At 43.0% G+C, this 144179-nt stretch overlaps 8 protein-coding genes, 1 long non-coding RNA gene and 1 pseudogene across 11 annotated transcripts; 5 read left to right on the plus strand and 5 right to left on the minus strand.

Annotated features, from left to right (window-relative positions):
- Positions 1–5696: 5696 nt before the first annotated feature.
- On the plus strand, positions 5697–9435 carry LOC133913005 (BTB/POZ domain and ankyrin repeat-containing protein NPR3-like). Its single transcript, XM_062356028.1, has 4 exons — positions 5697–7121; positions 7271–8036; positions 8623–8808; positions 8949–9435. Exons 1-4 carry the CDS (start codon positions 6606–6608, stop codon positions 9224–9226), a joined length of 1746 nt encoding a protein of 581 aa, XP_062212012.1. The 5' UTR covers positions 5697–6605; the 3' UTR covers positions 9227–9435.
- A 4616-nt stretch (positions 9436–14051) lies between these two features.
- Positions 14052–17860, plus strand: LOC133913006 (uncharacterized). The gene is made up of 9 exons (XM_062356029.1): positions 14052–14316; positions 14882–15015; positions 15864–15952; positions 16038–16173; positions 16286–16360; positions 16535–16656; positions 16755–16830; positions 17258–17317; positions 17432–17860. The coding sequence occupies exons 2-9, from the start codon at positions 14902–14904 to the stop codon at positions 17558–17560; spliced, it is 801 nt and encodes a 266-aa protein (XP_062212013.1). The 5' UTR covers positions 14052–14316; positions 14882–14901; the 3' UTR covers positions 17561–17860.
- A 170-nt stretch (positions 17861–18030) lies between these two features.
- LOC133913007 (ras-related protein Rab5A-like) lies at positions 18031–68134 on the minus strand. The gene is made up of 8 exons (XM_062356031.1): positions 68125–68134; positions 21894–22027; positions 21278–21355; positions 21029–21196; positions 20238–20286; positions 19604–19677; positions 18918–19011; positions 18031–18518 (listed from the first exon to the last, which is right to left on the minus strand). The coding sequence occupies exons 2-8, from the start codon at positions 21933–21935 to the stop codon at positions 18412–18414; spliced, it is 612 nt and encodes a 203-aa protein (XP_062212015.1). The 5' UTR covers positions 21936–22027; positions 68125–68134; the 3' UTR covers positions 18031–18411.
- LOC133911188 (trihelix transcription factor ASR3-like) lies at positions 56027–57863 on the minus strand. The gene is made up of 2 exons (XM_062353395.1): positions 56980–57863; positions 56027–56899 (listed from the first exon to the last, which is right to left on the minus strand). The coding sequence occupies exons 1-2, from the start codon at positions 57473–57475 to the stop codon at positions 56460–56462; spliced, it is 936 nt and encodes a 311-aa protein (XP_062209379.1). The 5' UTR covers positions 57476–57863; the 3' UTR covers positions 56027–56459.
- Positions 68135–71333: 3199 nt separating the features above from the next.
- On the plus strand, positions 71334–77241 carry LOC133913010 (uncharacterized). Its single transcript, XM_062356035.1, has 10 exons — positions 71334–71541; positions 71635–71739; positions 73788–73849; positions 73934–74017; positions 74108–74139; positions 74264–74345; positions 75027–75258; positions 75896–76123; positions 76201–76493; positions 76621–77241. The coding sequence occupies exons 1-10, from the start codon at positions 71518–71520 to the stop codon at positions 77009–77011; spliced, it is 1533 nt and encodes a 510-aa protein (XP_062212019.1). The 5' UTR covers positions 71334–71517; the 3' UTR covers positions 77012–77241.
- A 130-nt stretch (positions 77242–77371) lies between these two features.
- LOC133913008 (ARF guanine-nucleotide exchange factor GNOM-like) lies at positions 77372–83387 on the minus strand. Of its 3 annotated transcripts, none has more exons than XM_062356034.1 (3): positions 82439–83387; positions 77678–81216; positions 77372–77519 (listed from the first exon to the last, which is right to left on the minus strand). In XM_062356034.1, the coding sequence occupies exons 1-2, from the start codon at positions 83177–83179 to the stop codon at positions 77707–77709; spliced, it is 4251 nt and encodes a 1416-aa protein (XP_062212018.1). In that variant the 5' UTR covers positions 83180–83387; the 3' UTR covers positions 77372–77519; positions 77678–77706. The 3 variants fall into 3 exon arrangements, with proteins under 3 accessions (XP_062212018.1, XP_062212017.1, XP_062212016.1); XM_062356033.1 differs by having other exon boundaries at positions 77372–77523; XM_062356032.1 differs by lacking the exon at positions 77372–77519 and having other exon boundaries at positions 77561–81216.
- A 692-nt stretch (positions 83388–84079) lies between these two features.
- On the minus strand, positions 84080–87709 carry LOC133913011 (uncharacterized). The gene is made up of 6 exons (XM_062356036.1): positions 87481–87709; positions 87309–87384; positions 86610–86717; positions 86385–86483; positions 85333–85458; positions 84080–84530 (listed from the first exon to the last, which is right to left on the minus strand). Exons 1-6 carry the CDS (start codon positions 87688–87690, stop codon positions 84397–84399), a joined length of 753 nt encoding a protein of 250 aa, XP_062212020.1. The 5' UTR covers positions 87691–87709; the 3' UTR covers positions 84080–84396.
- Positions 87710–90981: 3272 nt separating this feature from the next.
- On the minus strand, positions 90982–95570 carry LOC133913012 (uncharacterized). The gene is made up of 2 exons (XM_062356037.1): positions 95256–95570; positions 90982–91024 (listed from the first exon to the last, which is right to left on the minus strand). The coding sequence occupies exons 1-2, from the start codon at positions 95568–95570 to the stop codon at positions 91010–91012; spliced, it is 330 nt and encodes a 109-aa protein (XP_062212021.1). The 3' UTR covers positions 90982–91009.
- A 239-nt stretch (positions 95571–95809) lies between these two features.
- On the plus strand, positions 95810–102811 carry LOC133913013 (uncharacterized). Its single transcript, XR_009908938.1, has 4 exons — positions 95810–96450; positions 98009–98125; positions 101885–102482; positions 102586–102811. It is a non-coding gene; the product is annotated as an uncharacterized LOC133913013 (long non-coding RNA).
- A 1138-nt stretch (positions 102812–103949) lies between these two features.
- On the plus strand, positions 103950–121117 carry LOC133910706 (COBRA-like protein 3; annotated as a pseudogene).
- The last annotated feature ends 23062 nt before the right edge of the window (positions 121118–144179 follow it).

A 144179-nucleotide genomic window follows, 5' to 3' on the forward strand; every position in this document is an offset into this window, starting at 1 on the left:
TCCGAGTCCCACTCAACATAGCAAGCTTGGTCATCTTTCTTCTTTTTATAGTATTTTTTAATACCTTCTTGCCATCACCTTTCTTCTTCTTCTTGGAATGCTTTTCTTCCTTGTTCTTGCAATTTGTGGCAATGTGACCCTTTTTGCCACATTCAAAGTATCTTCTTTTTTTGAAGGGATTCCCTTTGGATGATTGTCCTCTTTTGTTAAATCTACCTTGATATTTCTTCTACTTCATGAATCTCTTGAATCTTCTCACAAAGAGAGCTATTTCTTCATCACTTTCATCATCATCATCGCTCTCTTCGTGATCATTCTTGTCTTTTGATGCTTGAACCTTGAATGTGACATTCTTCTTCTTGGCATCAATAGCATCATCAGGAAGATCCTCTTGAGGCTTCTTGAAGATATCATGAGTGAGAATTTCACTCAAGATTTGCATTGGAGTCGTCTCCTTCAAGTTGGACCTCACAAGCAAAGTAACAATTGTATCATATTTGTTAGGCAAAGCTCTAAGAAATGTGTGAGAGAAATCAACATCGAAAATATCCATGCCAAGCCCCTTGAGCTCGTTTATTATGTTATTTAAACGATTGAACATTTCTTCAATGCTCTCGTTTTTCAACATAGTAAATTTCTCAAGTTGCCCTTTATAAACAAATTTTTTTGCATCCTTAACTATGGTTGTGCCCTCATGAATCTCTTTAATCCTTTCCCAAATTTCATGAGCGAACTCAAGCTTACAAATACGATTAAACTCATTAAGATCTAAAGCACTATAAAGAACATTCATAGCTTGAGCATTTGTAGGAGTATTCTCCCTATCTTCATCGGTAGGATTAGTGGGATCAATAATTGTATAATCTTTGTCCACTATATCCCATAATTTACCACCCATCGCCTTAAGACAGATGGTCATTCTAGCGTTCTAATAGGCGTAGTTTGACCCCTCAAAGAACGGAGGCTTCCTCACATTGACATGAGCGTCACTAGCCATAATCCTACTCCCGGATGGTTAAATCCACGATAAAAATGAGTCCTAGGCTTTGATACCAATTGTAGGATCAAGGATACCGACTAGAAGGGGGTGAATAGGCGGTTTTAAAACTAATTGTCACGTGATCAAGAAAACTTGCGAAATTAAACCTATGATCACTATAGCAATAAAAAGGGACAACTAAGAGCTATGTCGAAGGTTTGCTAACTAGGGTGACATGCAACAACTTAACGTCTGGGAATATAAATTGCTTGAAGTAAATTACATGAAAGATAAATAGCTCAACAATAAAGTAAATGCTCAAGGAAATACAAAGGATTTTTCCCGTGGTATCGATAATTTGCCGATCACCCCTAATCCACGTTAAGATGAGTTCAAGATACAATCCGCTTCTCTATCAAGTATTCAATTCTCCAAAGAGAAAGGACTCACACCGAGCAACTTGATCTTAAGCCAGAATTGACAAGAGCTACTCAAACCTCGATTCCACTAGCGATGCACTTCGCCGCTCCGGCAAGGCGTGCTCAAGCCTCTCACAATCACCACCGCGACTCCTTCACAATCTCCTCGAAGGGCTCGACGGTGCCACAACCTCCAAGCAGTTTAAGAGGCAGAAACCTCCAAAAGTATAAAGGCCGATGCCACTTGCTTGAACAATCACTAGTGCCTAATTGCTCAAACTCTTGAAATTATGCACTAGATGCTCTCAAACCTCTCAAAGATGCAACACTAAATCAAGAGAGAGAGAGGAGGAAGTCAAGAGCTCCAAGTATGTGTATTGAATGACTAGAGTGCAAGAGAGAGCTCACAAGGACCAGCTAACCTCATATTTATAGCCTTCCCATTAAATTCGACCGTTACTGTGGTTCTGACACGCGAGCGACTCTGGCAGTCTGATCGTAGGCAACCTGCCGGTCAGACCGCCATCTTTCCAACGGCTACTTTGACTTTGGAAACAGGTGGGCGGCCGAACCGCAGACCCTTTCGGTCAGACCATCACAACCCAAGAGTTTTTGCGCCAGGGCGGTTAGACTGAGCTACTCGGCCAGTCAGACCGCCGAGCTGGAACTGCTATCATCGCTATACAGCGGTCAGATCGGCCTGAGGCTCGGTCCTATCGCCACCCTGAGATACAGCGGTCAGACTGCCTACAGGCCCGGTCATACTGCTAACATCTAGAGACATTCAGGCAGCCTTTTCATGGGGTTCTCACAAGCTAAGAGTTTTTTATCTCTATATGAATGCAAATTTGAGCAAATTGGCACTATAGAGACCTCAAGTAAACATACACCAACCCCTCTTTATAGTACGGCATTTATCCTATCAATCCGGTCATTTTCTTCTCTAGACACCTTTGACCGGTAAAAATAAAATGCCATACGAAAATACTTTTGCTTTGAGCTAGCCTTTTTATGCCTTCCACTCATGCACTATTCTAGCTCCACAACATCTTCTTGACTAACCTTTTTACAACTCAATTAACTAAGTTAGTCCACAAAAATATATTTTCATTAATTATCAAAACATAATTTAGGGGCCTACATGCTTTCAGGTTCGTAACTAGTTTCATGGAGGAACTGAGATTCTAGTGATTAAGGATGTCATACAGGACGTTCAGGCTAGAGAACAGTGTACGTAAAAGTAAGGTTATAGGTGTGAGACTAGATGTGTTACAGAGAAGGGCAGACGTATGCGAGGTCGTGGGCAACCAGATGATGTGCTTGAGTGATGGAGTCGCTCGAGTACATGGTGAGGTCGGCTGCGGTCTGATTGGTTGGAGAGTACAGTCTTATGAGAAATCGAGTGCTAGTTAGAGTCGGACTTGCGCACGAGTTGGATTCAGTTATGGGTGGTCATGTTTTGGTATGGTTTGTGTCTAGGTAGGATATGACCAAGATTGTTTCCAAACCAAGGACAGTTTGGAGGGCTATATATTGAGAGAGTCTCGATCAGGGCAAGTGTGCTAAGAACGAGATCAGATTTAGACTTTTGATTTAGATAATAGATCTGTCTAGGTTTTGAGATTTCGTAAAAATGTTTGTTGGATGCTTTAGAGAGACATCTTGTAAACTCATTAGTTTAATGAAGAATCAAGTTTTGTAAGTTGATGAGTTGTTGATTTGATATTTTCTCTATGTTCTATAATTTGCATGCATGGTTTTGGTTATAGATTGATTTCATGTTTTAATGAGTTTCATCTTGGTTAATTAATTCAAACTTTGCTAGAATATCTAATGTTTGATCCGAGAAAATTTCTAGTGGCTTTCTTTGATCTCGAGTAGCTTTTGTTTGTTATATGTTAGGTTTTGATATACTCAATTATGTGTAGTACAGTCAACTTCGACTAGGTATAATTCTTAGTCCAAATATCCGATTGACTTGGTTTTTGTTAAATTAGTTTTGTATTTAAATCTAGTTTTTACTGACCAAATTTGAGGGAAATCATACTTACGGATCTTACTCTACATCATTTATACTTGAATATGTACAATCCGTCTCGAGTGGAATACCGAGTTTAAATCGTTTTTCGATTTAGGTGAGTTAATCTTTGAATTTAGTTTTCGTAATCATTCATCCTCCTCTCATTGTCTTATCGATCCTACAGTTGACCATAAATAGCTTCAAAAATATTCAATTTGGAAACATAAAAATCGCATATGTAGAATTGTCTTGAAAAATGCTTTTATAATATTATTTTTATTAGATATTATAAATATATTATAATATAAAATAATGTTTAAAGTTGCACATCGAAAACTATGAAAAATAAAAAATGATAAGTATTTATGACAGGAGGGAGTAACTAAATTTAACTACTGACAAGCAGAATATACAAATTTATGATTCCTCTAGAGGCACATGCTATTGCATCTATTTCTCAAGACCGATATCTCTATCATTTTTTTATCAATATTCTTAGTAAGAGCTGAGAGCTAAACTTTGTTGATTTTATTGTAACATTGCGGCATGATAAGATGATTTTTTCCAGTTCTGGCCATAACCCATACCAATTCAATATTTCAGCTTATTTTGATTAGTGAACAAAGCATTGAATACTAATTTTAGAAGAACATAACTAGCAGATTTTTTAAAACCCTCACTCTTCTTATTAAAGTAAAATATAAATAATTCTCTATTATTCTCATTTTTGGGGAGCTGGAGGAATTTTGTTTTCCTCTTTGTCCAGTTGTACTATCTCCAAACAAATTAACATAACATATGAACTTCTCTTAGAGGAAAATCTGAAAAATATTTTGTTCAGTTGTACTACCTGGGCTTAAGACTACTGGGATTGGATAGAGGTGAGTAGAAATACCACTAAAAGATCTTAGTGCATTTGCAGCTTGTACGTTACTAGCTTAAGTAATCTCCGGCCAGAACTATCATTACTTGATTACTAACTTAATTAAGTAGTTATCTCTTCCACAATACGAACGCATTCTAGTCTCAGACCCTTTTTGATAGATTTTTTTCAGTTTTTTTTAAAATCAAAAGCTATTTAATAGGTTGACTTTTGGCTTCAATTTTTTGACTTTGGCTAGATGAGGAAATAATTATGATCGAAATGAATTAGAAACTTATAAACAAGTTGAGAGAAGTTTTTTAACTTTTTAGTATACTAAGAATTAAAGTTTTATTATAAAAATCAATAATTAAGGTCCAACAGCCACAAACACTTTATCCATCAGTCAAAGAAGACGGAAAGGGCAGCCACAAACAAGAAGTTCACATCGGTGTGGGAACCATTTTCGCCGTCGCAGTGGCACGGCGACAGAGGCAAAGGGCGATGCACCGTGGAAGCTTAGTTTTCCTAGTTATCCTTGCTGTTCCCGGCGCGCTCGCTATATGTATATTATATATCATTGCTCGATTGGACCACTGCTCAGCACATAAAAAAGGTACGAAGCACCGAAATATTCGGAGCTCAGTTGCCTTTCCTAAATGCAGCTAGGTTACCTAGCTCTGTGCCTTGCAGGAGAGGTATCATTTGTGACATTCGTTCGAGTTCAACGCTAATCTGTTGATTTTACAATAATTTTTAATTTTTTAGTATATAGCTTGTTAAAGAAACGTCTCTCAGTTGAGCTTCTTAGCTTTAGTTTATTTTTCTCTGAAGTAGTTTTCTGACTTCTTCAGAGACCATATCTCTATAACCTTATTTGTTCTGACTTCTAGTAGTAGCAGAAACAAAATCAGAAGTAGGAAATAAATATAATCTATGTTTCACTAGCACTTCCTTAGCTAATTTGGTCACGTGCTCACATCATTTTTTTTCTCGATCACTGGGAGAACCGGAGAAGACGTTCTCGGACTTTGTTTTTCTTGTTAACTAGCAGAAGTGAATTTAACGGTATAGCAGGAGGCTCGAGCCCCACTATTCATTGCGCCATGAAGCCCCTTCAACCTTTATTTTTTGCAAGAGAATGAGAAGAGAAAGGAGATGATGTGGAGAATAAATAGGAGAAAGAAGAAGAGAGCGGTTGAAGAAGGAAATAAGTCTCTCTTAGGTTGTTTATTGGCTCTGTCACTGTTAACTACTATGTTTCTTTCTCTTTTGAGTTATTCTATGGATTATTCGTGTAAGATCTCTGATCTTTTTACAAAACTATAAAAATTGAGTCGTTTATTATAGACTCGTTCAGAATGATTTTTCTCTATTTTATAGTACATAATCTATTAAAAGTAGAACATGCTCTAATGGTATCTTTACCGATAAAAAAGATTGCAATCAGGTTGATAATAATGGAGTGCCGTTAGACGGATCATCATCATCTAATCTTTTGCATAATCTGATGGGTGCACAAGAGCGTTTTCACTTAGCAGTTACCGCCAATTAAGTCTCGTCAAGGTCGTCGCCTCGCCGATCCGACCACACCACCACTGGCGCTACCACCGTACCCAGATATGATCACACCCAATCCACAACGCTCACTGTCTGCTGGTCCCCCTGGCTCGTCTTGTCGGCACCTCCACGGATAGAGCTCGATCGACGACTTTTCTCCCGGCCAGGCGACGTCACCCCTGTGACGTCGAGCGCGGGGTCACGGCCACCGCTTGATTACTTCACCTTCGCCTCCCCACTAGAAACTCGCAAGTTCTTTGTTCTCGTCTGGGTCCCTGGAACGGCCAAGAGGGGATTAGAGAACGCGCGAAATTTCCCGAGAAGGAGAGCACGGCTGTGGCAGTTACTATTTCCTCTCTGATTCGCTTTGCTCTGCGATGAAATCTGTGAAGTTTCAGCTGCTTGGAGCTTAATTTCGAGCGGAAAATCCCCGAGTTCTTGCTGGGAGAGTTTGCTATTCTTTCCTCCTTTCTTCTAGGTTCCTGAAAATTTCCTGCTTGGCTTGGTTTATTAGCATTTCTTTTGTTTCCCTTGGCGAATTCGCCGTTTTTAGACTTGCATGCCTCACAAAGTCCCAATCTTGCAAGCACTTGATATACCAGAAAGCCATAAAATCCTCGTGCAAAAGGCTTGAACCTTTGGAGCATGCGGGAAAGCTTCGATCTTTGAGGGCCTCCCAAAGCTCGGATTTTTCCTTGCACCGTAGCTTGAATCACGGACCAGATGAAAGCTTCTAGAACCTTCTAATAGTCCTCCTAGTCCTCGATGGAAACATCCACCATAAGCTTCTCTTCCCCGTCGCCCCCGTCCCCGCCGCTGCGGGCCACGCCGGCTGAGCTCGAAGCCGTCCAACTCCGCCGCCTCAGCGACAACCTTGAGCGCCTCCTCGACCCGGCCTTCCTCAACTGCGCGGACGCCGAGATCGCCCTCGCCGCACCAGGGGGCGGCGACTCCGTCGGCATCCACCGCTGCATCCTCGCCGCCAGGAGCCCCTTCTTCCACGACCACTTCTCCTCCCTCCCCGCCGCCACCAACAGCGAGAAGCCGCGACTGCAGCTCGCCGAGCTGGTCCCCGGCGGCCGCCACATCGGCCGCGACGCCCTCGTGGCCGTCCTTGGGTACCTGTACACGGGGCGCCTCAAGCTGCCGCCGCAGGAGGCGGCCGTCTGCGTGGACGAGGGGTGCAGGCACGAGGCGTGCCGGCCGGCGATAGACTTCGTCGTCGAGTCCACGTACGCCGCCTCCGGCTTCCATATCTCCGAGCTCGTCTCGATGTACCAGGTAATGGCCAAAGATGCAGAAAAATGTATAACTAGACACTGCATTGGTTCAATGATGTTCGAGCATTCATTGCTTGCAATAGCTCAATAGCTCATAATTTTTGGTTGAAATGAAGATTGCAGCTCTAACCATGGATTCCTATCTTGCAGCGACGCTTGTCCGGCTTTCTCAGCATAGCTCTGGATGAGGATGTAGTGCCAATTGTTCGTGTTGCTTCCACCTGCCAGCTTCAGGACCTGCTCAACCAGTGCATTCAAAGGGTTGCAGTCTCAACTCTGGACGGCCGGTACCTCGAGAAGGAGCTTCCAGGTGACGCATACCTCAAGGTCAAGGGAATTCGCCCGAGCACATTTCCTAATGAATCAGACTGTGTCATTGTGGACCCTGAGCATGAGAAGAGGATAAGGAACATCCTCAAGGCCTTGGATTCTGATGATGTTGACCTTGTTGGCATGCTTCTGAATGAGTCTGCAGTCACCTTGGATGATGCATTCGCCATACACTATGCTGCAGCCTACTGTGAACCCAAGGTGTTGGCAGAATTGCTGAAACTTGACTCGGCCAATGTGAATCTGAAGAATAACAGTGGATATACACCGCTCCATATGGCTTGCATGAGGCGAGAACCGGACATCATTCTTTCACTCGTGGAAAGGGGAGCATCTGTGCTGGAAAGGACACAGGATGGACGCGATGCGCTTACTATCTGCAAGAGGTTAACAAGAGAAAAAGATTGCAACAGGAAGTTGGAGAAGTACGAGGAAAGAAGCAAGGCTTACTTGTGTATTGACATATTGGAGCGAGAACTTAAGAGGAAGTCCTTCATCTTGGACCCTATCTCTATAGATGAGTCTATTGCCACACCTTTGTTGGTTGATAATTTTCACATGAGGCTCATAAACTTGGAAAACAGAGGTTTGCTTATACTCCCTCTGGTCTAAATTACTTAATGATTTAGGCCCGTGCACATAGAACAAGGAGGGAATCAATACTTTTTATTTTGACATAGTTTGCCCTTTTTTCCCACCAAAAAAAAAATAGTTTACCTTTTTTTATTACTCACCCATCTCTCCAACACCACTAACAAGCAATCCATAGGGGAATTCGGAGGAAAATAGGGCATCAGAAATGATTTTAAGGTTGTGCCACTGATGCTTTGGTAGATGTTGTTTTGAGATGTTGGCGCTTTTGCCTTCTGTTAGGTTGAGAAGCATATGGTCTGCCTGGCTTAGTTTGTTGTGACATTCACACTAGGCTCTGTTTGCAGAAATTCCAGACCATGTGCACTAAAAAGCAATAGTTGAATATTTTTTCCCGTTTAGAAAAATGGAAATTGAATATGCTCTTATACTTGACATGGTATGTAACACAAAAGGAGGAACCCTAATGCTGCTAGAAGTGTTGCTGGGCGTGTACTACTGTTTTGCCCCTTTCCAGATTGAAACTAAAACATATTATTCTGAGAACCGTTGCTGATGTCTGCATTCATATGTCTATGCAGTTGCCTTTGCAAGAATATTCTTCCCTTCTGAAGCCAAGCTTGTCATGCGCATAGCACAAGCTGATTCAACTGAAGAGTTTGCTGGTATCACAAATTTCAGTACACTGAAGGAGGTTGATCTAAATGAGACCCCCACAATGCAAAACAGGAGGTTACGTGAACGCCTTGATGCCTTAACAAAGACAGGTGCCATCAATAGCTATATATATGACTCATTTGTAAAATGATTGCGAATATGTACTACTAAATTCTTCAATAGTTAATCTTTCAGAGTACTTGGTGCAGTATACTATCATTGTTGAATGAGCTGTTTCTTATTTCTGCAGTTGAACTAGGGAGACGATACTTCCCACATTGTTCAGATGTTCTTGATAAGTTCCTCAATGAAGAATCTACCGACTTGATCTTCCTTGAAACTGGCACTCCAGAGGACCAGCGAGTCAAGAGGAAGCGCTTTTCTGAACTCAAAGAGGACGTGCGCAAGGCCTTTACAAAAGATAAGGCGGCTGTTGCTGCCATAGCTTCCTCAGCATCCTCATCTTCGTCTCCAAGGTATGAAGGAAGGGGTAAACAATCCTACAGAAAACTGAAGCCATCACGGTGATATCAGTAGTGTAAGTTCAACCTGTTCATCACAAATGATTTCCAGAAAGACAGGGAAGGAAGGCTTGTAGGTTGTTTTGACAACATGAAGTGTGGTAAAGCAATTTGGTCCTACTTGAAAAGCATTTCTTGTAGTTGATGTGCTCTGACATATATATGATCCTGTTCCAGTAGATAATTTCTAAGTGCTGATTGTCAATTTTCCAGTCACTCTAGCTGTTTTGCATGTTAAAATTGCTTTTGGATGGGAAATGGAAAATTGGAGTTAGAAGATGTAGGTCCTTACAGAAAATAGTTTTACCCTTGTTTGTATGTAAGAAACATAGTCCTCGTAGAAAAATGTTGATATAGGAAACACAAGATTATCATAGAAGAATTTGACAAACGTGTGGTTCAGTGGTTGAACTTGGAAGGATTGTTCTGTCAGTTAGCAGAAGGGTGGTTTCACTAGTTGTTTCTTTTTACAGCACATGCAAAATTATCCGGTTACTACTTTGAAGGAATTTTGCAGTTACATTCTCGCTTTTTTGGCTTTATGATGATGCCATTGAAAGTAGGATTCGTCCGTTTCAGCTGTGATTGCAAAATACTGAAAAGGGTAGCCTACCGACTGTGGGCCGAAACCAACTTTTGCTGGTGAGTGCTTGGATGCTCTCTCAGAGAAAAGGAAAAAAGCACAATCATCAAGCAAATACAGAGTCTGGATTGCAACCGCCTGCTCGGCACCACCTGCTCCTTGACCACTACACCACGCTGCTGGATATTTATGCCGTTTAGTTCATCTTTTGTTGAGTTATATACAAGCTAACGAGAAAAGATGAGCAATATGCTTCAGCAATCTGAGCAAGGAAGCATTACTTATCTTATGCGACACACATGGAACTGTTTAGAGGTGCAAATTAATTAATCTAAGTATATCTACCGATTCTTTTAGTTTAACCAATACCACTAGTTTTTTTTAAAAATGCTCAATTTTTTTTAAATATTATTAGTTAAACTAAAGATGATCAATGAATATCCTTAAATTAATTAATTTGCACCACTGGAACTGTTCCACTCCAATGATTTTCCTTCTGAAAATAGGATTGTGTTCTCTCGTCAATGCATGCCATGCCTTATCACTTCCCCCTTATTTCTGCACCCCATCTCTGTGAACGTGTGCTGTTACTCCGTTGCTCCCCGGCATGTTCGCTGACCAGCCGGCCAGGTCGATCGCTGCCTCCAAGATTTATGCGCGTACGTGCACGCAGTGTCTTCCCCGGTTTACGCTAGGATCCGGTGTCAGGGGCGCAGACACGAGAGAACACTAAAATATGAGAGTATTAACAATACTTAATGTCAAAACACTATAGTATTAAGATCTTATCTCTCGCTTTACGATCTAGTAGTGTATAATAATTTAAAATCATTTGACTTCACTCTCTGGTGAAGTGAGGAGATCCCATTCATTCAGTTTATGGTATTGGCGAGGGACAGTACCTCAGTGTGTCTGCAGTTGTAGATGTCCAGCCAAGTACCAGCTTCGAGTATGGATGAAAACGAATAGGATAAATCCAACTGTTTTTTATATATTTTTCTACTGTTTTTAGATTTTTTTTGTTTTATCTAGAAACTGGACGAAAACAAAAATATTAATTCGAAAGCGGGACAAAACCAGTTTAGAAATTGTTTTTAGCCTGTTTAGCCACCCGATTCCCCTCGCCTCCCCCTCTCTCTTTGCTCTCCGATTCGAATCCGTGGCCATGGGCGGTTGGGGGAGTGGAATCGCTGCCTGTCTCGTCCCCTTCCCTCCCACGCAGCAACACAAACTCTCCCGCCGGCGAGGCCAGATGGCGTCGCCCGCCGTGGTGGCGCGGCTGCGGGACCTGGCGCCGGCGCCCGAGGCAGAGCTCTCCGCCGCCGGCGTGGACGTGCTCGCCGAGTGCTGCACGGGCCTCCTCCGCCCCGGCGGCGCGGACGCCGAGGCCGCACGCGCCGTTGGCGGAGGGGACGCGATGCAGCGCCACGCCGACGGGCTTACGCCGCTGGTCGTGGGGCAGTGACCTGGCCGCGCGGGACGCCGCCAGGAGCTTCCTCGTGCTGCTATCGTGGCTTTCGATTTTGTTCACTCTTAGGCCCTGTTTGTTTCAGCTTCGGATTCTGGCTTTCAGCTTTTATAATCCGAAGCTGAAACAAACAGGCAGCTTTTGGTTATAGCTTTTTAAAATCTGCTGGTTGTATTGTGAGAATCTGATAAGCTGGTTTTCCTCAGCTTTTGATAAATTGTGAAAGTCCATTTTACTAAACTGTCCATTAAATTTTTTTAGAATCTACAGTCTAAAAACTTTTCACAATCCAGCTTTTTACAATCCAGCTTTTAACAATCCAGCTTTTATAAACTGCTTTTCAGAATCTCTAGCTGAAACAAACAGGACAATTTAGTAAAATAGACTTTCACAATCTATCAAAAGTAACCGGACGAAGTTGTTTCCATATTAAGTTTAATTGATAAACTGATCAGTCTTTCTATTATTTTTCATAAACTTATGTTTTTAAGTGAGCTTGTTTTGTACGTGGGACTGTTATATACTTATGTATATATCATTATTATGTTCATGTATGGATTTATGTTACCGTTATTTTTATTTTAATACTTTAAATTATGGACTCACGGTTTCGAGGTTCGCTCTCTCTGATTTTAATCATCGGTTTTCGTTGGATGTTGATATATTTCTGTTCGGATTGGTTTGTATAACCAACATTCCAGGTTTGTTTTCGATTCTAGCTTCCTTATTTTTATTTTCATCCAGTTAAAAAAATATAAAAATAAAAGCAGTTAAAGTTCTCTACCCTCCCCGTCCGTTTTATCCTGCCTCCGAACACGATAGGAACGGCTGCCCGTTTCGCACGAGCACTTGGCGCCCACTAACTTAGCCTCCACGTGGGGTAGGGCTGGAGTCCTAGGCCATCACATGCTCGCTGGTTCCCGCAGAAGATAATATATTTGATGTTGATAATTTACTGGTGCCTGTCTTTCTGGGCTTAGGTGTAGAATTGGAATCTAGAGTAGCTATTTTATTTTTAAAAGGAAAAAAAGTCTAAATAACTCTAAATATTCTCAGTGTTCGGATAACCTCTGAACTTTAAAACTATTTATTTAACCTTCAAACTTTAAATACCGAATCATATAATCTCTAGAGTAGTTTTTCTCTATGGTTTTGCTAACGTGGCTACAGTTTTATTGACATAATTGCTCACGATATCATTTATGCTGATATAGTAGTGCACACGTGCTAAGCAGACTCATATGTCATATTTTTCTCGCTCACCTCTCTCTAATCGGCTTCTCTCTCCCTTCGATCTGACTCTCTCTGCCTTCCCTCCCTCCGATCAGCTTCTCTCTACCTTTCTCTCCCTCTCGCTAGCCTCTCTCGGGTCAGACGACTTATGCCATATACGATGAGCTTCGTTAGTGTTCAAGCTAACTTGGTACTTCAAAACACGAGAGAGATAAGGTAGTAGCCACGTAGCAGAAACATGTGATATGGCAGTCACGTTATAAAAATTGTTGTTGCAAACCACTCCAGAGTATATATGATCTGATATTTAAAGTTCAGAGGATTAAATAAATGGTTTAAAGGTCGGGAGGTTATCCAAATATTAGAAATAGTTTAGGAAAGTAATTTAGACTTTTAAAAAAAAAACATGTTTGATGAAGCTACTGGAGCAAATAAAAGCTTCAAATTCCTTTTCTACGAAGAGAATTATGAGGTTACAGTTTAAAAACGAGCAAAATTTACAAACTTATAACTATTTGTATCTAACTATCACGAAACTATAACTTCTACAACGAGTTTTACAAAACTACAAGTATTTATGTCCCTATAATACAAAACTACATTTTTTTAAACTTGTTCTAAAAATTGTAGTTTTACGATAGTTAGATATAAATAGTTGTAGTTATATAAAATTTACTCGTTAAAAATATATCAATATTGTGTTGAATCTAGTACTCAATAAGCAGCAACACTAAACGAACTTCAAAGTGCAGGATGCATGCTCCACAACCTTGAGTCAGATTTCAACCACCTAGCACTAAATAAAGCGAAGAAAAAAAGTGGTAAAAAGGCTCCACCGACACCGACATTACGCAGCACCGCTGCATCACGCGAGCTTTTCAGTTGAGTCGAGCTCATATATATATACGCACGTGTATCTTCGGTCCACGAATTTTATGCGGGGGAAGAGAAAGAAAGCTGAGGAGGTCGGCCGTCGGCGTCGTCCGCGAAAAGGGAGCAAGGGACGTGCTGCCGTCGCGAACACGTAACCTGACCTGACGACCTGATCGCAATCTCATCCACCAGATTGGCTTGTGTTTGGAGCATGCTCCGGCTTGCGATCCACACAACAGGAGCGGTCCCGGGCTTGACAATGAACCGAGGGAAGAGCCAACGTTCGATTTTGGGACCATCGAATCGAGTGATTCAACGGCCCACCCGCTCCTTCTTCCTCTCGTCCGCTGTCGCTGCTTCTTCTTGATCCTTATTAAGCCATCTGTTGATTAGCCCGGCATAAATTAGGTTTTGTAAACACTTAAAGTCTTATTGACTTCGCCGAGTTATAGATCTAACATGTATCTTAAATGTACGTTGACATGAGCTGTATAGATGTGGTGTGCATTATTGAGGCTTAAAAAACAACACAGCTGCTACGGATCGATATGTGAAATGACATTTCTGCCATCACCAGACTTTTGGGTTTGCCCAGAGCAATGATTAGCATTCTCAACAAACAAGCTCTCATGTCAAAGAGAAAAAAACATCTCTTACTAGTCGCTTAACTACATAATGCTAGTGTGTTAATTAAGGCGCAAAATTTAATCAAAAGGGTAGCTGCAAATGCGGCAACCGCAAAAGGCTCGGACGGATGGTGGCACTGCGCAGCTACCTGTCGTCTCCCCCCTTGGTCTTCCTGCTCGCCGCCAACACCTAGAGCACAGCGAGCGCACCAAGAAATGGAGCTCAGCCTCCTCCTCCCCGCCTCCCCAGTTCCTGCTCTGCGCGCATAGCCGTGCCGCGCCTCCTCTCCCGCACGTTCCACTCCCCGCGCGAGGTACTACCCCTGCCCTGCCGGCCCCTGCCTCGGATCGTTCTAACCGGATCTTGGGGTTTCTTGGTTTCCTGCGATTTGGAGGGATTCGTTGTTCTTGGGGTCTCATCGTCGGTGGCATTCCTTAGTGAAATACCAAGTATGTGTGTTTTGACCATTTGGTGGCAATTTAAGTACATTGCCTTTGCGGCGCTCGTGGTCTCAGTTTGATGTTGCTGCGCACGGAGATCTGCCTGTGTCATCGACACCGAGCCGGCCTGATGATGCCTTGTAGCATCTGTATCTGTGCCATGAGTTGCTTAGAGTTTGTCGGTGTGATCATTGATAGGGATTGCTTAATGCTGTGTATTTGGTTCTTGTACCTTTTGATAGCCATCGATTTTTTGCGGGTGCTGGACCAGCTTCGTACCTGTGTGGAAATGCTGTTGAGAATAGGTTTGGTCTGATCAATGAGAATGACAAATCTTGTTGCTAGGGAAATCTTTAGATGTTTGAGAGCACCACAAATATCCAATTTTGCTATGTTCTTTGGATGTAGGTTCATCTTAGTATTCATCTTGTGATGCAGGTACTATTTGAGCCGCGAAGATGGCGATGACGGCTTACAAGTATCAAGCTCAGGCGTTGATGAGGGACTACTTGCTAGCTGATCCACTCGTTCCGTACACCTCGGTGCTCATTGGCATTGTCCTCTGCAAGATGGTAAGTTGATTTATCCTTCCGACCTCCAAGTTATGAACTTATGGTTCACGGTTGCACTGGATAATCAACTTAATGCTTGTAAGCAGCGATCCATGCTGGCTTACTCTATTATAGAAGAATGACTACCTTCTGAAAGGTTAGTTACACCAATACGAGAAATGATTTTTGACTACTAAACCCAAATGAATAACACCGGCATGTCCAGAACGGTGTGAGAGGCTAACTACCACAAATAGGACGAAAAGCGCCTATAATTTATTAGCGCTTCCTTCTTTTAAATCCTTGACCATTGGTAACAATTGCTAACATTGCTGACAACCTCGAAACCTTTTAGTTCAGTTATTGTACCGTTAAAATTTTTGTGCTAATTGTAAGTCCTTAATCAGCAATGTTGAGTTGTTGACTGAACACATTGATTTTCCCCTTCCTTGAAACTTCTTCAGAGGTTGTAGCAATTTATCCTTGGACTAATTTTAAACAAGTGGGTGATTTAAATCGGGCCTAAAGATAAGCAGCACTGAGTCCACATACCCTCCATCTCATGTGATTTTTGGTTGCATGTCAACTCAGCTTGTGTGACTTAAGGATATAGAACATGACCAAAACAATTGTATCTAGTGTGAGTTATAACCATTATCCGAATTTTTCCATCCTTCAGCACCAACAAAACAACCTTCTAGAGGTACTTCTGTATGCGACAGAATATATGTCATCATATAGCTGGCTGCTGGCCTTCACATTTTTGGACCTGTGTCAACAACTTTTTGCGTCACATAAGTCAGGTCTTAGTTATTCATCAGCATGCTTCTAGTTTCTTCTTTTGACAAACAGCATGTTTTCTCCTTTAGGCTTATGATTTTACACGGCTATTAAGCTCCTTTTACTTCAAGGGCTATTCTTCATTAACAAAAATACAGCGCATCGAATGGAACAACAGGTCAGTCTTGTGTCAGAGCTAATATATCTATTTTGCTTATGTTTTTCAGAAATTTTATACTAACAACAAATTATACTTGTTTCAGGGGTATGTCCAGTGCGCATGCAATCTTTATCATGTCTGTATCATTATATCTTGTCGCATCGACTGATCTTTTTTCTGACCACCTTAAGGGACCTATTACATTCCGTAATTCAATCATCTCCACTTTTGCATTAGGGGTATTAAATACCATTTATTATGAATAAAGTGGCATTTTTTATTCTTTCTATGACACACTTATGTTTCATCTTCCGATTGACATAGCTGTGTCCTGGCTGTATTGCTTGACAGGTTTCTGTTGGTTACTTCATCACTGATCTTGCAATGATCTTCTGGCTGTACCCTTCCCTTGGTGGAATGGAATATGTAGGTGCCAACTTAAACATTAAACATATATGCACTAGAAAAAATATTAATAAATTAGATTTAACATAACCATTTTTTTTGGAATAAGGTCACATGCCATCAGTTCGGTAACACATTAGATAGTTTTCAGGTGGTGCCTGGGTAGCATTTCTTATGGTTGTGTTGCCATTTCAGGTCCTCCATCATACACTTTCTCTAGTTGCAATAGCTTACACAATGTTGTCTGGGGAAGGGCAGTTTTACACATACATGGTTCTTATTTCAGAGACAACCACCCCTGAAATCAACTTGAGATGGTGAGCAATTGAGTAGTTTCTATTTATTCGTTGAAGTTATTTCGTGATTGTTAATACTATTTGATAGTAATGTACTGTTGTTCTGCTGCTTTTTCAAGGTTTCTTGACACTGCTGGACTGAAAAAATCAAGCGCTTACTTGGTTAATGGCATTCTGATGTTTGTTGTGTGGCTGGTGAGTGAAATTTTAGTACATTTAGTGTTTCTTAAATTAAGAAACAGTACTTATTTCCACTTTTCAGTGTTCTCAATTTTCTGTTGGAAAGAGAATGCAAACTTCAGCATGAAGCTTCCATTTGGAAAAAGCTGAAATTTGAAGTAAAAGGACACTTGATAAAGTAATCATATGAATTAAATAAATGTGAAAAAAAGAGAGTGCATGAGTTGTGAATAACTGCACCCACATAATTGCATTTTTTAAATACCTTTTTCCCCCTGAAACTTCATTATTGGCGTGTCTTAGCTGCAGGTTGCCATACCGGAATGCTTTCCTTTTCACAAAATCATTTACCTGGCTAACTATTTCATAGAAAAGCCATTCATTTTCCCTGATGTTAGTGCTGCTGGCTCATGATCATAACATTTGTTCACATTTCCTTCAGGTGGCAAGGATATTTTTATTCATGTATGTATTTTACCACATCTATTTGCACTACAGTCAGGTACTAAGATCTTCATTTCAAATGTGTCAATTCTATTTTACTCATGTATAAACATCTTCATGCCATCTGACCCATTTTCTGTTCTATCTCCTTTTCCAATTGACTTCACTACAGGTAGCGCAGATGCATGCTTTTGGGTACTACCTGACATTCCTTGTACCATCAGTGCTCTTTGTGATGAACACGATGTGGTTCGTGAAGATTCTGAAAGGTGTGAAGAAAACACTGGCAAGATGGCCATGATCAATGACGATAAGCGGATCCCAGACATATCAACAAGACTTGGTGTTTCGGCAGCACTGCATGCCTTTGATGTATAAAGTTATGGATATCAGGGTAACTAGAAAAGGTTGATATGTAAAGTATTAACAAACAAGTTAGATTAGATGAAATCACCCTATTTTCAGCAAAGCTGGAATTTTGTAACCAGTTTGGTTACTGAAGTTCCAGCACGCTGTTCTGCTTACCCCATCTGCGCCATGTGTATACCGGAAGAGCATTTTAGTGGATGGTTTATTCAATAGTACAATCCCCGATGCTAAATTGTGTACTTGCATTTGTGATTTTCGGAAACTCAAGACAATACCTGTGACAACACAATTTACTCTTAAACTTAGCTTTTCTTTGTCCTGCGATATGTAAAACAGAGATGACTACCTGCCTGCAGTTGAGGTTTTGGAGACTGCCAAAGCGTTATACAGAAAAGAAACATCACACAAAGAACAGGGTATTATATTTTCCTTTCTTGGGTGCTGCAGTGGTGAAAACTGCAGCTGAGTAGTGTGAGACAACAGCAACCAAGCTTTACCATGTCTCAGGCGCAGCAGATAACCAAAACATAAAATACCATGGCATGCAGATTTGAATACTTAAGGACACCATTGAATGATAACAACACAACCAATGCTTTGTAACACTTCTGGGTCTCTGCAGTGGCATTCTAGTTGACATTTACATGACAAACACATGAACAGAAAAGAGTAGGAGATCTGGAGTATATCAACCCGGAAGGCTGCCACACAGGACACTGGGGATATTTTGTTGAATTTCCTCTGGTAGATTTCGTCATGGCAATATAAGGTTTAAGCTGTGCTTCAAGAGCAGCATGAAGAAGTGCTGACCATTCTCTCATTTGGTCTCTGAGTCAGAACCATTCCAGCCTGTGGGTTTGGAGCCGGTTGCCCTTGAAGCAACCTCTTTGCTGCAACGGAATAAAGGACAACAGATGTGTAAAATGTTAGAATGTAATATCGTAAATGCAAAGCAAATAACGGAAAAATTATTAAGTGCTAGAAAGAGAAATTTCATAAGTCAAAGGCAACTTTGCATGGATTTTCAGCCCATGGACCATCCACCAGGGCTCGAAAATGCAACGGTAACCGCTCAGTTACCGAACAATTCGGTCTGCACCGCATTTAGAAACTGAACGGTTACCGATCAAACTTAAACTCAAAATTCAAAAAAATGATAAAATTCGACCGGTTTCTACTGAATTCCCCCGAATTATTGTGCTTTACCGACCCCGGGCAGTTTTCGGGGGTCTATCGAATTTGTGAACCTTGCCGTCCACCTGACCAAAATGTAATGGAACTGAACTCACCAATCTCATAAAATATGTCATTCACATTGATAGCAGTTTTAGCAGATGTCTCCATGAAAAAAAGCCCATTCTCCTGCGCATACGTCTTTGCTTCCTGCGACAAAAGAACATAACATAGGACATACACATATCAACAAAATTCAACTGATTGAAACACCCACAGGCCACATCAAGCAAACAAGATGCTACAAACGACATGATGCAGTTGGGAAGCATAGATGTGCAGATAGTAAATAGCATGATGTTTAAGCTAAGCAACATTTCTTATGCTATATTCATATAATGTAACAAACATAAAACCACTAGTTAAGATTGGTATATCAATAGCCCTGTAATAACTAGAGCAAACTAATACAAGGATTAATATATGGTATATCTTCAACAAAGAAAGCAGACATGTTGAAAACTAGTATATGCCACGGTAGAAAATCTTGCGCAATATGAACATATTTTATGCAAAACTCCTTTTTTACCGTGTAGTCAAACTGTCATACCCAAGAGCAAAACGATATAACACGGTGCTGAGTGTATGTACTATATATTGAAACTGAAGAATATTAGTTTTGATTTCTTGAAAGGTAACTACACAGTGCTGAAGTAGGATAGTGAAATGAATAAATAGTAATGCGGTCACATAATATCAAAGTGGAAAGGTAGAAAGCTAGGGAAGAAGAGGAATTCCGTACCTCTGCTGGCACCTGCCTCGCATCTAGCATATCAGCCTTGTTGCCTGCAAGAGCCACAATTGTATTCGGGTTTCCTACACCATAGCAAAGGAGAAACTCATTACTTTTGTATCAACAAGCTACATAACTACCACATGGCTTGGTTTTGTTATTTATTCACATTACCATCAAGCAGACCCAAAAACACAAACATGAAATGGTTAAGGGAAATCACACGTGAAGGGAAAATAAATTCATAGCAGCACCAAAAAAAAAAAGAAAAGAAAAACACTAATTCTATTTCTTCCAAATGATTTAGTAGCAGCGCAGGAAGTATGAAATAAAAAAATAGCATACATAGAACATTATACAAGGATAAGTTGAATGAATAACTATAGGTCAAAAATGGACACCTAAAGTAATTAAAAATTAAAAGAAGGCCACCAAAGATGCCACATCGAATACTGAAAAACAGAGGCATTGAATGAGGAATGTCGTATAAAACAAGTATCAACTACAGGAGCAGATCAGTTGCCGAAAGATCATGGGTCTTCTTTTTATACATAAAAAGCCATAGGTCCATAACCATAAACGGGTATGATAAAACTAAATATAAATGAAGTATTCTCAATCTTCATGCAGAAAAATGAAGTACCTTGAGCTTGAAGTTCTTGAACCCATTTCTTTGCACGGGTGAAGGAGGCCTGAAAGTAGAATAATAATATGTAAGTACATGGAAAAAGTTGGACCAGGGCACTGTCTATACATATGGGGTAATTGCACTTAAGACGGGGACAAGAGATAAAACAGGTGAGTAACTGCTGTAAGTTAGAATGCTATATTACTTCTGAAGTCTAGCGCCATTTAAATCATTTTATGATGTTTACACAAGCAGGAAGCACCAATGCAACAGGGAGGAAACTTGGAATATGGCTACAAAACATGAGAGACCAATACACATCTCACTGTAGAAAGTGCTGATCGGTTATAGAGCAGACTAGTCAGAGATAGATGCACAAGCACGACCATTCACGCAGAGCCATTGAGAGGAACATTATATGTTAGTTAATTTAGTTGTCAACTATGCATTATCGATGTCCTTCAGCTATAAAACTCATCAACCACAAATGCAAGTATAAATCACACAACCACAAGGATGATAAACTAGATCTTGTCAGTTGTCACTTGTCATATTCTCATAAACAGCTAGTTTTAATAGCTTGTTGCACAAGTATACCATGAATGCAACATTGCAACCATTGCAAAACTTTGCTAACTGCATTTATGGTGTACTCCGTGTTCATCTCATTAATACACTACCACAAGAGTTTATACCATTCTTCATTCACCAAGCCATCAAGTAAACTATGAACTCAGCAAAGCAATTGCTGGGTCCTAATCATTACTTCAAATATAGCACAAGTAAACCATTTATGTTTTACTAACCGGATTCGTGATGTCATAGACAACAACGGCAGCAGCAGCACCCCTATAGTACATCGGAGCCAAGCTATGGTACCTCTCCTGCCCAGCAGTATCCCAGATTTCAAATTTAACAGTCTCATCATTGACCGCCAAAGTCTGGGAGAAGAAAGCCGCTCCAATAGTTGATTCCTACAAATAGAAAGACCATATATCAGCCCAGAAGACCAGTGATCCGCTCTCTGAGCGCAAGAAATATTTCAAAAGATTCACCTGGAATTCAACAAATTGTCCTTTTACAAACCGAAGAACCAAGCTAGATTTGCCAGCACCCACATCTCCAAGAAGAACCTGACAAATATAAACATAATGAAACAATAGCATTCATATGACAAAAGATTCTACAATGCAAAAATTATATGTTTCAAACACAACTGCAAGCTCCCCACAACCTCAATTAGTGAAATTTACTCATGAACTGGGGACCATTTAGGAGCTCAAAGTTAACATCAATACGCACCCGGTCGTGCAACATCGAGGGATCGAGGGCAAAGGAAATTGATCACTCGAAGTACATTTGACAACCTCAAGGCATGAATTAGCAACTTACTGATTCTCCAAGCTAACACAGGAACTAACAAGAAGTCTAGCCACTTGTCTTGGGAGAATTCGCCCAAAAAAGGTTAAAATCCTTCAAAATAGTATCAACCATAAAACTCATCTATTTGTCCCGTCTTAATACATAGGCAACGAAAGCATACGATCGTGACCAACCCCACGGGACTAAACAAGAACCAGCCCAGTACGACCGATCAAGATCCAGCCCGCGTGGTTCGATCTGCGGCGACATCAAGAACTGAAATTGAGCGCTCGAGACAGGACTTCGCACCAGCTTGGCGTTGCGGATCTTGTTGCCAGCGTTAGCCGCCATCGAATTCGACGACGGATTGGGGAAACCTCGGCTGAAACCCTGGACGACGATCGAATCGCACGCAAGAACCCAACTGGGGAATTTTTAGTTGTCCGCGTGCGCTATTATGCTTCCTCTTTTTTGGATTATAGGAAACAGGTTTTCCACTCTAACCCTTGCAAACTTGCATAATTGCATGAGGCTTGCTCAAAATCTCTGGGGTCTTTCTTTTTCTTTTTAGATGCTGAAAACCATAATTGGGGTGTATTTGGTTACTTGAATTTGAGTCTAGATCGGTGGATGCGTATAATTATAAGAAGAAATATATTCGGTTGTCTGTATATATTGTTTTAGCATGATCCTGCAGATACATATATTCTCTTTCAACCTGACTCGGCGAATACAAGCTCTTGTATCCGCTTATACAAGCGGGTGCACTTATCAATATCATAAAATCATCTTTATTTAAGTAACCAGTCATAATTTTAACTTTTGCATCCGCTCATACGGTCTCAAATTTAGTCAACTAAATATAAACTTAGATCAATCTATACAAACAGATACAATTAATCATATACTCTTCTTTTCGATAAATATGACTCCGTTCAATCAAACTATATGATACAGCTATATAAAACCTCATAAAAAAACCAAACACACGTTGATGAATCTGAACGTTGAGAGCCTAGGGGATGGAAATCTATGGGATGAGAGTAAAATATATTAGCTACATAAATTCCGCCTCCATATTTTCATGGAAAATATGAAAGGTAATACGAACTTCTTAGATTCATTTGTAAATCTCGAAAGAGGTTGAATGCGAGCACAAACAATGCGTCATTTGTACATAATAAGATAATAAAAATGCTTATTTTCTCATACATAACAGATAGTTCCAATGATAATATGGTAGCTCAAATGTGTGTATATATATACACTACACCGAAAAAGTAAAGCTACTAAACATGCAACAACAAAAACATAAAAACACTACGTACACTGTTGAATCCAAATTCAAATATAATATGGCATTTCATATGGAAAACATGATCACTACCCAACTCCCATGTGTTGTTTTACGTTGGATATGAATTCAAGTAGTGGGTAAACAGCAATTCTACTGGAAAAACTCTTGCCACATTTGCGTGTTGTTGTATTTAAATATTGAATAGCTCAAGTAATTAGTATAAGACATATAATCTCCTCCCTCATTTTTTTCTTTCCTTTCTATAATTACTCATCATCCATTCCATTGCTCTTGCTAACTTGTTTCCGGGGTTCCTTTCCCATTCTCATCCACCCAAGGAAACATGCATACACAAGTGAGTAGCGTTCAATCACATGATTAAATATTTACAGTGTGAGGCACTTCCTGTATCATCAAAAGCACTCGCATATTAATTAGTTGAATTAAAATTCGCATAAGCATTTTGTATTAACTGAAAGAACAAAGGGAGAAAGAGAAAACGCCGAACGCACCTATCCAATTGGTCGTGCTGTTTATATAGCCGATGTTCAAGAGTTACAACTGGATCTAAGATCCTAAGAAGAGGAAGATGTGCCTGCGTATACGCAACTAACAAACAGAACTAGCGTTGCCACGGTGACCACAAACGTGATCAGCATGCCACTAATCTCGCCATGGCTAAGACATTGACGTGATCACTACTCACTAGTGCTAGCTGTTACCATGTTTACAGTATTTCTAATACTCCCCCTCAACCGAAACACAGTTCTCACAAGATGAGATTGCGGTAGATTGCACTGAACGGTGCTCTTGACATTGGCTTGGTAAAAATATTAGCTTGTTGGTCCTTCGATGAAATGAATATCATCTCAAGTGCTTTGCGTGCAACTTGTTATCTGACAAAATAGAAACCCACTTCAATGTGTTCCGTGTGAGCATGGAACACTATATTGGCTGTGAGATAAGTCGCACCAAGGTTGTCACACCAAAGCAATGGTGGTTTATGCTGAAACACACCAATTTTGTTCCTTCGGTAATGACTTGACGATGAATAATAGGCAGTTACTATATCCAGGTACCTCAGAGTGTCCTGTAATCCTATCTTTATCTCTGGAAAGAGAATCCCTGAAAGAAAGAAAACTACCCATAGATGCCTAAGGCGTTTTGTATTCGGGACAATCTATCTCCAAAAATACGAAGAAAGAGTCTAGATGACGTACAACACCCCATATACATATGAAACAGAGTGGCCCTGCGGAGGGAGAGGAGGATAAGTCGTCTCAAACAATACGAGTTCCACAAGCCCATACAAACCAACATAAGTCAAGGAAGAACTCACCGACTAAGTTTGATCCATCGAGGCTAGCTACATCCACTTGTAACAGGTTCAGATCAATACAAGATAAACATGACGTAGGGCTATTATCCTCGGGAAGGCCCGAACCTGTTTAAAAACTCATATGTGTTCCCTTTGTGATTCATCTACTCAAAGCATGCCCATATTCTTAAACAAGTTCGTTAGGTCGGCATTTTATGAATCGTCGTCAATTGGCGCCGTCAATGGGGATCATAGCAAAAGGTGTTGAAGAGTCTACACACGATATACCGTTGACATCGCCTAATGCTTCACCAAAAATTGGTTTTTTGGATGAGGTGTTCTACGACAACTTTACATCTCTTCTTGATGAACTGGTGATCGATCAGGTAGATTTAAATGATGAACTTTCTAGCGACGAGGTAAGCCAATTTATGGATCAATAAGCCAAAGATCACGGTATCGAGTTCGAACCACTCGGTTGTCAAGATAATTGTGTATGTCCGATTCACATCAAATCGGGATCAATCCTACAATTTCTAACAACATGGATTATCAAGATACTAATCCAGAGCAATCCGGCTAAGCATCCATGATGGATCTAGACACCTCCTCCGATGGAGGTTACCCAAGAGAAGTTTTCACCATCGAAAATGGGGGTTGTGATCTGGGTCATCATGACGATGACCTTGTAAACACTCAGAGTCCTCTAGCCCAGGCGATAGGCAATGGTCAGCCCCATGCGGACACAACACCTTCGGCCCATATCGTGGCTCCAGTCATACAGTCTCATGATCATCAATAGGGGGCGGACCATTTTAAATATGCGATTGCAAAGAGGATCCTCCTTCTACAAGAGGCCCTCATGCGCCCTCCAACCATAGATCTGGCTACTCCAGTCTGTAAGGACTGGATAAATTTGGCAGATGCCTTGACAAAGGAGATCATGCTCCAAGCTAAGAACTCTCATTTGGCCCTAGCCAGAAATAGTACTAACTAGGGTAGGCCAGGCAATCCTCTAGCACGAGATGCATCTGACCTGGAGAGGCATAACCCTAGGAATAGGACTTCTCAGGATGAAAATCGGGCAAACAATCACCGTCATACCTCACCAGTCAAAGATCATTCGATCAACAACTTACACCAGTTCATTGACAACCGACGAAGTGGCTCATGGGCTTCTGAAGAAGCTCCTTCTACCACTCATTAATCTAATTGGGAAACATCCCAACATCGATCAAATCGAGACCAACCTCCGATTGACATTGGAAAAGACTCCCAGGGGTGATGGAATAAAGCAAAGCACCATCAACGGATGGCTAGTCTTCTCTCCCAATCTATGAAACGTAAGTTGGTCAGCAAGGTCCACCCCTGGACGATCGAGAAATACAATGGAAGCATAAATCCAGTTGAGTTTCTCCAGATCTATACCATGACCATCTAAGTACCTAGTGGGAACGAGTAGGTAATAGCGAATTACCTCCCAACATCCCTTGAAGGGGCAGCTAGGACCTGGTTGACCAATTTATCATTAGGAACAATCTACTCATGGAAGTAGCTATGCGACGTATTCTGAGCTAACTTCCAGGGTACGTACGTTCAACCCGACACAAAAAACGACCTCTACCGCTGCAAATGAAGAATGAAATCTTGCGTGAGTTCGTGCGACACTTCAACAACACCCAGAACACTATCCCCAAGATTAGTGACCACGACATTATCCAGACATTCACTCAAAGGGTTAAGAGCCGGCGTTAAGTTGAAGACATCGCCCGAAAGGAGTCCAAAATGGTTAAGGACCTCATGTAGATCATTGATAAGTCTGCTAGAGCCAAATATGCACTACTTTACATCAAGGAAAAAACTTGGGGCATCAAGCGCCCTCAACTCTGGCTTAGCCACAACAAGGTCCAAAGCAAGCGCAAGAAGAACACCAATGAAGGTAAGGGCAAGAAAACTGAATCTGATGAGGTTTTTGCAAATCTGCCTAACGTTCATCCCAACCAGCGCTAAGATCCTTCCCGAGGTAGAAGCTTTACACCAGGCTCCAGTGAACGTGATGGTGTAGCAAATATGCCCTTGGGGCGATTGTAGCGGCCATTTTAGGGCATGTATGTGATTTTAGTGATTAATGATAATATATTCAATGTGACTAAAATGTTTGTCAAGTATATATCTTAGTAGGTCTCATGGATACAATATATGAAGAAGACACCGCAGTTAGGACAAAAGATTGATTGAATTGGAGATGTACTAGGAAAATTGTTAACATTGGATGGTCTAATGCAAATAAGTTCGTACTCACCAAAGCTTTTTGCCCAGTTGTTTTAAACACGCCGGATGGCCTGATGATATGAAGATGGTGCACGCCGAAGCATTTATAGAGGAAGGAGTTGAAGAAGCTACATGCCGGATGGTTCGATGCTTAGAGTGGTTCACACCGGATGGTTGCACCATAGTATTTGCACCAGAGAATGTGTCAATGGATTGTTTGGCGTGGTTGAACACACTAGATGGTTCGACGATGAAGATTGGCTACGCCGGAGTATTTTGCACAGAGAGAAGTGACGTGGTTTGGCTTGAGTATACATGCCGGATGGTCCGACGATAAAGCTGGTGACCGCACTAGAATATCTGGTGTTCAGAATGGTTTTATGTGGGGTTCCAATGACTAGTTTGTGGAGGATGTACATGCCGGATGGTCCGGTTAGTACAATCTATTTACACCGGCTCATCCGGCGCATACAAAAAAGTTGAGCTATTAGGGCAACAACTAGTCTGCGGGGTTGAGGCTATAAATACCCCTCCACTCGATCATTTGAAGGTGCTAGAGTCCTGAGAAGCTTATATACACTTGAGAAGACATGCAAGACACCAACATGCTTAAAGTGATCATCCAAGATAATTAAGCACAAGATTAGAGACTAATTAGTGAAATAGGCCTAGAGAGAGCAAACTTGGTACAAGATATTTTCACCCCTAGTCCACGTTAGAGCTCTACCAAGGATATACTTCTGGTTGCCAAGAATCTCCTAGTCACGACTCTTGAGCTACTAAGCCACCAAGTCAAGTGTAGCGAAAATGGTCCTATTAGATCATGATTATGATTTTGATAATTAATGACAACATAGTCAATGAGACTAATATGTTTGTCAAGTATATGCTTTAGTAGGTCTCATGGATGCAGCAAAAGAGAAGTCACCAAAACCGAAACAAAGAGATGAATGAATTGGACTTGTTCCATGAATTTTGATGTGATCAAATAGGATGAATTTTTGTATAATCTTGTAGAGCTCTTCACAGGATTTCTATAGAGCCCAAGATCATCAAAATCAGAGTTCAGAGTGAAAAGTTATACCCAAAATACATAACGCTGTTTTGCTGAAATTTACCTGACCGGATAGTCCGGTGCTCACATAAAAATTAATTCGGTGCATTTGTCTGGTGTTCAGTAAGTTATCACAGGATAATTCGGTGTTCACAGATGAGTCTGAGTGGGTTTCAATAGCTAATTTCTTCTGCTACACTAACCGGATGATCCGGTGTTCACAAAATGAACACACCAGACTATTATTTTCAGAGAGCACCAAAATGAATATATACACATATGATAATCCGGTGCATTTGTCCGGTTTTCAGTGAGTCGTCATAGGATAATCCGGTGTTCACATAGGCTTGAGTGGGGTTCCAACGGCTAGTTTATGAGAGTGTACTTACCGGATGATCCGGTGTTTGAGGCTATAAATACCCCTCCACTCAGTCATTTAAGCGTGCTGAAGTCCAGAGAAGTTCATATACACCTGAGAAGACATCCAAGCCACCAAAGTGCTTAAAGTGATCATCCAAGGCGATTAAGCACAAGATTAGTGAGTGATTAGTGCTTATAGGCCTAGAGAGTGAGTTGCTAGGTGATTACTGTCTAGAGAGTGGATCAAGGAGTGATCCAACAGTGTACCTCTTGGTACGTCGGTACCTTGGAGTCTTGGTGACTCGTCGGCAAGCTTGTTGACCCTCCGACTTGATGTGGAGCAGCGGCAAGGCGATTGTGCTGGGACGCGGAGACCCTTGCCTTTGTAGCTCAAACTCCGAAGTGATCACGACGAGGAACTAGAAGTGAGGCTAGTGGTGAGACCTTACCTTGGTGGCTTGGTGGCTCATCCGGGTGGAGGCCTTATCTTTGTGACTCAGTGACTCAAAGGTCGTGATCGGGTGCCGATCAGGAGCATATCTTTTGTGGAGCTCCAACGTGGACTAGGGGTGGCATTCATGCTATTGATATCACATGAAAAAAAATCCTTGTGCTGAGTTTGCTCTCTCTACCTTATTTACGTTTCCGCATTTACTTACTTGCAATTTACCTTCTTAGATAGATTGCAAGTATTTTGATCGGTAGAGTAGACACATTAGATAAACCTATAGCATATTTAGATAGAAATTGATATATGTTTATCCTGTACTGTTTTTTAGAGCCAAATTAGTTTTAAGTGTCCTAATTCATCCCCCTCTTAGGACATCACCGATCCCTACAATTGGTATCAGATCTTCATGCTCTTGATAGGCTTAAAATCCTAGAGTTGTGACGTCCGAGGTTGGAATCTTTTCCTATAGTGCTCCACTTTTTGATGGCACAAATTTCCCGTGTTGGAAAATTCTAATATCTTGTTATTTGCAAGCTAGAGGCTTAGATGTTTGGAGAGTCACCTAGAAAGGGATGAAACATCGCATCACCAACAAGGAGAGGCAATTAGATGCATTAGCAAAGAGCATCCTTTTATCATCTATATGTGTTGATGCATTCAATCGTGTTTATTCTCTCACCAATGCACAAAGGATATGCGCAATGAGAAATATGATGTGCTTATTATTAAGTTTAATGGCATCAAGCAACTACCCTATGAAAGTGCTAATGACATGTACTCACATTTGAATATTCTTATCAATGAGATCAATGGGTTGAGTTTGACACCAATTGAAGATGATCAAGTGGTGAGAAGAAAACTTCAAGCTCTTCTTTCAAAATACAAGTTGATCGTCTCCATCATCTACGACAACAACCTCAAGAAGTTGACTCCAAGTCAAGTGCTCGGCTTACCGATGATGGAGACGATGAACCCATGACTGAGTTCCTGTAGCGTGTAGAAGACCAGTGTTAGCTTCTTGTTCTAGAACTCTAGCGGAAACCCGACTCCGATGAGCTCTCCAGCGCGGCTCCACCATAATTGCTCACTGCTAGCTCGATCCCCTTCGCCTCTCCGCTGCGTCGCGCGCTCGCGCGTGCATGGCTAGGCTCCCGGTCGTGCCCGCAGCCCAGCCAGGCAAACCGCACTCGAACCACACGCAGTTGGCCTGCTGAACCAGCCTAGCCGGCTGGGGCTGTGCCCCAGTGGGCTAGCCCATCTCCTTTAGCCCATGAACGAAGTCGGCCCAACCCGAGCGAGTCGACCCAATCTAAGCCCATTTGGTCCAACCTGACACTAAGCAGTTGGCCTCACCGAGTTACCGTTTAGTGGGTCCCACCCTTAGGTCCCACCCATGAACAATGCTATTTCGTATTTTCTCGATTTAATTTTATATTAAATCTTTCAGAGTCATAACTTCTTCGTTCTGGCTTCGATTTTGGTGATTTTTTTTGCTGAAATTTATCTAAATTCGAGATCTACCTATCTATCCCATTATGGTATCCATTATGACTCTTTTGGTTTTCTATTTGGTGTTATTTGTTCTTCTCTAGTATAGTTTATTATTGATCGTGGTTGCGTTTGCAGAACCAGTAAAATTTTGTGAGTGCTGCACGAGAAGTGTCAGGACCAAGGAAGATCTAGATTCCAATCAAGGTTTAGAAGAGAATAACGGAGAAGATAAGTCATATCTCCTTGATCATATTGAACCTATGTTTTCAAATAATTCACCTATGTTTTAGAATTTTTTTTTGATTTTTTTGATTTTTTGAATTTTGGGGGGTTTGCAACAAAGCCAAACTTTTTGGGGGTTTTTTTGCAACAAAACAACTTCTAGGGGGGAAAGTCAAAATCCAAGTGACTTTTAGGGGTTGTTTTTTGCATTTTTCCCTAAATTTAAATTGGATCTTTAACTGTTTGATTTATTAATATGATGCAGACTGAATCATCTGATAACCACAATAACCGAGCGATTATAGATAATAAATTAAACCCTATCTATGTGTCAGATACCTCATACAAATACTCTATCTTTCCCCAAGCCAGCCTACACTGTTGCCTCGTCATCACACCCTTTACTCGCGATCGAATGGCTCGTATACACTAGCCAATGAACGGCTATCGAACCCTACGAGCTTTAGAATAGAAAGGGTATTTTTGGATAGATTGTGGCTTCAAAGCTTTTGGCTAGCTAGAGAAACTATTGTGGCTATTGAATTTTAGTTGTTAATTTTTATAATAAAATTTTAGCTTCTCAACACACTCAAAAACTAAAAAAGTAGTCAGAATCTATTTCTCAACTTTTAGTTTATTTCAGCTACACCACTTTCTCAATTAACCAAAAGCCATAAAAAAAACTAGACATTTAGATAGCTTCTGACTTTTTAAAAAAAAACTGAAAAAAGCTATCCAAATTCGAACGGTGCGGAAAGCCTCGTGGATGTCAAAAGGGAAGAAGATTACCACATCCACGTCCTGTTGGACTGGAATATTGAATATTTTGGATAATTTGGTTTGTTTTCCAGTCCAAGCCACCAAAAAGACCCTTTAGAGAAAACACAGCTTTTTAAATACTCTTTTCATCAATGGAGTGGTTGCAGTGTTCAATTATTTTTGTTATTGGTCACACACTCACCCGTATTGAGTTTATCATGTGTTAGCTATAGTGTAATAAACCCATCCCTTTGTGCAGTTCAGATGGCGAGCTTGTACATTGTCAATATTTAGAAATCTCACAAATCTTGTGCTAACTAAACTTCTGTGGCATTTCTACTCGACAAATTATTTACATACAAATTCACGCCAATGTTTCGCAAGATACTAGTAATATATGCGCAGCTGCGCTAGAGCAATTTAACAACAGGAGCAAACCCAAAGATGCCAAGCCACTGTCACCGCGCTCCCTGCTACTGTACGCGCACGGCACGGCTCACCACTGTGCACGTAGCGAGCATCACGCTGTCGTGACATCGAAAGCTCGTCGCCGAATAGTACGAAGAGAATTCCTTATTTATCATCAAAAGAATAGACTTTTTTCTTTGCCACGGAAAAAAAAATCAAAATTCCATCGGTTCTATTTTTCTTAGTCACTAGTTAATTCCGTCACTTTTGTTAACTACATACGCCGTTGGACGTTGAATGATATCATTTTTTTTGGTAAAGACCAAATTGCGCTGATTGTTCTTCTCATCCTCTCTTTTCACACCTGCCCACTCTTACACACACCTGCCACCACCTGTATCGTGTTGTTGGCTAACAAAAATCTAAAACTAGATAACATATATAATCGTATTTGTTGAAATAAATAATATATCAGCGTATTTAGAATTTTAGCATGTATGTTCGACACCTCATGTACTGAAAACTAATTTTCGGTACATCGTACCTCAAAAACTACCATTTTTGACACACGAGGTATCGAATATGATATTGTAGACCATATTCGGCACCTTATGTACCGAAAATCAAATGTATTTGGCACATGAGGTGCCGAATATGGTTCACAGTATCATATTCGGCACCTCATGTACCAAAAATAATTGGGACCGGCTGCGGTCACTTTGATGCTGTCATTTTATGTCGGGAACGGCTGCGTTACGTAACACTTCATGTTTGTCATTTTATGTCAGGACGACTGCGTCACGTAACATCCGTCGATAGAGAAAGAAAGAGTCGTGTTGTCATTTCATATTTAAAGCTCTGTCATATGGTCATTTCATGTCTAAAGATAGAGTCAGAATAGAGATGTTGTCATTTTGTGCCAGTCCATACTATCAGGATAAATACAAAATGACAATACACCGAATAGATAGTATAAAATGCCTTAACATGATAATATAGACTGGTACAAAATGATAACATATCTATCCTAACTCTATCTTTAAACACGAAATGAACACATGATAGAACTTCAAACATGAAATGACAATACGTCTCTTTCTTTCTCTATCGGCAAATGTTACGTGACGCAGCCGGTTCCAATATAAAATGACAAACACGAAGTGTTACGTGATGTAGCCATTTTCGACATAAAATGAAAGCATCAAAGTGACAACATCCGTTCCCGACATAAAATGACAGCATCAAAGTGACCATAACATCATGTGACGAATCGGTTTTCGACACATGAGGTGCCGAATATAGTTCACAATACCATATTTGACATCTCGTATGCTGAAAATAGTTATTTTTGGGGTACTATAGACCATCTTCGGCAGCTCATGTACCTAATACAATCGGTTTTCGGTACATAAGGTGTCGAATATGGTCAACAGTGATATATTTAACATATTGTGTGTCGAAAATAGTTGTTTTTGGATACAGTATACCGAAAATCGATTTTCGATAAATAAGATATCAAATATTTATACTAAAATTATAAATATAACAACATATTATCTATTTTAATAAATAATTTTGGATTTTACCGGTCGTTTGACGAAGCTCGACCAAACTGCAAGTGCCAACAGAAGCCTCCCGTGATGCTGCTCCCCCTAACCGCCACCTGCGCCACCGCTGGACCGGATCTGTCCTCCGCTACCAGCTCCTCTGAAGCCTTCCACCCGAATAGCGAGGGAGGCGGGGAGGACACCGAGGATGACCCCTGCGCGCAGTCTGTCGGACACAGGAGACGGACGGCCAGTTCCTCTAAAGCCCTCCACCCGAATCACAAGGGAGGTGGGGAGGACACCGACAATGACCCCAGCTCACAGCCCATCGGCAGGAGACGAATGCATCTCAGCCATGTACATCGCGTCGAGGCAGAGCCACCGCTACCCCCTTTGCCTGCGGCAGCGGCGATGTCAGCTGTGGGGACGAGGCCGCTGATGACGTCAATTGAGCAGATGGTGCGCAGAAAATCATGGTTCATGGACATGGGCGGGCTGATTTGGGCGGACTCCGTGGACGCGATGTGTTTCTCAGGCGGCAGACGACCTCATCGGTGCCCTGCATGAGCTGGATGCCGTTCGATCGCGCGGACGAGTTACTCGATCGAGAGATTGGAATGATTTGCTGGCTGCCTCCATCTCGCCCCCATTTATGTAGACGGGCTCCTCTGTCTCCTCCTCAACAAGCAAGGGCGTTGTTGGGCAACCTGCTCTTCTCGATCTTGATGTTGGGTAGCTCCAATTCTGAGGATGGCCACTTGCTTTGCTAGTTGACGGCGCAAGGAAGGTGCTCCTTGCTCTTGCTGATTCTTGTATGGTAGTTGGTGGCTCCTTGTTATGGATGCTTGGCTGCCTTTGCGGTGGATGGTGGCCACTTGTTAGAGCTGCCCAAGCAATAGCGGCAAGGTGGAGGGGAAGAAGATGGTGGATGGGGCCGGTGGGTGAGAGAGAAGATGATGACACGTGGAAACAAGTTGAGGGCGAAAACATCTTTTCTAGCTTCACTTAACAAGCTTTTGACATAAGTAGCAAGAAAGGTGCCAAAAATAAAACCGATAACAGTGAAAGGACGACAAACTTTTAAGTGACACAAAGAAAACACTCTATTATTTAATGACAAATAAGAAATTTTCCAATATTATAGATCTTTCTGGGCGAGGCCGCGATGGAGACCACACCGCATTGTTCTTGTTGTTTCGGACGGGACACCATCGAGCAAGCCGAGCCGGCCGGTCAGGGGCGCAGGGCAGCCCTGACGAGTTTGACGTGCCATTTGCAATAGCGCCGCAGGGGTACGGACTCGCAGCAGCAGACGCAGCTGCCGCGACAGTGTCTAGGGGCGATTCCTTTGACCGCTCTCCAGTCCTCCTCTGCCGAGCCTCAAGTACTCTTCTGTCTTCTTCCACCCTCTCTCTCTCTATCTCATTAGTTTTTTTTTACCCCTGCTGTTCTTCTGGTTCGCTGCATCAACGGCATCACCTGCACGCACCACATTGCGCAGTGGTATTACAGTGCAGTAGGTAAGTGTTACTAGTACACAGTAACTTTTCCCTTTCTTCACATTTTGATCTGACGCTGGGATGCACGCTGCCACTCCCGGAGCTAGTTAGCGCCTCCAGTTGTCAGCTGTCACTGGCTGGTAAGCGTGGTAAGAGTAAATTTTTGTCCGGCTCCTGATCAACGAACTTGGACAAAAGCTTTGCCTAGTGCTTCTGACACTCGCTGATCGATTGTTGCATTGCAACCCATGCTGCTGACTGTTTCTTTGGTCCCTTCCCCTTGGCTCGTGTGTGCTTGGAAAGTTGGAATGCGTGAGCTCCTACGGCCAAATGGCCAATGATCTGCATCCGGGCACTGGGCTGATTGGCAAGGACGGCGCGAGGCTTCCAGTCAGCCCGCGTTTAAATCCGAACGCCCGCGTTTGAATCCGAACGCGAGCACGGGTATATACGGAACGAACGCGTATGGAACAATCTCGCTCGATCTTGTTCTTAAGAAGACCGTGAAAATAAGTCCTAATATTAAAAAAATAGCAGATTTAAAAACAAAATCCGTGCGAGTTTCGCCCGACTCGATGATTCTTGTTGGGTTATCTTCTGAACAAAATTCGCCATGTGTTTCAGACGCATGGCTGAAACGACAGCGTGTTTGGCACGCATGGATTTCAACTAGATTTATATTTGACCAGCTCGGCTCGTGTAGGTATATATGGGACGTTCCAATGCAAGTAGTGTGTACGTGCTTCAAAGCTGATATCAGAGTTGATCTTCCCACATGAGTGTGCATGCACCATGCAGTGCAAACACATGACCAGCGTCGTCTGGATCGATGGGCAAGAATGTGGCACATGCATGTGGTGCGCGTACGTGCGAGGCCTGCATGCACATCTGAAAATCAGGACATGCATGCACCCATGGCTGGCTGCCTAAGGCCTGCCTCTACCTAGCTCCTGTTCATCTTATCTTATGACTCAGTAGCTACTGGCTAGCCGAGCCACACATGTCAAATTTTTAGGCTATCTAGCCTGCTTATCCGAGGCAGAGCCTTTTTTGAAAGATTGATGCATGGATGTCGAACGAGATGCTGCTGCTGCTAGTTGTATGGTATGCTTGTTGTGTGCACCTCGAACAAGAAGCATGCATATTGCAGCCTTTCGCACGGTCGTCTGCCTCGAGGCACCGTGCATGCATGCATGCATAACAACCACCACTCGAGACAAGGTTGGCAGTACGTAAGAGATCGATCCATGAGTGCTCGCTTTTAGTGGCCTTATCCTATCTTCAGCAGCTTCGTTTTCCAGTGATATAGTGCCCCGCAAAATACTATGTCACTCAAATTTGTCCATCGGTGGTTGAAAAAGTTCTCCAGTAGGTACGATATCAAGCGCTACAGTGTTGAGAAGAGAAACTGTTACTCTAAATTTGTTGCTATACTGTAGCATCCGCAACACTGTTCTTGATTGTGGGTTCGGATGGGAAGAGTAATAGAAGGTGAAAAATATGTTAGTGATATTATATATCGTTATAGTGTTATAGAGAATAAATTTTTAAATATATATTGAAAATGGTCTTAAGCTCTGTTAATGATACCATATATCTTTTTGCAAATGGGAGTGGGCCAGTGTGTTCATCTATCACAAATAAAGAAAAAGCATATATTCTGTGGCAGATCTTTACGAACTCCAGAAAGCTAGCTGGCTTCCCCGAATCCAAGTGCCACTGCCATGCATGCTTGTCCCATATGCATAGTTTTACCGAGTTATTTTTTGTCCAACGGTGTTTGATTGTCAGTAGCGGACCTATGTGGTAGTTTAGTGAGGTACTAATTTAGGATCTAGTCTAAGTTTGATTTAATATATGGTCTTATGGGTCTAATCTAAGTTTAATTTAATATATGGTCTAGTTTACAATTCGTTCAAAGAAAAAAGAAAAAGAAAAGCCTAATCGGATATTTATCCAACCCTCTGTCACTGAGTCCGCCACTATTGCTTGCCAGTTCCACGAAACTGTTGACGAGCATACACGTAAGTACATACAGTGCAAATTAATTTCAACAAGCATTATTAATTCACATCTCCTAGGCTTCACCCGACCAAAATTAAGACTCTTTATAGTCGACGCCTCTCGTTACCGCTGGAGAAATCTTTATACAGACAGTTCGAAAATTTCATATATGATATTTTTTTTAACAAATTAGATTTATACAAATTAGATTTATACAGATAATTTTTGAACCATCTATATAAATAATTTGTACAGACGACTCGTGATTGGAGCCATCTATACTAGCAGAATATCATCGACGGCTCGTAAGTAGAGCCATTTGTGAACTTGGTACAATATATACGGCTCCAGTGTCGAGCCGTCAGTAAACTTGGAATAGTATAGAAGGCTCCCATTTTGAGCAGTCTGTTGTGCATTTTTTTACAGACAGTTATAGGTTTAGAACCATCTGTATATTTATTTATACAGTACTGAATTTATATATTACTAAATATAAATTCACAACAGATCATCCACTAGCCTAGATCATTCAACAATAGATTCAAACTCTATTCACCATAGATCATACATAGATCATACACACAACAGATTAAACATCCTCAATCAATGTCACAAAGCCATTACAATACCATGCAAAGTCGTTATGAAACTCACTAAGTCATAAACAAAAGTAAAATATCAATATTGTTGATTTTGATCACTAAGTTATAAAAAAGGGCTCACAACATTTGCAACCTTTACCACCTCATATGAAGGCTTCACAGCGCACTTGACCTCTAGATTTATTATTTTCATTCAAAGCAAAGCAAAACTGAATGGACTTGATGTCGCCTAGAGCTGGGGGTGAATAGGCGTTCCTGAAATTTAAAACTTCGCAGCGGATTAAAACAGACCCGGATACTCTGGTTGAGTCTGGATACTCCGAGGTCCGGAGTATCCGATCTAACCCGGATTATCTGGCCTATACAGGAGCACGAAATCAAAGTAAGTTGAGAGAAGTTTTATATGATCTAAAGGTCACCACAGATCTTACCAGGTGTATAAGCTTCTTTTCAACAAGAACTTGCAGCTAGAGACTCACAAGAAAAAAGATCAGGAAAATCCCAAAAATCAACTTGAACAAAGTAACTTTGCAAGAACGTAAAAGAGACAAAGAATTTATCCTGAAGTTCGGCCACTTCACAAAGAAGTGTCTACGTCTCCGTTGAGGAGCTCACAAAGAGTCGGGTCTCTTTCAACCCTATCCTCTCCTAGCGACCACAAAAATCAAGTTAGGGTTTTTACTCAACTTGATGATGGATTACAAACTTTCCATGGCACTTCACAAATCTTAGGTGCTCTACGGGCGACGCTTTGCCGTCTAGAGCACGAAGCTCCAAGAGTAAAAGATCGCGAATCAAAAGCTTGACGATGACTCGAATGCTCAAAGATTTGCTTTTTGCTCTCAAGCTCTTAATCTCACTCACCAAACCCTAAATCTCAAATCTAGCAAGAAAACAAGGCTCTAGATGGAGTTTGGGAGGGCTCTTGAATGCTTTGAAGGTGTTTGTCCACAAGTAGCTCAGCAAAAGCAGCATCATTCAATTGGAGGGGGAGAAGGGGTATTTATACCCTTCACCCAAAAACTAGCCGTTACTGTGCTGGTTGACTTTTTCCGGAGTATCCGGACTCACTCAGAGACTCCGGCCAACACAGGAAATCGAGCACATAACGCTGTTAGAAACTAGCCGTTACGGCGAAATTTGAACTGATCCGGAGACTCTGAGCTTGCCCGGAGACTCCGAGCTTAAATATTTTAAGGGCTAACTGAGACTCTCTGGCGGAGTTTCACTCGGAGACTCCGACCAAAATACCAGACCCCGGAGTATCCGGCCTAACCTGAAGACGCCGACCTGAAACATTTTAAAGATTAACCGAGACTCTCTAGCGGAGTCTCACTCGGAGACTCCGGCCAAAATACCAAACCCCGGAGTATCCGGACTAACCCGGAGACTCCAACGTGAAACATTTTAAAGCTTAACTGAGACTCTCTGACGGAGTCTCACTCGGAGACTCCGGCCAAAATGCCAGACCCTGGAGTATCCGGTCCTACCCGAAGACTCCGAACTCAGGCAATTCACCCCTTTTTCCCAGTGTCCGTGGGTGATTGTGTCTCGCATCTTTTGGTTCTAAAAGTACACTTTGAGCACTGAGACACTATCAAGACTATCAAATAAATCCCTCTTGATAGTACGGCATTTCTAAACTCAAATTCAAAAGATAAAATTAAATAAAGCCTATTGAGCGACTACAATCCGCTTCTCTTTTCTTTTTGAGGGATGCCAACGTCCATTCAATTTACCAATGGCACTAAACCCTGTTCATAATCTCAATAAACTCATTAGTCCCTTAGTCATTTATCATTAATGATCAAAACCCACTTAGGGAGCCAAGATGTACTTTCAAAAACATTCTTCATTCTTCAGTCAACAAAGCCTGATAATATATAAACCAACAAATTAGCTTTAGCAGACTGAACTAAAAGGAAGTAATGAGTTTATTTGCTTCATTTTCTATATCATTAGCCATAAAGGTATAATAAATCCATAGACTACAAGATGCAAGTATTTTCAATATAGTAGAATGACCAGCTTCTGTTGAGATTACAAACCTTGGCTCCTAAAATTGTCGCGATCATGAAATTCGCCTCTTTCCTTTATATCTCCGCATGTATGAAATAGATGAGCCATTTTTTAATATACATGAGATTGTCCTTCTTGAGAATATTTGTAGGAAGTTTATATGTCGGTAGAAGAAAATTAAAATAGTTAGACACAACGATGAAAAATACATTTTAGTATACTATAATTACACTAACCGGCAGATATACTGGTAGACTAGAGCTAACGATTTGCATCATATATTGGGCAACATAGTACCCACAGAGGTTGGTGCCCTGCGGCTACTTGTGACACTGCAGAAATTTGTGCACAGTAATTTAGTTATATGGAATACATATTATAACGGTAAATCGATGTGCGATAGAGGAATTATTACAAAGAAGTTATGTTGGTGGGTCGCTAAGGGTTTTTCTCTCCGTACAAGCTCGCTTATCGAAATATACTTCGCGAACACCCTTGTCAGCAAGTCTGTCATATCTAAATACCTCTCTGTGTCGTAGTTCTTGGGGTCGAAGTATATGCAGTGTCGATTATATGTATAGATACAAACTAGCATTCAATGGTCTCGATAGTTGTACGGTAGAAGAATAAGGTCATTTGTTCCACAAAGAGCGACCATGGCCTCCGCAACGTATTTCTCGACCTCCGCCAGAGACCAAGTGATCGTTGACCCACATTCGACATGTGGGTCGAGGAATCCAATTCTCGAATTCTCTCTCCTGATTTCTTGAATTATATCTTTACACATAAGAGTAATGTAGATGAATGAGCGTATCAATGAGTTAGGCGGTTCATTAAGCATAGATCACAATTAATAACACTTATAGTGTCCAGCATCTTATTAGGCTGATGTCCAGCATGTCACGACGGTAGAGGAGGAATAAATCCTTGAAGGTCACGAGAAAAGTTCCAGCTCATTATAGGAAATGTTGTCGCTAGTACTTGACGCTGAAATAAGGAGAAAGATGTTTATCCTCGTAGAACCTCTTCATGTATAGGTCGTGCAGAATCATACTTGTCTAGCCCAATTGCTCTAACTCTTTCTTGCTCAGTAACGGCTAACCTGCCACATAGGTGCTTGATAGAGGTTCTTCTTCTATCTCCTTGCTCTTGTCCAACTATTTGCTGCCTCTACACTTTCCGGCATGTGTTGTTTTAGCAGACCTTTGGCCAGATTTGCTGGACAATTGTTGTTGCTCATGTGGTACAGAAGGAGATTTGACCTTTGGTGGAGCACGCCGAAAAGAGAAGTAGTTGTCATCGCATACTAGAGATGGCGGCCATCGAGCCTGTGGAGGCGGTGGAGGGACAACCGGTGTTATGAACTTTTTCAGCCACTGGATGAAGGAGCAGATGGCCTCCCAAGTGTCCTAACATCGTCCTCTAGGGGAAAAGGAAATAGGGATGTGCAATTCCCATATACCATGTCCATAGACACCATAGCGTAAGCATGTTGTAGCGGGACTATGTGAATCTTCTATTCTCCGCCACATGGGAACACCAAGCTCGTGTCAACCTCAGTGATGTTATCAAAGCCAACAGTGGTGAGTAGTACGAGCTTACACTTGGTGGCCGCCTCTATGTCATCGACAGAGTATCTCTTGCTAAGGACCTCTTTGGAATGTCATCGAAGAGGCGATCACCTTCAAATCAGTCGATAGGGAAGTCATGTTGATCGAGCATGTTATCTGGAGCGCTAAGTTACGCAGATGCATAGCTACTTTGCTGCCGAGCCGGTGGAGATTCAAATGTTGTGGCTACATCCTACTGTCCGATAGCTCGTACTCACACTTTGATCCATTGTTCCATCATTTCTTCAATCATATCTATTTTTTCTTTCATCCTTGCTTCGACCTCAGCGGCAATCTCCATTCTCATCCGTTCACACTCGGCTGCTTCGCGCTCAGCTTTGTTTCTCCTTCGGCTCCTATATGAATCGGCATCGTCAGGGAATCCCAACTTCCACGGAAACACCTATACCACGCGTGCGACCTGGGTGTTCTTTGTTTTCCAAAGAGAGGTTAGTATGTCTTTTTTCTAAGATGGCTGGAATGATCCTTGAGTGGATTCTTCCGAAAGTTGCAGGATCCTTTGAGCCACTTGCTCAATTTTTGGCTTCCTGAAGGTGACTGAATCATCGGACGAGCATACAACCCTTCCTCAGAACTAGTTCTGGGCCCGCCTCTCTGGGATCTAGGAAAATGGTGTGGAGCAATTCTCTCGAGCTCCATGCTCATCCTTCTTGTTCCAGTCCAACTCTTTGCGTACGTACCCACCGGTGCCATACTTGTGGGGGTACATATTGTATGACTGGCGTATCTTGTTAGCCTGACTCCTGCTGAAATTCCTCAGAGTTGCACCTTGTCACAAACTCTATCTATTGATCTGCCAAGTACTCATAAGCAATATTATCAGGGATAAGATCCTACTTCATATATGTATTATACAGCTTGCTCTTGAAGGACTTCCACGTCTTACCCATCTTAGCTATTGTCTATCTTTCCATGGCCTCCAATGAGCATCTTTAAGGGAAGTCAAATTGGGCTTTAATTATTTTCCACAGGAATTTTTTATCGCTTTGCAACATGACCTTCTAGTTTAGGTAAGTTATCCTGACACTTGTCCTTCCAAGTGAGGCTCATGCTCTACGAAATGTCGTCTAAGCTTGCTGATGCTATGTTGGCACACCTTCCTCATTGATGTGAGTTATGGTGTAGTGACTCGTGGGCATTTAGTTCTTGCCTTGGCCATCTCGCTTTTGCTTCTGCATCGTAGTTTGTTCTGTTTGTCTTTGAGAAATGGCCATCTCATCTTTTTTAGCAGTGACCTCTTTTATTGAGGAGAAGAGATACGAGCCAGTTTAAGTTCATCTTCAGACTTTATCGTCAAAATAGTACGAGCCAGTTTAAGTTCATCTTTAGATGTTATCGTCAAAATAGTAAAAGTCATATACTTATTAGGAATGACACCAAATTGTTGACCCACGATCAGGACAGGAACAACTACTGAAATAGCTATGACAACTGCTATGTTTTTTGACGTGCTTATTGTTTTGTCACGCATATGTCCATCAGACTCATATTTGAAATTACATAAAACAATCAGGCCCTCAAGGCTACAGCTGAACAGAATTCAAGGCATATATCTACCTGGGACGATGAACTTCAGATTACTGCACTTGAACACAGTTCCCAAGGCTTTCAAAGTTCCTGCATATAGAAAACAATCGAAGCCTTTCAATCATTTGATGAACGCAGCATCTAAATTGAGCAAAACCAGCAGTCCAAATCAGTGGCTATGAAAGAAAAGAAGTCTTAAATTTCTGCAGAAAAATACAGGAAAAGACACACGTCCAGGCATTTCAAACCAAGAACCGACATCGGAGAAATTAAATCCGATTTAAAAAAACCTTCACTACTACTTGTGCAATTATTCACAGACAGCTTAAGATGCAAAAAATAACTCAAGCTTGACAAGATAAGGCTATACCTCTGCAAGAACTGAAACTGAAACCAAGCAACAACAAGAGTTCTTGATGTTATATTCTAACAGAAACCACCCAACACGGGACAGAGCTCATCCCAGGGATTCCAAAAACGAATCAACAAGAGGAGAGAAGATTGGAATAAGAAGAACATAACTGCATCTATTCTTTTTGTTAGTATTCCCTTTTGGTTTCCTCTCTAGACTTGAGTTCTTCTAATCTCTCACTCCTCCCTTCAGCAATAATATACTCCTGCCACCAATAAGGGCTGTCTAACACTATCTGTCTATCTCCCTACAAATCCAAAAGAAATCCCACTACCATTTTGTTTGTTTCCTTTCACTTATTCCTCTCTATCTTTTTCTCTCGATCATTTTCTCACATAGGTTTCAACTCGTGCCCTCACTGGATTATACATCGGGGCATTTCACAGTTCCTCAAGGCTACAGCTCCTTCTGCACCAATAGGACAGCACTCTCCAACCTTGGTTCTCTAAATACTCAATCATTTGCTTAAGAGAATTCTCAAATGCAATTAATATTTTTGGTAGAACAAATGTATATGGAGATCACATAGATATAATCATGTGCAGAAGAAGTTTTCTTGTTTGGAGCTAGTTGGTGCTTGTTCACTCATGATTAGATGTACAACGAAGTGCTCATTCAACTCAAATTGTTGGTACGTTTGACTCAATGTTGGATTGTAAATTCTAATGCAGAGATCTCTCCAACAGTAACGGATCTAAGGTTAAGGAAGGAGGGAGGGGGGCGTGCGTACTTGTTGCCGAGGACGGCGAGGCCGAAGGGACGGCGTGGATTGGGGAGGGAGGTCGCCGGAGAGAGAGCATGATTGTCATGGTGGGAGGTCACCGGAGAGGAGCGCAGTCATCGGGGAGGGAGCGCGGTCGTCGGGGAGGGAGGTCACCGGGAGGGAACATGGTGTCTGGGAAGAGCGCCGAGGTTGCTGGTGGGTTGGACAAGAACCTGGTGGCGGCTAGGGTTTAGGAAAGAACTTAGCGACGACGCGGGTTAGACAAAATGGTATTTATACCCACATAATTACAGACAGGCCATAGTCAAAAGCCGTATGTAATAATAGTAGTCCAGACGAGTCTTAATTTGGGACCATCTAAACTTATTTAATAGTACAGATAATCTCTTACTTAGAACCGTATATAATATTATTAGTACAGACAGCTTGTTACTATGACCCGTTCGTAATATTGCTCTTCCACAAATCATTAAAAATTGTAAAATTCATAAATAATTCATCTAAACTCCAAATGACACATAACTTTTATGTATTTTTTTTGTTTTAATGTGTACTATAAAATTGTAGATCTCATTTATATTACTATAACCTAAGATTTGACATAAACACTAAACATGATATTAGTCTCAGAAGCTGTTCTTCGTTAAGGTTGTTGCAGTCTGAGAGAAGAAGGTAATCAAATTTAATTGTACTCTCATTTGTACTTGTTGATCTTAACACAATGTGATATTACATATTAAACAATAAATTTACATAAAAGTTTCATCTCATTCGAAGTTAGTATGAATTAATTATGAATTTTCCAAATTTTAATCAATTATCTGGAAATTAACAGTACAGACGGTCTGAAAAAACAACCATCTGTACAATAAATAGTACAAACGGTTCCATTTTATGAACTGTCGGAACTAGTAATTTTCTAGACAATTTATTTTAATTTGTAAAATTCATATCTAATTCATACAAACTCCAAATGAAATAAAAATTTTATGTCAAATTTTTGTTTAGTGTGTACTATCACATGGTGGAGGTCTCATTCATGTAATTAATGTAACCTTAAATTAATAAGATCAAATTGTTAAGTAAATTCATAACTAATTCATTTTAATATATTATATTGTAATACATAGTAATTTATTTTAACATATTACAATCGAGTAACATCATACAACTTTAACAATTAGCCCTTCTTGATGATCGACGCGCAGATAGCAAGTGGCCCCGATCAGAAGTTGTTCTTCGTTAAGGGCGATACCATCTCCAAGAGGATACTCATCAAATTTATTGTACTATTCTTCGCCCACAACATTCTCAACTTCGACAATCCTTCTTTTTACCTGAAGGACTACGTAAAACTTTGGATTTATCGGGTCTTACACATAAAAGATCTAGACAACTTGCTTAGCGAGTACAAATGATTCATCTTTGTATGCGGCATGTTCGAGGTCAACAATAGTCATTCCGTACTTGTCTACCTTAACATTTGAGAGTGCGACCCAACAACACCGAAAGAGGAGATCTTGAAACGTACATAGTCGAGTTCTCAAATCTCTTCTATGTACCCATAGTACGCACAGACCCCATATTTGTTTTAGAAGGCATCTATACGCACACCGCTGTTTTGTACCATGCTCTGGTATAAAATATGTACATATTTATGTCATATGCTTCAAATTTCATGACTGTGTCACTTGTCCATCTTGCCAACCAACCAATATTATCCTCTGTTGAACTATTATTACTGAATCGGCACTGTCAACCAATTATTAAAGCTATTATTGTGCTATTTTGTGATATAAGCATCCGTACGGCCTGGATTCTCTCTACATAGCACATCCTTATACATGCCGATATGTGGGGATACTTCGGTCATGTATTGCAAAAGTGTGAAATGAGCTTTAGATAACATGACAAAATCAGTAATGATTGATGACCTACCTATGGTCCCCTTCCCATCCAGTCTCCCCTCATGGAGAGACATGGGCACACCTATTGATTTGAGATACTCCATGTAATCGATGCAGAACTCGGCTACCTCTTTGGTTGTGTAATCTTGGACAATGCTGCCCTCCGGACGAGATTGATTCTGTACATACTTCTTGAGAATTCTTATGTACCTCTCAAATAGATACATTTTATGTAGGAATACTAGGCCGTATATCTTTATATTTCTCACAAGGTGAATGATAATATGTACCATGATATAAAAAACGACGGAGGAAAGTACATCTCAAAATAATATAGTGTCTTCAGCATATCAACCTAATACCAAGTACTTAGGGATCGATAACCTTATGAGAAATTGTGTTAAAGAATTAACATAGCTTGGTGATTGTGTCTCGGAGATAGGTCGATCGGATATTTCGGATTACAACAGGAAGCATATGTGTCATTAACACATGGCAATCATGAGACTTCATGTCAACTAATGTCAAATATTGCATCGAAATAAGTTTCGAGATGTTGGTGGAGTAACCAGACAAAACTTTTACACCATGCAAGCACTAGCACAGTTCGGTTCTCTCAGCCTTTTTCAGATTATAGCAGGCAAGAGGAAGACTCGTTATACCCTTTTCGGAGGCCTCTGGTGCCAATCGGGCTTGATCTTCATATCAACAAAGTCAAGCCTTGCGTTGAGGCCGTCCTTCATCTTGCCTGGAATATTAAGTAAAAGATCAATCAAGCTTTCGCACATGTTCTTCTCTACATGCATGATGTCGATGCAGTGGTGAACTTCATGGTGTTGCCAATATGGTAGCTCCCACAAAATCGATCTCTTCTTCCACATGCCACCAGTATCCTTAGATCTTTTACTCTCCTTTCCAAACACAACTTTGAGATCTTTAACTATATTGTGCACCTCTTGACCACTATAGTGCCTTGGACATAAATCTCTCTCTCTCTCTCTCTCTCTCTCTCTCTCTCTCTCTCTCTCTCTCTCTCTCTTGTTTTATTGAATTGTTCCTTCATTTTGTAGTGCGGGTGATACCTGTTAAGGAACCTACGAGGGCGCATGAACATCATTTTGCGTGAGTGGGGTAGCCACATACTCATGGTACCATCTAAGCAATAAGGGCATGTCGTGTCTACTTGTTTACTCTAGCCCTAAAGGTTACGTAGTGTAGGCAAATCATTCATCATGCAGAACAACAAGGCGCGTAGCGTGAAATTCTCTCTTTTATACGCATCCCATACTTGCACCCCTTCATTCCATAATGTTTTAGATTTTCCACCAATGGTCTTATGTATACATCAATATCGCTCCTAGGTAGTTTCGAGCCTTGGATAAGCAGTGACATCATCAAGTACTTCTGCTTCATACACAGCTAAGGAGGTAGTTTGTAAATACTGAGAACCAATGGCCAAGTGTTGTGCCTACTGCTCATGTTCCCAAAAAGATTCATCTCGTCCGTGCTTAAAGCAAACCTTATATTCCTCGGTTCTACACCAAAGTCATTGAAGATCGTATCGATGTTTCTCCACTAGTGAGAATTGGTAGGGTGTTTTAACTTTCCATCTTTCCTACGGCCCTTTGAGTAGAACAATTTGGTCTCTTTTAAATTCATAAACAAACGCTTAAGACATGAAATTATAAACAGATACTACACCACCTTAGCAGGAATTCCTTTCTTCACCTCGACGTCGTCTGATTGAATCTTACGCTTGTATCGAGATGCTTTGCACACTGGACATGAATGCAAATCTGATAAATATTTATGGTAGAGGATACAATCGTTCGGACATACATGTATCCTAATAACCTGCTTTGCTTCGTATGTGCTTTTGGGCAGCTCGTTTTCATCTGGAAGCATGTCTTATAAGAGTTCTAATAGCGCCAAGAAACTCTTATTTGACCAACCATCGTTTACTTTCAATTTAAACAATTCAAGCACGAATGACAACTTTGTGTATTCCGGTTTGCATCAAGGAACAACGGTTTTCGAGTCCTTAATCAAGCACGTGAATTTGTTAAAGTCTCTCTGAGTACCCAAGTCCACGTCTGCATCATACAGCATCTGGTCCAACCTATCATCGTCATCTGCATCGCCACAATCATCATCATCTGCACTAAATTCCTCATCATCTTCTCTTATTGCGTCGACTTTGGGTTCTTGGACGATACCAACGTCTTCATGTAACACGTTCCGCCCTTCACCATGTTTGGTCCAACATGTGTAATCCAGTTTGAAGCCCCTAATAATCAAGTGTGTTTGGATCTGTAGGGTTGCGTTTTTAAGTTTTTACCAAAATTTAACAATTTTTTTTGTCAAAATCATCGGCCTCTTCCTCCAAAAGTCACGCGGTGTTCTTCATTGTTCTGCTTCGATTTAGAAGTAGGAGATGATATACTATTCTAACATTACATACGATTTCATGTTTGAAACCGTTTTACTAAAGTGTCCCACCTTCATTCGGCTATTTTATTAGACAGCTCATAATTGTCACCGTTTGTATTAATTTTATGGACGATTCCTATTTGGAGGCGTCTGTGATATTTGTTTTAACAGGCGGCTCCAAATATGATTGTATGTATTAATATTACAGACGGTTCCAAATGTTAACCATCTATATTAAAAGCGCCCCACCACTTTTGAACGTGTCTCGTTATCATTATAGATGGTTCTTTTTTGGAGTAGTCTGTGGTAATCTTTACATAGACGGCTCCATAGAATCGTTTGAATAGTGGCATTCCACTAAATTATTTCTATAGTAGTGCGCGCCGCTGGCGAGGTTAGGGCTTTGATCATGCGATCTGGTTTATGAGGTTTTTTGGTTTAGAGAGATGACCTTGGTGCAGTAGGCTAGGCTGGCGGTGGTGGTGCCGGTTGCATGAGGCGGGGACGCCGCTGATTGCAGCCTTGCAGGAGGCGGAAGACCGCCAATGGGTGGTGTTGGTGACAGGGAAAGGAGGTGTGGAAGCGGTCCAGCAATGTCGTGTTAGTGTGGCAGGTACAGATTCGATGGTAAGGATGTTGCAGAAGACATGAGGAAGCGGGCGGGGCAGACGCTGGGGGAAAATAATGGCAGAGAGGAGCTGTAGGTTGAAGACGTGGTTCGTCAACTATAAAATAGGAAGAGAACAAGTGATTGTGTTATACTAGCAACTCCCTTATTAATTTGCTCTTGCAACGCTGTATTTATCATTTGGTTATAAGAAATGACTACCAGACTAGAGTCTGCTACTTCAAATCCCAGCAGCCATTTCAACAATCTGACACATGGTCATGGTACAAACAAACGATTAGAACATTAACACATGAACAGATTGGATTACCAACTATGAACCAGTTTTTCTAACACCATGGATGAACCGAACTACTGTAGCTTGCAAGCCCTCTACACCTCTACCATGCATGCATCCAGCGACAGCCTGTGGTCTAGGCCTGTCAGATTCAGAACGATCAGATGCAACCCAGCTAGTAGCTTAGTCACATGCATGCAAAAGGCCAGGCGTCTCGGACTCGCCGCAGCACAAACGCGCTGACGATCTTGAGCTACGAGATGAGCCATGCATCAGCATGCATGCATGCTAGCTGCGTGCGCGCAGCAGCTGTACGCACGGCCCGCTGCGTGCAAGTGAGACTGCAAGTGCCATTTTCACGAAGCTCGCCCAAGCTGCAAATGCCAGCAAGAGCCTTCTGCGATGCTGCTCTACCTAACCGCCACCTGCGCCACCGCTGGACTAGATCTATCCTCCGCCGCCAGCTCCTCTAAAGCCCTCCACCCGAATCGTGAGGGAGGCGGGGAGGACGCCGAGGACGACCCCAGCGCACAGCCTGTCGGTCGCAGGAGACGGACGTCCAGCTCCTCCAAAGCCGTCCACCCGAATCGCGAGTGAGGCGGGGAGGACGCCGAGGACGACCCCAGCGCACAGCCCGTCGGCCGCCGGAGACGGACGGCCAGCTCCTCCAAAGTCTTCCACCCGAATCGTGAGGGAGGCTGGGAGGACACCGAGCACTACCCCAGCGCGTAGCCCGTCGGCTGCAGGAGACGAACGGCGTCGCAGCCATGCACATCACGCGGAGGCAGAGCCCCCGCTGTCCCCTTCACCTGCGGTGGCAGCGATGTCATCCGTGGGGACGAAGCCGCCGATGACGTCAATTGAGCCGACGGTATGCGCGCCGGACCGCCAAAAATCGTGGTTCATAACCATGGGCAAGCTGATTTGGGTGGACTCCATGGACGCGATGTGTTCCTCAGGCGGCAGACGACCTCATCGGTACCCTGCAGGAGCTGGACATCGTTCGCCTGCACGGGCGAGTTGCTCGATTGAGAGATTGGAACGATCTATTGGCTGCTTCCATCCTGCCCCCATCTATGTCGACAGGCTCCTCCGTCTCCTCAACAAACAAGGGGTGTTGGGCATACTTCTCTTCTCGATCTTGCTGTTGGGTAGCTCCAATTCTGAGGATGGCCGCTTACTTTGCTAGTTGACGGCGCAGGGAATGTGCTCCTTGCTCTTGTTGATTCTTGTACGTTAGTTGGTGACTCCTTGTGATGGATACTTGGCTGCCTTTGCGTGTGGATGGTGGCCACTTGTTAGAGCCGGCAAGCAGTTGCAGCAAGGTGGAGGGGAAGAAGATGGCGGATGGGGAAGAGAGAAAGAAAGAAGAGGATGACATGTGGATCAAGTCAAGAGCAAAAATGTCTTTTTTAAGTGGCAAAGAATATAAAACAAAGCTAAAGACTAGCTTTTGACCGTGTAGACTAGGGCATTATTTTGGTCTGCATGTCGCTCCTAGCCGCTCGATCAAGTGTGTACGATCCTCCTTCTCAGTCTGGTCCCTCAATGTACTCGATCCATCCGCTCCCTAAATATCTCTCTTTCTCTCGCATTCTCTCTTCGTCTGCTACGGTGCGAGGTCACAGCTGGGGCAGCGGCAGTCGGGTGTGTCGTTGTCGTGCTCATCGTCCCTATCTTTGTGCGGTGTTGCGCTCTATCGCTACCGCGCTCTGCCCCCGTACGCAGTCATTGAGCTCGTCGTCCTCGACGTAGTCTGGATGTGTTTATGTTTTTGTATGTGTTTGTTTTGGGAAGGATAGTTAGTGTTCTGATGGAGTCACCAACGACGGTGTTATGCTAGATTTTGTTTCTCTACAGTGTCTCCGATGTGGTTACTGTTGTCGACAGTGGCCCTAGTGACGCCATTGTGTGGCTCTCCGATGGCGGTCTCGTAACAGCCTCCAAGACGGCTGTCACGAGGTTTCTGAGGTTCGTGGGATGGGATGTCCTAGCGCCGAGAGTGAGTCTAGGGGCTTCCAAGGTGAGGAGGTGACGATTCGGTATGAGTTAAAGGATCAGACGCGGGGTGCTTCGGAGCGAAGAGGCGCCGACTGCTGGCTTCGGACGCAAGTTGTTTCATTTTCCAGAGAAGATAGTTTGTTCTATCAGTATTTCTGCACTGCATGTATGTTGGTTCCGGAAGCCTATCAGTGCTTCCAAGACAATTTTGGGATAATTTTGTGTAGATTTGGTGGAACACAAGGAGCGTCAGTTGCATCTGCTGGTTGCACAAACATGTGCTCCGGCTGCTACTGTAGAGCTATCATGTCTCTTCCCGGTCGCTTCATGCTTGTCATTTCATTACAGCATGTCCTAAATTAAGGAGATGGAAGATGCCAGTCTAGCCTTTTTTGCTTTTATTTTCTTGTAGTTAGTTTGATTGGGCATTTGAAATCCATTTTTACCATTTTCTATAAAGTCCATTTGCACAAAATCTGGGATATTTGTATGCCACACATGGATAAGCTGTTCTTTTCATCGGCAATTTTTTTTTATCTCGAAAATCAATATTGTATGTTTTCACCATAATTTTTTACTCATCATAAGAAATTCTTCTATGATTGATATCTGAGGTAAGCATTTTTTTATAAATGCAATGCTTAGCCAATATTTGATAATGATCGAGGCAAGTTCTGTTTTTAATGTTAAGCATTTTTTATAGGTTAGAAGAATTTCCCCTCTAGAGATTTGATGCATCTGAATTTTAAGAGTATAATGATGATCATGTGAATTATTAACATTATTTTATCTGGTTATATTCATGAGACCTTGTAAGTTTTTACCTTTTCTTCTACTTAAATGAAGAAAGCCATGTGCACCAGCACAGTGATTATATTGAGTTACTGATAGCCTAAATTCCATATTGAGTTAACTTCAATAAGTTACCATTTTCTTAGATGATGAGATCTTGGATGTTCTGATATATGCAAGAGAAGCATACTTTCAAAACATAGAAGCAAGATATAATAGTATATAGAAGTATATTTTCAAAAATAGAGAAGCAACTTGATATTTAAATCTGAAGTGCACTGTATCAAACACTTGGTTCAATAAATCACCTCAACATAAATAAATTAAATTAACATTCTGATGCTTATATATTTGTATATCTGCCATGGGAATAGCTGTATTTCTGCATTTGGAACATCCCCTACTGGCTACTATCCTAGAGGGAGTAAATTGAACCAACAATCAACCCTAAGACTTGGAACTTTTCTTCTGTTGTTTGCATTCACTGTCAGGCAAATCTAATGATCAAATTAGACTGTTTAAGTGGTTCGGAGAAGCATATTTTGCTTTTCACACTGACATAATTTGCTTATAGATTCGCTATGATTTGCTTACACTTTTAGCAAATTTGTCTATTATCCTAACGTCTTTTTAACAAATTATGTGCAATAGTGATTTTTCATATAGGTTTCATAGTTATGGTTTACTTCTTGTCGTTTCAATGGTAGATGAATGCCAATAGTGTGTTAATTGAATCATGAACTGGTCCTTTTCCGTGGTGATGAACTGTTTATGTGCGATGTGCTATTCATATTTGCACTTGTGATAATGAACATCTAAAAACACATAGGTACTAATATGATTTTATTGCATCGGTAAATTCATGGTATTATATAGGAAAATCTAAACTACTATATTGATAATTTTATGGTACTATATAGGTAAATATAACTATCATGTTTCTATGAAATCCGGAGCGAAGATAAAATGACATATGTACAGCATTCATATACTCATATATTTGTGTATTTATTGTGAGATGATATGCTACAAATATCCTAAATTATGTATGCTTATTTCGTTTTTTATAGGACCATGCTTGTGTTTCATGTAAAGGAACAACTAATAGTAAAATAATTCTAGTGTCCAAGTTATTTATGTGCTCATTCTTAGATAAATCTAGTTATTCAATCAAGCTATTTAACTATTTGAAGAAACAAAAATTCATAAACAAGAAGTAAAAACTTATAAATATCTGTAGCAGAGTGTAAATGAATAACTATTGTCCCATATATGTCTTATGATCAGTAAATCAGTACTTGCTGAGGTTTCATCCTCCTTTGGTGTTTGATTGTTCATTTGAGTGTCTCATATGCAGCCATGTTGATAGTTTTAGAACTAACAAAATCTTTCCCTATTAGGCTACTTAAGTGGTTCGGAGAAGCACATTTTCATGAACTAATAAGCATTTTTGTTAAATGTGTAGTAGAAAGTAAATAAATAGGTAGATTGCAAAGTTAATTATTGATACACTCTTCTTTTTCTCTGTTTGCAATGCAGGTACTCAAATGGTCATTATAATGCTGGTTGTATATGCATTCTGCAAGAGGAGAAGAATCTACTCATTTGGGATCAAGTAAGTTTTGCAAATTTTTTGTGATATGGATGTGTGATCTTTTCTGGCTCTGCCTAGTTATGTTTGTTTTTGGTAGTTCAAACTATATTACGTAGTATATGCATCTACTTTCTCATGTAGCTCAAAGGATAATGCTATGTGCAGCAAATGTTAGTTATGTGAATTTGTAATAATATATGGTCAGAAATATTTGAGACAGCCTTTTAAACTTATGATTAGATTTATATACTGTGAAAACTTACATTTTTTAAGAATATGTAATCATATCTTGTTCATATATGATGCACTATTGTCGGTGCAGGGGGATAACAAATTTGGGTTAGTTTGCTTGATTAGGAAACTAATTAATTAATAATTTTCTAATTAAGAGCGTACGGACGGAAGTCTATTTGATACACGTACAGTCGTTAGGCAGGTCCTAAAACTAATGGCAGTGAAGTAACGACAAGTTTTCTAGTGGCACATTAAAAAAACTCAATCTTCTAATAAGAAATTTTCTCAATAGTATAGCGTTTTGTCGGCAAAGCCGTGAAGGAGACGACGCCGCATCGTCCCTTGTTGTTTCGGACAGGACACGATTGAGCAAAGCCGAGCCGCCCGGTCAGGGGCGCAGGACAACCCTGACGAGCTTGATGTGGCATTTGCCATCGCGCGGCAGGGGTACGGACTCGCAGCAGCAGACGCAGCTGCCGCGACAGTGTCTAGGGGCGATTCCTTTGACCGCCCTCCAGTCCTCCTCGACCCACGCCTGCATGCCTACCTAGCTACCTCTGCCGAGCCTCAAGTACTCTTCTGTCTTCTTCCACCCCTCTCTCTCTCTCTATCTCATTAGTTTTTGTACCCTGCTGTTCTTCTGGTTCGCTGCATCAACGGCACCACCTGCACGCACCACATTGCGCAGTCTTGTTACAGTGCAGTAGGTAAGTGATACAGTAACTTTTCCCTTTTTTTCACATTTTGATGACGCTGGGATGCACGCTGCCACTCCCGGAGCTAGTGAGCACCTCCGGTTGTCAGCTGTCACTGGCTGGTAATGGTAAGCATGGTAGGAGTAAATTTTTGTCCGGCTCCTGATCAACGGACTTGGACAAAAGCTTTGCCTAGTGCTTCTGACACTCGCTGATCGATTGTTGCGTTGCAGCCCATGCTGCTGGCCGTTTCTTTGGTCCCTTTCCCTTGGCTCGTGTGTGCTTGGAAAGTTGGAATGCGTGAGCTCCTACGACCAATGAACTGAAAACAAAATCCGTGCGATCGAGTTTCGCCCGACTTGATGATTCTTGTTGGGTTATCTCTGAACAAAATTCGCCATGTGTTTCAGACGCATGGCTGAAACGACAGCATGTTTGGCACCCATGGATTTCAACTAGATTTATATTTGACCAGCTCGGTTCGTGCAGGTATATATGGGGCGTTCCAATGCAAGTAGTTTGTACGTGCTTCAAAGCTGATATCAGAGTTGATCTTCCTACATGAGTGTGCATGCACCATGCAGTGCAAACGCACGACCAGCGTCGTCTGGATCGATGAGCAAGAATGTGGCACATGCATGTGGTGCGCGTACGTGCGAGGCCTGCATGCGCATCTGAAAATCAGGACATGCGTGCACCCCCGGCTGGCTGCCTGAGCCTGCCTCTACCAAGCTTCTGTTCATGTTATCACTCAGTAGCTGCTGGCTAGCCGAGCCACACATGTCAAATTTTTAGGCTATCTAGCCTTATCCGAGGCAGGCGATGCATGCAAGCCTTTTTTTGAAAGATTGATGCATGCATGTAGAACGAGATGACGATGCTTGCTGCTTGCATGGTATGCTTGTTGTGTGCACCTCATGCATGCATATTGCAGCCTTTTGCACGGTCGTCTGCCTCGAGCACCATGCATGCATGCATAACGATCACAACACGACACAAGGTTGGCAGTACGTAAGAGGTCGATCCATGAGTCATGAGTGCTCGCTTTTAGTGGTCTTAGGCTCTGTTAGTGATACATACATCTTTTGGCTAATGGGAGTGGGCCAGTGTGTTCATCTATCACAAATAAAGAAAAAGCATATATATTCTGTGGCAGATCTTTACAACTCCAGAAAGCTAGCTAGCTTGTCCGAATCCAAGTGCCACTGTCATGCATGCTTGTCCCATATGCATAGTTTTTACTGAGATATTTTTTGTCCTACAATGTTTCATGATAAGCGATTTGTTGCATGCCAGTTACACGAAACTGTTGACGATCATACACGTAAGGTTTGTTTATTTCAACTGTAGATTATAAAAAATAGTTCATAAAATATAGATAAGTAAGAAATTGAATTATAAAAATTGGATTGCACAATCTACATAAGCTGATAGAAGACATATTATTGAATTATTACAATCTGAAAATTGAATTATTAAAAAATAGATTATACAATCTATCTGTTTATTTCAACTTACAAATTATAATCATAATCCACGATCTACAACTGAACAAAAATACCCTAAGTATGTACTACAGTGCAAATTGATGATGCTTTGTTGGAGTGCGATTTGAAACTTGTGCGGCTCCAAGGAGAGTAGCGCATATAGAAGCACTCCTCGTGTTTACATCTCAACAAGCATTATTAATTTACATCTCCTAGGCTTCACGTAACCAAAATCACGCCTCTTTACAGTCGACGCCTCTCCACGTATCGCCAACGAGGTTAGGGCTTCGATCATGTGATCAGGTTTAGGAGGTTTTCGGGCTTAGAGAGATGACCTTGGGGCAGCAAGCTAGGCCGACGGTGGTAGCGTCGTGGCGGCCACAAAGGCGGAGACGCCGCTGGTTGCAGGAGGCGAAAGACCGCCGGTGGGTGGTGTCGACGACGGGCCAGGAGGCACAGAAGCGGCCCGGTAATGCTGTGTTTGTGTGACGGGTACATATCTGACAGTGGGGATGCTGCCGAAGACAGGAGGAAGCGGGCAGGGCAGGTGTTGGGGAAGAATAATGGTAGAGAGAGGGGCTCAAGGTTGAAGACGATGGTCCAGGTTCGTCGACTATAAAATAGGAAGAAAACAAGTGATTGTATTATACTAGCAACTCCCTTATTAATTTGCTCTTGCAAGTTGCAACGCTGTATTTATCATTTGGTTCTAAGAAAAGACTTCGAGACTAGAGCCTGCTACTTCAAATCCCAGCAGCCATTTCGACAATCTGATCCATATGGTTTGGTGCAAACAAACGATGAGAACATTAACACATGAACAGATTGGATTACCAACTATGAACCAGTTTTTCTAACACCATGGATTGACCGAATTACTATAGCTTGAAAGTGCTCACTTCTACCATGCCATGCATCCAACGACAGCCTGTGGTAGGCCTGTCAGATTCAGAACGATCAGAAGCAACCCAGCTAGTAGCTAGTCACATGCATGCAAAAGGCCAGCCGTCTCGGTCTCGCCGCAGCACAAACGCGCTGACGATCTCGAGCTACCAGATGAGCCATGCATCCGCATGCATGCATGCTAGCTGCAGGATGATCTCGATCTGATCAACGACCACTCGATGGCCCGCTGCGTGAGCGCAGCAGCTGTACGCACGGCGGCATCATCATTACTTCATGAGACCGCCCCCTGCTTCGCTGGGCTAGCACCGTCGTGTGATCTGATCTCGTCTCACTTGGGCGCGGCGGGGCCGCCCTTGTTCTTGTGCTTGGCGGCGGCGAGCGCCAGCATCGAGCCGGCGAGCTGGTTCACTGCGGCGGCCAGCCCGGCCACGCACTGCTCCCCGGCCTCCCTCCGCGTCTGCCGCGCGCGGCGGCGCCGCTGTTCCGCCGCCATCACCTCCCGGTGCCGCCGCTCCTCCGCGGCCTCCCGGCTCTCCAGAGCCTCCGACAGGATCAACGCGCACCGGCCGATCGCCCCGCTCAGGACGTCGTCGTCGTTGTCGGAGTCGGAATCGTCGCGGTGGTGTCCTTGTTCTTGGTGATGGCCGTGCATTCCCGGCACTGGCCTGCTGCTCCCTGGCGTCAGCTCGTCTAGTGACGGCCGCCGCCTCTTCCTCTCCGCCGACTCGGAGCTGCAATGCGTCGCGCCGTGCTCGTGCGTCTCTCGTTCTTTGTTGAGGAACAAACCGACCGTGCATCGGTCAACACAAAAATGGCGAACTCAGAAAGAAAATAAGAGAGAAGCGTACCAAGAGGCAGAGGTCGGGGCAGGACTTGAGCGAGCGGGGAAGCCTGCATGGGGACGTCGAGGAGGCTGGAGGACGCCCCCAATAACGCCCCGCCGCCGCCACCGTAGCCAATGCTCATCCTCCTCTCGACGACCTCGCCCATGGCGTCGTATATCTCGCGGAAGAGGTTGCTCGGGAGGCCCCTCTCCTTCCTCTCCACCTTGCCCATCGCCCAGTAGCTAGGGGCAGCGCCGGCGCCCGCCAGCTCGTACGCGCGCACCTTCTTGTAGTCCCGCATGAGGTTGTCCCAGCGGTCGTTGCACTGGTTCTGGCTGCGCCGGCAGCCGGCGCGCCAGCAGTAGTCCTCCACCCAGCGCCACCGCGCCAGGCCCTGGTCCCCCGGGTGCCGCTCCTCGTGCACCTTCCTCTTGGCCTCGATCAGCAGCATCGTCTCCGGCAGCGTCCAGTTCCCCCTCCGGTAATCCCTCGCCACCGTCAGGGCGCCGGCGCCGGCCATGCCGTTCCTGGCCTCCTAGTCTCCTGTTTGTCCGAGCAGGACACCGGAGCCGCCCATGGTAGCTGCTGTGTGGAGTGCTGGTGGTGCTAGCTGCTCTGTGGCGCGGAGATCGATCACCTAGCTATTTGTAGTGGGAAGACATGATGAGATCAGGGCATTATTTGATGGTGATGGCATGGTGACACGAGACCTCACAAGAGGGGAGGCATGACTGCATGAGCTGGCTAAGCTAGGTGATGACTTCTACCAAATACCAATGCTTGTAGATTGTAGAATCACATGACAAGGAGGAGAAAGTGACAACTGTTTGGCTCTTTACGCATGCCTTTTCATCTCCCCCTTTTCTATGGGCTTTTTTGACCTGGATTGTGTGGGGGTCTGTCTATTGGGTTTCACCACCTTTTCTCCCTGGCATGCATGTGGGGAGTTTAAGGTTAAAAAGACATAGAGAAAGAGCTTTGCTTAGCACTGCATGATGAGAATGTTTTCACTTGTTCCTAGCTTAACGGAGAGGAGATTGATCAGTTGACACTGTAGCTCTGTGATGGTCCCTTTCAAAGACACTCACTTTTGGGATGTTGGCAGAAGTGTCATTTAGTGATGCAGAGGGTGGTCAAGACTCAAGAGTTAAGAGACCATGCATGCATGTTAAGACATAAGTGGCATCTTATTTTGGTAATGTGAGAGGATGTGCAGATGTCCAGATGACTAAATTAACATGGGCCTTGGGGAGCAATGGTACGACTGACTTCACAGGCGTCACATGGAGGGTGGTGACAGAAAGAAGGCTGGAGAAAAGAAGCCTGGGGTGTGGGATTGTAGTAGATTGCACCTAGCCACCTCAAGGCTTAGGTGCATGTGATAAAGTAGAAAGGTATGTGCATCTACTGACAGGACAAATGTGACCATTGGCCTGCCCCACCGCAAGGATTAACATTAGTTTATAGATGTTCTTCAAGTTACTGAAGATTTAATCTGCTGGATTAGTTATTTCCTTGAAGAAAACTACAGGATTCCGACGAACATACGTAGGACTTCTGCTTGGGACTTGATCAGGGTTTATTTATATCAGTTCATCCAGATTCAACTGGAAGTTTGTTATTATGGTTGCAGGCTGTAATGCTTGACATTTCTGTAAACTTATTATGTTCAACTTGTAAATGGGAACCAGCAACTTGCAAGGAAGAGAGTTTGCCGCGGATAGAGCAGTGCATTTGTGCGTTGGAGAAGAAGGTGAAGGAATCTCTGCGGCTCGACTGGCGCCTTGCGGGATGGTTTGGAGAGGGATTCTTCATCAAACAGTGTGGTCCTGAGTACTGATCAGAAAAATTCAGAGGTGCTGATGGAAAGCAGTAGTCGGGATCAGATTTTGCCGCCTCGAATACGCTAAGCTTGAGCCTTGAGCTACAAGTGGAAGTGCAACAACAGCTGTTAACCTCACATAATGATGTATAACCAGAGGAAAGCTATAGCGTGGCCGATTGTTTCTCTTCCTTCCAACACCCAATTTTTTCTCTTCCTCCCTCTTCACACCCTTCTCCAACTCCGGTGAGATCCGACCCCCATCTTCTTCATGTATGGCTAGCTCTTGTTTAGTGATTTGGGGTTTCTTGGTTGGGCGTGGACAGGTGTCGACATCGGTGTCACGGCACTTAGCATATGAGGAAGAAGGTAAGTCATCGAATCAGAGATGGATCAGAGACCCTACATGTTGGAAAATAAGACACTTTTAGTTTTATATTGTGTTTTTAATAGGGTGAGATGTACTTTTATTAGTATCATATTATTAATAGAGGTGAAGGTAAGAGAATTTCTCCATATATATATCTAAAGACCTCACCTTATTAAAGAGAGTATAAAGACTACTAATTAAAGAGTAGCTTTTAATTAGGAACACTCTCATTACGTGAGTTTATATAAGAATTATGTTTTTTTTCTCTTTCTCTCGCTGTTGCGCTGCCATTGTAGTCTATTCCATCTTGGCATCGGTGTGCACTGGCAACCAGGAGAGTATCTCTCTGAAATTCTTGCTCTTGAGATCTTGCACCGAGAGAGAACGAATAAGGTTTTTGAGAAGCGCTTCGTGCGACTGCTCAAGTTCTTCACAACAGCTCGTCTTCCTAATCGCTTGACCGTCGTCGCCGTCATTGTCAACAAATCCAACGCGCCGTCAGCAGGCTCGATCGTGTCGTCACGGTGCAACCTACATCCTTAACAATCTTTAGGGCATAGTATCGTTACGTAAAAACTATGTCACCCGTACTTCATTTCCTGTGATCTCTAATTTCAAGTATAGTAGATCTAATCATATGTAATGTTATTATGCATATGTCTAGATTATGCTATGATAATATGAACATGTTAGTTTATCAGTTTACGCTTATAAATTATTTATGAATTAAATTTAATCTAAAAGTGTCTTATTTTCTAACAATATAAAAATCTTATTGTAGGCACTTTGGTTTATCAATGGTTTGATTTGTCAATGCACTGAGGTAAGACAAGTTTCTATTATGCACTTTAAGATATGGCAAGTCAAGACCACTCTGTGGCTGACGGCTATGGATGTCTACTGGATAGACAATGGCAAGCCAGAAAGAATCCTTACTGTTAAGCAGAAAATGGCGTTCACGGATGCCAATACACTCTTTTGTAGGATACATTACTAGCTTTCTTGGTGATCGTCTTTGTGACGTGTACATGCACATACAAAGCGCGAAGGAGTTATGGGATACATTGAATGCTAAATTCAGTGCATCAGATGCAGGGAGTGAACTGTATATCATGGAATAGTATCATAACTACAAGATGATTGAAAACTGCTTTGTAGTCGAGCGGGCTCATCAGGTTCAATGCATTACCAAGGAACTCAAACTCCTTAAGATCAATGTACCCGACAAGTTTGTGACTGGATGCATCATTACCAAGTTACCTCCTTAGTGAAGAAACTTTGCCACTGCTCTAAAGCACAAGAGACAAAAGATTATTTTTAAGAGTTTGATCACGTCTCTTGATGTTGAGGAGAAAGTTTGGGCTATAGATGAAAAAGTAGGCGAGAGATAAGCTAGCGCCAATATGATGCAAAAGTCCTTCCACAACAAGAACAAAGAGAAAGATAATAAGCTAAACAAAACTATCATCTTAAATAAGAAGAAGATGAACACAACAAAACTACCTTGCTACGTGTGCGGTGAGATTGGGTACTTCGCTAAGGATTGTCCAGACCACAAGGGAAGAAAGGTTCCATAAAAGCAGAACTCAAAGACTACCAATGTGGTGACTATTGATGAAGCTGAAAACAGAGCTGCACAGTATGGTAATTTACCTTAAGTGTTTTTAGTGTTTCAGTCAACTAATTGATGGATGACATAGGAGCCAATATTCATGTGTGTGCTGATATCTTAATGTTATCTTATTATTAGGTCGCTCAGGATTCTTCCAACCTAACGGGGAATGGGTCACATACTTCTGTTCATGGTTTTGATACGGTAGATCTGAAATTTACTTCAAAAAAGATCGTGCAGTTGAAGATCGTACAACATATTCTACAATAAATAAGAATCTAGTTAGTGGCTCACTTATTTGTAGAGACGGGTTTAAGATGGTGTTCAAGTCTAATAAAATAATAGTGTAAAAGAATAGACAATTTATTAGTAAGGGCTATGAGTGTGGAGGCTTATACCATTTTTTTATTTCTGATTTCAGCAATAAGTCTGTGAATCATATTTATGGTAATGTTAATGATGATGCTAGTGTTTAGCATTCATGGTTATGTCATTTAAATTTTGATTCTATATCTCGACTTTCTAGCATGAGTTTAATTCTAAATTTTTTCATGGTCAAAGGTTCTAAGTGTTACAGTTGTGTACAATCAAAACAACCTCGTAAGCCTCAAAGGCAGCCGATGAGAGAAATTTAACATATTTAGAACTCATACATTCAGATCTGTGTGAAATAAATAGTGTATTGACCAAGGGTGGAAAGAAGTACTTCATTTTTTGCGATCTTTGATTTCGAGTATAGTAAATCTAGTCATATGTAATGATATCATGCATATATGTAGATTATGCTATGATAATATAAACATGTTAGTTTATCAATTTACACTCATAAATTATTTATGGATTAAATTAAACTAAAAATATCTTATTTTCCAACACAACATACGGCTCAAAACTTGCGTGCTAGCTAGGCTAAAGATGCCTGAGTGGGCTATAGACTGGGCCATAACCTAATGTACCTTATAAATATGTGCAGGTTGTTAACCTCACATAATTTTTCAGCTGTCCAAAATCCAACTAGCAAGCCGAGTAGGTCAACAATAGATAACCGACGTAGCCTTCATGCCAAGGCCAAGAGATGGAGGTCACTAGTAATCACAACCTGTGGAAGAGCTTCCCAATCACCTAGACGATGAACAATTAATAGTTGTAGGTATACCCAGAAGTTACAATTAATTAGAGTGATAGTCTATTAACCCGTGCATGGAGAATTATGTTTAGAAAATACATAGATAATAGAACTTCGTGGAATACTTATAATTTAGGGTTTAAATGTGGCTAATATACGTATACTGACCACGTTTTGTTACTATGTTCCTCTACTTAATCAGAGCCTTGCACAATGTTAATTTTCTTGTTTTTTCTCCTGTTCATGATATTTGTAAATATTTATGTGGAAACCCATGATATAATATTTTATTTATTAATTAATTTGTCTCTAGACTCCACAACGTAATTAAGATAGAATTAAATTAATGTTTAGATGAAAAGCATATGAAACTTTGCAAGGCAACAACACTTTGAGTTAGTCTTGTTATAATGGTATGTGTGGGTAATTTAGAAGCAAATATTTGTATTCTTTTGGTTAGTTTTTCATAATAACATATGCGTGTAATTTAGAAGCATGTATTTGGTACTTTGATATAATGACAAATGTGAGTAATTTAGAAGCACTAGCAATTACACACGTGTTTTATATATGTGGAATCAAATATTTGATGTGTAGCTACGAAAGATAAATATTAAACTTCTAGGTATGGAAGGCAAATAATAAGAGATTAAATATTTTTTTGAAATGTATAGAGAATAAATATTAGGCGTCTAGGTATAGAAGACAAATTATGGGATATTAAATGTATTTTTAGAAGGAGAAATCGAGTCTAACTTTGTACAGTGACTGTTTGACAAACAAATATTTGAGTAATTTAGACTCAAATAATTGGGTTCTTTTGGTTATTTTTTTTCATAATGACAGATGTGGGTAACTTATAAGTAGGTATTAGGGTACTTTGGATTTTTTTTTCATAATGGTAGATGTGAGTAATTTAGAAGCATGTATTGGGTTAATTTTTTTATAATAGCAAAGTTGGGTAATTTAAGAACATGTTAGATCCAATAGCTATTATTGTCGACGATGGTTAGAGCCCACCAAATTGATGATCAGATATTTTGCTTTTTTATGAGAATTTCTAGAGTTTTTATCTTTTTCTAGCGCATCTCATATAAGGGTTAACTTGGAGGCTATGAAAAAAGAGCCTGTAATTAGTAATAGTAAGATTGATTACAACAGTAAACAAAAGCAAGTTCTGAAGTATTCTGGAGCTTACTTTGTTATATATTTAAATATAGAGAGAACTATCATCAGTAGTTCACTCGGTTAATTAGATTGATTGGACATTTTTCTAAAGAAAAATTTGCAAAAACCCACTTGCAAGTATGGGATTTGTCATAAACCCTCTGCATTTAGTTTCTTGTCAGTCTCGTCCCTGCAAGAGTTACGTGGTTGCAAATACCCTATCCCATTGGATTCGGCTTTGACCGTCCTATGTGACGCATACGTGGGCTTCAAATCTTGCTTGGCTTTTATGTGGTTGGATTTAGCACATTTGGATAATTACCGTGCCTGATTAGATGAATTAAGCTGAGATGTAGCTTCATGATTTTAGTTTCAACTTGACCTAAGGATCGCACAATAGGGGATTATGATGTTCTTTTTACCCCACGAGCTGAGCTAAAGCCACATTGAAGCTCACCTTTGCGCCACATAGGACAGTCCAAGCTAGATCCGAAGACAAGGGGGTATTTGCAACCATATAATACTTGCAAGGAGAGACCGACAAGAAACTAAATGCAGGGGTTTATGACAAACCCATACTTGCAAGTAGATTTTTACAATTTTTCTTTTTCTAAATGTATTGAAAGGAAAATAGAAAATCTGGAGTTTTAGTTCTTAGAGAAAGTGCGTGAATTGTGATTGTGCTCGATTTCAACAATACAAGATATGTACTGGTGCGTTTTTGCATCCTCCCTAGGGCTTTTTATACTCCCTCTAATCACAAATATATGATATTTTAGATTTATATATAATGATTAAGAAAATATCTTAAATGATCTTGTTGTCTATTATTTATATCACATTGGAAAATAGAGATCATTTATTCACACGTGCGGTAGTACTTTTAAAACATGGCCAAATATGGAATGAAAGATTAAGGCAATGATTGGTTCGTGAGACGAGATTGGACGAAGTAGATTTATTCTGTTTTTGAGATGTTTGGATAGAAAGTAGCGGTATGGAGTGGTTCGATTCAAAGATTTGGGATGGAGCTGTTTCAAAAAAAATAGTAGAACACAACCATCCTATTTCGAACATGACACTAACGATAAGCCTAAGATACTAAAATAGACTCGTTCTATCACATTCACTAAACAAATATCTATATATAAATGAAATCATATTATCCTCAAATATATAAATAAAATTAATCTATCTCACCTCATTTTCTAACCAAACACTACTTCTAAATTATAGAAGTTTTAAGATGAGATAAATGAGAGGCTAAAACGACTGCATGTGAACACGTGATCAGAGGAACGTAAAATCGTGCAGGAACATAATGTGTTTTAAAAGGTTCTGCATGTGAAAAACGTGATTTGTTTTTGCAGATTTCCCTTGAATTTTTCCGAATGTACGGTAACAATCACCATGATGTAGACAAATCTCTCATACTTAAAAAAATCAGTAATATGTATTATCAGCTTTTCCTACCCCGCGTCTGTTGCATCATCCATCTGCCCTTCGTCCGTACCCACGCGTCATCTGTCCGATTACGCGTCCTCCGATCCGCATGTATCGTCAGTGCCCATCCAATATGGCTCGATCCCCGCTCGCTTGATCCACGCCGCAATAACTCTCTCCCATATCCACGCCGCGATCCTTGCTCGCTCGATCCACGCTGCCACAATGCCTCCTCCCCGTTGTTGCAAATCTCGTCGCATCCCGACGCCCACACCACCCGCATCGTTTCCTCCTCAACCTCCTCGCTACCCTCCATTGTAACAGGATCCGCCCCTCGCCAGGTCACCTCGTCACCATCAGGGTCTGCCTTGGGTCAACGTAGGGATCTACCTTGGGCCATCGCCAGTGTTCATGCACCTCCTCGACGCCACCCTCTTCGCTGCCCTGCTGCACCTCTGACGATCTCGCCCCGCCTCACACAAGGGACCTCCGCCCTATCCCCCTAACACACACACATAAATTCCTCACTCGGTGGGCCCCGATCCGGCGACATCGGGCCGCCCCACGCGACGAACTTCCACGGGCGGTGACCTCGATCGCATATTCTTCTCCACATAATTGAGCGGAAGGGGCAGAAGACATAAGGGTGAGGGCACGAGCGGCAACGACTAGACGGATACCATGGATTTTGTCAACGACGTTGGCCGGGGAAGCTTTCCGGTATCTGCATCCCACCGCCGGTCCACAAACTCCACCTCCATGGCCGCTGGGATTTTGAGATTGACAGGTATCTAGCCCCTTCTTGCCCCAATTACTTCAGTGTGATTAACTAAGCAATTTCCGCTTGAGTTTAAGGTAGATTGTTGAGGACGCATCAGGATGATATGAACTTGCATGTTGATTGTTGGGACGGGTCGAGTACTTGATGACTCTATTTTGGTTGGCTCCTGATTTTTGGAAGGGAATAGGATGTCAGAGCCTGTCTATTTGGTTTATTTTGTTTTGCTCTATGAGCTTGGTTTCTTGTTTGGTTGAGGCTTTTCGCAGATGCATCGATTGTTCAGATCGGTAGATGCATCCGTAGCATTTAGATGGTTGCTTAGATTATGAAAACCAATGCATATTGGTGACAAAGATTTTGTTAAAATGGTAGGACATACTGAAGCAGCATTGTTTTATCAGAAATGAGCAAGCACCTTTGATCCTTTTTAGACAAAAACAAAAAATCACATTTGATCTTTTTTATAGGAAAACAAAAATCACATTTGATTCAGTGAAACACTATGCATGTTATACTCACTCGAAATTCCAGCTTCTAATTACGAACGCAGGAGCTGGGCAAATCGATTGGTCAAATGATTTGTTCTGTGATGTCGTCTCTGGATCCTCAAGCTGCAACGTTGGCGCCACTCTCCAACTGCCTGTATTCTGTTCTCTATGCATATACATCAGGAATCTACTCCCTCTCTACCTCTCTCACGTAGAGATGCACCACTCTCCCTTGCATCCGGAGACCCATGGCCCTGATATGAATTTATTTGATTTCCCCAGATGTTTTAGGAATTAATCAATTGACGTTTCAGTTACAAGTGAGCCAGCGTGCAAATCAAAATCGTGACAGGAATTTCCAATTAGCATATAGGTAAACTATGATATGGATTAATTTATTTCTTGCGGTTCTCAGTTGCAGCACAGTTCTTCATCCTAGAGGCCTAGATTTCTTTTCGTTGTAGGCTGCGTTAGAAAGTACCCTCCGTTGATCCCTATATTGTTCTTTTCACCAGACAATTTCTGATTTTGTGATCTTCATTTCATTATTTGTGCTAGATTCTTTCTGTACAAGATACATTTGGCCCATGAAGGTCACCTGCATGCAGTGCTGAACTGTTAATATACTAACATATTATTAACAAATATGTGTTTCTGTTTCAACCCAGATTGACCATACATTGTGGAAATAGAGAAGTCGCTGCCTCAAGAAGATACCAACAACATTGCATAAATTATCCCCAAATTCTGTACAATCTACTTCTATTCTTTCTACAAGTCGTGCTTATTGTTTTTCTTCAATAAATTTGTGCTACCATATTCAAATCACTGTGGTGATTACAAGGATCTTTTTGTTTTGAGAACTGCTCCAATTCTAACATCATTGCATCCTAAGTATGCTTGTGGTTGGTTAGTTGAATAAGGCTATCTGGTCGTACAAGTTTTTTGTTTAGCTAATGAAATGTAATGAATGATCTTCTAAAATTGAGTAATTTCACAATGAGGAAAATTTACTGTAAAACTTGTCATACAAATTTTTGTTGTTTTTGTATTTGTTTGTAGCTACAGAGGGAAATCACATCTTTTATTTTTAATTATGTATCATATTTTACCCCAATTCCAGGCATATTTTACCCCACTTCCAAGGGAACATTTGTATGGACATTTCGATCTAGAGTTAACTTAATAATGCATGATATTTTATTGTGAGATTGAAAATACAGTTTTGTTTGGCATAATCCATTGGCCTAACTTAAATAGATGTTGTAATATAGTACCCTAATCAACTTAAAGGGAAGAGTTGACTTCTCCCTTTTGTCTTGATTTAAATGAGGGAATGTGTTAGTATGGTATGGAGATACTTGCAGTATTTTTGAGATGTGGTCATCTAGCTTTTGAGAATGAATTTTGTTTTAAAGTCAGTTGTAACAAACTAACATGGTATTGTCCTGGTACAAGCATGGTATTAAATTCTTGTCATGATGTAAACACTTGGATTTGTAAGAAATGAATGAGGTTTTAACTTGCATTCTGTGTAGAATGTTGAGCAAAATGGAGGACATGAAATAGGGTATATTTTAGAATATTTTTCTGGCATGGAAGCTTGAAAAGTTCGGGATTAAATTTATGTTTGGTTTTGTTAAAGCATAGCATGATATTGTCCTGAGGGACAAGTGTGGCTATTATACATCTTGAGTTGTTAAAATAGTAAAAACGGAAACTGGTGTACCGTGCTCTCTGTATGGAATGTTGTTTAATATGAAGAGATATAATAAAATGACATTGACCTTAGGGGTTGGTGTGGTTAGTTAAACTCATAACCAGGTGTGGAAAATTTGTGCTTATGATGCTGAATGTTTGGAGGCAGAAATAAGCATCCATCCTCGAACTTTTTTTTTTGGGAGGGGGGCTGGGATATGGGTTGTTCTTAACTGTACTTTATAAACTGTTATATACTTTTCTATTAAGAGAGAGACAATGAATTGATGAAATATCCTGAAAAGGTTCGAAGCGTTTGTAAGTCTGGTTAGAGGGTACACCCCATCGTGATTTGTGATAGCTTAAAGCATTTTGCTGTCCTACTTTAAAAAAATCAGTAATCCATGTGCCACCAAATTATCAAGGTAATGAGTGCTCTTACATGATTCATATTTCTAATCTTTATTATATGCATAATTATTATGGTATTTTGTTTTTTTACTTTATAGGATGTTTAGGTGCTAGGATTGCACTTTTGATCTTTCCCGTCTGCTTTTATTATATACATAAAGTATACCTGAATAATCTCTACTATTTAAACAATACAAAATAGTTCTGATGAGCCACCACCGCACCGACGCCATGTCCTTCACGCACGACGATCGCTTCGCACGGTTGACGACGCCTTGGCCCGCACGTGTAACGAGGTCCTGTCCCGCCTAAGCGATGACACCTCTGTCGTCCTGGTGAGCGACTATCGTGCCGACACCCTATCCCGTACGTATAACTATTTTTTATGTTATTAGGCAAAATTTGCTACAGGGCACCCTTGAAGTGTGGCTTTTGTTGTATGACGATTTTTTTTATTTTATTTTGCTGTTGGACACTCAAAAAATATGGATATTTTTCTGAAGACATCACAGTTATTAAAATAATCGTTTCCTGCTGAATAGGAGAGAGAAACATGAGGAAAGGTCAGAAATGCCCTTAGGCCCACTAGCTGATGAGAAAAAAAAATCAGAAAAATTAGAAAATTAAAAAAATAGAAAAAAAGAAAAAAAATTAGAAAAATAGAAAATCAGGAAAAATCAGGAAAATAAAAAATCAGGAAAAATCAGGGAAAAAAGAAAAAAACCAAAAAATAATAAAAAAAGGAAAAATCTAGCATCTTTGCACCAAGATTTCAAACTTTCTACTAAAATCCCAAGGTTTCAAATCAACGAGGGACACTGCTTCTGTCTAGGCAGTGATGGATGAGCTTACGAAAAACGCTAAGTAAAAAGCTGCGTGAAGTAGAGAATTGGAAAAATATGAGTCCCACTTTATTAATTTTTGGATAATCTTAGTAGAAACTAGATTTAACTTTTTGAGAGTATAATGTAAGTAGAAACCAAAGAGTAAAAAAGAAGAATATATTAGTCTATGAATAGTGACATGCCGAATGTTGTCCATGCCATATATTATTGTTAGGAGGAATGCAGGTGATGACTCACTAAGCCACTAACCAACTCACTTTAGTCCATCTATACTATACATCTAAGCAAGAAATCGAAGTATTCTCTCTGTTTAAGAATATAAGGCGTGTTCTATTTTGAAAAAGTCAAAATTCCAAGTCTAAATTTAGCCATTGTTACAATTGATGCCGACTTTTTTTTTTCTATTTTTTCCATTTTTATATTTTTGTCTGATTTTTTTCTATTTTTCTGAATTTTTTTTTTATTTTTTTTTATTTTTTCTCATCGGACTGGTGGCCTGAGGACATTTATGACCTTTCCCCCTGTTTCTCTCCTATTCAGCCGGTAACGATTATTTTAATGCCCGTGATGTTTTCAGTCAAATATCCACATTTTTAAGTGTCCATCAGCAAAATAGAAAAAATCATGTCCTACAGCAAAAGCCACACTTCAAGGGTGTCATGTAGCAAATTTTGCCTTTTTATTATGTGCATGCAACATGTTTGATGAAATATCCAAGTGATGAAGCTATTGTATGATTATTGTATTTGTTTTACATATGTAGAAAATTGATGAATTCACTAATGATATATCATTTCCCCCCTTCTTTTCACTTGCCGAGGATGGTGATGCTTGTTGCACGCCGCAAGATGCATGTCGAGGCCCGCTCCGGAGTTCATCTACTTTGGTTTCATGGGAGGAGTTGCCGACCTCCGATCAAATGCCCACGTACATCAAGAACTAGCACAAATCCACAATACCCATGCAATCTACATTAGTACTTTCAATTTCACTATCTGTGGTGTAAATCCTTGTGAGATTACAACTCATCGTTGTGTGTTATATGAAGAAATTTCTCTTCTCGATGCGACCAGATGCGTGTTTCGACGCTAATTGCTTAATCGTGTTCAGTTCAAGCCTCTGATTTAGCTGGTGCTGTTCCCCCTGTGATCTGGAGCTCTTTGTAACTGATTGACTTTTCTAAATATCAAATCTGGTCTGGTCCTTCCTGATGGAGTGGTTGTTCAATTTCTTATTCCTTTGGGTCACTATGTGATATTTTTCTGGTTTAGGCAGATGCAACAAGTGACTTTGCTGAAAATTTACATGCAATTGGAGGAGAGAAGAATCTTCAGAGCATGCACTGCTCTATGAAGTACGTGCATTGTTTCTCTTTGTCTAGGTCGGAGGGAAGCACTTCAAGCTGATTAGGCACTAGGGTTGGTACCTTCAGGTTGGCGTGAGTTGAAAATATTCATCTTTTTTGTTAACTCTTTTTTGAGCAACTACAATCTGCAATTTCTGGTTTGCATGTTGGCAGTAAATTTGCATGTCAGAAATATGTCTCCAAAGAGCTGTATATTTTTAAGTGGATACATTCTCATTTCCTTCAATTTCTGGCCTTGGAATCACATGGTATCTCATTTTGCATCCTGTGGATGTACATGCAAGCTTCTATGATTAAAAAAATGACTCACAGCTAAGTTGTAAGTACATATCTATCAAATACCATAGTATGTACAAAAATTATTTCTTTTGGTAAATTCTCCTCCTCATAGCACTACAGTTTGTTCTGATTTTCTGGTTATTGTGAGCAACATGTGACCGTGGACGTGTTAGGCACATTGATCATTTCAGAGCAGCCCGACCATTCAGGTTTGGAATCTATATGCTCGTGTTCAGATGCACTAGGTTTTAATTTCTATGTTCTTGGCCAAGCACGACATTACTTATGGACCCAATTAGTGATTGATTTGATCTTTATTTTGATTTTACTAAAATGTTTGCTTGTAGGTGCACATGGAGCCGATAGAACGTTGACCGGAGGGGACCTATGCATCGTGACCGCACTGGGAGGAACATTCAGTGAGAAAGGAATCTGACCAAGTTTGGATTTTGCCTTTTTTTCTGGAGGTTCTTTTGTTGTTCTAGGAGTTTATCTTATGTAAAATATGATTTTAACTAGTTATCCTTCTTCCTATGTCCATAGCCAATATATGGGTAATTCAAAATGTTTGTATATGTTTGCTTTATACTCTTGGTTTACTACCACACATGCTATCATAATCTACTTACCTTTTTCAACAGTTGATCTCGCAAGTAGTGCCGTGGCCACACTTCTCTTTGGTAAAGGAGATCACTGGTATAGTGGTGGTTGCTTGCGAGGGTGCTATCTCTACTGCAAAGGATATTATAACATTTGGCTTCATCTTTTTTTAGGTTTTTTTACTTGTCTTTTTGTCCCTTTATAAATTGTTGACTATATACTTGATGTCATTTTATATGAATTTTTGACCGTATACAGACAACCCTCCTTCCTTCCGTGCCCCCACAAGCCAAGCAGCAGTAGGTCACTGACACCCGAGGCACCGTCGTCGGGCCCACGCTACATGACCGACAGCCGGCGTGTAGTGCCCGCCAGCGTAGCAGAAGCATTTCCGTTAGCGAGGTCTCCTTCCATCGATCTGAACGCGCTCCCCACCGGCCGGTCGCGCGTCTCCACCTACCCGCCCGCCCCGCCGTCGCCGTCGCCGTCGCCGTCGCCGTCGCCGTCGCCGACCCAAAACCCTACCCCCCTGTCGCCTCCTCCGCCCCCGCGCCATGGACACCAACGGCAGCTCCCCGGTACGCGCGCCACGGCCCAGCACGACTGTTTCTGGATTTTTCCAAGGTTTTGGTGGTCTTCTGATGGGATTTTTCTGGGGCTTGATTTTGCAGAGGGTTAGGGACACGGAGAGCAGCCTGGAGAAGGTGAAGCGGCAGCTGTCGTCGGGGTCCGGGAGGTACCTGCTGCAGGGCCCCCTGCTGAAGCGATCTGAGACGGTATGATGGTTCTTGCCTACTCACTCTTGGGGTGATGGGTTGTATGGGGTTAATTAGGCATGTGAAGATTGTAATTTGGTTTTAGATTTGGCGAACCGTGGAGTTAAGGCGTGGAAAGGTTCAGACCTGGCGCTGAATTTGGGGCTAGTATGGGTTATTTATGTAACTATGTATGGTTAGTAGTGGGAATTTTTGGCCTGTGATTATACGAGTGTCTTTTGGCGCATTTTCTTGGTGTATCTTGATCGGGAGACTAGGAATTATACGAGATTTGACAGGTGGACAGTTAGGAGTAGTGCACTGTAATTTGTTTTACCTTACAATTTGGCATTTGAATATTGGATTCTAGCAGGGATGAAAAGGAAAATATTAAATGTTATTCCCAGTATACGACAACCATTGTTGTCCTTGGAATACTAGAACTGATGGAAATTCTTGTTCTTGATATTGTGGATGTACCATCAGATTGTGTGGGTGGAAGTGGGAATGGTTGGGATGTGCTGCATTGGAGGGAGATTTCAGAATATAACATTAAATTCGCACGCCTTTCAGGATTTAGCACTCATATCACAATGACATGTGGGGTCACTCTGAGTCAATGACATGTGGTGTTGGGGACTCTTTTGTCGGACAGACATATAAGCACAGAAGCAAGGAGAAGGCAACGTAGGAGTCCAAGTTGGGATCGGCTAGAGATGTGCTGCCATAGAGATAAGTTAGAGATAAATTATCTTTAGTTAGATTCATTAGCTTAGAGATAAAGGTTGCTAAGAGTTCAATTTGGAATTGGTTAGCTAGAGATATGGTTGGTTAGCAGATTAAGTTGGAGATATGCTTGTAATCCGGTGCCAGCTCTATGAAGGTGCTGGAATTGTTCGACAGGAGGTAATCAATAAAGTTAGTAGTTCACATAATCAGCTGCTCAGAGCCTCATTGCGAGGGCGAGTATGCTCCATACCTTAGCCATATCATCTTTGGTATCCGTCATGGGCGATCCTGCGACCATAGCCGACATCACGTCCAAGCTCAACCGGATCTTGCTCGCCGTCGACCGCCATAGCGACGAAATTGCTCACATTCAGACCCAATTTTCCTCCCTCAATGCGACGGTCAATCATTTGAGAGTCGCCAACTTGCCTGTGAGGCTGGCAACTCCGGCGTTGACGATGTCGAGACCTCTGCCTAGTTCGAAGAAGATTGCAAGCCGCTCGGTGGTTCTAGCATCCAGATTGCCCGGTCGGCTACACATGTCCACAGCGTTTTCCCAACTATGATGGCAAGGAAGATCCGATCATCTGGCTTCATCACTGCGATCATTTCTTTCTCGCTCAGCGAACACTAGAGGAGGAGAAAGTTTGTTCTACATGACCAGCGCCATGCACCAGTGGTATTATCGACTGGAGCACAATCGGGGCTTCCCTACGTGGCTTCCCTATGTGGCACAATCGGATGGACATATAGGTGCAGAAGCAAGGAGAAGGCAACGCAGGAGTCCAAGTTGGGATCGGCTGGAGATGTGCTGCCGTAGATATATAATTAACTTTAGTTAGATCCATTAGCTTAGAGATAAAGATTGCTAAGAGTTCAATTCGGAAGGTTAGCTACAGATATGGTTGCTTAGCAGATTAAGTTGGAGATATGCTTGTAATCAGGCACCAGCTCTATAAAGGTGCTGGAATTGTTCGGCAGGAGGTAATCAATAAAGTTAGTAGTTCACGTAATCAGCTGCTCAAAGCCTCATTGCGAGGGCGAGTACTCTCCATACCCTAGCCATATCATGTGGGGTAGGGTGCCAAATCCTGAAAGGCGCGTGGATTTTATGTTATATTCAGAAATTTTAGAGGAATTCTGTTGGTGTTCATCAAATTGTTACTTTCCAAGACAGTATTATTTGATGGTTCACCTGGGACTAACCGTGTTCATATAATGCAACTGGATAATCGTAGTGAACATAGTTTTTTTTACATCTTTTGTCGATTAGGTTTCTAATTGCGAGAGTTATCTACCAATGTCATCTTCCAAAATCTTATGACCTTCTTTTCAAACAGCTGAGGAAATGGAATGAACGATGGGTCATATTGGATCCGACATCTGGCAAGATGGAATATAAGTATGGAACCCTGACTGTTTCATAACCGGGAATGCCAAGTAAATTCCAATTATTGCCTCAGCATTCAGTGATTTTTTGGTGCAGACTACGGAGGAATGAAACTGCCATTAAGGGGGCCATTCTATTTGATGCCTCAAGCACCATTACTTTATCTCCTGTGAACTTTCAGTAAGATTGTCTTATGAACATAACCTTTTCTTAGTATGGTGTATTTAAGCTGAAGGTTATAACTTACAATTATTGCTCAAATTCTTGCAGAGGGATGCCAAAATATGATGGTTGCTGTTTCTGTATCCTATTTTCCTATATTTTGATCTCAAAAAGATTTTTCAGAAAGCATGTCCTCACTCCTCAATAGTTAAATATAGAAGTATCACATGTTTTAAGTTTTTAGTATTCCTTTACTCTATTTAGACATTGGAACTCCTCAAAAAAAGGATTACTTTCTTTGTGCTGAAACTCCCGGTGCTGCGAAAGCTTGGGTATCTACATTACAGTAAGCTTTCTGATCCATGGCCAGTCAGTATATTCTCTTTACGGTTTGTTTTACGCTTCTGTCTTTTGTATATTAATAGGCGGAGTACCTAGCAAAACCTTATCTGAGTGCAAGCATGCAAACTCCAATGTGAGCTTATAGTCAATATGGGGGTGGATTATCATCCATTTGATCATTGGTTGCTATCAGTATCCCAGTGGAAACTACTGTTTCTAATTTCCCATGATGCGGATTTAAGGATGCAATTCCACATTGATCTGACAGCTCATGATAAGAGTTTGCATGTACTCTAGTAATAATAATTTAACTCGAAGATAAGCGCCTTTCAGTGGGATCAAGGGATTATGCCATGAATTTTTTCACCTTCAGGATCCCGCATCTTACTAATTTGGCGTGTTGTGGTGTTACGGTGAAATCTGATTTTTTCCAGCTTCAGGATCCTGCATCATACTGCATCATACTAGTTATTAATTTGGCGTTTCGTGGTGTTAGGTGTTACGGTGGAATCTACTTTGCATAGTCAAGCTAGTCCAATGTTGGAGTCCTATTCCTGTTTTTGCATCCTTACTATAGTTTTGTGTGTTATGTTGCTATGATACAATCTCCTTTTCATAGTTAAACTACATATTGGAGTCCTTATTCTCGTTGCTGCATCCTGACTAGTTATTTGTTATTAAACAGTGCAACTCAGTTAGTTCTACAAGCTCATAAAGAGGCAGTAAATTCTTTGGCTGGGAATGGCTCTCCAGCTACACTAGGTACAGTTGCTACTGCAGTTGCTAATGCTAATGCAACAGCCATGGAGGCTACCAAGGAGATAGAAGCAGCAATGAAGGTCTTGATGAGGGCAGCTCTTGGGTTGGGTAAAAATAACTCCAACGAGGGCCAACTTGATGATCTAACCATCATGAAGGTCTGCATTCATTTCTTAATGATTATTACTTTATTACTGTTCAAAAACTACTATTGTAATACAGTTTTTTTTTTTTCAATTTTAAATGCTATGTTGCAACAGAATGTTTCTCTAAAAGAAACTCTACTGTTAACACTTGCGAACAAACTTCTTATATTTTGTTGCAACCCCAGTCATATTCGTACTTGACTTTGCTTTTATGGTTATCGTATACTATAAATGCATCATTTCTGTCAGTATTTTGATACCATTAAGTGTAATGTTAGCTAAGATGCCCAAGTCAAGATACAATATGCTCTTAACAAATTTAGAGAAAATTCATCACTAGAAGAACAGAATGCTCCATGCTATTATATAAAGTTGAGAATTGGCTTCTCTTGGGAGGATGAAAATGTTGTCATGTCAGTTGAGAATTGGCTTCTCTTGGGAGGATGAAAATGTTGTCGTGTCAGTTATGGCATGTCATACTTCCAATGTTTTGCTGATCAGTATATTAATTTCATGAGTTACATTGCCAAAATTTCAGATGTATGTCTTTGTGTGGTAATACACACTGATTAGTGCATGACCGGGGCATCCTTGATTTTATCTGCATGTATGATTTGACCAATCTTTCTTGAATTTTTTTTATTATTAGGAAACTCTCCGAGTGAAAGACGAGGAGTTGCAGCATTTGGCTAAGGATATTCGTTCGCGTGATGCTACAATAAAGGAAATAGCAGACAAATTAACAGAAACTGCAGAGGCTGCGGAAGCTGCTGCTTCTGCAGCTCATACAATGGATGAACAGAGACGCCTTCTATGTGTGGAGATTGAGCGCCTAAAACAAGCTATGGAGAGACAAATGGAACAGTCAATGCTAAAGGTATTACTATTGTATTTACTTTTGATTTGTAAATGCTCTGAGTTCATGATGTGATTATGGTCTTATGGACATTGCAGCTAAGACAATCTGAAGAGAAGGTTATTAGCCTGAGCAAAGAGAAGGACCAGTTGATGAAGGACAGAGATGCTGCATTTCAAGAAGCTCATATGTGGCGCATTGAACTAGGAAAAGCTAGAGAGCAAGCAGTTATACAGGAAGCAACTATTGCCCGAGCAGAAGAGAAGGCAAGGGTTTCTGGTGCCGATGCTGCAGCTCGGATAAAGGAAGCTGCTCAAAGGTTGCATGCTGTTGAGAAAGAAAAGGAGGAGCTTCTAGCTCTGGTTGGTGTTCTCCAATCACAAGTCCAGAGGTTTGTTCTCATTCCTGTGACATGTATAAAGTTTAAAGTGTAATCTGCATGGTATATAGATGTATCTGTTGCCAGAAGTTCTACATTATGGGATTGGTAGTGACAAACAGAAATTTTATTAATGCAGAGAACAGAGCAGCACAAAGCAAGTATGCGAGGAGAGATCCGAATCATGCTCCGGCACTGACAATTCCCCTCCCTTGACAAAGCATGTCGATGCATCAGATGATGATGTGGACAAAGCCTGCGTAAGCGACTCTAGATCAGTCCTGGTTTCCAGCGACAGCACTGAAGTCCAATTGGCTGTGGATGGGGTGGACATCCGTCCTATCGGCGACGCAGAGTGGGTTGGATTCCAGCAGTCAGAAGCGCTGATCGCCGATGTGCTGGAGGTCTCTCCAGAGGCAGGCGATGTGCGGGAGGTCTCCACAGAGGCGGAAGGCGGCAGCTTGGATATTCCTGTGGTCAATCCCCCACCTGTCAATGACCATATGCAGGGAAGCGCAACTCATCCCTGAAGACCTGAGGTTGCTGCTGCCGAATACCTTCTGAGATTGGTGTGATTATTGAGAAACCGATAGGGATTTAATCCTCGAGAGAGTTTGTGTTGCGGGTATTTGCATCGATGCGGATTGTATGTTCATTATATTTAAGTATACAACTCAATAAAATGATAGTAGTGCTTGGCTGTGGGATTGTAAATTATAAACGTCGTCCCGTTTTCATGTTATTATTCCCTTCGACATTTCATACTGAGAAATATTTCGATGAGCGAAGCATTGGAGGCAAAATTGACAGTGAGATAAACAAAAATAAATCGAGAGTGGCTTGCTAGGTTGATTCTTATATGAACCATAAGCCATATCAGATGTACAAAATACTGACAGTTCCCTTTCGAAACATCAGTATTCTGATTAGATTGAAAATGCGTACAAGAGACAGACGGAAAAACTGTTCCACGTAGCAGCGAGGATATGACGATTTGGTAACGTTGCATGTTGCTGTCAACATAACATATACCAGCAACTGCCTGCAAGGAACATGAACATGTCTTGAGCTCGCCGGAGTAAACACATACTATAATACTTGCAATGGAAGCGAAATGCAATTACAATATCAAAACCTTACACTTTCAATGGATTAAAATACAAGCAGTAGTAACCTAGAAACACAAATAAACTTACACACGCCATGGCAGCCAACACCTGAATTTCTAGTCAGCCTCAACAGCATTGGGCCCTCTAGGGCTACCGGCATTGCTTTGCTGCTCATACTCCTGACTTGGAAAAACCTCGGACAGCAAACTCGTCGAGATGTTGTTCGTGTGAAGCCATGTCAACTCCCACAAGCTGTCACCCCCTATTGTGCTCCTCTTTGCAAGGATCCTCTTGTTCTTCATCACGAGTAGAATGTTCTTAAGCAACTCCAGAATCTGTTCTTGCAGCTTGTCACTCCGCTTGCCTCGGACCTTGATTTTGACATATTTCTCCATCCGGCTAAGGATTCCCAGCCACAATTTGCAGAAACTGCTCAACCCGAAAAGGTCCGGTAATAGTTGAAGATATACTTTTGCAACTAGTTTCATGGCAAGCAAAAGGGATCCTTCCATGTTCCTGTAGTCCTTCTGGGAGTGATTCTGACTGATTTCAAGCAAGTCATCGAGCAAGGCAAATATGACGAGATCAAAAGCATGAGACCATGTGGCGGACTGGAGGCAAATCCCCTCTGTTGCCGTTAGGCATTGTTGTAGTGAAGCTAATGCATGATTACGCACCTCCTCTCTCTGATCCAAGCTCAACTTTTTCAGTGCTTGCAGCAATTTGAGCCACAACTCCCTGATTACTTCTAACCCTTTCTCAGCTTCTTCACCTGCTCCTCTTGTCTCTTGGGACCATAGAGCAAGACTTCTGACAGAGTCAGACATCAAATCCAGGGCACGAGTAGATCTATCAACTAAACCAACCCGGGACTCGGCAAACTGTCGTGATGCTTCAATGCAGAAGGCATAATTTGCTATTGAGAGGTGAGCCCCCTCTGACATGATAAACATGATAGCCTCAAATCCTACTTCAGAAGCATCAGGATGACGAGCTGTAATGGAGAGCAGCAACACTACTGTCCTCCAGCCCATCTGTGACTTTATATGTGCCGCATTTGCTTTGACAAGGCGTGCAACCTCTTGTGTGATGTTCTCACAGTATGCGTCTGCTACACGTGCATCGAGCTTGAGAACTAATTGCAACGACCTCAGTAATTCATCAGCAAGGTTCTCCTTGTACGGTAGTAACCTCTGGCATATCCGCAGAAGTCCAAAAATAGCTTTCTCCACAAGAGCACATGGCATAACTGTGGACTGAACTATGTTGGCAATATGCTCATATACACCCTGCCAGAGAAGCACAATTCGGTCTCGATTATTGAGTGTTATGGCAATCAGCAGTTCCAAGCAGAAAACTGCTGTATCCTCATCATCTGGCGAACTGGCTACCTTTTGAGGTCGGCCTGCAGCCCAAATCAGAGCCCTGGCAAGTTGCAATAGTGAATCAGGCTGCAAAAATTTGCTCTCTGTAAATATACTATCAATGCGGCATTTCTGAATTGTCTGAAGAGTCCTCTGGTGAGCAGCAAGTTGCTGCTCAGTTGGTTGTGATCTTGGTTCTTCACTGTCAAGAGAGAGAAGCTGACTAAATCTTCCCATAAGTCCAGAGGATTTCCGAGGCGTACCCATCACTGGAATATGAGATGTGGGAACTGCACTAGGAGCAGCCTTTCCTTGGACAGTTTCAGCAGAAAGTTCGGAATCATCAGCTGCATCACTAGCAACACGGGCAGGGAGAAGCCCTAGCTTATGCAGCCTCAGAATGCAGTCCAATACATTTCTCCAGCCAGTACGTATGCAATCCCCATATCTGTTAGCGATAGTAAACAATGTCTCAGTTGCTAATCTAGCTTTCAGGTCATCTCCGAAGGCAGTAACTGGTTCTTCAACCAAAGAGGTGTTCAGAAGGGTGGTGAATTTGCATAGAGAAACAACTAGATCATCCAAAACATCCTCAAGATGATGAAATGCGGAGATCTTTGCAACACCCAAAAAACCATCCACACAGGTCAACAGAACTTCTTCATGCTCCGAATGATCAAATACCACTGCAAGGGCAGCAATAGTAGGGCCAGACATAACAGCAAACATATCATGGTCGAGGAAAGGCTGAGAGTCACCAACAATATATGGGGATGTTGATTTTGACTTCCGCATTAGATCTATCCAACGACTTGGAGACATTTCAAAATATCCCATACCCTGCTCAGGTGTGGTCTTAATCTCATTTCGGCAGATAGATTGGTATAGTTCAGACAACATCTCACGTGGGAGGTCACTACCCCCATTTATGTTCCTGTTATTCTTGATGAAGTCATCCTCGGTCATCTTCTTCTTCACCTGCATGTTATGCTGATCAGTGTTCAGCATTATAATGGAATAGGACAGCACTAAAGCAGTGTCCTTGTTTGCGAAAGCCTGAGGAGACTGCTCATAATATCTATCTGAGAAGGCCTCAAGAACCCTCTGTATCTTCTGAGATTCACCAGGAAGCCGAAAAGTCTCCAAAAATAGCCGCAGAGCTGTATCGAGGTTCATCTCCTGGAAATCGAAGGTCTGAGCAAATTCATGAAGCACCTGAACACAAAACTCATCATGATTTCCTAGAAAATCTCCTACAAGATTCTTATCCAAACCAGCTGTGTAGCGGAAAAAACAAGCCACACTCTGGGGATCAAGCTTCTCAGGCAACAGATGAGTGCCTTGAAGAAACTCCAGACCCTTCTTTGGGTCCCTATTAAAGTGATCAGCACCAATCATTAGCCTCCTTTTGACATACTTCCTTTGGCGGACAAACTTCACCCAGTGCCGAGGATCAGAAAAGTTCTCACACTTAACAGTCCAGAAGGGAGTGTATTCACCGAGTTCCACAGGCATGAGCTCAGGGCGTGAGGTTGCATTCCCGATACGATCAACCATCCCCTGAATCACAGCAATCAAGCCTTCTAGAGCAAGAATGTGCATAGAAGACAAAGGGCAATTTATAGGAAATGCGCTCTTCGATAGAAGATTCGCAAGCTCCTCAAACACATTTCTGCAGGTAATGTCACAGTCAAGATTGGCATACATCTCCACCATAAAATTTTTCTGTCGACAGAAGTCTACAAGAGCTTCCATTGCAACCTCCTGCTGATGATATGTTGCTCCAAAACGGGGTTGTGCAAGCCTTAGAATTATACAAGAAAAGAAGGCCTCAAGCTGCAACTTGAGCTCAGCTCGGAGGTGATGGTAAAGATTCAATGCAATACTGCACACCATTGAAAGGATGAGTGGATTTGTTGACAACGCGAACTGCATTAAGTTTCTGAAAAGCTCATCTTGCACTAAGGACAGCAGCTTTGGATGTTTCTGAATTGAAGACCCACCAAGCTCGATTGCTGAATTGATCAACTTAAGAGCAAACAATGGCAGATCTTCATCTAACCCAATCTGCTCAACAACGTTGAGGAGAGAGCAAAGAAAATGGAAGATCTCCACCATACAAGGGACTCCATAAGGCTCCACGACAAGGCCACTGCCATCTGCAGCATTCTCATCAGATGCACCTGTTTCGGATGCGTAGCTGCCATTGCCATTTTCCATTTGCCTGATCCCAAAAGGATTATTCTTGTCCATGCCACCCATCTATCCAGAGTACAATATGCAAAAAAGATTATTAAACCTGTTCAATGGAGCAACATATTGTGCATGCAATAGTACTTGGCAGTGGTTCATACTAGGGAAACAAACACCAAGGAGCACTTCAAACTTCTAAATGCCACCGTACTCCATTGAGCAAAACCTTTTTATTAGAGGGTAGACCTACTTGTTCGATTTTATTCCTAGATAAAACTAAGATGGATTCACTCATATAACATTGTTAACTGGATTTCCTTAATTTAAAGCACAATTACTTAATTGGATGAAGCAATTTTGTGTGTTCTTAATTATCACTACAAATAGCAATCTTAATTATAAAATTATCCAAGAAGACTGAAACCTACACGACCTTGACTTGCTCTCACAACCTCAAACAAAAACTCAGTCAGCAGTTGGATGGTAGAGTTGCATTGTCAGAAGTTATGCATGCTATGTGGGTGGAGCTAGAAGATGCAAGGTGGCCAACCGAGTTGCAGCAATGTCACATAGGCCAACAGAGTTGCAGCAATGTCACATAAATAGTGCATGCAGCTGTCTATGAGGTGGCAAGCATAGAAACATCTGTTATGTTAGCAGAGTTAAATTGATGGACTTGCTGGCTAAGAAACACATTAGGGCATGTGTTTCTCAAACCAAATGGTTTCGGTGATTACAGGATACTTTCAAGAGTTCAAAGATGGATTGAGGCTGAAGATATTTCTTCCCAAACTTGTTGTGGTAAAAACTAAACATCAGCCACATATGCAATCAGCACGTTTGCACATTTTATTGCGCAATTAAAAGGATAAATAATCACCCTTTCCCTGCCTCTCAGGCACACGTCACAGATTCTACCATACAGTTTATGTGCAATTTTAACTTGGTACAGACCACTACAGGCATCGTCAAGAGAGAGTTTGATGGATCTGAAGTTACATGATTCAAAGCTCCCATCCGTATGAAGGTATCAATCTCCCAAACTAACACTTCCACATAATAACTGCACTAAAGGCGATTCTCATCTCCAGTGTCTCATCTTCTACCCCGCCAGTTTCAACCAGCACAATAGAACTGAAATATTAAGCTCACTGTAGTCCCAAACAAGTCACTTAGTTGTGAATGTAGTTGCATTTCTCGTGTTAAGAGGGCGATGCAGGGTTGACTGGCATTTGTAAACTCAATGCATGACTAGTAATAACTATAAATAGCAAAAGCAAGCACAGTCTACCTCTGGTTTGACGGCACCGTCAGCTCCATCACCACTGCCTATCTGCGGGAGGCGGGCAAAGATACATCGGACAAGCTCGTGCATCGCGTGCCGCGAGAACCGCTGCAGAAGGTCGCCCTTGACCACTGCCTGATGGACAACGCGGAAGCACGTGTTGACGGCGGTGCAGACGTGCTGGTCCCCGAGGGCGACGGCGGCAGGCGCGCGGAGGCAGGCGAGGAGCGCCTGCAGCATCCTCATGAGCACGGCCTCCTCGGCGGCCGGCTCGGCGCCGGCCTCGAACCGGCAGCTGGCGACGGCGTCGACGACCTCCCTGAGCGCGGCGCCCGGGAGCGCGGGACCCGTGAGGGACATCACCTCGTGGAGCGCGGCGAGGGAGGCGGAGGTGACGGCCGCGCCGGCCTCCTCGGAGCGGACGGCGTCGAGGAAGGGCCGCAGCGCGGCAGCGGGGAGGGAGGAGGGCGAACCGGCGGGGACGGGGGCGAAGGCGAGGCGGCGCAGCGCGCGGAGGGAGGCGACGAGCGGGTGCTCGGCCGCGGCGTCGTCAGCCGCCGCGCGCGGGTGGCGGAGGCCGCGGCGCATGACGGCGAGCACGGCGCTAGCCTCGGCAGAGATCGCGCAGGCGATGGCGGTGGGGTCGGGGCCAAGGCCGAGGCCGCCATCGGCGGAGTGAGTCCGGAGGTGGGGCTCCTCGGCGATGGGGTCGATGCCGCCGGCGTTGAGCATCCTGGGGCGGCCCATTTGGGCGCTCTGGCTGGCGGGCCCGGCGTTAGCGGCTAGGGTTCGGGGTGGGAAGCGGCATGGGCGGCGGATCTGAGGAGATGGATCGGGAGGAGCGAGGAGGCCGCGGTGGAGACGGCGAGGAGCAGGAGGAGAGTTCGTGCGGGGCGTGCCTGCTCGCCTTTTTCCTCGTGTCGGCTTTTTAATTTTTCCGCGCCGCAGTTGAGAGCGGAGGAGATCGATGAAGTCGCGATGGACTGGCCGACTTGGGCCCTGTTGACAGTTGAAACTTATGATTTTTACTGAAAAACTGTTTATAGTTTTTAAGAAAAGTTGTTAGTTTATAACTTTAATTTTTAGATTTTTAGCATATAGCTTTTTTAAAAAATCAATCTTATCTTAGTTTATTAATTTTTTATTTATTTCATCAGAAATCAGTTTATCATTTTTTAAAAAATCAATATAAATTCGGCCTCTTTAACACCATTTATGACTTTTAATAAGTTGTACCAAATAAGATCTTGGTACGAGGCGCTAAGGAGTTGGTGACACGTTGTTGCGTTGCGGGCTTGTGGCGCCACCATCCGTCGCCGAGGACCTTGGTTGTCCTGGCCTCGGCAGCAGCAGCATCATTTTCCTTGTCGGTCTGAGTGATCTCGAGAGCTCCTCGAGGAAAACACGGGCAATGGTATTTTCCGAAGAATTTAGATCCAAGACCAAAACCCTTTATCTAATCGGGCCGTTTTTACGTGACTTTTTCCCATGTAATACTTGTTTTTAGCGTAGTTCCTTCTGCAACCAACTTCATATGATAGATCGGATCGAAACTGCCAAATTCTCGTTGAGACCGGTGGCTAGTTCACAAACAAAAATATAAGAAAATTCACGACAAGGAAGTTAAAGAAAGTGACAGTGTGGAAAGAATCAAATCAGATGTTGGCACATAACTCAAAAGTATTCCAGACATTATTAGCATTGTGAAATTGAACCGCCGTACTCCTCGAATAAAACACTAATTTAGTGCGAAGCATACAACGAACTTACACCAACTCTCTAAATGCTTCCTGTCTCAAACAATATCGGGCAAGCGTTTCCAGCTACAAAACCGATGCCTGGTCAACAAGGACCACGGCAAGATGTACCCGCGATAGATTATACCAATTCAATCAGAAATTTAATCCGTCAAGTCCAACGTATAATAAACATATTGCTAAATTCAACTTTCATTACCACGTCCGTCACGACTTCAGTTCATCAAATGCCTTCAGAATACTAGTCTTGTAGGTCTCGATCTCAGCATATTCAGGGGAGCTCGAAGTGGAGCTGACTATCGCATAGGCACCTGCCTTGTCCAGAAATCCCGCAGCTTCTTCTGTACATTATATGGAGAATGTTAAGAGCATCGTCAATGTGTGAAAGAATATCTCAAAGACACAGAACAAATGCAACAAATCAGGACTGCAGCACTGGCATAAAGTATGTGTTAACACTTAACAGGTAGGTAGCACAAAACAGTCAGTTCAGTAACATGAATCGGAATTGCTTTACACACGATGAATCAGTGACAACGGACATGCGATGAATATGCATGACCAGCCTATTTGCATTCTAGCCAGAACTTATCGCTGATTAACGTCAGTGATTGCATCGTAGGTGCATTGTACATGCATACTGCTATACGTCTATCACTTCTCAACATGAATACATACTCTCCTAGAGCCATGACACACGAGAGCTGGACCAACTAGGTGGTTCTTGTTGTAGCATGTCTTCATGTCACATATGTCACATAATCAGTTAGCAGACCATAGAGCTAAAGGTGAAACTGACGAAATCCAATATTCTGGACAACTTCAGATATGCATGGCACCCCTATCTGTTGGTGTGTAATCTCTTGAATTAGCATTCAAAAACCTAAATCCTAATATGAAACTGTAATCATTAGCAACAATGCAACCCGGATGAAGAGTCAGGCTAGTGGGAAGTTTGTCCCTAGGTCCCCTTTGTACAAGAATCAAAGGCAGCATGATATCCATCATGGGAATACATACAGTAAAGATATTAAAAATGCAAGGGCCTCAGAATTTAAATGAACTGCTTTGGAGTGACAGACAAACTAAAATCAAGTAGGACACAGGAATATGAGATGAGATCGGTAGTATATTTTTACTCACCAGACTTTGAAAGTGCAACAAGAGCTTTTAGAGCTTCTTTACGTGTTTTATCATCTTTAGCACCTTCCAATACATTTAGAAGTTCTTGAGCTCCCCCCATCTCTACCACCTTCATTCTCCTTTGATCTGTGCCCTCAAGAAATCAGTAAGAACTAAAAAGAACTAAACATAATTGACATCTAATGTTGGATGCAAATAAACTGAAGACTGAAGTAAATTGTCATATTATATGAATAAGAAATGGAAGATTTAATCTAGACTTGAAACCACAGGGACTTCATATTTACATTTCTTCGTAGGATTTGCACTCAGATTATGGCATTTGACCTAGATCATTCATTGATGAACCATAGCAAATAGCTACTTCTATCTACTGCAGAACTAGACAACATGATAACAATGGCAACAGCCAATGTGATAGACTTGTAGCAATTTTTTAGCATCTTTGATAAGTGACAACCATACAGTTCTTTTCTTCATAGCTAATTGATTTCAAATGATAAATTATACCAAATAAAAGTTAAGTAGAGGCAGGGACCTAAGCACATCTCGAAAATAGAATCAAAAGAGGCAAGTCAGGACTCTATACTACAGCACAGAGCTAGCTAGGAAATTCCAGTGGCATAGGAGGAATTTACCGAAAATATAATACAAGTCTGAAGGGCAAAAGACCTTCAGAAGTTCCTTAATTACCTAAGCTTCTTAATTCCTTGTGACCAAAGAGGCAGTTGGACTGCACTTTTGTGCAATTTTTCAATCACTATAGAAGCAGCACCGAGTAAAAAAAGACTTAAATATCTAACAGTTCCCTGCTTCATGTTGTTACCAACTAGCATGGTAATGCAGGAAATGGCATCATCCAGAGAAACTAAAACATCATCAATACAGTGACGACTGCAGCAAGCATCCGTGGTCCATTGTGTAGAACTATTATTGCATGTTCAGTTCTTTCTCTTTAAAGAGGTAATTCTCATGATATCATGTTGCAAAGTTCAACAATGCACTAGATAAATCGCTGAAGAACTGCACACATGATTAAACAAATTAGTTACCATCCACTGCAAAACGAGCTAACCGGGAAGCTCCCATCCGCTTGAACAAGGGATCCTTGACATGCAAAAGTGAGATAGATTGCTGAAGTAGGTTATCCCCTGAAAACTTGTCAGGCAAAGCAACACTTTCAGGTTCAGCAGAAAATTTCCTATGTAGGTAATTCAGTCCCAGTTGGGACCCAAACACATTCCATATGTTGGCAGATCACAAATTCACAAACATACCCATGTATGGAAAGAATTGGTAGCCAACTAGGCCAGCAGTTCCTAGGAAGAATATCTTCAATATCCATCCAAATTTCTTCTCAGCTTCTTCCTCAAGTGCCCTGTCATCTGTACATCACTTCAGTTCGAGCCAAACAATATAATCCATACTAGGATTTTCACCAAGGAAAAACATCACTGAACAGCAAAATAAATAAACTTCACAAACTCTTGTTAGCTATTTTACTTTTAACACAGGTTGTCTCAGCAAACCTCCTTTATGTTCCTCATTGCATTTGGAACTTATTTCAATTTAGAATTTGACACTTAAGAATTTGCCAATCTAAATCTAGGTATCAGTGACACGTGGGTCCAAGGGTCACATATTAGTGAGACAATGGTGTCAAATCCTGAAATGACATTGAATGGTGCGGCAAATCCTCAAGTGGCATAACAGTATGAGGAGACAATGCACGATCCAGGAAAACAGGAATTCATCATGCCATTGAGAGCCAGAAAGGAAATTCTACAAGAGCAACTACCAGACTACCATGGAGATTTCAAAAGTCAAAACCTACGATTGCAGGGACCATTGGGCTTTGAGCGGATCATTTGCATCCGCTCAGAGAAGGTGGTAATCCCCAGACAAAACTCGTCATGCCTCGTTATCCCCACCATATCAATCAATCACAGGAGTAGAAATGAAGTTACTGGATATACCTCTCTCATCGTAGGTGCACAACCTCCGAGCCAGCCGGAGCCCCGAGCCGCCCCCACTCCAGCCGCTCGCAGCGACCTAAAACCAAATCACAAGCGTCATGGGAGCTCAGTGTTCGACACGGATGGATGGAACCCAAAACCCCAAAAATCTAAGAGGGGACCGGAGACGTACCCCGGCGCCACCGCCGCGGGGTAGGAGAGGGACGCCCCCGCCGGAAACAGCCTCCGCGGCAACCGGCGCAGCCCGACGAGCGGCCGCCGCGGCGGACGGCGGCGACAGGAGGCGGCGGAGCGCGAGCTGCGAGACCCTCTGCATGGCGACGCGGTGTAGTGCAGGGGTTCGGGCCCAGAGGGCCGAGAGGGTTTGGAAGAAGGCTAGCATCAATCGTGCCTTTGGACTGTCAGAGTTTACCCGAGGAGCTGGAGATCTCGCCGCACGAACTTTTTATTTTTATATATTTTAAATCAAAAAATGTAAAAATAGACATCCACCTTTTTAATGAGTGACAGGTTTATTTTCGATCGACAGGTTAAAAAAAACATAACGTTCCAGTGCTTTCAAAATAAAAAACACTATGACATAGTTATAATGTTTTTAAAATAAATAGTGTAGAGGATGCTATAGTCTATTAAAAAATAAAAATATAACATTTCAATGCTTCAAAATTTAAAACACTATTGGCATATTCATGAAAAATGTAAAAAATAAATAGTGTAGAGGATACTATAATCTAACTTTAAAAGTTTTTTAACTTAAACAATTACTTGTATAATGAAAAATAAATTTTACTGTACAAGTCTCACAAAAATTTATCTTTTTATCTCATTGTACATATCATATGTTTATTTGAAATTTTTTCAGAGCCAAATCATAGTATCCTCTACACCACCAAATTTTTACAGATTTTTTATGATTATTTTGATAATGTTTTAGATTTTGAGGGCAATAAATTGTAGCATTTTTATTTTTAAACAGGCTTGGCGACGGGTTCTCGATTTTTTTGAAAATATAATTGCAATTTTTCGGAAAATAAAGAAATTCCTCGCCGCACTTGGCCTAGGCTCGGCCAATGTGGGCCCAGGGGACGAGAGGCCCATGAGGCCATGATCCCGGCTTCTCCCAAGCGCTCGTCTGAATCGCTCCCTCGCTCGGATCCGTCGCGCAGTCGAGTGCGACGGCGACCGCATGCCATGCCACGCACGCTCCCCTGTCCCCTCACACGACGACGACGCTGCCGATGCGATCCCTGACGCCATGACGCTCTCGCGATCCTTCGCTTCTCCAACGGTGGATTCACAGATGCATGTGTCGGTCACTCGGATCGTGACAAGGGCCGTTTCCGTTTGAAGAGGCAGGAGCGTCCGCGAATCACGCGCGGCAGGTGCTCGACGGTTTGCGCAGGCACCGGCAGCCGCGCAGCGCAGGTGCGTGTTCCCTGAACTCGAGTGTTAACATGAGGCCAGTGATCCGCGCAGGGCCTTGCTGCTCTGTTAATTACTCTGTCCCTTCCTTGATTATGCGAAATCATTGCGAAATGACTCACGCACGAGTCATGGTGCATTGCGTGCGTGCGCTTACGCCGGCGCCCATGTGTGCTTCGGTTCTGGACGGCATGGCCGTTTGCGACGCTGCATTGCGCATCGTCTGTGCCGTTACGAGAGTCTGTGTCAGAGCGACAGTTTACACGATAACTGTATCTGCCGCAGCGTCCGAACCAATACCTCTGAAATTATTGGTTTGCACATACTACAGTTGGTGCCAAGGGTGTTTCTTTCGTTAAAGCTGATCTCACTAGATGATTCGCAATAGAGATCTATTGTTCAACTGTGATTAAATTGACCACAATTTAATCACATTATCACAATTTAACTAGGCATGAATTAAGCTGATATAAATCACATTATCACAAGTTCGTTGTTAACACTTAGCCAGAATCATCAGTTGCCACTGTAATGTGAACACTGAAAGAGAATTTTCCAAAGGTGCAACTGTGCAAGTACAGTATAGTTGTGTAACCACCACCACCTAGGTAACACACAGATGCCTTTGGTGGTTCAGTTTTATCTTCAACAAGTTAATCACCCGTGTGTTGCAACGATAACCAAAAATTTCATGAGATAACATATGTCGCCATCGGCTTCACATTGCACTACCAAGTGTCACTCAGTTTCTCATAGTCATAGCTTTACACAATTCAAAGGAAAAACGAGGAGAGAATGATACCTCGAAAGACAGAACCTAACTCACCAAGTTTCAGAAACAATACGTCGAGCTCATACCACATGCACAGACAGGCAAGCTCGTTCATCAAGACGTGTAACCAAAGTGAGCAACTCGGCTTTAAAAACTTTAGTAGTTCATCTAGCAGTAGGTTGCTATAGACATAAAAATCACTCAAAAAATGTTCAATCACCATATATAGATAAATGTTAGGCACTTAATGTTAATGATGAGCTTATGAAAATAGTGTGTTTTGTGTCAATCGACTAATATTACCATCAGTCACGAACAAATAGTACAAAAATAGAAAACATCTCATGCAAACATGTTATAAAAGCAAGCTGAATGTGTAACAGATTGACCTTACATCTCAAATTGGTGTTCAAATTTAGTTTAACATGCAAGAAAAATAACCAGAGGTACTTGTATCTGATTACTATCATCTTGTCTTTGTTTCATTCAGGGGCTCATCAAGTCACCATTGGCCCTTTTCGTTCAGGGCTAAGAGATGTCAACCAGTAGCACTTGTGATCGTCAACGCCAATTCAAATCTGCAATGCGAATGAGCACGGTATGAAAGATACGTATTCATTGCCAAGAACTATTATAATCAAATGGTACCGAGAAACTGAACTTGAAGCTAAGAATTATTTTTTATTGCGAAACACAGTAAGCATTATTTAACCATTTTATTAAAAAAAGATATCCGAAAAAATTGTCACCAATAAGTTCTAGTCTTTTCTACGTCTAAAAACTAGTCTCCACTGGTCGTGAGGTATCTACATAGCTCTCCATTCCACATCTAAATGTAGCAGATGATTGGCACAAGAACATGTTACTTTTGAAATTTCACTGAAGCGGCCAATGATGAGCTTATATTAGCTTGGGAAACAAATGCAAAAACAATATAGCAACAGAACATCTGAATGTGCTGGTAACAGCAAGTATTATATGAAAATGTGCTGGTGCACTCGAACATGCAAGGACAAATCAGCAGCAGTGAAGAAACACAGTGCCATAGATTCATTCATGTCTTCTTTCTTCTATTTTTTTCAGCAGAACGAAAATTCAGATGATAACATTTTCAGAAGGTAATATAGCTTCAGTTCGTCTTGTCAATTTAGAGCAGTTCGCAGCAAAGGCAAAGTGGAGGTCCATGGTAAAAGAACAAAGCACACAGTGAGTTTGTCTCACCTCTTGAGTTCAAATGCTAAAAGGTTACTGTGATCTCCCATCCTCCTTGTTAAGTTCTTCCTTCCACTGTATAGTGCAAAGTGGCAATCAAAATTAATACCAATTTCAAAATACGGAAACAAATATGAGCCACTTCGATCCATCATCTATTTATGTATATGAAATTCAGCTTGATAGAAGGCACATGAAATTAATTACTCTTTCTGAATAGCAATGAACTATAAACTCAAGGCACACATGTTTGACCCGGCCTTAAGATCCCTGCCTAGACTTGGTGTCCTCCCAATCACTTCATGAAGTGCTGCGCTTGATGAAAAAGGAATGAATAAGGGATATTCTTTTGTTGATATATACAGAAACTAATGTGAAGAACTTGGAAACATGAACCAAAAATAATAATAATAGAGAGGATGTGACGGAACACGCATATGCCAACGAATATTTCCCGAACATGAAACCACTCGGATTACTCGCATCACCGTAACTGAAACATATAACTTAACTTCCTTGGTAAGATAATTCAATAAATTTATCATACAGACTATCAAAGTATTCTCGCAGGTCAGAACAACAAATGAATATGGACAGTTAATTAATGCTTAGTCAAATGGTTCCTCAGTCTGATCACAAAAGTATTGTCAAAACAACACATGCAAACATATGAGAATTCAAAACTAACAAAGTGGATGGAATATATAGCTCATGACTTCATGATCCCTTCATGAGTATGTTTCTTTGTTCAATCAGTCAAGCAAAATAAAAAATGGGGTTACTTTGCAAGTTCAGGAAAGAAAAGGTACACTATGGATCAAAGCCCACCTAAATCAACCAGATCAGACAACCTTGGCAGTGTATGGAAATTGGCCCGTGGATTCAACCGGATCAGACGATCTTGCCTCCATTGAAACTTCCAGGAGATGTAGAACTTGGAGACCACTGACTAGTGCATGGAGACCGGTGAGGCGTGGCGCGCGTGGAGATCAAGTAGTGGTGGGGCGAGCTCGCCGATTCGCATGAAGAGGAGGAGGTGCGGGAGCGTCGGTGGTGTGGGGGCTCGGATGCGCGGGTGGTGCGGGGGAAGCAGATCCAGGGCGCATGTCAGGGTTTATAGGCGGTGATCTGCTCGGTGCTCCAATTGATGAGGAGGAGGTAGCCGCTGCGGCAGTCCCGGATCTCCCACATATGAATCATGATCGAATTCATAAGATACTGCAAGAAGGTTATGGATTTGTACCTTGAGCCCCATGAGCCGTAGCGGAGCATGCTGCCCGGGCACGATGCACTCTAGCCCGGCCGCCTCCACGATCGCCTCCGGATGCTGCAGAGCAACCAACTAGCCTCCAAAATTAGCCTTCATGCACCTAATCAAGCCAAACTAAACCAAACCGCAACTAAGCCGAGGCGTACCTTCATGACGGCGAGGGCATAGGTGGCCGAATCGTCCTGCGCGGCGACGCGGAGTACGGGGGCATGGTGGATGCGCGGGACCAGGCAGATCCCCTGCCCCATGGTGGTGGTCGCTGTGTGTTGGGGGCGGGGTGTACCTTCATGACGACGAGGGCGAACGGGAGGCCCTGATGCTTATTCACCGCCGCGCTAGCCTTGATTCCTTCGGATTGACTCTGAGCACGCCGCCGCTGCTAGTGGTGTGAGGAACGATGACGTCCTAAGAGGGGGGTGAATTAGGATACTTAGAAACTAATGACTCTAAAAACTTCATAAGATAAACATATCTCAATTTCTATCTATATGTGCTATAGGTTTATCTAATGTGTCTACTCTACCGCTCAAGAGGATTGTAACCTACTCTAGTAGGGTAAATTGCAAGTATGTAAATGCGGAAACGTAAATAAGGTAAAAAAGATAAACTCAACACAAGAGATTTTTATTTCGTGATATCGGTGGCACACAAACTACCCCTAGTCCACGTTGGAGCTCTATAAAAGATATCCTCCCGATCACCAAGTCTCTTCCGGTCACAGCTCTTGAGATATCAAGTCACCAAGACAAAATCTCAAGCACGATGAGCCACTAAGTCACCAAGGCAAGGTCTCACCACTAACCTCTCTTCCAGTTACTTGTGCGTCATCTTCACTTCAGAGCTTTAGTCACAAAGACAATGACCTCCACGTTCCCACATAATCTTCTTACTGTCGTTCCACACCAAGTCGGAGGGTCAACAAGTCATCAAGACTCCAAGGCATCGACGTACCTCTCGGTACACGGTTGGATCATTCCTTGCTCCACTCTCTAGGTTGCAACACCTAGTAACACTTCTCTCTAAGCCTATAAACATTAATCACTCTCTAATCTTGTGCTTAATCACTTTGGATGATCACTTTAAGCACTTTGATGGCTTGGATATCTTCTCAAGTGTATATGATATTCTCTGGACTCTAGAACATTCAAATGGCCGAGTGGGTGGGTATTTATAACATCAAACTCGCCAACTAACCATTGCTCCAACGGCTCAACTTTATTGTGAACACTAGATGATTTGGTAACAACAGTAGTACAAGTACCAGACCATTTGGTGAGTACACCATCAGCAACTAGCCGTTAGAACTCCACTCAAATACATTCTGAACACCGGATTGTCCAGTGTATCCTTTACTTCCATCACCGGACTATCCGGTGAGTAAACTTGAGCCTGACTGAGCCAATCTCTTCACTTTTGGAAAATACTCCGGTGTTGTCATTCATTCATCGCCAAACCTTCCGGTGTGTACAACACCATCTTCTGAGAATTCTCATACTTGCTTCATCTTCCGGTGTGTACAACACCATCTTCTATTAAATGTTCTGGTGTGCATACTTGCTTCATTGCCGGACCATCCGATGCCTTAATTTTCTGTCTTCAACAGTTGTAACCTTCTCTGCAATGAATTCTCCGGTGTATACAATCTCACTGGACCTTTCGGTGAGGTCTTCATTTTCCTCTTCTGAGTAAAAAACACTCCGGTGTGTATAGCCTTCTGATCACTAGACCATCCGGTGAGTTCAACAGCCTCCGGGCAAAATGTTCTGGTGAGTGCAAACTCTTCTGCACCGGACTATCCGGTGAGAATAATTTCTCTAGGACTTATCTAATTTAGTCTAAACTTTGTCCCGATTTCAGTAGCTTCTTCATGTATTACATCCATGAGACTTACTAACATATATTTTTGACAAACATATTAGTTCGAATGACTATGTTGTCATTAATCACCAAAATCACAATCATGATCTAATAGTGTCATTTTCGCTACAGGTGGGAGGGAGGATGTGCCATGCCTGGCCTCCTGCAATCCGCTACCCGGTGATGGCGTTGCATCGGGGCCCAAGAGTCGCACAATCCTAGCTGCCACGGGGCCGCCACCGAAAGAGAATCCATAGAGACCTACCGACACCATAATCAGACACCGGCCAATGCGGGAGGTGTGAATATGAGGTCAAAAGAGGTCTTAAGGCGAGAGCTCATCGTGGGGAGGACGACCATGAAGAGGGAGCGGCAGGAGATGAGGGCTTCGACGCGCATGGATTGGGTTTAGGGGATGATGGCGGCGTAAAAGGAGGAGAAGGCGAGGTTGCTCACCAGTAAGGGCGAATTCGGAGGGGCTCTGCGGGGTGTCGAGATGGCCTAGAGAGATGTGTTCTTTCGAGGACAGGAGGGATTCGTGAACGGCGGTGACGCGGTTGGGAGGCGGCAGCAAGACAGCACAGTGCGATGCAGGAAGAAAGGGAGATCCAAAACGGGGGTGGGGGCGGGGGGCGGATGTGGGACCACCTGTCGGCGCCGAACAGAGCAAGTGGATGTGGGAAGGCAGGACGTCATGCTTGTGTTGAATCACTACGTATTTTTAAGTAGTAGAGAAAGGGACGTTGAACACTTGGTAGTTGAACTGATAAAGTATTTGCAATGCACATATTAATTTAGTATATTCAAATTAAGAATATTCAATCCATTTCAGAAGCAGCATGAGTGACCATGGATTACACTGGAATACCACAATACTACAATTCCCGTAGGAAGTCATGTATTGCAATTTTAATGTCATCGTAACTCGATTTGGTTCATTATAACTATAATGTGAATACCAGAAAGCAGAGGTGTTTCATAGGGAGGAGCACACCAACTGGGCAATACAGATACACTGGATCCCTTGATGGTGTAGTGTCCGCATCACAGGCCAAGTCAGGTACAGCGAGCACGGTGACCTAAGGTGTGAACAATACAGCTTGCACATGCTAACCCTCTCCCCTGCCTTTGTCAGGTTGCAAACAGAAACCGGTTAGTATATCTAAGCATATCTTATCAACCCAATGATTGTGTCGGGAGCACAACGAGAAGGCAATTTCATCTCAAAACCAGACAATACTAGCATCTATTCTCATGAATCTTATGTACATTCCAAGATCATGCCATGATAAGAACATACAGCAAACTGACAAAAGGAGGAAGGGATTTTAGCCTGAGAAGAGGACTAGACAGTCTACAACCCTTATGAAGGATGGACTCTTCAATATAGTGTCACCGATGATTCATCTCCAACCTGCGAGGTGCTGTACTTCTTGGCCGAGTCTGGCTTCGACAAGTCGCCGGACCGTCTCCGGAGCATCTGGCGCATGCCATCGGCCACCTGAACGGCAGGGTTGGACTTGAACATCTTGCAAAACGCCATGTGAGCCCTCACAGCCTCGTCCACGCCCGGGTGAGTTTTCTTCCTGCACGCCTCCTCCCTCACGGCCTCACAGCACAACCCACACAACCATTGGCCAGAGAAGCTTGCTCTCACGCTACCAATGTAGTCCTGGGTGCAGTCCTCCCTCAGGCCGCAGCACTCGCACTTGACCGACTCTATCTCCATTGCTGCTGGCTGCTGCTGCTGCTGCTGCTGTGTACGCGCCTTGGTTTCTTGGATTGGAGGCTATTTGTAGGGAGGTTATTATGGTTGCGAGGGGCAGTGGTGGGGAGGGGTGGAGGAGGGTATTTATGATGGATAGGTATTGGTGCATGTTCTGAGGTGAGAGATTTGAGACAGAGTTTGTTGGGTGTGAGCCTCATTTGCTGACCTTTTCCTGGCATTAAAAAACTTTGCCGTCAGTTGGTGGCTACAGGGTGTGGGTTTGTTGGTGCTGTGGGAATTTGGGGGGCCTTAAGAAATGTAAAGTTTGTCCCTTTGCTGAATTCTGAGAAAGAGCATGCTTTCCCGTGCTAATCAACCCACCTTGCCACCTAGCACTTTTTTCTGTTAAGAGTTTTTTTCGTCAGCTCTTTCTCAAGTCTCAGTTTCCTGCAGTGATGGATTCCTACAATGTTTAAGTTCAACAATTCTGTTCTGGATAATATATAGCCAACCAGCTGTCAGGCTGAGGACATCTCACCCTGCTACCAGATTAGATTACATGAAGTAACAAGATATCTGTCATAGATTCATAGCAGAGCACAGTCATCGCTCATAAAGTAAGTTTAGGCTGGATGTTATTGTCAACCTATACTGTTACTGGCAATCCTTTTTTTGTTTAAGACAAAGTTGATTCAGAGTTGGTTCCTGAGATAATCTGTTGTGTCCCTTTGCATAATTCTGAGTCTGGATGTCCTAAAAGGACATAGATGCTAGCATTATCTTTTGGAAGCCTTTCTTTCGACAGTGTTTATGACTAGCTTTAGTCGGTTGGTGCCTCTTTCCTTGAAGGATGGCTGATGACTCCTACGATTTGGACTGGCACATGGAATCTTGTGCTGTGGTGAGTGTCTGCTGCTTTTCTCTGATGAAATTGGATTGGTTACTGCGTTATGGCTATGGATGGATGCACAACGTGATAGGGAATATTAACTATGATTATGCTTTAACTGCTAGTGTTTTTATTGCTGAAGTTTGTGTTCTAAGCAACTGTTATTCAGAAATAAGCTTTTAGAGTGTACTAAAAGAAAATTAAGTGAAGGCCCCAGAGTAGATTTCTTATGGAAAGGTGAGAGCACTTGGTCCCCTTTGGTCCTTCAATTTCAGATGACCAGTTCAAAACCTGACCTATTTGTTTCCTTAAGTATCATTGCTTGTTTGTTTCCTTGAATTGTTTGATCATCTCTCGTTACATGTCAGATGTCACAACCCAGGTTAGTACCACTCGATTTCTTGTATTTATGTTTCACTGTAGCACCATAGACTAATGCTAATACCTTGACAGCAGTGTGAGATTATGCTGGTTTTTAGTATCTGAACATATTCATAAATTCAATAGATACATATTGAGAAATTATCATAGCTAGGGGCCCTGGACAATTCAAGACCACCTTTACAGAACATCTGAAGCTGAAATTCTCAAGGTCCAATTTATTTTGATCTTGATGATGTTCATGGTTTTGGAGTTTGATGCACTTGGAGAGGATAAGAGGATTTAGCTTGTGTCTTGTTAAGGATATAATTGTGTTAATCTAGTATTCAGTACCATTTTTATGCAAGGGTGGTATCAGTATTTCTTTTGTGGGGCCTTTTGGCCCCATGTGTCCCGTTTACTCTACATAGTATATATAGACATTTGGTCTATAATACTAATGCCCGGTGTTACCTAGACACGGAATCTGACTCAGACTCGGATGTCTGATTCGGCAAGAAAATTTTGACACGCAAAATACAACTCGGAATCTGATACGAGTGTCGGGTTCCAAATCAGATTCAGGGTGTCCGATTCGGCAAATAAATTTGAACACGGGTGTTCAGATAACACTGCTAATGCCCTAAAGGTCTCCCTTAGTTCCTAACACGTATACGCCATCTAAGAATCCAATGCAAAGAGGCTCTTAGGTTTATCTAAAAATTATAATAAAAAAATACCTGCACGGTGGGGCTGAAGCTTATGGAAGCTTTACGCTGAAACGGATCCTAAAATTATTAATATTTTAAATGATAAATTCTTGTCAAAATGGTGTAATACATATTTTACTGAATTTTTTAAGATTTAACAGATGATTTTCAAAACATGCATGCATCCAACAGATTGCAAATCATAAACTGATGAGGCCCCTAAAAACTCTAGTCTTGTTATGCTCCTCTAGTATTGCCTATTGTGTCAGTGGTAGCCTTTCGGTGAAGGCTACCATTATTCTACTTTATACCCTGCACAAACAAGTGATCAGGTCCTCGAAAATATTATTACCATGACTATCTGGTATTACCTTTTGTTTCCAATTACTGCCTTTCGGTGAAGGTTACCGCTATTCTGGTTTATTGTCTGCTTATCATTCTCTGGTGCTCTACTTGACACATGTTGACTTATTGTCCACTTATCTTTCTCGTGTTTTCAGACATTTTCAAGAGAAATGGCGCTTTGTACTGCTAGCAGGAAGAGTCATTGTCCACTCTCTATACTATCTTATCCTTTCCTTGCTGACGAAATAAAACCGTGTATTTGATCTTCACAGGTAAACTTTCTGAATGTTTGATACGGCGCAAGTGGCATTGTATATTCATATTTAGGCTATTTCTAAATTTTGAACCACGTTCTTGCTACTGCATCAGTTAAGAAGTCATATCAATCACCTGTCTCAATCTTCCATTTAAATACCATTTAATGCACATGGTGTTTCTTCTTCTTGCAATTTGATTGACCGCTAGAATCTAGGGCTGCATTTTAGGTTGGCCATAGGTAGGCTCATGCTCATCCACTCCATGTGATATTTGATTGATTTCATTCCCTAGAGATGATGCTCATCTACATAGGCCATGGTGCTACATACGGTACATATGTAGATCCCAATCAATATTATTGTGGCGCCATGAATTTCGCATTCCTTTTCATGCCATATGCTATTCAGTCCTCTATTTTGATAACGTACATGTAATTGTAGAGAATGTTAAATAAACCATAAGTAAGAATTTTCCAGGTAGATTACTCGAGTACATAGAGACAATGTGGTCTATCCATGTGCTACTCTATTATTTACTGTAAACTTGATGATAAAACTTGGAAGATCCTTCATATTTGTTGAAATTTAGGTAATTGAGCAGATCTAGACCAGTGACGAGAATTGAGATTCATGAAAGACCTATTTCCATGGCATTTACACTAGTAAAGGCGGATAGTTCTGTTATATGTTCCACTGCTAATAAAGACCGATTTCCATAGCATTTATATGTTCCAAAGCGAAATGTTTGATACCTGCTTAGCCCCTGTTGAAAGTGTAGTTTATGAAACATGTGGACGTGTGGTGGCAGTGGCAATTGTGAAGTTTTGGTATGGCTGAGCATTAATGCTACAGTAAGTTGCCACTATCATAACATGCCCAGGGGCGAAGCTACAACATCAACTATCCGAGTGCACACTTCAACATATATGTGACAATAAAAATTTAATATAATGCACAAATAACAAAGAAGTAACGATCAAAATGCTTACCAAAATAAAAGATCTCATAACATTTGTTAAAATAGCATAATAAAGGTAAATAACGCCGAAATCACGAACAAAATACAATCGATATTAGCAAAATACACCATTCAACCTCGATGGCCTACAAAAACATGTAAAAACATGACTTGACATTTTTTAATGATAAACTAAATTGAAAAGATAAAATAAAAATAATATGTTACCTTCTAGTATTTACGTTCTTTCAACGCCTTGAAACGACGAACCACAACATTATTTGTAATTTTTTGCATTTCTTGTTTCTCCACATATCAAATGTGGCTATTATTCATGTATTCATCACTAATACAATTGCGCAAATATATTTTCACGGTTTTAATGGCTTAAAAACATCTCAACTATAGCAGTATCGAAAGGCAATACAAGTACTAGCTTTAAAAGCCGATAAACAGAAGGATAGCATATATGTTTTCTTGTCTCTACCATTTCATTTGAAAGCTCAGCAATAGTTTGTATGTTGGAGAATCTATCATCTTTCCGCGCATCAGCAATGCAAAGAGAAAGAAGATGGTTAAGTTCCCTCAATTCTCTAGAATCAAAATTATTGGGATATAATTTAACTAGGCTTATCAAACTCTCCATATTGAAATCATGAAATAAATCTCTTGGATTGAAAGCAACCGAGCAAACAAGCAGTTGAGAGGTTGTTTCATTGAAATGATTATCGAGCTCTAGAAGTAGCCAATCAAGAATGTCATTAAAGCAATCAACTTCAAAATGATGCTTGTTGGTAATTTCAGATTTTTGCCTTAGCTTCTTTGGGTTAATATATGCCTCATCCATTTTCAGTTTAAAATATCACATTTGTCAAAAAATGCATACATTTTACCTAAGACTTTCTCCTATCCGCCTCTTCTAAGTTCATTCAAATGGCTTCTAGTTGCTTTCACACAGTTAATAGCATTCATAATATCTTGATCTTTCTGTTGCAATGCAATTGACAAGGTATTTGTGATCATTAAAATAGCCAACATGAGATGCAAATAGAAGACAAAATACAAAAGATTGGAAGTACACTTGAAGAGCGCATGCTTGTTCTCTATTTTTTTCCATCTATGTCTTCTTTCTCCACAAATTCTAGCACTTTGACAATTGTTGAGAACAAGTCAACCAAACTTTTAAGAGATTTATAGTGAGAACTCTAACGAGTATCTCCAGATCTCTGAAGACATTGCTCTTGATTTAATCTTGTCCCAGTTTTACACACTTCTTCAAGATTGAAATCTCGAACCATATTCCTTCTCTTTGAAGATCCATCCACCACATTTAACAAGGTAGAAATCATACTAAAAAAATTACCAATGCATATATGCTTTCTAACAACAGCTACAACTACTAGTCAAATTTGTGAGCCTGTATTCAATAGGAGCGCACATGTATATGTAGAAAATACACACATGTAGTGTCAAAATTTGAGCGAGTGAATGGGTGATGCATAAACTCGACAGAGGACCAATCAAGCACAAGAGCACCTGAGAAAAGATCAGCTCACCTAAAGGTTGAAGCTGGAGCAGCGGTGAGTCGAGCTGACCGGAAGAGTGACTAGAGTGCTTGCCTGCTTGGGCAGTTGGGCGTGGGCGGGGTGCTGCAGCGGGTTCACTGGCTCGGGGTTGGCCAGTCAGGGCTTGGCTGTGTCTGTGTGTCAGTGTGTGGTCGCATGGGCATTGCAAAGGAGGAGGAGCTGAGGTCCGAGGAGCGAGGAGGGCAGCGCCGCAGTGGGCAGGTGCTGCAGGGTTCCCTTGACCGTTCGACTCTTGATTGCGCGGAGGCTTAGCGCCGGAGGAGCCAAGTGGGCTACACGCGACAGCAAGCCCGGGCTAGGTGGATGGGTGGCTAGGCGAGTGGGCTGAGGCGCTGAGCTAAGCAGGTCGGCCCGGACAGCCCTGGTGCATAAGATGTTTGGACTCTGGTGCACACAAGGTAAAAATAAGCCCAAATAATAGTAATTTTTTTGGGGCCCTGGTACCAGTACACCACGGTGGCCTCACTAGGCTTCACCCCTAAACATGCCGCCGCTCTTTGACAGCTGGAGTATTTGGGTTGGTGCATAAACTCATTTGTTCTGTTTTTCTTTAAAGTTCCAATAACATAAAGTAAAAATAGAAACAATGAGAACTAAGGCAAATGGGCTAGGCTAAAAATTTATCTATTGGAGGGTCTGGGCTAAGTAAAAATAGAAACAATGAGAACTAAGTAAAAATAGAAACATAGATTCTGAAAATTGGAGGGTCTGGGCTAACAAGGTCAAAAGCTTATGCTATGTGGCTAAGTCTGACTGTAATCATCACTTGAACCCCAAAGGCTAGAATCTATGTTTGAACACATAGAGCATCACTGCTCGTGTGGAGGTCGCAATTAGACGTAATTTTTCCAATTAACAAAGAGCAAATAGATATTTTTTCGTAGTTTATATTTTCCAAGAATATGCTGCAGAATTGCACATGTACTGTATTGGAACAAATTGTTTGGTAGCTTCGTTAACTTATTACTTTAAATGAAAATGTTGCTGGATATTTTTATCAGTTCAAGCATGATTACCTGCCACGAGTCAAATTAGGTCACTGAATAGAGAATCTGGGTGATACATTGGATTACTGGTACCAGGAAAAGGAAAAGGAAAATTTCAGCTTATATATTCTTAATTATTTTCCATCATCATGAGCAATAAAAGTATGCACTATAAACCTGTACCATTCCAATCAATGTTGCCACTTGAAATGTCCTTTTCCATTCATTTCGCATTGTTCTCCAGGGGAATGGATATGAATGACAAAGACGCAATGGCAGTGAGACAGACCATGGATCCTGGTGGCTGCATTTCAGCGTCATCCAGTGCCACATGGCTTGAACGCACCTCTACACAAATTGTCCGATTTCCATGGCCATTCATTGATGTTCATCCCTGGACTGCCCATTGCCTCCACAGAAAAGATGAGAAATGCCTTCTGGCACCAATAGGGACCCCAATGAATCAGCTTCAGAGACAAGACCAGACACGCAGCCGTGGCGTGTTGCCGTTCTCTGCACTCCGAGACGAACCATCCGCTGCGCGGACCACCAGCGGACAGAGATAGCTACGATCGCGCATGAATTGAGTGATCAAAGATTTGTGATGTGTGCGGATGCAGCAAGTTGTCCTACGCAACTGCATGCACCAATGCATGTGGGGTTCAGTGTTTGTACGTGACCCATATCCCTATCTACTAAAGGGGACAAGCCGTCAATGGCACTGTCCGTTCGCCATGTGAGCGAACTGTTGTCGGGCAAGGCGAAGACGGCTGAAGGACGACGCCGGTTTTTCTGTAAACTGTGGGTCGGTATACAGGGAACTGTTGGTACTTTGCCATGAGGTGCATGAACTGCTGATACTTTCTCATCGTCCTGGATAGTGTCTTTGATCTTTATGCCTTCGCTTGTTGGTAAGTTTGATCATTGATGTTACTGTGGTGGCAGGTCACAGGATTTTCAGGGCCTGCAGGAAACTTTTGATATGAGCTAATGAATGTGGTGGCCGCAGCTCACATGATTACGGTGATCCTTGTCCTACCGCAGTATTTGGCTGCTGCATTATCATCGTCATCACTCGCCTGTGAATTTATGAGGTTTTGTCACTTGCTGACAGATCAAGCTGGCATACTGCACTTCTGTTGGAAAACAAAAAGATGAAAGTTTATAAAGAAAAAAATATGGTATTAACTCTCTTGCATTGCATTTTCACCGTTTAAACATATCAGCGAATAGGGCACACTGCATTCACATGATCATCCAAGCTACGGCTACAGGATATAATCTACCATATCAGGGATTTAGCCTCCGTTATTAATCCGACTTGGGTCTCCTAGTCATTAGGAATCAGATTACAAGTGTAGACCGCCTTCTTGCTGCCATGCAAATTCTTCGTCTGATCTGAGATAAGTTTGTTAATCATCAGCTCTGCGTTTATTTAGCTGCTTTGCCATCAGGACTCCATTTCTTTAGTTGATTCGGCCTAACAGTGATTGGGCACATGGGATTCAAGCCACATGCAGCCCCTCATGCTTCTAGATATCATTGGTTCGGTCTTCGGTGTGGGCGTAGCGTTTTTAATGTTTAAGCCACATACAGCCGCACATGCTTCTACTCTTGCCGAACTCTGACATCTTGGTTTGCTCATCTCATCAGTATCTCTATCTCACTATTTAGGATCATTTGGTAGAGTTTTAATTTTATGGTGAAAATAGGATAAAAGTAATTCTGTGGTGGAAGTGATTTTATTTATAAAATTGTTTGATATACTAGTGGTAGAAGTGATTTTTGAGAAAATATTATATTAAAATCTAGAAGAATTAGCCGAAAATCAGGTGGAAGCTAAATTTTTCAGTTTCCACGTCGCAATACAAATCCTGAAGTGATTCCCGCGCGGAATCCGCTCCCAGACAGAGCGTTTGGCAACACGAGAGCTGATCCCCGCGCGGAATCACTCCACGAAGCGCTATCAAACAGGACCTTAATAAATATACAGTGATTCTCGTACCAAACAGACGTCCTACCTCTAATCCTATATATTATTTCTAAATTTAATAAAAATTACTTACTTTATACCACTTAATTTCTACTACTCCCCTCACATACGTTCTACTCCCAAAAATCTCGCTCCCATATTTCTTCTCCGGCTCGCACGCCCAAACTACCCAACGTGCTACGCGTCGTATACATCAATTACCTCCCGTAGCTCCTAACTGATTCGCATATAGAGCCTGCCACGTGCCCTTACTGTTACTGTTACCTGTAGCAGTTTGCCTTTCCTCATTTCCCAGCCATCCGATTGCTTGGCTTGCATGAGAGCCGTCCTTTCCCTTCCCACGCCTGGAACCATCGAGCGATCAGCAGCCGAAGAAACAAGGTGCAAAAAGAAAGAAAGCGCATTCTCAAATCGGCATCATCTACCTGCATCTGTTCATCCTCAGATTCTTGCGGGAGATCGGCTCGCTGGATCTACCGATCCCCATCCGCGTCCTCCTCATCTGTTCCTGCCCCCAAGCGACGCAAGGTGAGAGCCCACCCCCGCGTCCTCCTCATCCGTTCCTGCCCCCCAGCGACGCAAGGTGAGAGCCCACCCCAAATCGAAACCCTCGCTGTGCGGATTTCGCGCGGTCGCTCCCAGTGGGTCGAGCGATAGCGCTGCAGTGCCGGCGTTCGAGCCCTCGGGGGTGTCTCTCCCCGTGGGTCGAGTTTTTTTTAAGATTGAGAGAGAGAGAGAAAACATGTAGACATGTTTGGTTGATTTGGTGCTTCTTTCGTACTTACATCACAAACGAAACCATAAATAGAGACCTCTATTCTGAGGCTGTTCCAATACCATTATTGTTGCCTAATGCCATGCCCAGCAAGTGTTTGTCAAAATGTCTTCCCACTTAATGGATGCTTTGTTGGATTTGTACTGAGCATGCTCTACTGTCTTACAGGTTTTCATGGTTGGTTCATTGGATTTGTACTGGGCAAATAAGAATTTAGTGGTTGTTTTCCCATGTTACCACTTCTTTGTTTCTGCTAATACAAGAGATTAAACATATGCTGTGATTGTTATGTGTTGTAGATGTATGATTTTACCTGGCAAGTACATTTCCTGTTGCAGTGGGATTCCAGTGTCTCAATGTAACTACCAACTTTGATTCCTTTTTATCAACGATACTGTTGTCCAAAAAGATGCTTGCATTGTACGAATATGTGAATTGCAGGTAGTCCAATTTTGTTCATCCCTATTGCCATTTCATTTCCTATGCTTATTATCTGTTAATCAGCACATATCCTGTGATTAGCCCTCTTTTTTGTAGCGCTCTTCAGTTTGCCGCAGAACAAATCTAGAGGTTGTGGGTTATGAAAAAAAAAAGACCGTGGAGGATCCGCAATATAATAGGTTACATAATGACTCACTGACTCAAGGTGGGCTATAACAATGTTCCAGGCTTCTGCGTAATGCATACCAATTCCCCCCCCCCCCCCCTTTCCCACTCCTATAACCTCGGATTTGTAGTACCTTCTTGCTGCCAGGGAACAGCAGCACTAGGAGTGCAGCCGCAAGTCAAGTACTCCCACTGATGCGCTTCTCAACAGCCAAGGTATTGTTACTGTCAGGCCATATGCAAGATAGTGTTATAACTCTATAATCGCACATGTGTTTCCTGTATTCGAATTATCAGTATTAACGAGATGGTTGACTTATGGCAGATTAGCACTTACCTTAGTTTGTTTTAGCAAAACCATGAAGGATCTTTACTTGCGATTTATTTTGAGCAGGTGTTTTGATATGACACACCCTTCTCAAACTCATAAACTGTGTCCTGTTGAAAATATGAGTTCAGGATTGAGAACATTTTTTTCCACAGGGACAGAATCCTTCTGCAAGAGAACTAAGTACATGCGCACTTGATGGGCTGAACTAATGATTCTCATGGAGGTGTCGTTCATTTTAGTATTTTACTGAGTTTACCCCCTGCTTCACGTGATTCATGTGTTTATTGACCTGTTAATTATGAATGAGTACCAGTTGATCATTGCACGATTCACAGATTTGGAGTTTTCTTCTGTCAGGATGGTTGGAACTTCTCAATATCCTAGGATTTGGTGTTTTACGGTGTTCAAGTACATGTCTTCTCTTAATGTACTAGGATTTTGAGGAGCCATGCATACATGAGAGTGGTCCTTCAAGATATATTTGGACAAGGAATGTCAGATGCATGCAATTTATAGTCAACTAGCTGTCAAGGTTATTTCTTAGGTCAACTAATAGTTTAGGTTTTCCATTGCAAAAACACACGTCATCTCCAACGAACACACCTGCATAGTTCCGACCAGCATATAAGTACTGAATTACATATGCCTACCTGCTATTCTTCAAATCGCTCTACCACTCCAGCATTGATATACAGTTTCCTCCGATGATTTTAAAACTACTTGATAGTTGGTAATTGTCACAAGATTTTGTCACACTTTGTCACTACTAGATATGTCTACTCACCCTGCTTGCTTCCGCATTCTCTTCTAGTAAACAGGTGCGAAATACAACTGTCACCTCAAATATGTTGTTTCTCGTGTAGTGGAAGGGAAGTTCTCAAAGGAGATTGATAAATGACTACGTATCCAAATATGATGCATCTTTTCGGTGCCTCACATGAAGCTAACTTGAATTTTCAACACAAGCAATTTCTTTTGCTACATTATGATGTGATGTCGTGGAGCTTCATGCTATTCTCAATTTTGTAAGAAATATGCTATTATCAATTTTGTAAGAAATATCCTTGATATTGAAATATGGATGCCTGTATTATACGTGGCAACAGTTGATATTCATTGCGCTGGCCAATTGTTGATCTTCATCGTGCCCACGGCAACGCACGGGGCACCTGCTAGTATATATGGATGTTGATTTGTATACAAAATGTCAATCTCTTAGATGAGATAAACCAACTAGTGAAGACTGCATGAGCCTATCGTTGCTCATCGGTTAAAACCTTGAGTAATGTAAGACGGCTAGAAGTACATGCTCATTTTCTGTCAAGAAATTTTGAAAAGACCTATATGTCATTAACACAGTGATATCACGATACACTATTTTTCAGAAACAGGGTTATGCTAATATAGATAAGGCATCGCCGTACCGGATATGGGTACAACTGTATTGGATACATGTACGACTGTGTCAATGAAGTATGGTTGATATATTGGGAGAGACTACTAGTTCCAATAATCTGGCTTCATTTATCTTAGCTGTCATCTTATACATATCTTTCCCTAAAAAAATATGGCTCATTCTTGTTACTGACAAGCATTTATTTGTCATGGTGTTGTTATCAGTTATTTCTGCATGTTAAGATTAAGATGATAGGAATGACAATACGAGGATTCATGCAGTTGAAATGTGTATAAACAATTGGAAAAAGTCTATTTCGACCTTACTCAACTCTTGCCCTAGTATGATTTTCCTCCTGCAATCAGAAAACTAGATATTGAACAACCTCAACTATAAAAAACTGGACACTCTGACTCCATTTGAAGGCGGTTTTGGCTTATGTGGCGCAAACGTGACATCAATTTTTGCCATGCAGGCTAATTTTTCTCTAGTGTAGACATTGGTTTGACACGTGGACGTTGATAGTGGGGCCACATAGATGGCATGATGCGCCTGTGCACCATTGGTAGAAACATTGCCGTGTCACCCCACTCGGGTAGTGTTGCCGTAGTCATGCACACCACCATGCCGCGCAGGTCTACATCTCCCTCCTCGCCTCTTCTCCCCAACCTCCCTCCTCTCCACCCCCACCTCCTCTCGCAAAACCGCGCCTTGGTCACCCAATTGACCCTTCCTGCAACAACGGCGGCCTGCCATGGCACTTGCCGCCGTCCCTCTCTCTCCTCATTCGCCATGCGCTCCTCGCCAACCCAGACCACACCTCCGCACTCAACATCCTCTCTGCAGTCCCTGTGCATGACTTTGACACCGTCTTGAACGCGCTCGCCATGCTTCGCGCCGCTCGAGATCTCCACTGTAAGGGCACCCTCCACCACCCTCGTGCAAGCTCCCCCTCTGTCGTCCACGTGCTTGCGTGCTCCGAACACCTCACCGAGGCCGCCACGCTCCTCGACCACTCATGGCGAACTTAAGTATGTAGATCTTCCTTATTGGGATCAGGATCATTACCATAAAATCAGTTAAAGCGGATGGAGTATCATAGACAATTTCTTATGACCCGTCACTAACAAAATATCTTCAGACGATTGCTAAGACAAACATGTCTGTAACAAGACCGATGTCTGGGTATGCTTGAACTCATATATGGTTTTTATAAATCCGTCTATTACTATCATACAGACGCAGACAACGTTTAGAAAAACCCATCTGTGATATTGTCACAGACGGTTTCTTGTAAGATATGTCTAGATCTGTATGATAAAAATAAACGGATTTTATGAAAACCCATCTATATTTAAAGATCTAGAAACTATTTTAAATTTGATCACTCATTTCACGTGGCTCTTTTGGCTTCGATAACACATAACTTGCTTGTCTCCCCTGACTCTTTGGCTTCTCACACGCACAACCTGATCGTCTCCCCTCAATATAAAACGACGAGGAGTGCTCATCTTCCTCGCTCTACCCGTTGCCATCCGAGTGTTCATATCTCCCCCCCCCCCCCACACACACACATCTACGGATTTTTTTTTTTTTTTTGCATCGGAGAAGCGAGAGCTAGAGGCTGAATCCCTTTCACTGCACTGAGGTAAGGATCGTAGGGTTCCCATCACGATTTTGTTAGGGTTTCTTAGCGTTAGTGTCGATGTGTGTAACTAAGGGTAATGTCTTGTTTCCGTCACAGAGGTTGTCCCTATGTCTGCTTCCACGATGCGGATGTTGGCGTCAACTTCGACCGAGTAGACTTCATGTTCTTTGCTACTGTAAAGGGCACCTATGTGACCCTATTTTTGATGTGAATCACATTCTCCATTTCGTTCTTGCAGATGAAAATTTCTTCATTACTATTCGTCATAGAGATATTTTCATGAACTACAAGACTCGTTTGAATGCATATTTCTTACTTAATCATGGCTGGTGTCAAAGGTTTATGGGTAGTTGTACTAAATGAGGGCAAAGGATCCTTCTATGTGCAATTGAAGCTTGAACGCTTTGGGATACGTAATAGAATCTTTGTTTTAAGGCGCATTTTCTTGACTTTTGACTGCTCTCGTCTCGCCCTAATCTCGTGTCTAGGTCACTACGGATGGTGGGAAGAATCCTGTTCACGACAACGACTCCGCTCTTTGTTGAGTGGGTAATTTTCTTTTCTTTTGGTAGCAATGCAGTCTAATTCTGGCTCATGCATGAGATAGTTAAGATGGAGCATGATCCGAATAACTGCAAGATGCTCGTTGAAGATGATGTCTGGGTTGACGTTGTGCTAAAATACAAGAGGTTGAGATGATGCCAATTATTTCATCTTTTTGGAAAACAGCGGCGATCGACCAATGATGCCGATCATTTTGTTCTTTTGGAAGACGATGTCTCCATGATGTCAAGCATCTCATCCTTTTGGACGATGACATCGTAAATGATGTCTATCATCTCGTCCTTTTGGAAGACAACATTGCCAATGATGTATAGTTAGGGATTGTGTATAGCTAGTCAGGTTTATGTGTTCTAAACAATATGTGATGTGCATCCGTGTGATGTTCTTAATCTTTGTGATATGTAAATACCTATGTTGAAATTCTAAATAATGTGTGATTGATATTATGAACAATGTGTAATCAATGTTCTGAATAATATATCAATGCATTATGTCAATGCCTGTGATGTTGTTTAATTTGTTAATTATGAAGTGTATGTCATATCATGAGGGCAGTCAGGAAGCAAAATTATTTATAGGGGAAAAGAGTCATAAAGACGATTATTAAAAAACTCTGTCTATGACACTTAATACAAATAGGTTTCAATAAAACAAAAATCATATGGGACTCTTACTACTCACATATGGGTTTTCACAAAAACCATATGCGATCATTACTATGATTTTCCAGAACGTTTGTATGTGTAACTCTATTATATACGGAGTTGTAACCATCTGTAATAAGTTCAACATCACAAACACTTATGTAGAGACATAATCTATAACAGTTCGTGATAGAGTTTAAAATCTGTTTGTAATAACTCTTCTGAGGTAGTGGATGTAGCATAGACATCATCTAGTGTTTCCATTCATCCATGTTCCTGTGTCTGGGATCTGAATTCGCTGTGGACCCTTTGTTTGTTCTGCAGAGGCCTATGATTTGCTGGATCCAAATGGCAAAATCACTATAAAATGGTATTATGCTGCTGTGGACTCCTGATGGATATGTCGCAAGTAGCACGCCCACATCAACAGCTGTATCTCTTTCATCTTCAACTTAGTAGGCCCTGATCTGTCCTATTGAATGGGCCAGTTTGACTTGTGTGATACATTTTGTAACATACGTTACAGACAACAAGGATGGCACCCAGTTCTGTGTCAGCATGTTATGCGCATCTGGTTCGTGATTTCCTGTAAAATGCCTCCTCCATGCTGTCGTCACAATGTACAACTATCAACAATTCCGGCAAATTGGAGCTCCTGGGTGGCAGCTGGGGTGGACATGGGCAAAGAAAGAGGTCACATGGCCGATGGTTGGGGCACAGACCACCGAACAGGGTGACTGCTCAAAGTTCAAGGGCAACGTTCCCGGTTCCCAACAGCTGCAGGAGAGATCCCACGATCGTCTGATTTACTTACAGGAACTCCATACAATATGCAAATTGCCAATTGCTGCATCCTCCTTCCAGATTAGTGTAGGTATCACTGGGGCTACCAATAAGACGGTTGAAGTGCCACAGCAGCAGCATCTCTCTCCCTTTCTTATGAGCCGGCCTGCCTTCTCACCGAGCCTTGCTCCGCGCCGTCACCGGATGGATGGAGTGCCATCAAAACACACCGCGCCGGTCGGAGTCACTGCCCATGCTGTAGCACAGATCCCCTCCCCCTTGGCGACGGTGCGGTCATCGTCCCGACCGATTCTGGCGTTAGTTTTGTGCATCGGGGACACCTTTGAGTTTGGGAAGGAATAAAGAAAAAGGTTTTTTTTTTAGATTTATACCATTATGAATATCATAGCTTTTGAAATATGCCATTACAAATCCGAAAGATGTCATTACAAGTCTAACGAAATTGGATACATGCAATTTCAGCTCTATATCGTACCATTTCTCACTGTCGTATTTCCGTATGGACAATTTGACCCCCTCTCCCCACGGCGACTGGAAGAGAGGAGCTCGTCACCAGAACTTTTTGCACCGAAGCAGATCTAGCCATTGAGATTGAATGTGGGGCCAGGCGCCCGCTGACCGGTCAAAATAGCTTGACCAGGGTCAGCTCGCCGACAAGCGTGCGGGCTGCAATGGCGCGTTTCGTCGCCGGTGAACCTGGCAGCAGTTCAGCACAGGGTCATCACCTACGACTTCAATACGAGACGACGAACACATGTAGTAGATCTCGCCATACAAGTCTAGCCAGAGCACAGTCGGTGCGGCAGCGCTCGGAGCTCCACGGTGGGCCGCACTGGCGTTGCGCCAGAGCTCAACCGACACACACCAGACAATGCGCTCGACTCGTCAAGGGAGGCTGCACGGCGATGGTTCGACGATGAGGTGGCGGAGGGAGTTGCCGATGCCATTGAAGAAGACGGATGGCACGCTCAATCCGTGGGGAAAATGACGGGATCCAGTTGGAGAAGGTCGATGAAGCTTCGCGTGACCTCCCGCCTTGCTCCTTGGGGCTCGGGCTCGGCAGATGCATGCACGAGTACGGTGGAACCGGTCCATGGTGCAGTGGAGCTTGGCGACGGTGCTGCAAAACGACAAATTGGAGCTCGGTGCAACGAAATGGAGGGGAGAGGGATAGAGTTGAGATTGAGATGAGGAGCGCCAAGTTAAAGCGAGCTCGGTCTCTCTCTCCCACACAGGTGCGCAGCGACGATGGGACGCTGCTCGGGCATTGCTGGTCGCGTGGCAGCAACGACCTGCCGAGATAAAACAGGAGGAAGGATGGCAAATTGACAAGCGGGCCCCACAAGAGCAGCTTGGGGGCAAAACGGTCCATACGGAAATACGGGAGTGAAACGGTACGAAATGGCAGGTATCCGATTTTATTAGTTTTATAATAGCATCTTTTTCACTATCCAATTTGTAATGATATATTTTAAAACCGTGATATTTATAATACTATAAATCTAAAAAAATCCTATAAAGAAAATGGTCTGGGAATCAATTTCGTGAAATTATTCTGGGTGGTGATGAATTTGGAAGAGGATTGGGCAACGATTTTGGGGAAAATAAAGCTCACTGTGGCTGCAGATGAAGACCAAGCTCGAACTCGTGTGCGCGAGACAGGCGTCGACATGGACTCCATCCAGATCTGTGAGGCCTCCGCGAGCTCCATGGTTAGCGTGCGGTGGCACTAGATGCCTGGAGGCAGTGGCGCTGGTGAGCTTCATGTAATCATGGCGGGCTGGCGAAGGAGTGGGGCACCATCACGCGTAGGAGACCCACCGAGCTGGCCGCCACGCTCCACGCCGCTGTCGTGCTGCTATGGGAAGCAGAAGAAGAAAGACAAGGAAAAGGAAGGAGGAGCGAGAAAGGAATGAGAGAGGGAAGAGGCTGACGGGTGGGGCTCGTTTGGCCGTGGGACCGAGAGAAGAAGTTTTTCTTTTCAGAGGAAGAAGGTAATGGCAAGTCTTTTCACACCCTCTTCACCGGAAATGATTATTTAATTTACTACAGTATGCTATAGAGAAAACAACAAATTCGAAATGATTATTTAATTTGTTGTAGTGTGATACAGACAAAACCATAGTTTGTCCGGTCTGCTTGTTGGCAGCCATAAGAGTAGAAGTGGCAATGGCACATATTACCTGCGTATCCATAGGTAAAAACCTTAATGGATGTGGGAACGGATCTTATTCTTTACTCATGAGTTTAGATACGGGGTTAACTTTAAACCCAATGAATAGACAAAAATGATCATAAAAAGCGACACCTATGCCTATTTTGCTCGTATACCTGTGCCAAATCAATTAATAGCATATAAACTAGCAGTCCTAGGATTTTTCTTATCTCATTCCCTCCCACCCCTTCGTCATGGGCAACTCCCTTAGGGTTTTGTCTGCAGCACACCATAGCAAATTAACTTTCTACTCAGTCCACCATTGGTACGAAGTGAGTTAACTTTTTACTGCTCTTAATATGCCTCCTATCATGGTTATATTTTTTCCCTACAAAGGTTCTAATGAGTTTTGTGCATTTCATAGTAAGGATTCACCTTACCTACAATCTGCAATTGATGGCCCTGGCAAATGGACTGACCAGTTTCTCGTCCAATGCACTTCCCACATGTGCCCGATAAGAATCCACTGCCATGTGAAGCTTGATTACAAGGAATGCTGGAGAGTGAAAACCACTATCACAAATTTCAACTTCCGCATGAATTACACACAGTGGAACTTGGTCGTTCAGCATCCAAACTTTGATAATATCACCCAGGTGTTCATCTTCAATTACAAACCACTCACCCCATAAGGGGCCGGCATAAGTAAGTTAGCTTGTGTTCCTTTTTAAGAAGAATCAAAATGAACCTCCCTCCCTCCCTCTCTCTGATGTAGTTCTTTTTTCCCATTTCAGATGATGCAGCAATGTCCTGGGGTGTAAAATTCTATAACGATTTGCTGATGCAAGCCGGTAAACTTGGGAATGTGCAATGACCCCCCCCCACACACACACACACTTTTTATTCATGAGGAATGTGCTTAATGGCGACAGTGAGCGAACTCCCGATCTCTCCACCAAAAATCTCCAAATCCCTCATATTCATACCAAATCCTCTCTGCCCTCCCCGTCCATCGTCCAGATCCTTCCTTCCCTAGCACAGAGAGCCCCATTCTCCCCCCTCGCCTCCATCCTTTGCTGGACGCGTCACCTTCTGATGTCGTCGTCATTTCATCCACGTCCCGTTTATATAGGACTTCTGAGTTTTAGATCCAAGCTAGAGCCTCAAATGGGTGTAGATCCACCCTCTTCTGCACCGGTCCTTCTGGCGGACTTGTGTGTGAAGTTGAAGGGCAACATTGTCGCAGTTATGCTAAGATTGCGAAAGGTTGGGGCACCGTCCTTGGGGTATCTGGACACGGAGAGTGGCCGCATTCAGCCTCACCTTCGCATCCTCTTTCAAGGCGTGTTTACTCCCCTGGTCCGGCAGATGTGCGGCAGTCTGATGAAGAGCCGAGTCACAGAGTCAATGGAGTGAATGAGCCTTCCTCAAGCCCCTCAACAGTGTCTTCCCAGTCTGCGAGGTCCTCTCAGCAGTGAGGGATGAAATTTACTACAGATATATCTGCTCACCAACCTTGCAGCAGCATTGGGGATAACGTCTCTCAATGACATTTTCAGATCAGGCAAAGTCAGGAAGTGGAGACACACCTTTCTGATGCTCAGTGTTCCTCCCAGTTGTCCAAGGCGGCCTTGTAGTGCTTGGAGTCACCGGACGGTGTGTTTGGAGGCTTGCAGACCAGCGGCAGTTTGATGGCTCAAAAGGCACCTCAGCTCAAGAACATTGAAGAAGGTCACCCACATCCCTACCAGCAACGCAACAACAAGCTTGATGATGCTTCCGCGACTAGTGATAGCTACAACATTCATCATCTCCCCTACGCTGGTGTCCATTCTGAGCTAGAGCGTTGGGCTCGAGGTTTGAATCTTGATTTGGAGACATGGATCACGGTGAAGCCGAAGTTCTGGTGGCATAAGATGCATGTGCATTCAAAGCCTTCCTCTGCTAGGGAGTCGGCCTTAAAGATGAAGCAACAGCCAAGTTCTCTCCTCTCTTTCAAAAGACTACAAGGAAGGTGCTTCAATTGCTTTGCTTTCGACCACAAGGTTGCTTCCTACCGAGACCTAACTAAATGCTGGCTCTGCAACTATTTTGGACATCGTTCTTTTGAGTGCAGTTTGAATCTTCCCAAAACAATCCACTGGCCCACTAGTAATCTTTCACATCCACAGAAACCTTCACAGGTTCTTCTCCCGCAGTTTTCACCCCGCTGTGCCCTATCAGAACCTCTAATCCCCTCGTCTTCCAAGCTATCTCCCCCCTCATTCTCCTCCGCAATGGCTAGATTCCTCGGAGATCCGGTGGCAAGGCCGTTGGAAGATTTCGCCATGGTCTCGACCACATGCTGCATTGAGTGGTGGAAAGAATTGCTCCTAGACAGAGTTGCCGTTTATTGGCTAGTAGGGGCCCGACCACAGACTCGGACGCCCTAATGATGGAGTTCCACATCGCTATCCATGAGTGCCGGCTGGTGAAGCACCATCCAGAGGACTTCTTGATCATCTTCGGCAACAAAAGTGCTAGGGATGCGGTCGTCAACGCTCACGATTGTCTTACCGGGGTCGTGAGTTTCACTTTGCGGTATGGAGTGAAAGAAGGCAATCTAACTCGACCAACTAGGGGTTTCGTGTTCGTCTGCGGATTGAGGGTCTCCCAGCTCATGCTTGGTTTGAGGAAGTTGTTGCTTTGGTCATTGGGAGGCACTGCGCTCTACACTATGTTGAAGAACAATCAAGGAGAAGAGAGCACACACGAGCATATGACCTTTGGGCTTGGTGTAACAGCAATGACATCATCCCAAAGATCGTCTGGATGACCATCCCTGATGCCGATCGTGAACTGCCTCTGATTTCCATTCCTTTGCTTCAAGTTGAGATTCGCTATGATAGGCCAACAGATGTCAAGAGAGGACATACTTACAGGCTTTTCATCCACTTAGAGGTTATCTAGGATTTGGCATTCCTCACCAACAACACCCCTGATCCACTCTAGTGCAACAGGCATTGGGAATGCTTGTTGGACTAGTAGTACGACATCCTGGATGGCGACATGCACGTTGATTACTTTCCTCACCGCCCCTGCCGTCAATAGGGTGGCGGTCACAGGGACCGGGATGAGAGTGCTGACGATGATTGACACCAACGTAGCCCATGCCAGCACTGAAGCTGCTCCCTTTTTTCACAGCTCTCGCGCCCTTGCCACGATGAGGGCAGTGCTGTCCAGGGTGGGGAGCACTGTAGGAGGTACGAGCGTCACGTGGCTGGCGCTGCGCCTCTCCTTTCAAGCTCTCCCTCCAGAAGCTCAGTTCGCCGTCGTCACCAGGGGGTCCAGAAGTGGCAGTGGCACAAGGTCTCCTGTGCGTCGCCAGTTGCAAGATCTGCACACTGCCTCACCAGAAGATCCTTTCTCTTCCCAGGAAGGTGAAGTGTTGCTGATGCACACTTCCCCCATCAAGACACTAAGCTCTGCTCCCTATGCCTACGATCCTATGCTTGATGAAATGGTTACTAGCCTCACATATGCAGGTCTCCTTAGCCCTTCTCTCCCACGGCTGGCTTCCACACACCTCTCCATGACTCCAGCGGCCTTTGACGCGACCACGGAGGACATCGGTGGGACGATCAACAACTCCAACATCCACAAGATCGAGACCGGAGATCGTGATGGTAAACAAGTTTGTGCTCTAGCACCAAACACTCAGAGCATGATGCTTCACCTGCCTACCTCCATGGGAGCATGTGGGGTCCAAAGGTATTCAAGAAGGAAGCACCAATCGAGAGAGTACCCCAATCAGGATGTCTGAGCACGACACCAACGCCGATCATGTCAATACTGAGGTACAAAATTTGAAAGATCTTGTTCTTCAGTCACAGTGACACCTCCTCCTCCCCTGTGTTCAGAGCCACCTATTTCAAGTCCTCCTTTGCGCGCTTCTACATAGCACACACCGCAGATACATAGATGCAGTGTTAGATTTGCAAACAAACCTAAATGAGGCAAAACATGTAAGCATCTTGTGCAAGAAGTCCTTGACAAAAAATTAGCCGAGCTTTCACTGCCCAGTGTGCCTAACAAATCTTTATCTGATAGCTATTTGCAGCGCTTTGGACAGCCTCTCAGCAAACCTGCGATGGAGGTTATCAACATGCTGGTGGATATGGGGAATCTTCTCAAGTCAAAGAAATCCAAGAGGGTGGCACCCATGGAGGTGGCATCGACATGATGGGAAGGACGTTGACAGGAAGAAGATGCATTGCTTGGTCTCTTATGGATGTTTGCAGTTGTGTTCTGAGCATCTCTGGTTGTTTCGCCATTGGTGGCTCTCCTTCTGCGTTCGGTAGTGGTGGTTTGTGTTTGTCGTGCCAAGAGCTATCCGCCCCCGGGGGGTTACCAAATTTTGCTCTAGTAGTTATTAGTTGCTTCTTGCTTCTTGTCAATGCATTGAGCTTCAAAAAGATAGGTGGGCTGAATCAGTGGAGACGAAAACTGCAACAAAGGAAGACCATTAGCTATCAGATGATGTCCTCATCAAATTTTGTACCTTCTCACCCTATCAATCAGCTTCCTAGTAGTGCTTTGTGTTCCTTTCATGGCTCAATTAATTGCAATATTCTGTGCTGGAACGTCTGTGGATTAAACTCCCTGGTGAGAAGATCCTCTGTGCAAATCATGGTGGCTTCCTCGACGGCCAAAATTTTCAGTCTGCAAGAAACTAAAATATAGGTTTGGACTCAACAAGATGTCGTAGAAACCCTAAGACCTAAGTTCGCACAATCTTTCACTTTTCTTCCATCTTTGGGGGCTAGTGTCAGCATACTTCTTGCTTGTTCTTCAAATCACTTCTCCCTAAGTAACGTCACAACAACAGAACACACCATTTTGTCATATATAATAATGCTCAACGATAATGTCACATGGTCATTAACCACGGTATATGGACCACAAACAGAAGAGCAGAAGTTGGCTTTCCTTGAAGAACTAAAGGGAGTCAAGCAACAGGTGCGTGACGAATGACTTTTATTAGGAGATTCAATCTAATCAAAAGAGCCAAAGATAAAAACGACGGTAGACTAAATCACCGTTTGATGGGGAGATTCAAGCGAACTATTGATGAACTTCAAATCAGAGAACTACCGCTTAAAGGGAGATGTTATACCTAGAGAAATGAACAAGAGTGCCCAACGCTGACCCGATTTGATCAATGCTTTCCCACACCAGAATGGGACCTTTTGTTCCCTCGGGCAGTTCTCCATGTTATATCTTCGATGGCTTTGGATCATTGTGCATTGCTGATCAATGTTGAGGAAGTTTCAATGAAATTTTCAGGTTTCCGCTTCGAATCTTTCTGGGTTCAGATGACAAATTTCCTAGAAACCATTTAGGAAGCATGGGAACAACCATTAAACATAGTGAATCCCTTGTTAAGGCTTTGGGTCAAACTAAACAGAACAACAAAGGCTTTAATGGTTTGGGCACGTAGAACAATTGGAAACATCATGTTACGCTTGGCAATTGCGAATGAAGTAATCATTAGATTGGATGTGGCTTAAGAATAGAGAATGTGACTTCAAATGAGAGGGATTTCAGACGGCTACTTAAGAAAAAAGTGTTGGGCCTTGTGATGATTGAATGTACCCGTCTGAGATAGCACTCAAGAATGACATGGGTCCAAAAGGGTGACACGAATTCAAAATTCTTCCAAATTAGAGCCAACACATGTCGGAGGAAACACCTCATTCAATCCTTACAAATGGAAGAAGGGTTCGCTATAAATGCCACTGATAAGGAGGTGGAAGTCCTGAGATACTTCAAAGGTCAATTGGGCACTATCAGAGAGAACTTTGCCTTCAATGGGAGCAACTGGGCTACCAAAGGATTGACCTATCTAAGCTTGAACAACCGTTCTTGGAGGAAGAGATTGAGTACAATATAAAGAACATGCCAAAGGAGAAATCACCAGGTCCCGATGAATTTCTGAGGATCTTTTACAAAACTTCTTGGAACCTTATAAAGGAAGATGTGGTAGAAGCAATTCAGAGTTTCCATAGTCTAAATGTTCCGGATCTTGCTCTCTTGAATGAGGCCTTCATCCTTCTGTTGCCAAAAAAGGAAGAGGCTTTGAGGATGGCAGATTATCGTCCGATTAGTCTGATCAAAGTGTCTCTAAGATCATAACAAAGATATTAGCAAACTGATTGGGAAAGAGAGGCAAACATATTGTTTCAATCAGCCAAAGTGCATTCATCAAGAAAAAGATGCATTCATGATAATTTCATCTACGTCCAAAGTGTAACATGAGAGCTGCAAAGATCAAACAAACTAGCTTTGTTCATCAAACTCGATATCTCGAAGGCTTTTGATTCTTTAAATTGGCCTTATTCGCTAGAAGTGATGCAAGCCATAGGCTTCGGCCAAAGATGGAGAAACTGGATATCTAAGCTCTTAAGAACTTCCACCTCGAGAGTGCTTCTCAACGAACAGCCAGGACAACAAGTTTGACACGCCAGAGGCCTTCATCAAGGGGACCCCTTGTCGCCGATGCTTTTCATAATAGCAATCGACCCCTTGCAACGATTGATTGAACTAGCGGCACAAAAAAAAATCATCAAACTTGTGCTACCACAAGGGGCAACCATGAGATGCTCTTTATATGCAAATGATGAAGCCATTTTTGCTCGTCCAGACACCTTTGACCTTATGACAATCAACATGATTCTTTCAGTGTTTGAGAAATGCTCTGGGTTGGCAATGAACATGTAGAAAACTGAAATTTACCCAATACGTTGCAAGGGAGTTCACATGGGGTTGTTACTACAAAACTTCTCAAGCAAGATATGTGAATTTCCATGCCGCTATCTGGGTTTACTGCTACACACCAGAAGATTGAAGAGATCAGACATCCAATTGGTGATTGATAAGCTCGGAAGTAGGCTGCTGGGATGGAAAGGCAAATTCTTGTCCTTGGTGGGAAGAGAAACTTTAGTTAAGACAGTCATCTCATCGCATCTGATCTACCTTCTTACAGTGTTCCCTCTTCAAAAATGGCTCGCTAAAAAGGTTGATCGGATTAGAAGAGCATTCCTCTGGAGAGGCGACGATTCGAAGAAAGTCACGGGGGGCACTGCCTGGTAAACTGGGACACGATGTGCATGCCAAAGACCCTTGGAGGTCTAGGAATTTTAGACTTGCAGTGATTTACTCATGCTCTTCGGCTTAGATGGTCATGTTATAGTTGGAAAGAAGGGGAAAGGCCTTGGGCACAAATGTGATTACCCTGTGATCAGGCAGATCAGGATATGTTCAATGCTTCAACTGTTGTAACCCTTGGAGATGGCAAGAAAATGCTCTTTTGGCAATCTCGTTGGATCAATGGCCAAGTCCCGAAGAATTTCCCTGAGTATTTATGCAAAATCTAGAAGGAAAAAATAGTTGGTCTCCAAGTCACTTCCAAATCACAAATGGATTAATTGGCTAGGTTCAATATAAACACAACTAGAGCTTGATCAATTGGCGCTACTCTGGCAGAAGTTACAAGGGTTGAGCATCACCGAAGGCTCCCAAGACTCCATCTCTTGGAGATGGACTAAAAACGGAGAGTACAATTTGAAAAGTGCATATCACATACAATTCTTAGGAAAGTTCAGAAGGTGCAACATGAAAAACATATGGAAAGCAAAAGTAGAACTCAAATACAAGAACTTTTCGTGGATCCTCCTTCAAAACAAGATTCTAATGGGAGACAATTTGGCCAAGCGAGGCTGGGGGAACACCAAAGTCTGTCGTTTATGCAATCAAGAGGATGAGACGGCCACTCATTTGTGTAAGGATTGCCCTTTCACTAAAGAAACATGGCATCAGATTACCATATGGTTCAGTCTAGAACAACTTCTTCAGATGGCCTCCTTCTAGATAATTCGAGCATGGTGGCACCAAGCCAAGAAGCATATAGATCACACTCACAGAGGAGGTTTCAACGTCATTTTCATATATTTATGGTGTTATAATTGGAAGGAACGCAATAGAAGAATTTTTCAAAATCACATGTTGCTCGCTCAAAGGGTCGCTACTCTGATCAAAGGCTCTGTCAAGGTTAGGAAAGATGCATGGAGGGAGCAAGTTGAAGGATCAAACGACAATTAGTTCTTCTTCAGCGATAGGATCTAAGCAGATATGGTTTTTTCTCTCATTTTTGTGCCCTTGTGTGTTTGGTTTTGGGATCCACTCCCTTCTATGTTGTTCCCAAGCCAGGAGAGGTTTGGGCTTGGCACAGTACGCTGTGTTTCATTTATCTTTTTCTCTCTTTTCCTTCTAATATGTGAAAAATTAGTAGAGCTCCTGCTATCCCTTTGAAAAAAAGAATGTGCAATCAGACCTCTCCGTAAGGACCAGACTTTCACCGTCAAAAAGGGATGGGTGTTCCCACGCAAGTGTACTTCAATGGCAATAATTGTGTCATGCCATCTCTCAAGAATTACCCATGGCCGCCTAATGCAAGCCCACTAACAAAACAAAACCGTAGCGGACATGGAGGGGAGGGGATGGATAGAGGGCAGTGGCTCTAGGGACACGAGTAGCAGTGATGAATCGAGAGAAACAAAGAACAGAATGTGTCATGATCATGACTGCTATTGGGAGCACACCAAGTCTGAAGCTGCCCAGCGTGGGTCTGAAAGGGGCTAGACCGAAGGCCTGATCTGTAGAGAAAAGGCTTCAACAACCTTCTTGTACCCAAGTGCGGAGTGGGCCAAATGAGCACTGCTTCGTGCGAATATGTTGGCTGGTCCTGAGCTGGCAAAGAGCAAGTGGAATCAGAACTCTAAACTACCTTCTTCCTTCTCCGTATGTTCTTCCTCCTCCTCCTCTCTCTCAAACCTCATGTTATGCTACTGATTTCCAGTTATACCTCAATAAAGAACACCATATGATTGAGTGACTAAAGTAGGATCATAATATTTGGTATCAGAGCTTCACAATCCTAGCGGAAGTTCCTGAATACCTCGGGTGATTGTAATATCTGAAGTGGGAACATAGGAAGGTGGTTGAGATGGAGCAGCAAGTGGCGGAAATTTTAGACCCTGTTGGAATTAAAGGAATCCAACATGGCTATCCTTCAGAGGGTGAACAACATGGTGCCCGCGATGAATATGCTCACCAGGTGGAAACCAAAGATGGACGCTGCGGTGGGAGGTCTGCGTTCGGAGGTGAAGGAGCTACGGACTCAAGTCTAGCAGATCTGTAGTGGGGCGAAGGCGGAAGCTCTGCAACGAGCGTCCTCCGCTACTTCCTACTCCCCCGAATTTCAGGCGCTTGGATGATCCAATCAACACACATGAGATTCTTCAGATCGGGCTGAGAGGCCACGTCATCGACTTATCACTCTGGGGGAAGGAGTTCGGGAACTCATGGTCCCCGACTTCACCTTTGATCAAGAACGTTGGGTACTACAGAATTTATTCCTTGGAAATTCTTCTACGGATACATCATCTAGATCATGGGGTGTTCATCATTTGGCTTTACCTCGCATGGATTTTCCATCATTTGAGGGTGAAGGACCTAGAGCATGGAAGTTTCAATGTGAGGCATATTTCAAAGTATTTCGGGTTCCTAGTGATCTTTGGGTGAATTTTGCAACTATGCATGGGGGGGGGGGGGTTGCGGCATTTTGGTAACAATCTTCTAGAATGGTGGATCAAGGTCCCTCTTGGGAGCAATTCACCAATTCATGCGAATCCATCAAACCAATTCGCTTGCGGAATATGCAAAGCATTTTGGTAGTCTGATGCATAATTTGTTAGCACTTCATGATTTTTGGGAGCCCAAGTTTTGTTACTCAATTTCTAGATGGTTTGAGGGATAACATTCAATGGCTGTAGTGCTGCATCGTCCAAAGGAACTCGAAACTGCTCTCTCTTTGGTCACTTTGCAGGAGGAAGTATTGAAGGGTGGCCGACACTGTGAGCGACATGTGGATGGGGTCATGGGAGCCCAGAATTCACAGCGGGGGGGGGGGGGCTGCTTCCACTACCATTACCACCCGATGAACGAACACGTGCAACTAGAGTCAAGCAGCCAGAGGATAAAGCGGGAATAGACATGGCACAAGCGGATGGAATGGAGGATCGATTATCCACTCTCTGTGCATATTGTCATGCATGTGGGTTGTGCTATTGCTACTGGGAGAAGTGGTTATCGGAACACAAATGTGTGCCAATGGTACAATTGCATGTCATTGAGGAGCTGCTGGAATGTCTCACACACAACAATGCTCTAGATTCTTCAGTAGCAGCATCAGAGTTTAGGGAAGCATTAGCTACTAAAACTTTGATGAAAATCTCGAAGGTTGTTATTAGTGGAGTTGATTTTGCTCAAACAGTGCGTTTACAGGGCTAAATTCAGCAATGGGAGGTTTCTATGATTGTCGATTATGGCAGTTTACACTATTTTGTGAGTGAGGAATTGGCTAGTAAACTCTCAGGGGTGGTGAAGGCCATGAAACCTGTCAGAGTCAAGATAGCTAATGGTGGGATCTTAGTCCGTCAGTGGGAAATTCCTTATTTTTTGTGGTGTGTGCAAGGATGTACGTTCATAAGTGATATGCAGGTGTTACCAATTGGCTCCTATGATGTTATTTTGGGCATGAATTGGCTAGAGCCTGTCACTCCTATGTGTATACATTGGGGACATATGACTTTGCCTTTTGATCAATTGGGCAGGAAGGTCACTTTGAAGGGAGTCACTCCACAGTTATATGTTTGCCAGACTATTTTAGCTGAGACTTTGAAGAGCTTGCAAATCAGGGGGTCGGTTCAAGCCGTCATACATCTGTGTCAAGTTGAACAGTGCTTGGAGTCCAGTGAAGTCCCAGAAGAATTGATTGATCTATTTCAATAATTTGCACAGCTTATTTGCTAAGCTAAAGGGGTTAACTCCTCATAGGGAATTTGATCACTCAATACCTCTGCTACCAGGAACTAAACATGTCAATTTACGACCATATCGATACAATCTGGTGCAAAAAGATGAAATAGAGTGTTAGGCCAACTAGATTCTCACTTAGGGAATCATCCAGCACAGCAATAACCCATTTGCCTCACCTGCATTGTTAGTGGGCAAGAAGGATGGTACTTGGTGTTTATGCGTGGATTCGACATCTAAACGCCATAATAGTGAAAAACAGGTATCCCTTGCCCGTAATTGATGAATTGTTGGATGAATTGTCGGGGTCCAGTTGATTTACTACCTTTGATTTGCAGGTGGTCTATCATCAAATACGTCCGAACCCTGCTGACAAACCAAAAACAACATTCAAAATGCACAGTGGCCACTATAAACTCAAGGTCATGATGTTTGGATTAATGGGGGCACTAGCTTCCTTTCAAAACGTGATGAACACCATACTCAGTCCACTTTTGTGAAAGGGTGTGTTGGTTTTATTGATGATATCTTGGTATGCAGTCGATCGGTGCAAGAACATATTGCTGTCTTGTGTCAGGTTTTCCTGCTATTAACAGAATTTGAGTTGCAGGAGAAGAAATCTAAGTGTGCTTTCGCTAAGAGGTAGTTAACATACTTGGCCCATGTCATCAATGAAGTTGGCATATTCATAGATACGAAGAATGTTGAGATAGTGAAGCGTTGGCACAGACCACAAAAAGTTAAGGATGTGAGAGGGTTCTTGGGGCTTGCCGGTTATTACCAGAAATTCATCAAACAATTTGGACTGCTCAGTCAACCCTTGACATATCTTTTGAAGAAGCATGTGGTATTTCAGTGGACTCAAGTTGAGGAGGAAGCCTTTGCAAATCTCAAACAAGAGATGTTTGGATGGATGGAGTCCTTGGTTTGTTGGATTAGACGGGATGGGAGATGGCCATCCCAGATTTGAGGGTGTTTGGATGGATGGAGCGAGTGGGATCGGATGGCCGGCAGAGGGAATATACCATGATGTGTTGGATGAGGGTGTCCAACGAAAAGAGCAGAACCAAACCATCCACCTTCGCTCGTCTGTCACGTGAGTCACACACGATGTATGCACTCACCGTTTCCTGACCTACCCACTCCATCGCATATCTCACTCCATCGCACATCTCACCCCTCACCTGGCCTCGCTCTGGCGACGGCCCCTCTGGCCCCTCTGGCCCCTCCATCCCGATGAGTAGCCGACCGAGCAGCCATTTCCTCTGGTGAAATCTTCAACCCGGCAAGCAGCCATTTCCTCCGGTGACCACTCCGACCCGGCGAGCAGGCAGCCCCTTCGGCGACCTCTCAGACTCGACGAGCAGGCGGCCCTTCCGACCTGGTGAGCAGCGGCCCCCTCCGGTGAGCAGGCAGATCTCTAAATCAACTCCAGCGTCGGCCCCTCCTCTGTCCTCCTGCGACTCCTCCGACCCGGACCTGTGACCCAGCGCGGAAGAGAAGATGCACACTGGACAGTGCGATGATGAGCTGTGTGAGCACTAGAGGCTTCACCATACCATTTAACAGAGATGTTGCAAAATGAGGTCTGATGCAGTTATACTCATCGGATGATCCCGTGATGGGCTTTGTACTCACCGGAGGGTTTTTCAAGAGGTTTCCAAAGAAGGAATCATTGTACTCATCGGATGGTCCGGTGTTCAAAGACTGTACACACTAGACCATCCGATATTCACATTTCTCTTTGGACTATCTTTTTCAATAGGGATTTAATTTGAACTAACTTGTGATAAGTTTACATGATGTTTTGGAGATACATGTCTACTTGTCTCATGTTTTGTAGGTGATGGATGCAACTTAGAGGCTGACAGCGGGATGATTGGGGCCAAGCGAGGTACTTGGTGCCAGACGATCGAGGAGGTCAAGCGGAGTCAAGGGTGATCCTAGTTGTGCACATGAAGGTCAAGAAAACCTTGGAAAGAAAGATGAAGACAGTGTATTGACAAAGTCAAGTGAATGGGATGCCGGTGAAAGCGACAAGGTGGCCTGAGGGATCAGGAGTGGGAGAGATGTGCTGGCGATCAAGGATTGCAAGACGGAGAACACGCGCCGACATCGAGATGCTTTCTTGAGGTCAAAGGAAGCAACTATAAGTCACGCTTTGAGAAGCATGTGAGGCGGTTTCACGATTTGGCCTCAAAACTATGGAGGGGTGAAGTGCACATGGCATCACGGTGAGCTAGCGTCAAGGCGAAGCTAAGTCATAAAGGTGCCATGGCCGTTCAATGGACGGAGCAAAAAATAGACCAAAATACCCCGATAGTAGGTAGGAGGCCATTGTAAGCAAGGGTATTTTGAGAACAAATAAGCTTAAGGGCTAAGCTACCTCTCTAGACCTATAAATAGAGAGGTAGTGCTCTAGGGAAGATGTGAGCCAGCCATTTATGCTTGAGAGCTAAGGTTTTAGAGGAGATGAGATGATATGCTTAGCCTTTGTAATAGGTTAGAGCTTTTATGAGAGGAAAATACTTTGTAATGTGCCTAAAATCGGGCTGGCCTTTTGTTGAAATTAAATGCAAGTTTCCTCCCGTGTTTGAGTTCATCTCCTTCTAGTCTCCTTCTGTTGGCTTCATTTTTTGTTGCAAGTTTTTCTTTTTGGATACGATTTTTGTTTTGATGTTTTGGCTAAAATTTTAGCACCTCGTGAAGTGATTCTCTTTGTTATTAGAGGCACAAAATTCATACACATATATGTACAAGTGGGCAGGGGCGAAGCCAGATCCAAACTGAGGGGGTGCACGCACGGTTCATTTATTGTTCATCGCCCCTATATTTAGTGGTAATTTTAGATGAGAAGGGGGTGCATGTGCACCCACCAGCTACAACGTAGCTTCGCCTATGCAAGTGGGTATTGAATGTCATTGCCTCTATTCTATCAACTTGGGGGTTTTCTTCTCTAGGTAGCTCGTGTTGATTCAAAATTGCAAGATTTTGTGCACTAAGACATCTGAAATGGTCTTGAATTGAACATATGGGTCATATGCCATCCATGGAGTTAAGTGCCTCGGAACTTCCCTTCCTAAATAATCTCTCTAGTGTTTTTGCTTCTGTTGAGGTTTCGAGGTGTGTTGGGTGATAAAGAAGGAGAAGGCCATAAGTTTCAAAAGAAATTTGTTGAGGCGCCTATTCACCCCCTCTCCTCTCTAGTTGCCAATCTCAGTCCAACAATTGGCAATATTGATTTATTGCCTCTCTGTTGGAGTATTGAGTAAGGGGGCATTCTGGCTAACGAGCTACACAAGGGATGTTTTCTGAACCCTGGCCTATCGAGCGACCAACATTTGGCTCGCATGACCAGCGTAAGGCTTGCGCGACCAGCCTCCTTGTGATATAATGTGGTCCTGCAATCAACCTTTACTAGTCACGGGACACCCATATCTAACCTATGTAATAGCATTTATTGATGTCTACTCTAGTGTTTTTTTACCAAAGCACCTCCTCCAGCGAATAAAGTCATGGCTGGTGCAGATGGGCAGTGCCCCATCCCATAGCATTAATTGCTACAGAGTGGGGTGTTGTGGACCGTCTTGCGCCACACGACGGATGGGACAGAATCTGCAGAACGACCAGACAAGTGGATGGTTTTGCACGTAGACTCACGAGGCGCAGGGACAGGATGGCTTAGTAGACGATCCTGTAGCGCATGGCGATTGGACAGGTCGGGCGACCGAAGGAGGCAGGTACGGCAGCGTGCCATGGATGTGACGGGCGTGCATAGCTCTCAGGGCAAGCTGGGTTTACCAAGTTCTCCATAATTATGATCCAAGAATAGAATAATTAGATTATATTACAAGTTCTTTCCAATATATAACAAGACTGGAACACATGCCTTTCTAACATATAACATCACAATAAAGCTTAACAAAGAGCGAGTAATTAAATTATATTACAAGTTCTTACAATTTAAATCAAAATCGAGCTAAAAGGAGATTGAAACTAAGCAACTCCTAGACCAAAGAGAACTATGCAGCATAAGCTAAAACTATGAACACGAAAAGGAGGATAGAGCCATATGCCCTTAGGCCCCATCGCAAAAGTACGACCTTCGAGTAGTTGCCTACTCATACCCGCCACCACCCTCGGTGGGCATGAAGTAGCCAAAGAGCAGCTCCTCATGGCCGGTAGTACCTAAAAGAGCAGCGTGAGTACGAAGGTGTTCACAAGACTTAATCCATATTTGGTACTTATAGATAACCCAACTCTAAAGATTATGAATTGGGATGTTGGCAAAAATACGGCCACATGGTTAAGTAAATTTATATGCGAAAGTAAAATTTAACAAAAACATATGTGAGCATATAGACTTAACTAACATAACTATCTAACCCATAACCATCAACTGAACATATATGTAAAAAGAACTATAGTAAAAACATCTGTAAAGAATCATATCAGCCCAATAACCATTTCAAACAAAACTCAAAACTCTACGACTGCTGCAAATGGACAAAAGCATGCTCATGACCGAGAGCACGATATTTCAATATATTTTTACACCCTGCAGGTGGTACAACTTTACCCACAAGACTCTAGGACCATACGGCTTGAGTGACCACACAGATCCACCCAAGAGGGTACTCGTGCCAACCTTTGTAATAAGCCCTAACCATTTGAATAAGACATCGCTCGGAGCAGAGCCCACTTAGATTAACTCCCGGAGCAACCTCAAGTGTCTCTTACAAGCCCGCCCACTCACACCATTGATGTGCAGGCTCAAATGATTATAGCTACAAAGGTATTCATCTTATCTTATCATTAGATCAACATGTGGTAAGTACGGTAAGTGCTAGAGCTAACTGCAGCAATAATCTACAGTGTTCGAGTTCCTCTCCCGACCTACCCCGGGGAAATCCACATCGGGACAGGAGAAACACCCCCTAACACCGCCCACATCTCGCCTCATCCTCACTACGCAACCAAACAACATTGTTATCAATGTGACGGTAATTAAAGCCTATAGCTCGAGAATGGTGTTGAACCACCGCTCGACTTCTACCGAAGAATCTATGCATGGCTAAGTATTTCGGTTAACTTTTAAACTAGATCGTCATCAAGTTAAACCCCGATTACAATGAGATGGATCACCAATGACTCAAGATGAGGTGTAATGCATCAACATATATTCTACCTATACAAGATCCGATATCAACTCAACAACATGCATAACATACATAAAGCATATGTTATCATATTAAACACATATTATCCAAATTAATGGGAGAAATATACTTAGATCTTGTCCTACTGCTCAAGCGGCTAAGTGATGCTACCTACACAAAATTCACAGAATCCGTGTGGCTCGATGTCACCTTCAACCACACCCGCGTCATGCTCTGGATCTTCGTTCAATAAAGAAGAACGCGTGTAATAATGAGTATGAATGAAGTGCAATAATGTATGCTACTATATGCATAACAACAAGCTAATAGTACAAGACATGCGAAAATAATAGCAAACTTTGCGATCTAAATAACTTTGGAAAGTTAATAGGAGGCCGAATACTCCGGGTTGAACTCGGAACCTCCGGGTAAACCTCCGGGTGGGGGTCCTCGGGTATTTTTGGTTAGGATCACCCGGAACCTCCGGGTTGAACTCTCTCAACCTTTCTGACTTGCTCCTACGGAACAAAGGTCGAAAGGATTGAAAAAGTCAGTCATTCACAACCACTGATGAAGGATTCCTTGAAAAGTTAAGGATTAGTAGTTCTTTTTCGAAATGGATTCCGAAAAAGAATGGATTCGGTCTTATACATACGCGAGGAAGGTAATCAAAAAAGAAAGAAGACGAGTTCTTCTTTCTTTTATCACTCAGACTCTCCGGGTTTTGGAACCTGCGGGTGAACCTCCGAGTGGGGGTCCTCGGGTATTTTTTGTTAGGATCACCCAGAATCTCCATGTTCCAGCAGAATACATGTTTTGTGACATTTTTTTCAACCGATTCAACTTGCATGTTAAATCTATCCTACATAAACATACATATACACAATACAAAGGGTTCTAGACTCAACTTGCACCGTAAATCCTAACTATTTTTTAGCACATTCATCGAGGTTTTCACTGGGCTACCCGGACTATTCGGGTTCTACCTGGACTATCCGGGTTATCCAGAGAGGTTGCTTCGAGGGGAAAAACTCGACTGATTTGATTTGCGAGCCTCTCCAAACCAAAGGGAAACATGTTTGCGATAGTTCATGGTGTCTATAACTCACTCACCAACCTAGCAACATGATTCCTAGCACAAAATTCATATGAATCCTCTCTTTTTTCTCCAAAGCTCAAGTACTCGAGAACTTCGCAAACTTACCTCCAAACTCAAAATCGACCCACCAGAATGCCCATCCTTGCCATGAGAGACTAGGAGACTCACCCAAGATGCTTGCTGAGATTGGTGACCGTCGGTGGAAGGTGGAAATGCTTGGGAAGAGGAAGAACGCCGGCACTCCTCGTGCTTCAACCAAGAACACCAAAAGACATCAAAACCAGCTCGAATCCTTCAAGAAAACAAAAATGAATTGGATGGATGAGAAGCTTAGGAGCTAAGGACTGCATTAGTAACACATGCATACCTTGATTCCTTCTCTTGAGGTGGGATTTTGGGGAGAATGAGAGAATGCTTGAGACAGGGTGTTGCTTTGGCTTGGCCAGTTGAAGAGGAGAGGGAACTCGGGTGGGAGTGAGGGAGAGAGAGAGAGAGAGAGAGAGAGGGCAGGTGGGTTGCTGACCAAGAGAGTGAGGGGTGGTTGGCCCACTGGGTGGGGCCCACATATTAGAGAATAAATCCGTTTCAACTGTGAATTCATTTCATTCTCTCCCGAATTTCCTTCTCTCATCCAATTGACTTAAAACCGACTGTTCTAATGCTTTGAAATAAAATTACTCAAAATTAAACCTAATTCTTATGAAAAATGATCGAGCTTAATTACATAATTACAGCTTTGGGACGTGGCATGTGCTCCAGGAATGGGACACCGAATCGGAGTCTGAGGGCTTCGAGGCTCAACGTGAAGTTTGCATGATAGTTCATGCAACAGGGGGCAGCGGAGGCTCCCTTATTCTGAGTGCCGGCGATGATCCTCAAGCCATACGCCCAGAGACGAACCAGGCTGGCGCCAAACATGGAGACACTCTAGCACAGCTCCAACTACCACAACGTCACCCCGGAGGAGCTGCCGTACAGGGCTCGGTTATTGGCGAGCGTTATCACCAAGGCCATCATGCCGCATGAATGATGGGGGCTCCCTACCCCCTGGTGATATGTCACCACTTCACGCTCGATAGCTCTACTATGAGACCATGATGCTTGCACAGAATCTACAGGTCGTGCGAATGCTTCTTAATCACCCACCAGTAGCAGTATCAGAGGGTTCACCAGTTGTGCCATGGTTGCGTAACCTCACCCTCCTTGTTGGGAACGCTCGACGCCAAACTACGGCAGCAAACACAACATCCGTCACTAGGACTGATGAAGGTCATGATCACCAAGAATCGCGGCAACTCACACAGCAAGAAAGATCCCATCCTCCCACAGTAACAGGGAGCGCTCAGAGACCCCGTCACGTCGGGACAACCAACCCTTTGACCTGCATGACTCTATGCACCAACACGACCTTTGCGGCATGATCCAAATTCAGGTGACCACGCAAGAGCAGGAGATCCACGCCCGGTGACTACAGGAAAAGGGCAAGCAGCCCTACCACTCACCTCCCCCATGCAGGGAGGCGTCAGTTTCCTCCATCCCATCCCTAGGACCGCGTGACCGTCGTCTCTCTCCTCGAGCACATGCTATCGCCCATCAACGGGTGACTCCCCATTACAGAAAAGTGCACTGATCAGACAAGTTTCGGTCGGTCCTAGCTAAAAAGTATGATGGTTCAACCAACCCCGAGGAGTTTTTGCAGATCTACACCACCATGGTGCAGGTCATGGGAGACCATGGGAAAGTCATGGCCAACTACTTCCCGATAACCATGATCGGTCCAGCCCGGTCATATCTTATGAACCTCCCCCGTGAGTCGGTTTGCTCTTAGGAATATCTGTGCGACCAGTTTGTTGCCAACTTCTAGGGAACCTATGTCCGACCCAAGGTCGAGGACGACATGCACCAAGTTAGGCAGTGATAAGGTGAGTCATTCCAAGACTTCATCCGGTGCTTCACCGAGTGCCAAAACACCATTCCAAGGATCATGGGTGAATCCGTGGTCATAGCATTCAAGAGAGGGGTCAGAGACCAAAAGATGATCGAGAAACTAGCAACCAAGGAAATCTAAAGCACTACCGAGCTCTTCGAGCTTGCAGACAAGTGTGCATAGTTTGCTGAGGTCCGAGAGCATCAGGTTGATGCTAGGTCGTGACTGACTTCTAACCAGCCCGCCTCCCCCTAAGGGATCGGCTGGAAGGAGAAATAAAGGACAAATACAAGGATGGACCGTTCGATGTCATGGCGGTCAAGCAGACTGGCCAACCACACTAGTGCTTCAAGAAGAGGGAGGGGAAGAAGGATCGTGGCTATTACCCAATCAACTGCACAGATGCCCACAACCTAACCAAGTGTAAGGTTATACGGGGCATCATCGACAAGGAGCTTGGAGAGCGTAAATTTAGGCACGACGAGGATGGTGAGGATGGGGCCAACCCCAGCCAGTCGACGGTGGGGTACCAGCAGGGTGATCACGTGGTCCACCACATCTTCGGGGGCACCGCGACATATTCCTCGAATAGGAAATACAAGTCGAAAGTCCATGAAGAGTCGGCGACCATGCCAAGCCCAAGCCCTTGTCTGAAGTGGTCAGAGGTGTCCATTACCTTCAGTCAGGTTGGCCACCCCATGAGTGTCAAGTGATCTGGTCCCTACCCAATTGTGGTCGAACCCACTATTCAGAGCATTAGACTGGGTCACGTGCTGATCGATAGAGGGAGCTCCATCAACCTCCTCTTCGTCGACGCGTTGGATGCCCTGTAAATCTCAAGGAGTGCATTGAAACCGTCTCCCCCCTTCTTTGGGATTAACCCGGGCTCTTCGGTTAAGCCCTTGGGTCAGGTCGAGCTGCTCGTCACTTTTGGCTCGCCAAGTAACTTCACCGAAAAGGTCCTGTTTGATGTGGCAAATGTCGAGACCGCTTATAACACGATCCTGGGGCGATCAGCGATGGCCTAGTTCTTGGCCATCGCCCATTACACGTATCAGGCGGTCAAGATCCTTGGTCCAACTGGGGCCATCACCATCTTTGGCACCGCAAAAACGACCTTGCACTGTGATAAGAGGAGTCTCGACATGGTCGAGCTAACTCCCAAATCACAGCCGGAGAATGCCATGCCTAGTCACCACCCAGTGAAGGTTCACGTTGCCACCAGCTAGGACGAGCGACTCAAGGCAGTATGCCTTGATGACTCTAACCCGACCAGGACAGTCCAGACAGGGGCCGGTCTGGACCCTAAATAGGAACCCACGCTCATCACTTTCCTCTGGATGAACATGGATGTCTTTTCATAGAGTTCGTCTGATATGCTCAAAGTCTCCAGGGACATGATCGAGCACAAATTGTTCATGCAACCTGACGCGTGACTAGTCAAACAAAAAACGCATCGGTTCGCAACCGACAGAAAGGAAGCACTTCGTAAGGAGATCGACAAGCTCTTGGAAGCAGGCTTCATCTGAGAAATACAATACCAAGAGTGGCTGGCTAACCCAGTCATGGTACGAAAGCACAATGGTAAGTGAAGGATGTGCGTCGATTTCACTGACCTCAACAAGGCGTGCCCAAAAGATCTCTTCCCTCTACCCCGGATCAACCAGCTTGTTGACTCAACCACTAGCGGTGATCTTCTAAGCTTTTCACATGCCCATTCGGGGTACCACCAGATTAGCATATATAGGGAAGATGAGGAGAAGACTGCTTTTGTGACACCCTTTGGGGTCTTTTGTTATATAAAAATGTCTTTTGGTTTGAAAAGTGTTGGTGCCACTTACCAGCATTGTATTCAGCTCATTCTTCGACCACAGCTCATTAGACATGTCGAGACGTATGTTGATGATGTGGTCGTAAAGAGTATAACCAAGGACGACCTAGTCGCGGACCTCCAGGAAATGTTCGACAACCTTCAAAAATACCACATGAAACTGAACCCTGAGAAGTGCACGTGTGGAGTCCCATTAGGGAAGTTGCTCAAGTTCCTCATTTCTAGTCAAGGGGTAGAGGCAAACCCTGACAAGGTCAGAGCCATCAACCGTATAAAATCCCCGACTAGGCTAAAGGAAGTCCAAAAACTAACAAGATGTGTAGCAGCTTTGAGAATGTTCATCTCAAGGCTGGGAGAGAAGGGGTTGCTGCTCTTCAAGCTCCTGAAGAAGAGCAACCACTTTTGGTGGACCCCAGAAGCGGAAACAGCCCTCTAAGATCTAAAAAGGTACCTCTCCTCCCCTCCTATACTAACCGCACCTCGACCAGACGAGGAGCTCTTGCTCTATGTTGCAGCTACCCCACATGTCATGAGTGTGGTACTGGTCATCGAGCAAGAAGGTCTTCAGCTACCAGTATACTACATCAGTGAGGTCCTGCATGGCTCAGTACCCACAGGCTCAGAAGCTGTTATACGCCATTCTGATAGCCTCTCGCAAACTCAGACACTACTTCCAAGCCCACAAAATCAGGGTAATCTCCTTGCTCTCAATTAAAGAAATTCTCCACAATAGGGATGCGGCAAAAAGAACAACAAAGTGGGCAGTAGAGCTCAGGGAGTTTAATCTCCAGTGCATCCCCGAAATGGCTATCAAGTCCTAGGCGTTGGTTGATTTTATGGCCGAGTGGTCGTCCTTTGAGCCTGAGCAGGTACAATGACTAGAGGCGGATGAGAACTGGACCATGCACTTCGACGGATCATTCACGCTGAAAGGAGAGGGGGCTAGAGTGGTCCTGGCCTCACCAACCAGTGACCTCCTCAGGTACGTAGTTCAATTATATTTTTCAGCCACTAACAATATTGTGGAATACGAGGGTATCTTGTCTGGAATGCGAGCAGCCTCCGCACTTAGGATTAAATACCTGTTAGCGATAGAGGAGTTGCTATTGGTTGTTAACCAAGTGCAAAAGGAGTTTCAGTGCTCTAATCCGACAATGGCGGCATACCTCGCTGAAGTAAGAAGACTGGAACGATGTTTTTTCAGATTTAAAGTCAAGCATGTCCCACGCAAGGACAACTTCCTAACTGATGAGCTGACCCATCTAGCTTCTTCTCGTGAACCTGTCCCGGTCGGAATCTTTGGAGAAAGACTCACATGACCATCTATTGCGGTCTCGGGCCAAGGTGAAGGGGATGCTCTGCTAGAAAATCGAGCACCAGAGGCAACACCTTTGGAGGCAATGCCTCCTTCGTGCCGTCAACCTCGGGTAGCCATCATGTGGTCGCCCTGCTCGATTAGGTACGACCTGGATGGATCAGATCTTGGACTACCTTGAGAATCAAGCAAACCCTGACAATGATGCGTCAGCAGAAAAGGTCTCACGGCAAGCCTGTAGATACTTCCTGTTAGAGTGACGCCTTTACAGCAGTGGAGCAATGGCCTTTTACTAAAATGCATCACACAGGAAGAGGGGAGCACATTACTCTCTGATATGTAGTAGCCACGCTTCGTACCCTGCTCTGATAAAAAAGCGTACTGGCATGGATTTTATTGGCCCATTTCCCTCCAAGATGCTTGCGAGCTGGTGAAACAGTGTGAGTCATGTCAGTACCATGGCCGACATACCAACCTACTAAACTAAGCACTGCAAACTATACCACTCTCTTTGCCTTTCGCTATCTAGGGGCTCAATATCGTGGGACCGTTCCCTAAGGCCCTGGACGGTTTTGAATTCCTGTTCGTGGCAATCAACAAATTCACCAAGTGGATATAGGTCAAGCCCATCAGGAAGATCACCACCGCAGTAGTGATTAAGTTCACATGGGGGCTGGTAGTGTGGTTTGGCCATCCAAATCACATAATTACAGACAACGGGACTCAGTTCACCAGTTCTACTTTCCAGGACTACTGTGAAGAGATCGGGACCAAAGTTTGCTATGCGTTAGTAGCACATCCACAGAGCAACAAACAGGTCGAAAGGGCTAAAGGGATGATACTGCAAGCGATCAAAACCCGGGTCTTTGATCGGCTTAAAAGCTATTCAAGACACTGGGTGGACAAACTACCCATAGTACTCTGGTCACTACGAACGACTCCTAGTAGGGCTACGACTGAAACCCCTTTCTTCCTTGTTTTTGGCGCAGAGGCAATGCTTCACTCTGAGATCGCCTTTCAATCCCCCTGAGTGGCGAATTACTCGGACGACGACCAGGTAGAGAGTATGATGTAAACTTGATTGAAGAGTTCCGCAAACGTGCTCTAATTTGAGCTGCCCGGTATCAGCAAAGCCTCAGACACTATTACAACCGCAAGATGCGGGAGCGGAGACTGCTTGTAGGTGACCTCGTCCTTAGGCAAATTCAGAATAAAGCCGGTCAGAATAACCCCCCCCCCCCATGGGAAGGGCCCTACATAGTGGTCGATGTCACCTGACCTTGTGCGGTCAAGTAACCATGGAGGACGATCGTGAATTACACAACTCCTGGAACATCATCCTGATGCGCAAGTTCAATGTGTAGGGTTGCTCAAAGGCGAGCCTATTTTTCTATTTTGCAAAACCTTCTAGATGGGCGTGGAATATAACTTGTAGGTTTTTTAAAGTTCAAAAGATCAGACTCTATTTTGTAGGATTTCACGACCAACAACGGACCCCTGCCAGATTAGCTCTCACACCACAACACGCGACAACGCTCGATAACCAATATGGGACATGACGACCAGGAAGTTAAAACGACCAGATAGCCAAAGGCTCATGAACGGTGTGGGATCACTGCTCGCACAATGTCAAAGGTACAAATAGCTCGGAACAACGAGCACAAGGCCATAAGTCCCCACTTGGCTCGAGCGTTGGTCACCGCCGAGGGACTTGTCGTACTAAGGGTCGTCCCGTGCTTCAAAAGCCTAACTAGCAAGCAAGGCGGACCAGTCGGAGCCTACTCACCGCGATAGCAAAGGGAAAATTCTCTGAACACTCCGAACAATGGTTAGGACCAGATGGTCCAAAACCCGCAGGGCCCCCGAATGGTCTTCCAGCCATCGGCGATGCCATCAGAAAGGGCTAGAACATTTTTCATTCATGGAAAAGATTGGTTATAGGCGGTCGATTACATTCAACCAGGCTAACTATCCTACAACATGCTAGGTCTTTCTCTCTCGAATCGAGTGGCTAAATCTAGGTTGACGGAAAGGTTCCACCTAACTCTTGTATATCGTGAAGATCCACCACCTCCAAGAATTCTAAAGTATGCGGACCCCTTCTTACCCTTGAACGAGTCAAAGAACCTCTTATACTCTTCCTTAGGGCGATAGCTGGTCGCCTCGGGAATCTGACAACGGCATGCGTACGAGCTAGAGAGAATGGCCGACGTGAAGACCCCACTGGAGTTGCTGATCGGCACCGGTCTGGCTGACCCTCCTTCTACGCCTCCTCCGCCTTCTCCTCTCCGTCGATCTCCTCCTCCAGAAGGTCCTAGTTGATCTCCCGCTCATCGTCGGAGATGTCGATAATCTCGACCGGGGCAACCGCACGGGCCGGAGATTGGCCGAGAGCAACAAGGGGAGACCCTCTCTGTAACGAGGGAAGCACGACGGCCATTGGCTCTAAACCCGTAGAAAGGACTTGGAGATTGTCTGCCCCCGGGGGCACCACAGCAAGCAAAGCCTGCATTAGAGGTGACTCAGCCCTTGCCAAATCCTCCAAGACCATCGACCTTCCCAGCGAGGAATGGGAGGAGGACGCCATGAGTCACAAGAAGAGTTGCCTTATCGCCTTTCAAAAACTTTGGTGGGTGGTTGGCTGGGTGAACTCTTGCTTTTATAGCCCGGCCAGCCATTGATTCACGCCTAGGGAAGGGTGGAACTACAGCGGGGGATGTCCCTGATCCTATCATTTACTATCCTGGGGGCTTACAGTTGCTTCCCGGTCAGAACCGGGCACGTGTGGCTGCGTTTGGACACCAACACCTTAGCCTCTCATACATATCTCGTCTTAAACACCTCACTCTTGGACGTACTGAGGAACCTCAACCAGCATAGCATCCGAACCACTCAAAATCCAAGGGGGCACGCATGGGGAACTGAAAAGTCCCTTGAGCCCAGTGGCAATCAATGTTGCTCTCTCTCTTTCTTTTTTTGGACGCTTAACCTCTCCACGTGACATGAAGTTTAGAGTCAAAATCTGAAAGCTAAACGGTGTTGACGTCCACTCTCTGGGTGGACTATGTTCCCATGGACCCAAGTGATGTGACCAGACCTGACCACGTCCACAGGGAATCTTGGGGCTACTGTCGGAGTATTGAGTAAGGGGGCATTCTGACTAACAGGCCTCACGAGGGATCTGGCGACCGGTGGGGGATATTTTCTTAACCCTGGCCTATCGAGCGACCAACCCTTGGCTCGCGCGACCAACATGAGGCTTGCGTGACCAGCCTCCTTATGATATAATATGGTCCTGTGACCAACCCTTGCTGGTCACAGGACACCCATACCTAACCTATCTAATTGCATTTATTGATGTCTAGTCAAGTTTTTCCTTCCCAAAGCACCTCCTCCAGCGAACAAAATCGTGGTCGGTGCATATGTGTAGTGCCCCGCCCTGTAGCATTAATTGCTACGGAGTGGGGTGTTACAGACCGGTTTGCGCCACACGACAGATGGGACAGGATCTACAGAACGACCAGGCAAGTGGATGATTTTGCATGTAGACTCGCGAGGCGTAGGGACAGGATGGCTTAGCAGATGATCCTGCGGGACATGATGATGGGACAGGCCGGGCGACCGGGGGAGGTAGGTACAGTGACGTTCCACAGATGGGACGGGCGTCCATGATGATGATCCAATAATAGAATATCTAGCCAAGCATAGGTCTGCTAAACGGGACCCACTTGTAAGTTCTCCTTTTCTCTAGTATATAAATAGGAGAGGACCCAGTTTGTAAGGGGGGAGGGGCAAGAGCAAAATAATAATTTGTAACCTGTTCACAAACTCTAATAATAAAATACACAGGACGGAGGGCCGTTATTCTTCAGGAGGCCTGAACCTGGATACCCCCTTCGTGTTCTTTAGTCCATCACAAGCACACAAACACCGCAAGTGTTGTTTACGCGTCCACCAACCGGTACACCCTGGAATTATTGTTAGGGATTAACCCTCGACACTCCTGATCTGGCACTTCTATCTTTGTCTTACACTGAGGTTCAACTACTGCTTATTTACTTCTCAATGTGGATGATATTATCCCCACTGCCTCTTCAGCTTCGCTTCTACAGGACATCACAATTTCTCTTGGTCATGAGTTCTCGATGACTAACCTCAGTTATCTACACTACTTCTTTGGGATCTTAGTCACTGCACTCCCCAAGGGATGTTTCTCTCCTAGCAGAAATATGCTAGTGAGCTCCTCCAGCGCGCAAGGATGTCTAATTGTAAGCCTTGCACAACCCTAATGGATACTCGTGCCAAGCTATTTGTCGATGTGGGAGCCCCAATCTCTGATCCATCTGAGTTTTGGAGTCTTGCTGGTGCCCTGCAATATCTTACTCTCACTCATCTAGATATTGCCTACGCAATACAACATATATGTCTCTATATGCACGCTCCGCGGGAACCTCATCTCCAGTTCCTCGGTATGTCCAAGGTACTCGACCCTACGGGCTCTCTCTACCTGCCCCATCATCAATGTCCCTGATGGCATACTCTAATGCTAACTAGGCTGGCTATCCGAATAGCCGTCACTCCACCTCAGGCTTATCTATGTTCCTTGGTGATAACCTAATTTCCTGGTCCTCCAGATGCCAAACCACTGTCTCTCGCTCCGCTCTAATGCCGAAGCAGGGTATAGGGCGGTTGCACATGTTGTTGCAGAGTGTTGTTAGCTATGTTAGCCAACAACACTTGCTTGTCACTAGCTGTCTGTATAGTATTACATCATTTTTAATTACTTGTCACTAGTTTTTACTGTAGTAATTTTAATCTTATATTTTTTAAAAAATTTATAAATATCTAAAACTTTCATATCATTAAATTCGTTATAAAATATACTTTATTAGTATTATATACTTTTAAGTATTTATAATTTTTTAGAAAAATATATAAAATTAAAATTCTTACAGTAAAAAAATAGTAATAAATAAATAAAAACGAAGGTGGTATAAGAGACATCTCGACAGAGATGATGAAGAAAAAGACACGCGAGCGCTGTGGATCCTGAAAAGGCAGCCAAAAGGAGGCGGGCGTGATCTACAACTCCCAATAAATGTTGTAGCAGGAACAGTTGGAGTGAGGTCATGTAAAAGTAACCGATCTTGTCTTCTTGCTTGCTCTATTTTCCCCTTCAAGAGCCCCTGCCACCCTCACGATGTCATTCGTCTGTTTGTTTACAGTGGTAAAAAAAGCTGATGATAGTTGTTAATCTAAAGATTGAGGTGAAGAATGACACCAGCAACTTGCATCCACCCCAATTTGATACAAGTTTAGATCCTACGATAATAATAATCCCCTTCAGTGTAAAAGTAACTGTGCTTAGCACCAGCCATGATTCTAGACATAATAAATAGTAGTAATGAGTTATAGTCTTTGCGCCAAAAGAAAAAAGCAATACAAAACATGAGTTACAATATTGTGTCTTCACAACCCAGTTTAGAAAACCTTTCATTAGAGATTTAGTTTATTTTCCTCAAGGAAATATTTTAGTTTCTCAATAAGCAAACAGTTCATTCGTGTACTCTAAAGCTTGTAAAAGAGGCTTAGTGATTTTTTGGATTTCGAAACTAATATTCAGGTTACAAAACTACTCCTATGTTGCACACACTTCTTCGTACCAAAATGGCGAAGGGAATCTTCCCCCATTTCTCAAAGTACATCGGTGCTGCGTTGATCTGATCTGATGGATGACATTTTCGGGCCGATAATGTGATACCCGATTCAAGTTCTCTCACATCACCGACTCAATTTTTACTCCGGGCAATGTCCCGATTGCCCATCGGGTGTCGATGGTATTGCATCTGGTGGACGGCTCTGCCAGCCAAGACTTTGCTAAGGATATGTTTGGTTTTAGTGTGTATGAGCTGATGTGTATAATTTTAGAAAAAAAATATATTTAGTTGTCTATATCTACAGTTTATATTTGTATCCATTCATGTGTATGGCCTCAGTCTGAATGATGAGTGAAGCTCGATTTTAATCTGGCTGAAGAGTGAAGTTCGACTTCTCATCCTAGATGAGCAGATGTAGGTTCTGTCCGCTCATGTAGGCAAGTCCATGTATCGGTATCAAAAAATATCTTCATACGAATAAATAATCACAATCTCAATTCTTATATCCGTTCATATGACCTTAGATTCAATCAACCAAATAAAAAATCAGCTTATTGCATCCACTCATACGCCCTCAGATACAACCAACTAAATAATCTTCTATTCAACATATATAACTCCTCTTAGTCTTATTCTTTTCATCTAAAATATACGATGGAGCTCTATAAAATCTAGTTGAATCAACCAATCACACCCTAAAATACAGTTGCATGCATGGTTCGAGAATTCAAACTTTCAGTGCAATTCTTCAACCTCTGTACACCTAACTGACTAACTCCCAGACTATCCACGGCCACACGGGAAGGCAACTCTTATAGAATTGTGGACATACGGTTATTTCGTCTGTGTATTTCTCTCACCTGATATCCATCCATCTATGATTCTCACACATACTTTATAATTTTTTTATTTATCTCTTACACTATAAATTTCAATATAAATAAATAGTCCTAACTTCTGATAACATATGGGTCCTCAAGGGTCATTGGAATTTTCTCTTCATGGCCACATACAGCCTCTCCCTCTTCACGGCGCATGCAGCACCGGAGCTCCCTATCCATGACCATGATGTTCCCCACCATGCAACTTTTTTGGGTGAGATGTCAGTGCCCCTGGTGGCACAGGCACAAATTAAATGGCTTGGGAACTTGCTGGCTATTTGAAATTTGGATGAACTTGAGTAAAACTTTGTTAAAACACACTTAGACATTATTTTTTTTTTGAAGCTCGCATGAAGCACATCTTAAAATTGTGAAGTGTAGAACAGAGATAGACGACTAGAGGAGTGTGAATAGATACATTATAAATTTCTTGCTAAATAGATAGTCTACTCCTTATTCACCCAATGCTCATCAAAAGCGCACAAATGAAAACATAATTTTAGAAAAACAAAGCGAGAAAGAAAATTACAAGGCAACATGACTCTACAGATGGAATATGAACTATATGCTCTATTCAAGACAATTTTATGTGTCTTTGTGCATAAAAGTTTGAAGCTTTAATAAATAACAAAGTAAAAAGACAGTCACCAAAAAGAAGCAACTCTCCAAATTAGTAATCTAGAGGCAAGGGGATTCAAGACCCTTTCAAATAAGTATATGAACGTTTATACATCTAGCAACAAGAAAAATTACTTCACAAAAGTAGAAAAAACTGTAGCTCGAAAAGAAGAAGAAAGTCGCAGCCGAAAAAAGAAAACTTGCAAGGGAAGCAATAGAGATAGACTATAAAGAGAGAAATTCAAGTATATGCAAAAATACAAACTTTATTAGTCAAAGAGATTAGCTATTTTAAGCAAATTATAAGGATTTTTCTCGCAAAAACTCGCAACTATTATATAGACTGAGCATTTATTTTTCTCTCCTCTAAAATCCTAATACTAGGCTCTTAAATGAGTAATATAAGGGACTCAAATGACTGGTTCTAATTCTCTTATAGCTCTACCCCTCTATTTATAGGTCTAGAAAATTTGATCATTAAGTTTTCTAGCTTGTTATCAAAATAACTCTCTCTTGTAATACACTCCTACCTACCACCAATAGTATTTTGGTCTATTTCTTGCTCCGTCCCTCGAACGGTTGTGTCACCTTCACGATGTAGCTTCGTCTCGACGCAAGCTTCATGATAGTGCCACATACTCCTCTAATCCTCCCCGGTTTTGAGGCCCAATCGTGAAACCCTCTACACGCTTCTCGAAGTGTGACTTGTCACTTGCTTACACCTTAAGCAAGCGCTCTGATATCGACACGTGTACTTCATCTTGCGATCCTGATCGTCAGCAAATCTGTCCCGCTTCTGATCCTTCGGGTCGTCTTGTCACTTGCACTGACATCCTTTCGCTTGACTTTATCAACACACCGTCTTCATCATCTGTTTTCATATTTTACTTGACCTCTACGTGTATAGTTAGGATCATTTTTGATTCCATCCGACCTTCTTAATCGTCCGAGACCAATCACCTGCTTAGCCTCGATCACCCGCTACCGACCGCCAAATCACATGTACACCATGAGACAAGTAAACACATTTTTGAACTCCAACTCCAGCTAGTCTATAATCAAAATGCTCAAATCAAACTTCAACAATCTAAAACTCGACAAACTAAATTAACAACCTTATCAATCACTCATCACATATAAATCAAGACATATTTCAACTTAGTTTCTCATAAAATTTTAACTTTGAATTTTAAACTCGCCTTAAACATCAGTTTTATAAGTCGCCTGAAACTCTCAAGAAACTTGTCTTTGAAAATCACCACGAAACAGTATTCTCGAAAAAATAAATCCCACCGGCTGAACCATGTGTGAAACTTGCTTTTCTGAAACCTCCATGAGTGAAACACGGAACACAACAGGTTCTCAAACTTGGATGAAATTTCTATGAAATACGTAGGAATACCATGCTGAAACTTCGATGAAACATGAAACTTCGCAAGAAACGCGTGAAGCTGAGAATTGTTGTGATTGATATGATATCCGATCCCGTTGAGATGGTATCCTGTTCCCAGTCACACTCTCTCCCTTGTTCCCCAGCAGGATTGGACACACGGGATATATATATGCAGATCGTTCAAGTGTAGGCCGCATCTTTTCAGCGCGAAATCACCTCTCGCTACAGTTGCACTCGCTGGCCCCTCTGCCTCCTCTCATCCATTGATCCATGCATGTACATCGACGTCTTCTTCTGCATCATCACCATGGCAGCAAAGTGTCCACACGATTTAGTTCCTCCACGCCTTCGACGTATATTTTTTAAGACTATTTCCAGCAGTTATCTTAAATTTTTATTCTAAAAATACTATTATAGTATCTCCTGTCACTATTACAGCATCCCTTATTTTTTTATCTCCAGCAGCTACCTTATTTCCTAGGTTGTACTACTATTTTTCTCCTGTGATCCCGCTATCAGACTTTGTACACAGTACTGCTACAGTAACTGCTACAGTGTTGTGTACTGCTACAGTTGGGCCGTCGTCATATGTGCAAAAGAGGCGTCTCTTTTACGTGGCCCATGGCTGCCATGCTACTCGTCTAGCTCTTAGCACTGCAGGGACATGCATGCTGCTTGGTACGCATGTACAGACACGCACTGCCCTACTCGTACGTCCCTGATGATGCCGACATGCATGGATGCAGGGTTACAGAGTAGCAGCACCTTTTCCTTCGGGCTACAAGGAGAAGAGAAATTGTGAGTAGGAAAGAAAATGTGTGCCGCGTGA

The sequence above is a fragment of the Phragmites australis genome, chromosome 3, assembly GCF_958298935.1.
Source record: "Phragmites australis chromosome 3, lpPhrAust1.1, whole genome shotgun sequence".
NCBI classification, from domain to species: Eukaryota; Viridiplantae; Streptophyta; class Magnoliopsida; order Poales; family Poaceae; genus Phragmites; species Phragmites australis.

What these genes read in the sequence shown, in the direction of transcription:
- LOC133913005 (XM_062356028.1), top strand. Translation starts at nt 6,606, where the DNA reads ATGGAAACATCCACCATAAGCTTCTCTTCCCCGTCGCCCCCGTCCCCG. An exon ending in AGCTCGTCTCGATGTACCAG is followed by an intron (nt 7,122 to 7,270) that starts GTAATGGCCAAA and finishes CCTATCTTGCAG; the next exon opens with CGACGCTTGTCCGGCTTTCT. An exon ending in CATAAACTTGGAAAACAGAG is followed by an intron (nt 8,037 to 8,622) that starts GTTTGCTTATAC and finishes ATGTCTATGCAG; the next exon opens with TTGCCTTTGCAAGAATATTC.
- LOC133913006 (XM_062356029.1), top strand. Translation starts at nt 14,902, where the DNA reads ATGGCGATGACGGCTTACAAGTATCAAGCTCAGGCGTTGATGAGGGAC. An exon ending in TCTCCACTTTTGCATTAGGG is followed by an intron (nt 16,174 to 16,285) that starts GTATTAAATACC and finishes ATTGCTTGACAG; the next exon opens with GTTTCTGTTGGTTACTTCAT. An exon ending in TCTATTTGCACTACAGTCAG is followed by an intron (nt 17,318 to 17,431) that starts GTACTAAGATCT and finishes ACTTCACTACAG; the next exon opens with GTAGCGCAGATGCATGCTTT.
- LOC133913007 (XM_062356031.1), bottom strand. Translation starts at nt 21,935, where the DNA reads ATGGCGGCTAACGCTGGCAACAAGATCCGCAACGCCAAGCTG. An exon ending in AGATCCGCAACGCCAAGCTG is followed by an intron (nt 21,356 to 21,893) that starts GTGCGAAGTCCT and finishes TATATTTGTCAG; the next exon opens with GTTCTTCTTGGAGATGTGGG. An exon ending in GACAATTTGTTGAATTCCAG is followed by an intron (nt 21,197 to 21,277) that starts GTGAATCTTTTG and finishes TTCTATTTGTAG; the next exon opens with GAATCAACTATTGGAGCGGC.
- LOC133911188 (XM_062353395.1), bottom strand. Translation starts at nt 57,475, where the DNA reads ATGGCCGGCGCCGGCGCCCTGACGGTGGCGAGGGATTACCGGAGGGGG. An exon ending in GCCCCGACCTCTGCCTCTTG is followed by an intron (nt 56,900 to 56,979) that starts GTACGCTTCTCT and finishes TCCTCAACAAAG; the next exon opens with AACGAGAGACGCACGAGCAC.
- LOC133913010 (XM_062356035.1), top strand. Translation starts at nt 71,518, where the DNA reads ATGGACACCAACGGCAGCTCCCCG. An exon ending in ACACCAACGGCAGCTCCCCG is followed by an intron (nt 71,542 to 71,634) that starts GTACGCGCGCCA and finishes TTGATTTTGCAG; the next exon opens with AGGGTTAGGGACACGGAGAG. An exon ending in ATATGATGGTTGCTGTTTCT is followed by an intron (nt 74,140 to 74,263) that starts GTATCCTATTTT and finishes TACTCTATTTAG; the next exon opens with ACATTGGAACTCCTCAAAAA.
- LOC133913008 (XM_062356034.1), bottom strand. Translation starts at nt 83,179, where the DNA reads ATGGGCCGCCCCAGGATGCTCAACGCCGGCGGCATCGACCCCATCGCC. An exon ending in ACGGTGCCGTCAAACCAGAG is followed by an intron (nt 81,217 to 82,438) that starts GTAGACTGTGCT and finishes TACTCTGGATAG; the next exon opens with ATGGGTGGCATGGACAAGAA.
- LOC133913011 (XM_062356036.1), bottom strand. Translation starts at nt 87,690, where the DNA reads ATGCTAGCCTTCTTCCAAACCCTCTCGGCCCTCTGGGCCCGAACCCCT. An exon ending in CCAATTCTTTCCATACATGG is followed by an intron (nt 86,484 to 86,609) that starts GTATGTTTGTGA and finishes ACAAGTTTTCAG; the next exon opens with GGGATAACCTACTTCAGCAA. An exon ending in AGCTCGTTTTGCAGTGGATG is followed by an intron (nt 85,459 to 86,384) that starts GTAACTAATTTG and finishes TTGAGGGCACAG; the next exon opens with ATCAAAGGAGAATGAAGGTG.
- LOC133913012 (XM_062356037.1), bottom strand. Translation starts at nt 95,570, where the DNA reads ATGGAGATAGAGTCGGTCAAGTGCGAGTGCTGCGGCCTGAGGGAGGAC.